This window comes from Natator depressus, chromosome 1 (assembly GCF_965152275.1).
Source record: "Natator depressus isolate rNatDep1 chromosome 1, rNatDep2.hap1, whole genome shotgun sequence".
Lineage (NCBI taxonomy): Eukaryota > Metazoa > Chordata > Testudines > Cheloniidae > Natator > Natator depressus.
This window is the reverse complement of record NC_134234.1, coordinates 3700162-3842249: the sequence shown is the minus strand read 5'-3', so window position 1 is coordinate 3842249 and position 142088 is coordinate 3700162. Positions and strand designations below refer to the sequence as shown.

At 50.0% G+C, this 142088-nt stretch overlaps 5 protein-coding genes and 3 pseudogenes across 12 annotated transcripts; 6 read left to right on the top strand and 2 right to left on the bottom strand.

The window, feature by feature from the left end:
• Window positions 1-477: 477 nt before the first annotated feature.
• On the top strand, window positions 478-4441 carry LOC141974344 (olfactory receptor 52P1-like; annotated as a pseudogene).
• A 17088-nt stretch (window positions 4442-21529) lies between these two features.
• On the top strand, window positions 21530-22503 carry LOC141974292 (olfactory receptor 52L1-like). Its single transcript, XM_074933921.1, has one exon. It carries the CDS (start codon window positions 21530-21532, stop codon window positions 22472-22474), a length of 945 nt encoding a protein of 314 aa, XP_074790022.1. The 3' UTR covers window positions 22475-22503.
• Window positions 22504-43853: 21350 nt separating this feature from the next.
• On the top strand, window positions 43854-44822 carry LOC141981015 (olfactory receptor 52N4-like). The gene has a single exon (XM_074942832.1). It carries the CDS (start codon window positions 43854-43856, stop codon window positions 44820-44822), a length of 969 nt encoding a protein of 322 aa, XP_074798933.1.
• Window positions 44823-67567: 22745 nt separating this feature from the next.
• LOC141988189 (uncharacterized) lies at window positions 67568-81571 on the bottom strand. 7 transcript variants are annotated; one of them, XM_074954035.1, is made up of 6 exons: window positions 81528-81571; window positions 78019-78112; window positions 77363-77443; window positions 76790-76891; window positions 74928-75029; window positions 67568-71773 (listed from the first exon to the last, which is right to left on the bottom strand). In XM_074954035.1, the coding sequence occupies exons 3-6, from the start codon at window positions 77412-77414 to the stop codon at window positions 70230-70232; spliced, it is 1800 nt and encodes a 599-aa protein (XP_074810136.1). In that variant the 5' UTR covers window positions 77415-77443; window positions 78019-78112; window positions 81528-81571; the 3' UTR covers window positions 67568-70229. The 7 variants fall into 7 exon arrangements, with proteins under 7 accessions (XP_074810136.1, XP_074810130.1, XP_074810127.1 ...); XM_074954029.1 differs by lacking the exon at window positions 81528-81571 and adding an exon at window positions 79764-80750; XM_074954026.1 differs by lacking the exon at window positions 81528-81571 and adding an exon at window positions 80174-80750.
• Window positions 81572-90038: 8467 nt separating this feature from the next.
• Window positions 90039-91142, top strand: LOC141981013 (olfactomedin-4 pseudogene; annotated as a pseudogene).
• A 9398-nt stretch (window positions 91143-100540) lies between these two features.
• Window positions 100541-101512, bottom strand: LOC141981012 (olfactory receptor 52B2-like). Its single transcript, XM_074942831.1, has one exon. It carries the CDS (start codon window positions 101510-101512, stop codon window positions 100541-100543), a length of 972 nt encoding a protein of 323 aa, XP_074798932.1.
• A 12817-nt stretch (window positions 101513-114329) lies between these two features.
• On the top strand, window positions 114330-133654 carry LOC142000799 (olfactory receptor 52B2-like). 2 transcript variants are annotated; one of them, XM_074975406.1, is made up of 3 exons: window positions 114330-114416; window positions 117998-118135; window positions 132688-133654. In XM_074975406.1, the coding sequence occupies exons 2-3, from the start codon at window positions 118029-118031 to the stop codon at window positions 133652-133654; spliced, it is 1074 nt and encodes a 357-aa protein (XP_074831507.1). In that variant the 5' UTR covers window positions 114330-114416; window positions 117998-118028. The 2 variants fall into 2 exon arrangements, with proteins under 2 accessions (XP_074831507.1, XP_074831591.1); XM_074975490.1 differs by lacking the exon at window positions 117998-118135 and having other exon boundaries at window positions 114391-114416.
• Window positions 124542-126047, top strand: LOC142000736 (ubiquilin-1 pseudogene; annotated as a pseudogene).
• Window positions 133655-142088: the final 8434 nt, after the last annotated feature.

Genomic DNA, 142088 nt, shown 5'->3' with positions numbered 1-142088 from the left:
TGGGTTGCAGGCATCAACGATTTTCTTCAACTGGGTCCCCAGAAAAATAATTTGAAAGCCACTGCTGTAGAGCACACACCAGAGAATTTCCCTAAAATAATTCCCAGAGCAGAGCTTGCAGAGAAACATCCAACCTGGATTTAAAAATTCTCAGTGATGGAGAATCTGCCATGACCCTTGGTAAATTGTCCCAATGGCTAATTACTCTCACCGTTTAAAAAATGTACACCTTCTTTCTAGTCAAAATTTGTTTAACTTCAACTTCCAGCCATTGTATCATGCTACACCTCTGTATGCCAGACAGAAAAGCCTACAGTTAACTAGTTGTTCCCCATGTAGGTACTTAGAGACTGTTATCAAGTCATCCCATAACCAAATTTGTTAAATCAAATAGATCGAGCTCCTTGAGTCTATTACTATACAGCAAGATTTGTTATCTTTTAATAATTCTTGTCACTCTTCTCTGAACCCTCTACAATGTACCAACATCCATCTTTCATCGTGGACACCAGAACTGGACACAGGATTCCAGCAGCAGTCGCACCAGTGCCAAATACAGAGGTAAAACAACTTCTCTACCTCTCCTTGAGATTCCTCTCGTTATCATCCCAGGATCTCATTAGCTATTCTGGCCACAGGATCACACTGGGAGCTCATGTTTAGCTAATTATCCCTTCATGCCCCCAAATATTGTTCAGAGTCACTGCTTCCTATGCTAGAGTCCCCCATCGCGGAATCATCTCCTACATTCTTTGTTCCTAGATGCAGATATCTACACAGCTATATTAGAACACACATTGTTTGCTATGATCCAGTTTACCAACCAATCAAGATTGCTCTGAATTAGTGACCTGTCCTCTTCATTATTTATGATCCCCCATTTTTTTGCATCATTCGCAAACTTTATCAGTATTCAGGCATGAGAAGGGTAAGCGGCTGAGTTGCTGAAACGTGTTGCTGCTTACACATATCAGTGAACAACTGTAACTTATTGTGACGGGATCCCCGGGGTGCAGCCTGGAACCACGGGACCGTTGTGCCCCGTAAACTCTCCAGCCTGGGCTGTCTCTCACAATGCTTTGCTAATGACAAGCAGCAACCCCTCCAGGCACTGTGATCACTCAGCACAACTGCATGTGGACCCCACACCCAGCTACATTGCATGATTGCTCCCAGAGCCACTCATGAATCACACAGAGAAAGGCACCAGAGCCAAACCCCTCCAGCTCCCACACTGTACCCCAGGAATATACCGTCTGTTAGGGGGCTTATTCCTTCACCCACTCACTTCCCTGGTCCTTCTCGCATGAACAGAGAGCAACAATACCCGAAGTCCAAAGGTGCAAACAATTCGATGTTTATTGGGGTGAACTTCCAGCAAGCATGATTCCAGTTTCCTTCCTTAGTATCCTCCTTCCCAGCTCTGACACCACAGAGCCTTACACCTGTGTCCCTGTTCCCATTTCTCCCTTTAACCAAACAGGATTCCAGTTTCCTTACTCCCATTCCCTGTTCCCATTTCCCCCTTTAGCAAAACATGGTTCCAATTTCCTTACCCTCATTCCCTGTTCCCATTTCCCCCTTTACACACACCCACCCCCTCCCACCAAGGCCCCCCCACTTCCTCATTGACTACAGATTATATAGTAAAACTTGAGTTCGGCTTAGCTATACCTTAACCAATCATTTTCCTGAAATTTAACTAACCAATCCTAACATATTGTAACATGATTACGTAACCAATTATATCCCACCACCTTAATTAGTTTACACCCAGCAAAATTAATTATACAGCAGACAGGAACAATCACAGAACCAGACAGAGATTATACAGACAAACAATAGCAAAGTGGGAACTATAATGACAAAACAATACAGAAGTGAGGATTTCACATCCCAGTATTGATAAGTGAGTTCTTGCCAGACAGGATGCTGTTTCCTTTTACATCTTCTAGGCACTTCCCTTTCTCTGGAGGAGATAGGCATTATCAGGACAGGATTGTATTCCTAACAGCCCAATAGCACCTTCTTTCAATGTGACTAGTTTGGAATGTGAGGATGTGACCGGTCACTTCCCAGCTTATGGCTGCCTCTGCTGCTTAGCCAAAGGCCTTAGCCTAAGCACAGGGCCTCAGACTGTCACAGTAAGAGAAGGCCCTTACACCAGCAGACAGTGATTTTGATTCTTTCTTTTATACTTCTAGAACTAGCGAAGTGATAAGAATACCCCTAAATTCTTAAAGTACAGACCTTTACAGACAGGCCTGAATACCTATATCCTAACACCGTCTTGCATGCTCAAGACAAACAATGCAGATTTGTTAATTGGTTCAGCACTTCATCAATGGAAAGTGCATATACACCAGCCTTTGTAAACCTGAGCAGGCTTACCACACACTTCAGGAAAACTCACTGGTAAAGATAAACAGTAAAACAAGTTTGTTGACTACAAATGATAGTTTTTAAGTGATATTAAGTGATAGGCAAAAAGCCAGAGTTAGTTACCAAAATAAAATAAAATATAAGCATAGAGTCTAAACCCTCAACCCTATTAGACTGGGGAATATCTAGATTAAGCATTTTTTCTCATCCCACTGGATATTGCAGTTCATAATACAAAGGTTTCACCCTTGAAACTTGGGCCAGACTCCTCTGCTGTAATTCCTCAGTCTAATTGAGCATTGAGTGATGAAAGCACTCTTTTTTATCAAGTTTTGAATTTTCCAATTTTCAGTATAATTGAATGTCCTCTTGATTGTGTGTTATGGGACAGGGACAACACATTGTCCATCTACTCTTGACCAGTCAGTATTTTATAGACTTTTCTCCTATCCCCTCCTATTCATCTCCTTTGTAAGGTAACAATCCCAGTCTTTTAAGCCTCTCTCCAAATGAGAGTTTCCCTGGATCCTTGATCATTCTCGTTGTCCTTGCCTGAACCTCTCTAGTTCTGCAATACCTTGTGTGAGAAGGGTGCTCAGTATTACACAGAGGATCCTAGAGGAGGGTGAAACATTGACTGACTGATCCCATGGCATTGTATTTACTGTAGGATTCCCCATCACACTTCTTCTGGATTCCAACATTTTCCTTAGTTTCTGTCCATACTTGCACTGTGAACAAAGTTTCACAGAGTGGTGTACTGTGATGCCCAGATCCCTCTCCTGAGTTCCTACAGTTAAATTAGAACCTTGTAAGACATTTGAGCAGTTCAAGTTTTTCTCTACAATGGGCACACATATTGCAGTTACTGACATCAAAGTTCATCTGACTTGGTTAGCTCCCTCTGAGGACTTTTCTGGACTTGACTATGACCTAAATAATGTGGTGCCATGTGTAAACGTTGCCACCTTACTGCTCACCTCCCCTTCCCAGATTCTTAATAATTATGAAATATTTACTGTACTACTTGTTACAACATGTGTAATCCCCATTGCTGTGCTTCCCTCCCTTTGCAGACACCTTGACCATTTCTGAGCCTGATAGACGCATCGACCACCTCATGGCAGCTTTCAACCTCACCCCCTCTGACCCTTCAACATTCATCCTAATGGGCATCCCTGGCCTGGAAGCCGCCCATGTCCTAATTTCCATCCCTTTGTCTATGTTCTACATTATCAGCCTGTTGGGAAATTTCACTGTTCTGTATGTTGTAGGGAAAGAGCAGACCCTGCACAAGCCGATGTACCTGCTGATCTGCATGCTGGCGCTCACAGACATCGGCACATCTACCTCTGTCATGCCGAAAGCCCTGTGTATATTTTGGTTCAATTTGAAAGGCATTACTGTGGGTGGCTGCCTCACCCAGATGTTCTTCCTTCATGCCGTTTCTGTTATGCACTCAGCCGTCCTCGTGACAATGGCCTTCGATCGCTACATTGCCATATGTAACCCTCTGAGATATGCCACCATCCTCACCAATGCACAAATAGCTAAGCTAGGGCTCGTGGGTTTGATAAGAGCTGTTGTCTTCATTCTACCTGCGCCCCTGCTCCTGAGCAGGCAGCCATTCTGTGCCAACCGCATTATCCCCCACACGCACTGCGACCACATAGCTGTGGCAAAGATGTCGTGTGGGGACATCACAGTCAACAGGACTTACTGCTTGGTGATATTGTTTGTAATCATGGGGTTAGACCTGACACTCATTGCCCTGTCCTATGGTCTTATCATTAAGGCCGTCCTCAGAATCTCCCATAAGGAAGCCCACCAGAAAGCTCTCAATACCTGCACAGGCCACATCTGTGTGATGCTGACATCTTATACTCCCTTGCTCTTCTCTAGCCTGACATATGAGTTCGGTCAGGGTATTGCTCCCCATGTTCACATCATCTTGGCCAATCTCTATTTCCTCATTCCCCCCATGCTCAACCCTATCATTTATGGGGTCAAAACCAAAGAGCTTCGTGACAAAGTGGTCAAATACATCTGCAGAATGTGATCACCAGGAGCCATTGACTTTAATCCTGTCTGACAAGAGGGGAAAAGGAGATCTCCTCATTAATCAAGAGTACTCTGCCCCAGTTTGGCTGAGCTCAGGATTGTGGGAAAGTTCACAGTCTAAGAAGTTCCTCACACTGAATGTCTTATCACTCCATCACCAAGCACTGCTGTCATAGATATAAAGGGAAGGGTAAACACCTTTAAAATCCCTCCTGGCCAGAGGAAAAACCCTTTCACCTGTAAAGGGTTAAGAAGCTAGGATAACCTCGCTGGCACCTGACCAAAATGACCAATGAGGAGACAAGATACTTTCAAAAGCTGGGGGGAAGGAGAAACAAAGCCTCTCTCTCTGTCTGTGTGATGCTTTTGCCGGGGACAGAACAGGAATGGAGTCTTAGAACTTAGTAAGTAATCTAGCTAGATCTGCGTTAGATTCTGATTTCTTTAAATGGCAGAGAAAATAAGCTGTGCTGAATGGACTGGATATTCCTGTTTTTGTGTCTTTGTGTAACTTAAGGTTTTGCCTAGAGGGATTCTCTATGTTTTGAATCTAATTACCCTGTAAGGTATTTACCATCCTGATTTTACAGAGGTGATTCTTTTTACTTTTTCTTTTATTAAAATTCTTCTTTTAAGAAACAGAATGCTTTTTCATTGTTCTTAAGATCCAAGGGTTTGGGTCTGTGGTCACCTATGCAGATTGGTGAAGATTTTTATCAAGCCTTCCCCAGGAAGTGGGGTGCAAGAGTTGGGAGTATTTTGGGGGGAAAGACGTTTCCAAACGGACTCTTTCCAAATTATATCCCTGTTAGACGTTTGGTGGTGGCAGCGAAAGTCCAAGGGCGAAAGGTAAAATAGTTTGTACCTTGGGGAAGTTTTAACCTAAGCTGGTAAAAGTAAGCTTAGGAGGTTTTCATGCAGGTCCCCACATCTGTACCCTAGAGTTCAGAGTGGGGAACGAACTTTGACAACTGCTCTCTCAGTTGCTGAGTTCCCTCTATCTGACCATCACCTGAACTCTTTCAGTGTCACCTGTCAGCCCCCAACCCTAGACACCCTCTCATTCAGACTTTCCATGACTTCCAGACCACAAGAAGATACTGCAGCTTTCTGAAGTAAGGTGGTTTTCCATTAGTCCATGTGTGATAAATGGAAGCTACACTTTCTGATAGCCAAGATAAATAAACAAACTATAAATGCTGAACTTCTTTATCATATGTGCAGTGATCTGGAGAACAAAATTTACCGGATTTTTGTAGGTCAAATACTTCAGGAAGCCTGGATAATAAACAAAGTGTTTCAGTTTGAAAGTGCTAATACAGAAAAACTGCTGCAGGAATTGAGGACATTTTACTAAAGCTTATTGGTGAGAGTTATGAAACTGTGTTAAACTACAACATCACCTTTGTGTCAAATTACCTACCACTTTGCGCAGTCTATTTTGGAGTCACTTTCAGGTGGACCTTTCAGAACACACACTACCCATTCCTGATGTCAAGAGTAGGTGTTAAGATTTCATCTTGGAGTTTGTGAAACAGATGAAATGGGGATGGCCACCAAACATCCAGGTGATTGAATCACTTGCAGTACTAAGTCTTTCATGAGCTAGATTAGGCAATCTCTCATTTTTGCCATTGTTTTGTGGAGACCTTGGACAGTTGGAGCAGCAGTGGAGAGTTTTGCTTATGGTCACTGGCCTCATACTCAGGACAATCAAGCTGAGTATGGTTGGGTTGAAGTTCTCGAACACACGGATGCCGCTGAGGACAAAGACTTTAGTGAACTTTGCTTATTTGCTCTTTTGTTGCTGCCACTACCTTTTAGCAATGCTGCAACTGAAAGATTGCTTTCTCAAATGGACTTGATAAAAACAAAACTGTGCAACAAGATGCAAAAGGAACTTTTAGAAAACTTCTTTCATCTTAGGGTGTATATTGTTGACCTGAATTTATGGGCTACTTTAATTACGGTTTGCCAATGATCTGATCAGAAGATATTCAGGTTCTCGTCCCAATTCAGGCTACAGGGAGAAAACTCAGAGTTCAACGACACGAGCAGACCCTCGGGTTGTGTGTGGCAAGGAGACTTATACTGAGGACAATACCAGAATGTTAAGATCTTTATTAAAATGAATGAAAAAATAATCAAAGATATAAAACACAGAGTCACAAAGAAGTAACACAATTCTATGACCCCTGGTGGTAACATCCCTATTCTAAAAGATGACTTAAACTAGCATGCTTCCATGTTCATCCTTATAAAATGATTGTGTGGTCTCCAATGAAAAGTTTGTCAGGAAGGCCAAATCACAGCTAGAGTTGCAGCTAGCAAGAGATGTTAAGAGTAACAAGAAGGGTTGCTTCAGGTATGTTAGCAACAAGAAGAAAGTCAAGGAAAGTGTGGGTCCCTTACTGAATGAGGGAGACAACCTAGTGACAGAGGATGTGGAAAAAGCTAATGTACTCAATGCTTTTTTTGCCTCTGTCTTCACGAACAAGGTCAGCTCCCAGACTGCTTCACTGGGCAGCACAGCATGGGGAGGAGGTGACCAGCCCTCTGTGGAGAAAGAAGTGGTTCGGGACTGTTTAGAAAAGCCGGACGAGCACAAGTCCATGGGGCCGGATGCGTTGCATCCGAGAGTGCTAAAGGAGTTGGCAGATGTGATTGCAGAGCCATTGGCCATTACCTTTGAAAACTCATGGCGATCGGGGGAGGTCCCGGATGACTGGGAAAAGGCTAATGGAGTGCCCATCTTTAAAAAAGGGAAGAAGGAGGATCCGGGGAACTACAGGCCAGTCAGCCTCACCTCAGTCCATAGAAAAATCATGGAGCACGTCCTCAAGGAATCAATTCTGAAGCACTTAGAGGAGAGGAAAGTGATCAGGAACAGTCAGCATGGATTCACCAAGGGCAAGTCATGCCTGACTAATCTAATTGCCTTGTATGATGAGATAACTGGCTCTGTAGATGAGGGGAAAGCCATGGATGTGTTATTCCTTGATTTTAGCAAAGCTTTTGATATGGTCTCCCACAGTATTCTTGCCAGCAAGTTAAAGAAGTATGGGATGGATGAATGGACTATAAGGTGCATAGAAAGCTGGCTAGATTGTCAGGCTCAATGGGTAGTGATCAATGGCTCCATGTCTAGTTGGCAGCCGGTATCAAGCGGAGTGCCCCAAGGGTCGGTCCTGGGGCCGGTTTTGTTCAATATCTTAATTAATGATCTGGAGGATGGTGTGGATTACACCCTCAGCAACTTTGCAGATGCCACTAAATTGGGAGGAGTGGTAGATACGCTGGAGGGAAGGGATAGGAAACAGAGGGACCTAGACAAATTAGAGGATTGGGTCAAAAGAAATCTGATGAGGTTCAACAGGGACAAATGCAGAGTCCTGCACTTAGGACGGAAGAATCCCATGCACCGCTACAGACTAGGGACTGAATGGCTAGGCAGCAAATCGGCAGAAAAGGACCTAAGGGTTATAGTGGACGAGAAGCTGGATATGAGTCAACAGTGTGCCCTTGTTGCCAAGGAGGCTAACGGCATTCTGGGCTGTATAAGGAGGGGCATTGCCAGCAGATCGAGGGATGTGATCATTCTCCTCTATTTGACAATGGTGAGGCCTCATCTGAAGTACTGTGTCCAGTTTTGGTCCCCATACTAGAAGAAGGATGTGGGAAAATTGGAAAGAGTCCAGCGCAGGGCAATAAAAATTATTAGGGTGCTGGAGCACATGACTTATAAGGAGAGGCTGAAGGAACTGGGATTGTTTAGTCTGCAGAACAGAAGAATAGGGACTTGAAAGCTACTTTCAACTACCTGAAAGGGGGTTCCAAAGAGGATGGATCTAGATTGTTCTCAGTGGTGGCAGATGACAGAACAAGGAGTGATGGTCTCAAGTTGCAGTGGGGGAGGTCTAGGTTGGATATTAGGAAAAACTTTTTCAGTAGGAGGGTGGTGAAGCACTGGAATCGGTTACCTAGGGAGGTGGTGGAATCTCCTTCCTTAGAGGTTTTTAAGGTGAGGCTTGAAAAAGCCCTGGCTGGGATGATTTATTTGGGGATTGGTCCTGCTTTCAGCAGTGGGTTGGACCAGATGACCTCCTGAGGTCCCTTCCAACCCTGATAGTCTGTGATTCTATGATGATTCTATGATTCTGGGTGTCTTTGGAAGGCTCTCGATGCACTGAGCATTGTTGTTTTAGTGGTGTTATAGCAATTGTTGTTACAATAATGTTATTGATATTGAAAAAATATTGAATCTATTTCCCTAAAGTTAAGTATCCTCACACCTTCTTGTCAACTGTCTAAATGGGCCATCTTGATTATCACTACAAACGTTTTTTTACTCCTGCTGATAATAGCTCATCTTAACTAATTAGCCTCTCACAGTTTGTATGGCAACTTCCAACTTCCCTGTATGTATATATATTTCTTCTTACTATATGTTCCATTCTATGCATCTGATGAAGTGGGCTGTAGCCCATGAAAGCTTATGCTCTAATAAATTTGTTAGTCTCTAAGGTCCTCCAGTAATGTTACAGTAATGTTATAGGTTGTAATTTCATGTATATAGTTATGAGGCTGAAAATGTGTCCTCATGGCTTAAAACAGGCCCAGGCAAAACTCTCCAGGAGCGGGGGGCTCCCCTAAATTGTGCCTTGCCCAGATGGTCTCCCTCTGCTCCGGGGCTGGGATGGGAGCTACTTTAGCCTGAGAAGGAGCTTGCTCACAGGTTGAAGGCAGCCTTGGCTGAACAGGGGCTGCTGTGGGTTAATGACCCAGCACCCCCTGCCCCAGCCCTGAAGTAACTGGACACTGACAGATCTCCTTTTTGACCATACTTTCTGATTGAAAACCGGATACCTGGCAACCCTAAATGGCACCCAGAAGCCAAAAGCCAGCCTGTCCTGGTAAAACCCAGACAGGTGGAAACCCTATTAACTCAGGTTTCTCTGTATGAACCATCTGTATCCTTATGTCTTTGGGCTTTTCCTGTACTCTTCACTCACACTCCTTGTGCTAAGGGGCATGACGCTGGGACAGAGGCATCTATCTATAAATAAGTTGGTCATTAAAGACTATCAGGACTAACAAGATCTTGCCTGGACAGAAGAAAGCAGTACCAGCATTCCCTACACAAAATCCAGTTTTCTCCAGCATCTCTGCAGAGGAGAGGGCGTGGAAGGAATGGAACCTCCCCAGAAAAGGGGACAGAGAGACGAAGGGTTGGTCCAGCCCTTTAAAAACACAGAGACTGGATGAGCCAGAAGAAGCTGGAGGAGGAGAGAGGCGCAAGGGCGGCAGAGGGGACTCTTGGGTTGCAGGGCTCTGGCTGCAGCAGAGACAGACTGCAGCTACAGGGGAAGCCAGGAATTGCAGGGGTGGCCTCTGAACACCCCAGGGGGCTCTGACCAAATCTCAAAGAGTGCTCCAGGGCGGTGAGGACACTGAGGCAGGGAATGGCGCGCAGGTGTTGTATTGTGTTTCCCTACATCTGGGTGTGACACTCTGCACCCCATATCCATCACAGTGGTATGATTATTATATGGTTATGACATAGTTCTGATGTATCTGGTGTTAGGATATAGATATTCAGGCCTGTCTGTAAAGCCCTAGACTCTAAGAATTTAGGTGTATTCTTATCACTTGGCTAGTTCTAGAGGTACAAAAGAGAGAATCAAAATCACTGTCTGCCGGTGTAAGGGCTTTCTCTCACTGTGACAGTCTAAGGCCCTGTTCTTAGGCTAAGGACTTTGGCTAAGCAGCAGAGGCAGCCATAAGCTGGGAAGCGACCGGTCACCTCCTCACATTCCAAACTAGTCACATTGAAAGAAGGTGCTATGGGGCTGTTAGGATACCATCCTGTCCTGATAGTGCCTATCGCCTCCAGAGAAAGGGAAGTGCCTAGAAAATGTAAAAGGAAACTTAGTTTGATAGCATCCTGTCTGGCAAGAACTCACTTATCCATAGCTGGGATGTGAAATCCTCATTTCTGTGTTGTTCTGTCATCTACCATTTCCCTATTGTTTGTCTGTATAATCTCTGTCTGGTTCTGTGATTGTTCCTGTTTGCTGTATAATTAATTTTGCTGGGTGTAAACTAATTAAGGTGATGGGATATAATTGGTTAGATAATTATGTTACAATATGTTAGGATTGGTTAGTTAAATTTCAGTAAAATGATTGCTTAAGGTATAGCTAAGCAGAACTCAAGTTTTACTATATAGTCTGCAGTTAATCAGGAAGTGAAGGGGGGAATGGGAACAGGGAATGGGGGTGGGGAAATTGGAATCATGTTTTTCTAAGGCAGGGAATGGGAACAGGGACTCAGGTAAGGCTCTGTGGTGTCAGAGCTGGGAAGGGGGACACTAAGGAAGGAAACTGGAATCATGCTTGCTGGAAGTTCACCCCAATAAACATCGAATTGTTTACACCTTTGGACTTTGGGTATTGTTGCTCTCTGTTCATGCGAGAAGGACCAGGGAAGTAAGCGGGTAAAGGAATAAGCCCCCTAACATCTTGTACAAAATATGTTATGTGAGGTTTCATTGGAAAAGCTGTGATTTGCTGATTATGATTATCCTATTTGTATGCATGCATCATTTTTGTATCAGGAGTTACGAATATTGACTATGTATGTCAATTTGAAATGTGGTTGCACCTGGGTAACTCCCAGAAGGCAAGATGCTTCCAGCCTAGAAAGCCGATTCTGAAGGGCCTATTCAGGGTAATGGGCCATTAGGAGAAACAACAGGCCTGAGAAGAAGCTCATCCCCAGCCTGGTGAACCTTCCTTGGAACGCTTCCGTCAGCCTATCGGTAATGGCTGCTATGAATCAGCGAAGCATACAAGGGCATGTGACTAAACCACATGACACTGAACTCCATTTTGGTACCTGTATTTTTCCACAAACTAGACTGGGAACTTGGCTTGGAACAAAAGGGTTCCTGCCATGTGGAAGAAACCATAAAAGGGGGCAGCGACATCACCAAGTGGCCTCACTCCCCACACAAAAATACCTGGAAACACAGGACGAACAAAGATTGAACTGCAGGAAGTGCTGTTCCCAGGCTGAAGGTGTTTCTAGCCTGTGTATGGATGCTTGATGGACGGTTTGTACTATCTAACAGGGTGAGACACTGCTTGATTCAAATCCTATTTAGTGTATAAGACTTAGCCTGTGATTTTCTTTATTTCTTAGGTAACCATCTTTGATCAGTTTGCTATTACTTATAGTCATATAAATCTTTCTGTATTCAGTAAATCTGTTTTCTATTTTTTACCTAAATGAGTGTGATTTGCTTGAAAGGTGGGGAAAACCTCAGCTCACTTAACAAAGGTTTGTGCATTGTCCTATTCACATCAAGGGAGGGGCATACTCAGTAATAAATTCTAACTGGTCAGGCTTCTGACCAGGGCAGGACGGTATAGCTCTGGGGTCCTAGGCTGGGGAGCTGGGAGTCTTTTGGCTGGAGCCTCTCTGTTGTTGGTTCATGAATGGCTGGCCAGAGCATTCATGAACACAGCTGAGTGTGGTTCCTGCCTGTGGATATTGGTGTGAGTGCAATCTTGGAGGGCTTTGCAGCTTGTCACAAGGTTACAGTGCTAGAGGGGACCCAGATTGGTGAGACAGAGGGCTCTGCTGTACCCCAATTCCAGGTGGCACCCCAGGGATGACCCACCGCAGCGGTGCCGCGAGCAGGATGAAATGCACAGCTTGTTGTTCTGAGTGAGATTTGCACTTCATACACTGGTGCAGAGATTTTAAGTGAGACTTTAAGTGTGGCTTGAGATCAGTCAGAGAGGTTACCAGTTAGTTATTTTCTGTTTGCTTATTTCGGGAAAAGGAAGTAGTGACAGAAAAGCAGAAAGATGAGTGAAGGCAGAGAAGCCATTACAAAATTGGAGCTCTTTAGAGTGCAGGCAGCAAAAAAAGAAAAGGAACATCAGAGACTTTTGGAGTTAGACGCAGTAGCACATCAGATCGCTTTGGAACTGAAACAGTAAGCAACTGAGGCCCAGAAACTGTACGGGGAAATGTCAGCAAACCAGTCAAGTGCCTGAAACCACTATGGCTTATTGCTAAAAGCAGCCAAGTCAGCAGGCCGTCAAGTGGCCATGTAGCAGCCTCAGCTTGACCAAGGCAGGAGGGGAGGAGGATTTTGGTGCCACAGAAAGGGCAGCTTGTCCCCCCGTCCTTCCTGATAAGAACTGTGTTGAAGTTGCTGATACACGCATATTAGAAGAGCTGGATGTGCCCCCAGGAATGTCTATTAGGACCTCAAGGCTGCAAACTCTGGAAAAACCCACACCTGGTTAATCAATAATCAGAAGGAACCTCTTCCTTGACCATTGAAACTGCTTGCTTAACAAGTTTTCTTTAAGGGACATGTCATTGTATTACTAATGTATAACTAAGGGGGGAAAGTTTGAGGTAGGGGGGACTTTTTGGACTCTCCCCCGGATACATCTTGCAGTCCCCACTGGCAGACGGAAGATTTGGCCATCAGAAGCCTGCCGCTGTGTCACTCGAGAGCCACCCTCAGCTTTGGTAATTATCAAGGGTTGGGGGTGTTTTACTAACCTCTTGCGGACGTGTGTAAGTGCTTGAGGCTAAGTAAAATTTAGCTTTAAGTGAAAGCACTCTTGTGTCATCCTGTTTGTGCCAGCTATCGATTGGTGGGACGGCCATGTCTCCCCTGATTTATTTCCTGACACCACCTCGTAAAGAGTAAACGCAACCAAGAGCTTTGGGTTGAAAGAACCCCAGGTAACAAAACTAGCCATGGAACTGTGAGCCAAAGAATTTGAGGAAAAAGAAAGAAAGTGAAGGTACCAACTGGACTTGTTAGAGAGGCAGAACCAGAACCCCCATACACCACTGATTCCCACCTCTGTAAAAATCCAGAAATGGGAGTGGTTGTGTCCTGCATACAATGCGGCAGGGGATATTGCTGGATATTTCGCCACCTTTGAGAGGCTTGTGTGATTCATAAGATTCCTGATGACCAAAAGATGCCCAGTTTGGTTGCAAAGATAATTGGTAAAGCTCTGAATGTATTCAATAAGATGCTAATTACTGATGCTTTCGATTACTGCAAATTCAAAGACATGGTTTTGAAACACTTTCTGATTATTCCTGAAACATATAGAGTGAAATTTAGGTACCTTAAGGGTTCTGGGATGAGCAATGTGGAATATGTAAACTAGATGAAAGATTTGATGGAAAAGTGGGCAAGGGGCAAATGTGTTACAAGTTTTGAAGGAATGTTGGACCTTGTGGCTCAGGACCGTTTCTTACACATATGTAAAGATGATGTGAAACAGTGCTTATGGGACAGAAAGATGACAAATGTAGATGAGATGGTTGCTCTAGCTGACGATTTTCAGCAAACACAGGCATCTATTGTGAACAAACCCCAGACGGAGGAGTTTAAACTTGGTGGGAAGCAGCGTTCCCGTTTTACTCCTGGGAAGAAAGAGGCTGTCTGGGAGGCTGGGTACTCACCTCTCCCAAACCATTCATCTAATCCTCGACCCAAATCTCCTGTAAAAATAGAAGAACCCAGAAAGTGCTGTCATTGCAATTCCACTGACCTCCTGGGGAATGAATGCCCTGTGCTGGGAGGAAGCAGGTAGCCCATGGGAATGCTGCAACCCTGAGCAAAGAAGCCCCTCAGGCACCTGTCACTTATACTGGGTTGTAAAATCAGCATTATTGGCAGGAAACACCTGGGGTGGGAAGATACAGTGATAAAAATGTGTGTGGTTAGGTTGAGTGTAGTGCAAGAAGGTGACACGCTGCCAGGACAGATTTCACAGCTTTTATTAGTAGGAGGTTACAAAACCCTGTGCCTTTGGCTAAAGTGCACATAGAAACCGAGGGTTTGGAAGGTGTATTATTAGTGGAGGTAGTAGACAATAATCCTATTGATATGCTAATCGGCAATTATTTCTTCCGTGTAGCTCAGGCTGTTAATGGAAAAGTCCCAGAAACTGCTGAGGGAATGGGAGAAAGTCTTCTTTAGTCCTCCGCAGCAGTGAGAAACTGCATATTTCTCGGGCCAAGGGTGGCTTAGGCTGGCTCCTGCCCTGCCGCTGAAGGCGGTGTTTCCTCAGAAAGGGAGGAGAGCATATTGCCTTTCAGTGAGACGGCTGTTTCAGATGTTAGCTGCAAGCCTGTCACAGATGAACCAGGGACTCTTTCCACTCTCGGGATCATAGGGAGGTGTGTCCCAGAGGGGAGCCCAACGATGGTGATTGAATCCTAGAAACCTCTGGGAGGTGGTTAACTCTGCAGCTGGATGCAACCGCACCGCAGGAAGGGAACGGGATGGAGCACCAGCTGGTGAGATAACTGTCCAGGCTGCATCGGTAATTTTCACTCCATGCATCTGAAGAAGTGGGTTTTTTACCCACGAGAGCTTATGCTTAAATAAATCTCTTAGTCTTTAAGGTGCCACTGGACTCCTCATTGTTTTTGTTAATACAGTGTGCTGTTTGAAATGGAAAAAGGAAATCTGCTCATGAACTGGGTCTGGTGCAATGTTCTCTCCACATTGAGAGTGGGGTGGACTGGGTAATAAAATTACACTGGTCAGGCTCCTGACCAGGGCAAGAAGGTACAGTTCTGGGGTCCTAGGCTGGGGAGCTGGGGGGAAGCAGCTGGAGCCTCTGTATTGGTGGTTCATGAGTGGCTAGTGAAAGCATTCATGTAACTGCAGCTACCCAGTATGGCCATTCAGATGTTCTTATATAGATCCCAAATGTCTCTGCCCCTTGCTGTAATTCTCTAGACCCCACTCCCTCCCCCAGAGCTCAGATAGAAACCAGGAGTCTTGACAGGCGCTCTCTCTCTCTCTCTCTCTCTCTCTCTCTGCAAAGTAGGTAACAAAGTAAGAATATAAATTAAAATTTTAACCTAACCAGCCACTGTCAGAGACAGGATCCTGGGCTAGGTGCACATCCATGTACGTTTAGGAACCCAAAGCGTCCTGACTTTCACAGCTGCTCAGCATCCACAAGGCCTTCCTGGGCCACTTGTTACATTTTCTACACGGACTTTTGTGGTTAACAAATAAGCAAGAGATGGAAACTACCTATAGCATTTGCTCAGAACCAGCCCCTGTAATTATGTTCACTTGCAGTATATGATTCAGCCACTAGGTGTCTCTGTGCGCTGTACACCACTCCAGCGAGGGGGTGTCCCTGGTAGGGCTTGCACAGGCACAGAGCCACTGAAGAGCTTCCACCCCACAGCCTGGCGGGAGGGGGCAGGGGGCAGGGGGCAGCAGAGGAGGCTGGCTGCTCCCCAGCACAGAACTAGGAATCGGGTGGTGTGGGGGCGGATAGTTTCCTACTCCGGGCACACTCCCATCCCTCCTCCCGCACCTGGCGGAGCTCAGCAAGGTGAAGTACCGGATGGTTATCAAGGAGAGGAGGCTGCCCGCATTTCTGAGAGGGTCAGGGCCCCGCACGGTGGTGGTGGCGGTGGCAGGTTCGGGTCCTCGCCGCTGCCCGGCCCCGCATGGTGGCAGGTGCGGGGTCCAAGCCCCGCTGATGCCCGGCCTGGCACAGCAGCAGTGGTGTAGTCCTGCTGCCCAGCCCGCACCCCGGATTCCAGTGCTGGCCCCGCTCTGGACGGGGGCGCTTGGCATCGGGGACTGTGGGCGATTTCAGGGTGCGGGGCGCTGTGGTTCTCAGCCTGCAGCCCACTTAACGTATTGTGGGCCACATCTGCGGCGCACAGTGACAAACAGGCTGAGAGCCACTGCTCTGGGTGCGGGAGCTGGCTGTGTGCGCCAGCTGGCTGTTAGCTCTCTGCCAGCCACTCGAGCCCTCTGCTCCGAGCTAGGCCAGCCGGGCCGGGTGACTGTGGATGCACTCCAGGCCCCGAGTCCGTTCAAAGCATTCCCTTGTGGTATCCAGCCCTCGACCCCCGGCTCCAAAGAAATCCCAGACCCTATGGAGCTCTGGGACCCCAGTTTACCAGTTTTCCCTTAGCCCACTGCACCTGTCCCAGGCCCGGCCCTGAGTCCAGATGGAAAACAAAAGGAAATGTATTGAAGGAAGAGAGTTAAATGGCTACGTACAAAACACAGTCAGAAAATGCCACCTAGGGCCAAGGCCTGTGAATAGTCCCCTTTCCTCGCTGATCACAGGGCTTCACTCCAAAGGTCGGTCTCTTGCAGTGTTTGCTGGCCCCAGGGAGCCGGGACCCAAACTTTCCCTAGCACCCCGGCTCTGCTAGCTACCTCCTCAGTGAACGGGAGCAGAGTGTCTCCCTCCACCCCAGGACAGACTGAATCAGTCTTTTGTCTTCGTTCACAGACGGGGCCAGCCTCTGTCTGCGGTAACAGCCTTTCTCCCGCCACGTGGCTTCAATGATTATAGCTTGTTTGTGATGGTTTCCACCGGGCTCTCGCCACGTGACTTGCTTTCACTCCAAGGCCATGGGGCCACGATTCTCAACATAGTTACACTAGCCCTGAACTATCGGCCCCGCACACATCTCATAGGGATGTAAGTTAGTTACCAGCTTTCAGCCGTGACCTCACATGCTGCCCTTTATGGAGAAATACCAGCAAAGGGGTATTTTAGGTGCAGTGATTTTGTCAGCTCTGAGACAGGAGTTGCCCGTAAAGAAGAGTGAACCCTTTGCCACAATGTCACAAAGGCCCAGGGCTGAAAGGCCCAGGTCCAGACGGGGTCGTCCCTTGCAGGGTGAGGCAGGGAGCAGCGTGTTGGGGAATGGTGCCTTCGCTTTCACTGGCTGGAGGACTTCCACCTGCAGGGCTCTCCGGCTGGCATTAAAGCCACAGAGCCACATCTTACAGGCCTTACTCAGCTTGGGACAAGCCCTCGTGTAGCCAGCCAATGCCGCAGACACAGAGCCACCATGCTAATCATGGGGATTGAACCCAGGTCTTTTGGCACCAAAAGCACCAGCTGCTACCACCTGAGCTGACAGAGCAAACCTGCCAGCCAGGCAGGGAGTAGCGGGTCTAGACGCTGGGCCCGAGATTCCCCACAAAGCATTTTGTGTGTGACTCCTAGAGACCAAATACTGTGATGGTATTTTGCAGGGAGCGACAAAGCCTTTCTGCAGTGTGACCAGGGGCCAGTAGAGTGCCACGCCCGTCCCCAGTGACACCTCCTCCAGCCCCTCGACGTTCGAGGTCCCTGGCCTGGGGGCCATGCTGTTCTGGATCGCCCTTCTGTTCTGCACCACGTCTGTTGCTGCTCTGCTGGGAAGCAGCATCCTTATGGTCATCATCCAAAGCCAGCACTGCATCCACGGGCCCATGGACATCTTCCTGGCCATGCTGGCTGCCACTGATCTGGGGTATCGCTGCATCAGTACAGCTGTGCCACCCGCAGCTCACTTGTGTAGACATAGCCTAAGTCTGTGATGTCAGCACGGTTATTCTGATCAGCCAAACTTGTGATCTCATCACAAAATGACAGCCAGTTTGTTTGGCAAGCCCTATTTCCCATAAATCCATGCTGCTCAGCATTGATTATGCCATCCTTCAAAGCTTTACTGATGGCATCCCCTATCACGCTTGACATGCTTTTCTCCTGGGATTGGGGTCAGGCTAACTGGACTAGAGTTATCTCTGCACAGTGCTCCAAGCTTTATTAAAAATAGCTCAGAGAGCTGCTCAGAGAGCTCCTCAGCCAACTCCTTTAGTACTCCTGGGTGCAAGTTGTCCGGTTCTGCAGAATTTGAAGAGATTGTGTTATTCCACTGAATTACTGTTCACTTTTCAGCAGAGGGTTCCTAGTGCAAGGCTAGATGGCCACTGCCTGCAGAATTATGGCAGGGCCAGTAGCACTGCCACCAGACATAGATGTGACAGCCCCAGCCCTGCAGATGACAGCGTGGCTGGAGGTCCTGCTGCCAGATATCTAAGCAGAGGCATTTCACACCCCTAAGGGGCACAAGAGTGTTAATTCCTTCTTAGCCCTTCAATCTTTAAAGAGGCATTTTGCTTTCAGAAAACACTGGAGTCCCTGGAGATTCCCCAGGTCATGTGGAGATTCTGCTGGGATTTGCTGACATTGATTTATAACCATCCCCACCGTAGCAAGCCTGGCAGACACATCTGTTCCTGGCCTGTCTTCGGAGCTGTCCGACTGAGAGGACTGTTCTGGGGGAGCTAGTGGGGATTGGTGCCATTATTCACACCTGTCTTACTGAGCAGAGGGACGGAGCCCACTGAAAGGGGCTTGTGTGTCCCCGGGGAGCAGGACCCACTGAAACAGGTTTGGCTTGCACAGCACAGGGAAGCGTCTACAGGGTTTAGGAAGAACATTAGTTTCAAAATGCAGCCCATGTAAGCAACTTAATACTCTGACAACTTCAAATAGCTACCTGCCTCCCTACTGTACTCTGTGTGTTTGTGTATTGTGTATGCACATGTATATGCTTGTGTGCATGTGTAAGGGGACTGTTTCCCCCTTACTAACAGTCAGTGGGGTGTTTTGGCTGGCTAGCTCCCAGTACTAAAAAGGGGGAAGGATCGATGGGGAATCAGGACCCTGAGACTGACAGCCCCCAGGAACAATGGGGAGAGGCCAATGCTCCAGGTCAGCCTGTATGACAGGGCGAGCAGGCTAATCAGGGAGTCAGGAGGCCAGCGAGGTCCCGTCCTCCCTGTGAGCTGGACTTGCCTGGGTCAGATGGAGTGGGGCCGAGCTGAGGAAAAAGCAGGGGCCCCAGCTGAGCTGGGGAGCAGAGCTGGGCCAGATCCAGAGAAGCAGCCCAGAGAGAGCAGACCCTGTCCTGGGAGCAGAGCTGCAGCCCCAAAGCCAGAGGCACAGCCCAGGGAGAGCAGACTTGCCCTGGGAGCGGAGCTGCAGCAACCAGAGCCAGAGGGGCCAGAGAAGCAGCCCAGGAAGCAGGTCAGTGCTGGGAGCAGAGTCACAGAAGCAGCCTGTAGAGCAGACCTGTCCTGGGAGCAGAGCTGCAGCAACCAGAGCCAGAGGGGCCAGAGCAGCAGCCCAGGGAGCTGGAGGCAGCAGCAGCCGGGCAGAGACCGAGTGGTGGAGCTGGGGCTGGAGCAGTCCGGAGCTGGGTGCGGTGAGCAGCTGGGGAGAGCGAGGGGGACCCTGGGCAGCGGGCCCAGCACAGGGAGATGCCTCTGTCAAGAGGCTCTGCAGGCCAGGCTTGGATCATAACCCCGACAGGGCGGGGGCGACACTGGGAAGAAGGGTCCTACCACTTAGAGCCTGAGAGCGTGTGGCCACCACCAGAGCAAGTGTCCAACCCACAGCATCCCTGCAGCACGGCCAGGGCCTGAGAAGAAGGCCTGGGACTCACAAGGAGCAGACTGTGAACTGCCCTGACGTTCCAGAGACACTGTTTGTGATGTTCCCTGCCACAGAGCGGGGTGATGTGTTTCCTTTAACCTTTCCCATTTCCCCTTATTCTTTTTAAAATTAATTGTTGATTAAATAACTTGCATTTGCTTTAACTTGTATGTAATGGTCAGTGGGTCAGAGAAGTGCCCAGTGCAGAGAGAGTACCCTGGAGTGGGGACACCCTAGCCCCTGTCCTAGGTGACCACAGCAGGGTTGGGGGTTGAGCCCCCCAGGAATCCTGGGCCCAGCCTTGTTGGGGTTTTGAGGACTCTGCCAGAAAGGAGAGTGGAAGGGGAGTCCTCAAGGGCACGGAGGCCACTAGGTAAAGGAAGTGGGAGCGAGGACTCAGATCCTTTCGCTAGCCCACTTCACTGGGGTCGTGCAGAAGCCAGGAAAGTTCCCCACAAGAGCAGGACTATTCCCCCGCTTACACATGTGTTGTCCGTTTGCGTGTGTGTGCGTATGTATGTGCATGCTCAGTGTGTGCATGACTGTGTGTCTGTCTGTGAGGTATTGTGTGTGCAGGTGCAAGGGCTGTGTGTGTGCGCTGAGGGTGTGCACTGTGAGTGTGTGTTTGTGTATTGTGTATGCACGTGCATATGTGTTTGTGCTGTATGTGTGTATGTGCATGCTCTGTGTGTGAGCGTGTTTGTGTGGTGTGTGTGCAGGTGCAAAGGCTGTGTGTGTGAGCTGTGAGTGTGTTTGTTTGTGTATTGTGTATGCATATGTGTGTGTGTGCTGTATGTGTGTGTGTGTACAGGGAGAATAGGGTGGAAGCTCCAGGTCTGTCACCTTCCAAGAGCAGGAACATGTCTCAGGGCTGGAGGAAGACAAACCCCAGGACAATCACAATCACAACAGCTCCTTCATGCCTTACAGTCCCTGAGTCAGCGACGTGCCCAGGTCCACACCCTGCCTTTCACAGTGGCTGGCGCGGAGTGATACAGAGACGCCCTCCCCAACCACCCGCAGTGACACACCATCCTGGCGGGTGTGGAGCCCGCGGCTCGCCAAGGGGCAGGGTGGGCGGGATAGGACGCAGACAGAGCGTATTTACTGAGCCCCCCTCACAGGGTACCCCTTGGGCCTGCCTGGAAGAACTGGCCTAGCGGTACGTGCACCGCTCGGAAGGGGCCCAGCAGCAGCTTCTGCCCCTCCCCACCAGCGGAGAGAGCGGGCCAGACACGCTGCTGAGAAAATGGCTGCAAATTAGGGGATTAGCCTGTTGGCATAAAATTTCCAGCTCTCGGACACTTCAGCCTGTGGCCTGGGCTCCGGGCAATTGAGCTGGGTTGGGGGTGGAGCGCTTGGGGTTGGCCTTGAATAAGAGGGAAAACAAACCAAGACAAAAATTACCAGGACAGGCGTATGGTTCCCCTCCCTGCTGGGGCCGAGGACGTGGGATGTCGGTGAGTAGCCAGTGTCAGGGGCTGGATATCACAGGGGACAGAGTAAAGGGAATGGGGTGCACCTGTTACTCTGTTGACCGCAGACAGGCAGAGGCAAGAGTCCTTCACACTAGGGGCCAGGGGTAACGAGGTGACTCACAGCCCCGGGCCCCGAGAACCATCACAGAGAGCAGCCGTAGAACTACCTGAGCTCACAGACAGCCGGCTGATTAGCCATTCTTTGCATGCACAAGGCCGTCACATGCTCTATTAATCGCTCGCAGTCTCCGGAGCCGTTCTGCTCAAGTCGGATGTGGCCCTCAGCATATCATGTCACCCATCAACAACGGCAGCCTGAGACCTTCCGCATTCCTCCTGGTCGGCATACCGGGGCTGGAAACCACGCAGCACTGGGTCGCGATCCCTCTGTGCTTCATGTATATTGTGGCCCTGCTGGGGAACGGCATTGTTCTGTTTGTTATAAGGACAGACCCCAGCCTGCATGAGCCCATGTATCTCTTCCTGGCCATGCTGACCATCACCGACCTGGTGCTGTCCACATCCACCCTGCCCAAAATGCTGAGCATCTTCTGGCTGGGATCCAGGGAGATCGGGTTCCACGCCTGCCTCACCCAGCTGTTCTTCATCCATGCTTCCTCGCTGGTGGAGTCGGGCATCCTGGTGGCCATGGCATTAGACCGCTACGTGGCCATCTGCAACCCCCTGCGGCATGCAGCCATCTTGAAAATCAGTATGGTGGCCAAGATAGCGCTGCTGGTCTTGGTCAGAGGCCTCGTTGTGATAGCCCCCTTGCCCTTGCTCCTCAGGAGGCTGCCCTTCTGCCAGGCCTACATCATCCCCCACTCCTACTGCGAGCACATGGCCGTGGTGAAGCTGGCCTGCACAGACACCACGGTCAATGCAGCATACGGCCTGGTCGTGGCCCTGCTGGTGGGGGGGCTGGATAGCATGTCCATCACTCTGTCCTACGTGATGATCCTTCAGGCTGTCTTCGGCCTCCCTTCCACCCAGGCCCGGCTCAAGGCTCTCAGCACCTGCATGTCCCACCTCTGCGTCATCCTCATGTTCTATGTCCCTGGGCTCTTCTCCTTCCTGGTGCATCGCTTCGGCCAGAGTGTCCCCAACCCCATCCACATCCTGCTGGCCAACCTCTACCTCCTGGTGTCACCCATGCTGAACCCCGTCGTGTACGGGGTGAAAACCAAGCAGATCCGCAGTCGGGTGACCAGGGTCTTCCACGTGAGGGGCCCCTGAGTGCCAGAGGGCAGTCGCTTCATGCTTATTTCTCCAGATCCCACACACAACTTTTATTTTTTAAATGTACCATAATTATTAATAATAAAACAATCATTGAGTATCGCTGGGACTCCACATGGTGCCTTAGGGACATAGGGGAAGCTGGGCTCGTAGCAGCCCATCTAACAAAAAGAGTAGACAGTGAATCAGCGGGCCTGGCGCTGTACAAACACCTGGTCACAGACAGTCCCTGCCCTGACAAGTGCCGTTCATAGAATCATAGAAACACAGAAGATTAGGGTTGGAAGGGACATCAGGACGTCATCTAGTCCAACCCCCTGCTCAAAGCAGGACCAACACCCACTAAATCATCCCAGCCAAGGTTTTGTTAAGCTGGACCATAAAAACCTCTAAGGATGGAAATTCCACCACCTCCCTAGGTAACCCCTTCCAGCCCTTCACCACCCTCCTAGTGAAATAGTGTTTCCTAATATCCAACCTAGACCTCCTCCGCTGCAACTAGAGACCATTGCTCCTTGTTCTGTCATCTGCCGCCACTGAGAACAGCCGAGCTCCATCCTCTGTGGAAACCCCCTTCAGGTAGGTGAAGGCTGCTGTCAAATCCCCCGTCACTCTTCTCTTCTACAGACTAAACAATCCCAGTTCCCTCAGTCTCTCCTCATAAGTCATGTGCCCCAGGCCCTAATGATTTTCATTGCCCTCCGCTGGACTCTCTCCAATTCAATGGAAATAGCTAAAAGTGTAGCTTCAGGGCTAAAATGTGATCAAGAGGGCATTGATGAACTGCTCAATAAATTTGCAAGTGCCCTTTCAAACAATTCAAAACTTGCTCACACAGAGATGGAGGGACTCAGTGAGTGGTGGGCCTTGGGGGACTGGGGGTAGAGGAGAGGAGGGAGGAACTCGGCTAGTGGTGGGCGGTGAGAGTCTTGGGGGGGGGAGCGGGGGGTGGAGGGACTCAGCGAGTGGCGGGAGGAGGGACAACAAGTCGGGGAGTGGAGGAGATGAGGGACTCAGTGGGTGGGCAGCAGCAGAGGTTCCAGCAAAACGGAGAAGCTGAAAATATGATAAGGAGTACTTGTGGCACCTTAGAGACTAAATAATTTATTTGAGCATAAGCTTTCGTGAGCTACAGCTCACTTCATCGGATGCATACTGTTTTTTCCAAAGTATGCATCCGATGAAGTGAGCTGTAGCTCACGAAAGCTCATGCTCAAATAAATTATTTAGTCTCTAAGGTGCCACAAGTCCTCCTTTACTTTTTGTGAATACAGACTAACACGGCTGTTACTCTGAAACCTGAAAATATGATGAAGCTTATTTCAAAGTGAGCTTTACATAGTTTGGGTCCAGCAATGCACTGAGGCCTCAAAGTGTTCTACATGGCGAACTACTGGCAAGCAACAGTACACAACAGTATGCCGCCCTGCAATGTACACCAGCCTCTTGACACAAGACACCATACCTCCGTATCTAAACCTGTCAAGTTTTTTCAGAGGAAGCTCAATGAGTTAACAGGACAAAAACATTGATGAAGTGCACAGCACTGTTAACATGAAGGCTACTGAGGCTTCTTACTGTGTGGCTTTGCGCATTGCCAAAGCTGGTAAACCGCACAACACAGGTGAGAAACTACTAATTCCAGCTGCAAAGGATACGCACGCGGTGATGAGAGCAGAGAAAGCAGCATTAAAGCGAGATGTGATCCCACTCTCTAATGACACAGTTTCACACCCTATTGTGGAGATGGCCACTGGTGTAAAAGAGCAGGTCCTAGAAAGTGTTCGTAATAGCCCATATTATTCAATGCAGACAGATGAGTCTACCAGTATACCAAATGCTGCACAGCTGCTGGTGTGTATTCATTTTGCTGCAGGAATACAATTAAAAGAGGAATTTCTGTTTTGCAATCCACTGGTGAAGAGCTTTTTAAACTATTAAATAATTTTGTCCAAGACACAGGCCCTGATTGGAGACATTGTTTTGGAATTTGCAGCGATGGAGCATGGTCCATAATGGGATGACATAGTGGGCTTGTGACAAGGGTACAAGAAGTGGCTACCACAGCTACCTCAAATCATCGTATGATCCACAGACAGGCTTTGGCTGCTAAGAAGATGGCAGAGGAGCTCAGCAATGTTCTTTCATTTGAAGTAAAAATTATAAACTTTATAAAATCGCGCCTGGTTAATTCAAAGGTTTTTGCCGTTTTTATGCAATGAGACGGGGCAAACTTCACACAGGGTTGTTACACGCAGAAGTTTGTTGGCTGTCCAGGGGCAAAATGCTGACAAGTCTCTGTGAACTGCGTGAGGAAGTCCATGTTTTTCTTGCCGATAATATGAATATGGCAGCCAGATATGACAACAAGCATTTCATAAATGATCTGGAGGATGGTGTGGATTGCACTCTCAGCAAATTTGCAGATGATACTAAACTGGGAGCAGTGGTAGATACGCTGGAGGGCAGAGATAGGATACAGAGGGACCTAGACAAATTTGGAGGATTGGGCCAAAAGAAACCTGATGAGGTTCAATAAGGATAAGTGCAGAGTCCTGCACTTAGGACGGAAGAACCCAATGCACAGCTACAGACTAGGGACCGAATGGCTAGGCAGCAGTTCTGCGGAAAAGGACCTAGGGGTTACAGTGGACGAGAAGCTGGATATGAGTCAGCAGTGTGCCCTTGTTGCCAAGAAGGCCAATGGCATTTTGGAATGTATAAGTAGGGGCATAGCGAGCAGATCGAGGGACGTGATCGTTCCCCTCTATTCGACATTGGTGAGGCCTCATCTGGAGTACTGTGTCCAGTTTTGGGCCCCACACTACAAGAAGGATGTGGATAAATTGGAGAGAGTCCAGCGAAGGGCAACAAAAATGATTAGGGGTCTGGAACACATGACTTCTGAGGAGAGGCTGAGGGAACTGGGATTGTTTAGTCTGCAGAAGAGAAGAATGAGGGGGGATTTGATAGCTGCTTTCAACTACCTGAGAGGTGGTTCCAGAGAGGATGGTTCTAGACTATTCTCAGTGGTAGAAGAGGACAGGACAAGGAGTAATGGTCTCAAGTTGCAGTGGGGGAGGTTTAGGTTGGATATTAGGAAAAACTTTTTCACTAGGAGGGTGGTGAAACACTGGAATGCGTTACCTAGGGAGGTGGTAGAATCTCCTTCCTTGGAAGTTTTTAAGGTCAGGCTTGACAAAGCCTTGGCTGGGATGATTTGATTGGGGATTGGTCCTGCTTTGAGCAGGGGGTTGGACTAGATGACCTCCTGAGGTCCCTTCCAACCCTGATATTCTATGATTTCCAAAAAGTGTCACGGAAATGCTGTACAAATGGAGACCGACTGAACTCTCTGAATGTGTCACTTCAGGGATGAGATGCCAATGGTTTAATTGCTAACGAGCAGATATCAAACTGGAACCATGGTCCTCAAGTGTGCAGCAGGGATATGTCTGCATGTTTTCAACACTAGGAAGACATTGCGCAAGAGTGTGGTGATCTGTCAGTTGACACTATCCAGGACATAATTGTTCAACATTTAGGGTCTCTGCAGGAGCAGTTTCATGAATACTGAGACATTCTATTCCTTGGGGGACCATCCTGGAACCCCCATTTTCCACATTTTTATATAATCGTGATCCTACATATACAGCATGTATAAAGCTGGTAAGGTATCAGGGGAAAGGTTATGATCTACTGAGAGTCATTTATCTATCCATATATGTATATCATTATTGCATATGAAGTTATGAGAATTGTGTTGTATGGTTGTCACTAAAACATGAGGTAAATTGGGGAATCAGCCAGATATTAGTTCCTCTGAGGCAACAGCAAGGAAAGTAACCAACACCTGAGCGGGGTGTCAAACAACACATCAACAACCATTGTCCAGCAAGGGAACTACAATTCAATGACTCACTTGCAAGAGGCCACACCAGGGGAATTGCTCATCCTTGACTGGAGACTCAGCAATGCCCCCCAGACATGCCTGGACTTGTGTTCTCCAAGCACATGGACTGAGGGTATAAAACCAAACATGGGGGGCCCATGTGGGGCCCTTCTCCGTCACCCAAGGAAGACTCCAACTGAGGGGACTGGCCCAGATTTCAAAGTGAAACCTGTGTACTATGAACTGCAATATCCAGTGGGGTGAGAAAAACTGCTTAATCTAGTTGTTGCCCAGTCTAATTGGGTTGAGAGTTTAGACTGTGTGCTTATATTTTATTTCTTTTGGTAACTAACTCAGACTTTTTGCCTATAACTTAATATCACTTAAAATCTATCTTTTGTAGTCAAATTTGTTTTACTGTTTATGTTTACCAGTGAGTTTGTATGAAGTGTGTGACAAATCTGCTTCAGGTTTGCAAAGGCTGGTGTATAGCCACTTTCCACTGATGAAGTGGTGAACCAATTAATAAATCTGCATTGCTCATCTTGAGCAGTGCAGATGGTATGTTCCTGGGGTACAGTGCTGGGAGCTGGAAGGGTTTGGCTCTGGTGCCATTCTCCCTGTGATTCATGAGTGGCTCTGGGAGCATTCATGCAATCTAGCTGGGTGTGGGGCTCCACGTGCTGTTGTGCTGAGTGATCACAGCACCTGGAGGGGCTTGCTACTTGTCACTAGCAAAGCATTGTGAGAGACAGCCCAGGCTGGAGAGAATTAAGGGGGCACAGCGGTCCCTCAGTCCCAGCCTGCACCCTGGGGATCCCGTCACAAATATTTTCCTGAAATGGGCAAAGACCAATGTAATCAATGGATCAGGAACCCATTCAGCTTTCAGCCAAACCCTACAGTTATGCTGTCTTCAAAAGAAGAGGAAATCCTTATCACCCTGTCAAGCAATAAGGAACTGCAGCACAAATTTCCACAAATGCCAGTCACAGACTTTTGGTTATTATGAGTTAACATACTGGGCTCTTAAAGCGCTCGTTTCCTTTTCAGCTAAACATCTACCCGGCAAAGGTTTTTACGCTCAATATTTCCTAATACTTAAGGAGAAAGGAGATTGGAGACCCAGCCTAGGCCTCAGAGCACTCAAGAACTTTGTCAAAGCTCAAAAATTCAAGATGATCATTCTAACAATGATTATTCCAGCATTGGAACAGGGAGACTGGTTTTCAGCCCTTGACCTCCAGGATGCCTATTTCCATATCTCAATCTGACTGTCCCACAGACAGTTCCTCAGGTTCACCCGAGGACAAGACCACTACCAGTACACAATGCTCCCCTTTGGGCTATGATCAGCTCCAAGAGTATTCTCCCAGGTTCTCTCAGAAGTGACCACTCACCTATGCTCCCAGGGGATCATGATCTACTCCTACCTAGATGATTGTCTCCTCACAGATTGCTCCTTCAAAGAGGCCTGTCAAGGTGTGCCAAGACTGCAATAGACTCATTCACGGAACTGGATCAGCATCTAAAAATCAACCTTCACCCCAGTACAGAGTCTAGAGTTCATAGGGACCAACCTCCACTCGTTATGGACCAAAGCGCTCCTGTCTCAGCACAGATTCCTCTGCTTGGCCATGCTCATAGAGACAATTCAAAACAGCCCTCAAATATCAGCCAGACACTGCCTCCAACTCGCACAGTTGCCAACTTTAACGCGGTACATAAGCACTCCAACTTTCACAATAGGCCAAAAATCAAGCTAATCCCATTTCAAAACAAGGTCAAAACAAGCCAATCCCTAAGAATCCCAACACTCTATGTGACAAAATCTCCCCGGCGTGCAGTCGGAGACTATGGTGGGCCTGCTGTGCATCCCTGACTCTCTCCACCCTCCTTGCCCCTGCTTGCAGGGAGCAGGTCGAAAAAAAAAGAAGCAACTAGCTACAAGCCAAAAACTAGCCAACAAGCGACTCACAAGCCAATTAAGCCCAAAACAAGCCAATTTCGGTTTTTTTTTCCGCGGGTGAGCATGTCTGCTCCTGGGGCAGTGGCTATGCCTCATGCCAGGCTTCATATGCCACCGGCAGTTGTGGTTCAACTCGATCTACAGACCAAACAGAGACAGACTAGAAAAAACTTTGGCACTGACCACCAAGGTCAAGAACTCCCTGGGCTGGTGGAAAAACCCAGCAGAGCAGATTTAGATTAAATCTTAGGAAAAACTTCCTAACTGTAAGAACAGTAGGACAATGGAGCAGACTGGCTAGGGAGGATGTGGAAGCTTCTTCACTGGAGGTTTTCAAAAGGCAGATGGAGAGCCATGTGTCCTGGACACAACAAATCCTGCATCTTGGCAGGGAGTTAAACTAGATGACAATTGCGGTCCCTTCTAACCCTGTGGCTTTATGAGTCTATGAGGAATTTGACTAGGGTGCCCAGACATCCCAGTATTTAACCCTTTGTCCCATGTCCCGATCAATGTACGATTGGGACGCCATTTGTCCCAATATTCAGGTAAAATTTAAAACTTGGTAGTGACATAGAAAATTAATTGATTTGGGATGTCCTATGTGTTAACCCAATTGTGCTCTATGTTACCTGCTGGGAATTTTGGTTTTTCAGGTAGTTCTCCAGTTTAACACAATTGACAGTAGGGTAATGTAGTTTACATTACAGTTCTGAACCACAGTGCGTAGTATAGCACAGATGACAGTGGGTGCATAACAACACATATGCATACAGAGACTGCACCCTTTCCCCGTGTTATTTGGTTAGTGAACAAACAAATGTCTATGTTTAAATATGGATTATAACTACTTAGCATTAATTACCTTTTTAGTGGCATTTTAATATGTAATTATGCCTTGGTGAGTTATCAAATGAAAATGAGATAATAAGGATAATACGCTTAAACTGCTTTTTAATTAATACAATGTGTTAATTATCAATTTATGTCTACAGTATATTGTGTTAGCGATGTTATATTGTAATTGTTGAGGTCATGAATATAACATTACTATTAATACCGTATTTATGTTTATGTATGATACAGTATATCACCCTCCCCATGTGTCCCGATATTTTAGATCTAGTCACTCTAATTTATTTGACTGGGTGGGGACTGCTCCCAGAACAGAGACTGCAGTCCTGCATGACCAGCTCCAGAGTCAGGATGATCATAGAATCATATAAGATTAGGTTGGAAGAGATCTCAGGAGGTCATCTAGTCCAACCCCCTGCTCAAAGCAGGACCAATCCTAATTAAATCATCCCAGCCAGGGCTTTGTCAAGCTGGGCCTTAAAAACCTCTAAGGATGGAGATTCCACCACCTCCCTAGGTAACCCATTCCAATGCTTCACCACCCTCCTTGTGAAAGAGTGTTTCCTAATACCCAACCTAGACCTCCCCCACTGCAACTTGAGACCATTGCTCCTTGTTCTGTCATCTGCCACCACTGAGAACAGCCGAGCTCCATCCTCTTTGGAACCCCCCTTCAGGTAGTTGAAGGCTGCTATCAAATCCCCCCTCACTCTTCTGCAGACTAAACAAGCCCAGTTCCCTCAGCCTCTCCTCATAACTCATGTGTTCCAGACCCCTAATCATTTTCATTGACCTCTGCTGGACTCTCTCCAATTTGTCCACATCCTTTCTGTAGTGGGGGGACCAAAACTGGACACAGTACTCCAGATGTGGCCTCACCAGTGCCGAATAGAGGGGAATAATCCCTTCCCTCAAGGTGCTGGCAATGCTCCTACTAATACAGCCCAATATGCTGTTAGCCTTCTTGTCAACAAGGGCACACTGCTGACTCATCTCCAGCTTCTCATCCACTGTAATCCCCGGGTCCTTTTCTGCACAACTGCTGCTTAGCCACTTGGTCCCCAGCCTGTACGGTGCATGGGATTCTTCCATGCTACGTGCAGGACTCTGCACTTGTCCTTGTCGCATCAGATTTCTTTTGGCCCAATCCTCCAATTTGTCTAGGTCCCTCAGGGCCCTATCCCTACCCTCCAGCATATCTACCTCTCCTCCCAGCTTAGTGTCATCTGCGAACTTGCTGAGGTGAAATCCATTCCATCATCATCTCGATCTTTAATAAAGATGTTGAACAAAACCGGCCCCAGGACCGACTCCGCTTGATACCAGCTGCCAACTAGACATTAAGCCATTGATCACTGTCCATTGAGCCTGACAAGCTAGCCACCTTATGATGTGCTTATGCAGGCACCTTCTACTGGAGAGGCCTCTGAACTTAGTTGGGGGTGTTCCATTTGGGAAGATCCTGAGTGCCGCAATCCAGCCTTGGAGACTACATCTCCCATGATGCCTTCCAGGGGATGCAGGGAAGCATGTTCTGGACTACACCTTGGAAGGGAGTTTAGATCCCGTTCAGGGGAACGGAGATTGCTTTGTGGAGCTCTGTCCAAGCCAGAAACTGCTGCTGAGAGCCTGCTGGGGCTTTGCCCAAGCAGGGAGCCGCAGAGGCTGTTGCTGGGCTTCATTGCAGACATGGCAGAGACTGTTGCTGAGCGCAGAACTCACAGATGTTGGCCTGCAGTCAAACCAGTGTGCGTAACCAAAACCTTTGTTGTTTGGGAAATTGCAGTGGTCTTACCATCTAACCAGAATCCAGGGTTATAACGATTCCGGTCTTCAGAGGGACTGTCCAGCTTGAAATGAACCCAAAGTTAGAATAGTTATGCCCTTTGTTGCCTGGGCTGGACTGTTTTACTGACCTGACAGAGTGCTGTCCCGGGCTTCAAGATCTCCACATGCGCCCACTAACACAGATTCAGAGGAGTGCACACTCATGGGTGGGGTAACAGTCCCAGTTCTATAGATCTATATCATATCCCCTCTTAGTGAGAAGAACGGCCAAACTGGGTCAGACCAAAGGTCCGTCTAGCCCAGTATCCTGTCTTCCGACAGTGGCCAATGCCAGGTGTTTCAGAGGGAATGAACAAAAATGTTATCATCAAGTGATCCATTCCCTCTTGCCCATTCCCAGCTTCTGGCAAACAGAGGCTAGGAACACCATCCCTGCCCATCCTGGGTAATGGCCATTGGTGGACCTGTCCCCTAGGACCTCTTTGGACCTATCCTGGGGAAGTCTGGTGCCTACTGCTCTTGTGCCTTTGACAATCTATTGTAGTCTTGGCCTTCACAACATCCTCTGGCAAAGAATCCCACTGAATGCAGATGGACACTGGGCACCTAACTCACATCTGTGCCTCTGAACATCTCCCTCCACCCTGCCTATCCTAATTAGAGCCTGTGCAGTGACTCTAGCAGTCCACAAGCTTCAGAACACATGCTGAACATTGAAGGGGCCCAGGAAGCTGCTCCTGCCCATGGCACAATATTGCCCTATGGGGGATTATGACGGAGTAGGGGCAATCTGTGCTGCCCTCGGTCAGACAGAGGCTAACAGACGGGAGGGGCTATTACTCTGTGTTTGAAACAAGGATGTGTGAGAGCCTTTCCATTGCACGTCACGTTCTCAGGGATTCAGCGCAGGGCTCGTCAGCTGGGAGGGGAGGAGAAGATGCTCACATTCTATGACAATGGGCAGCAGCATGGAAATGCTGATAGATAAACGAGTACCTCTAAACCTTGTCCCTTCCTTTTGTCTCCGGGGTTTCTGTAGTGATGGACCACTCTGTCAAGTCTGCACGACTCGGTTTGCCCTGAAAATCTGAGCCCTGGTTATCAGCGAATCATTTCTTTACTCCCGGGGGAGGCTCTCAGGCTGAAGTTCTGCAGTGTCTATTTTCTGCTCTTCCCACTGCTCACGGAGCTGAGGGAATTATCCAGGAGTCGAGACCACAGGGACTGTTCAGGGGAATCATAACGGTTGCTGTCCAGCCTGGCGAGCGTCAGACATGTGAGATTCATGCGCTGATTCCCATGGCTCTGCCTTCCTGTTGCCGTAAGGAGATTTCCTCTCTCTGCTGAGCAGGATTTCTGTGAGTTGCCTGTTTCTGCAACTCACCTGAGGGTTCAGGAAGAGTTCAAGGGTTATGGTTCAAGTTCAAGTCAAAACCCATCTGGGCAGGAATTCACCAGCACGGCAGCTTGAACCTGTTCTGTTTATTCCCACTGAAGCACCTGGCATTGGCCACCGTCTGAGGACAGGATACTGGGCTAAATGGACCATTGGTCTGACCCAGGAAGGCCGTTCTTATAAAGCTCAATTTGTAGGGGTTTCTTTGTCAGAGGTTTTCCTTATGCCTCTGGAACAAAGACCGAACTGGGGGAAGTGCCGGTCTCAGGCTAAAAGGATTTCTAGCCTCTGTATGGAAACCTGGTGGACGGCTTGTATTACCAGCCAGGGTGAGGAATTGCTCATTCGTATCCAATCTATCTAATATGTTAGGCTTAGTTTACCGTTTTATTTATTTTCTTGGTAATCTGCTTTGATCTGTTTGCTATCAGTTATAATTGCTTAAAATCTCTCTTTTTCTACTTAAACTTGTTTTTTTTCTTTATCTAAAGCAGTGTGCCTTTGAGTGAAGTGTCTGGGGAAAATCTCAGCTTGGTTCACACAGGCTTGTTGCATATCCTTCCCACATCGAGAGGAGGGTGAACTCTATTAATGAGCTTACATTGTACAGATCCTTGTGCAGTGCAAGACAGTATAATTTTGGGTTTATACTCCAGTTGGGGGTGTGAGCCTGGGGGGCTGGGAAATTGGCTGCTGTCTGCTGTTTGTACCTGGGTGGCTTAGGAAAGCCCTCTGGTAGCTCAGCTGGGTGTATGGAACCATCTGCTGTCATGTTGGGTGATAACAGGACCTGGAGAGGTTGAATCACCAGCACAGTATTGTGAAAGAGGGCCAGCCCAGCAGGGTGGTTAGAGGGGTGCAGCAGTTCCCACGACTCCCAGACTGCACCCTAGGGGTGACAACCCATCACACTCATGCCCTAACCTGTGACACAAGCATAGGGGACGGAATGAAGCCCAAACAAAAGATCCAGATATAGCAGTTGTTTGATTCCTTTTCCACTGTGTTCTCACCCCAGCAGGGCACGCCTACCTAAAATAACACCACACTGAAATGGCCTCAGGGCAACAGATCAGGGAAACTCCGTAGCTATTCCCTGGTAAAATGTGGGATACAATGTGAGATGAACTCCAGGTGATTTTGGCCCTGGGAGTGGTGAAGGAATCACACACTGTACTAGTTCTGATGCGGGATAACACAACCTGTTTCTGCATCAATTTCTGAAAGATCAACACAGTGTTGAAATTTGATGCAGAGAATAGATGATCTATTAGAACAGTTTGAGCTGCCAGATATATACTCATTTTAGACCTCACAAAGGGATACTGGCAAATACCTTTGATGCCAGAATCCTACAAGAAGAAAGCCTTTTCCATGCCCTTCGGCTTGCATCAATTCAGCATCAAGTCATTTGGCCTCCACAGGGTGGCAGTGAATTTTAAAGGCTAATGGACTGGATATTACAACTGCATGGGAACCATGCAATGGTATGCTGCTACGATCAATTGAAAATGGTTTCTGGTCCCATATCTTGTGGCAACATTCCTACACGTAGTGCAGATGGCAGTATGCAACACACAGAAAAGAAAGCCATTATCAATTGCTAGGCTGAACAGTCCTGAAGACTCAGTTTGCTCTGACAATCTGAGCCCCTGGTGTCGGCAAATCATTTCTTCACTCCCAGGGGAGGCGCTCATGCTGAAGTTCTCCAGGGTTAATTTTCTGCTTTTCCCACTGCTCATGGAGCCAAGGGAATTGTCTGGGAGTCCTGCCAACCTGAGAGTCTGCAGAGACTGTACAGGGGAATCATAAAGGTCACTGTCCAGCACACTGAAAGTCAGACATATCAGATTTATACACTGATTCTCAGGGCTCTGCCTTCCAGTTGCAGTAAGGAGATTTCCTCTGTCTGCTGAGCGGGATTTTGGTGAGTTGCCTGTTTCTACATTAAAGTTAGTGCTCAGGCTCATGTCAAGAACCATCTGGGCCAGAATTCACCAGGACACCGACCTCACCTGTTTATTACTGTCAGAAACACCAAGGGATTTTCCTGGTAAAATTGGAACTACAATAGTCTAAATAGTTTAGACAAATATTTTTTATTGTGATCAGTTCCTTGTGTATTACTGTGTGTCCTTCCATCTGTCACAATAGCTTCCTTTTTGGGGGCAGTGTGGTTATTCCTCTGTTTCACTCATGTTTTCCAATTCAGCAACTTCACTGCCATGTTAGGAAGCGCAGCCAAAGCCTCTGCAGTGGGTGTCTGTGTTACCAGAGGGTTCACAATAAGAATGGGTCACACATGTCACAAATATAAAAGGAAGAGTAAACACCTTTAAAATCCCTCCTGGCCAGAGGAAAAACCCTTTCACCTGCAAAGGGTTAAGAAGCTAGGATAATCTCGCTGGCACCTGACCAAAATGACCAATGAGGAGACAAGATACTTTCAAAAGCTGGGGGGAGGGAGAAACAAAGTCTCTCTCTGTCTGTGTGATGCTTTTGCCGGGGACAGAACAGGAATGGAGTCTTAGAACTTAGTAAGTAATCTAGCTAGAGATGCGTTAGATTCTGATTTCTTTAAATGGCTGAGAAAATAAGCTGTGCTGAATGGACTGGATATTCCTGTTTTTGTGTCTTTTTGTAACTTAAAGTTTTGCCTAGAGGGATTCTCTATGTTTTGAATCTGATTACCTTGTAAGGTATTTACCATCCTGATTTTACAGAGGTGCTTCTTTTACTTTTTCTTCTATTAAAATTCTTTTTTTAAGAACCTGATTGCTTTTTCATTGTTCTTAAGATCCAAGGGTTTGGGTCTGTGTTCACCTATGTAAATTGGTGAGGATTTTTATCAAGCCTTCCCCAGGAAAGGGGGTGCAGGGTTTGGGGAGGATTTTGGGGGGAAAGATGTTTTCAGGCAGGCTCTTTCCCGGCTATATATCTGTTAGACGCTTGGTGGTGGCAGCAATAAAGTCCAAGGGAAAAAGGGAAATAGTTTGTACCTTGGGGAAGTTTTAAACCTAAGCTGGTAAAAATAAGCTTAGGAGGTTTTCATGCAGGTCCCCCCATCTGTACCCTAGAGTTCAGAGAGGGGAAGGAACCTTGACAACACACTGGCCAGATTCTGCTCTCACATTCTGCCTTCAGTGGGTCACTCTAGATTGACACTGGCTTCCCTGAGAGCAAAGTCAGGGCCCACGTGTTTTGGAATCCCCATCTCTCATGCCTGGTCTCAGAACGCCGCATAAATTAGAGGTTTCCTTCAGACTCTTTGAGTGCTTTACAGAGTAGCGCTCTCTGTAGCAGGACCCGGAACTGTGATTTTCGCAGGTTGGGCCAAAAGTTAATCTGTAAGGGTCAAACCTTGGCCCTATTGAGATCACCCTAAATCCACATGTAGGGACTTAAATAAATGGCCTGATTTACACCGACCATGAGACTCCAGTGACTTCAACTCCCTTAGCCGTTAAGGACGGGTGGGCTCGTTTGGACCAAAGAAGAGCTGACAGGAGAGTTGCTGAAATCTCAAACTCACAGGCTTAAAGGTTCAAAACAATCAGGATAAAAAAAAAATTCAGGGAGAGGGAGGGGTCTGCTCTCTCTTGAGCCCCAGCATCTCTGCTTCTGGAGAGGATGAGAAGCACCAAAAGGCAGTAAAAATAAAAGCATGCTTCTGGGTTAGAGGAAAGCAGGTGGTGCTGGAAATCTCATTGGGGGAGGTCCAGGAACTCTCAGTGTGTGTTGGGGGAGAGTGGGGGGGACATGCAGTATCCAGATCACAGTGGTGCAGGGTCCTGAAACTGGGTGAAATAGGGAATGTGCATCCAGTCTAATGCACAGACCAAAGAGGCGTAATGAGGCCTCCTGGGGCAGAGGGTGTCTCAGACAGTAATGTAACTTGGATCACACTGTAGCAGACTATCTCTGACACCGTCTGCAATCTGGACTATCCCTCGTCCCATAAATAATTCCACTACAGCCTTGTGGCAATGTCAGCAATTGCCAACCTGGAAAAGCAGCCTCAGGAAGGGGTGTCTGGGTTTCTAATGGGCTGCAATATGGTAAATCTTTGTGTTGTTTTGAGGAGGAGTTCCGTACGCTGGCTCCTTTTAATTTCTATGTCCCCTCTCCTTTGGCTGGGCCTGTCCCTCTCTTCTTGCCTGCACAGGCTGAGCTGTTGCTGGGGTTCCCTTCCTGGAAAGGACATTCAGGCTGATCTCGCATTTTTTCTCGGTGCAGGAAGACACTGAGTTTAACTTAATCTGAGGAGGGATTTCTGTGAGCTGTGGCTCTGGGGTCTGGCACCTGGTTTTGGTCCTGGGTGAGGGTGTCATTGTGTGGCAGGGGTAGGGGTTGTGCGAGCCAGGGACATACGTGGACAGGCGAGCAGCACTGGAGGTTATGGGGGCAGGCAGGGGGTATATCTGGAAAAGCAGAGAGCAGTAGAGGTTGTGGGGGTAGGCTGGGGGTGTACACAGAGAAGCAGGCAGTACTTGAAGTTGTGGAAATCTTACTCTTGGCTTTCAGCCTGCTAAGCCTGAACAGCTTTCAATCCATGCTATAAGTGATTTCAACGTCAGCTGTAAACTTCCCAGCAATTGGGTAAAGAGTTCAGAGTAGCAGCCGTGTTAGTCTGTATTTGCAAAAAGAAAAGGAGTTCTTGTGGCACCTTGAAGACTAACCAATTTATTTGAGCATAAGCTTTCGTGAGCCACAGCTCACTTCATTGGAGCTCAAATAAGCGAAAGCTTATGCTCAAATAAATTGGTTAGTCTCTAAGGTGCCACAAGTACTCCTTTTCTTTTTGGGTAAAGAGTGACGGCAATAAAAACCGCAAACATGGTTGCAGCGATGTTACAGCCCAATCTGACTCCTGTTTGTACTTTGAAAGGTTCACCCTGGGAACTAGTGCTGCTCAGAACAGTCGCTTTCACGTTATCATGAAGCAATTTTTGGACATTGATGTATTTGTCAGGCATCCAGTCTTAGAGAGTACAGTCCAGAGGGCAGGGCGATTCACTGAGTCAAAGGCCTTAGTTAGATCAATAAAAGCTATGTACCGTGGTCAGTTTTGCTCCCGACACTTTTCTTTTTTTAGACAACATCGATTGTGGAACTCCAGTATGCTGATGACAACACAATCGTTGCCCACTCTGAGAAAGATCTTCAAACTATCTTGAATGTGTGTGCCGATGCTTACGCATACCTTGGTTTCACTCTTAATATCAAGATGACTAACGTGCTCTATCAGCCCTCTCCAAATGAGGTATTCCATGCCCCATCTATCAAAATTAATGGCGTGGCACTGGAGAATGTCGACCATTTCCTCTACCTTGGAAGTCATCTCTCATCCAAGGCAGATATTGATGCAAAAATACAACACCGCCTGAGCTGTGCCAGTGTAGTTTTTTCTTGTTTATGGCACAGGGTCTTTGAAGATCACAACATTTGAACCGACACCAAGCTTCTTGTTTATCAAGCCGTTATTCTCCCAACACTGTTGTATGGGTCCGAAACTTGGACAACCTAGACACCACTTGAAAGTCCTTGAGCATCAACGCTGCCTTCATAAGATTCTGAAGATCAAATGGGAAGACAGGCAGACCAATATTAGTGTTCTGGAAGAGGCAAAGACCACCAGTATCGAGGCAATGATCATCCGTCAGCAATTCCACTGGACTGGTCATGTTGTCCGGATGCCAGACCACTGCCTCCCAAAACAGGTTCTGTTCTCTCAGCTGAAAGAAGGGTACCATAACGTGGATGGACAACGGAAGTCTTATAAGGACTTGCTGAAGGACAACCTAAAAAAAGTAATATTGACACTGACTTGGGAGACACTTGCCCAGGATCGCTTAAAGTGGAGTGAAGTCCTACTTGATGGTCTTCTGCATTTAGAACTAGCTTGCTGACAAGCTGAAGAGGACAAGGGGTGCAGGAGGAAGGAGAGACTTGTCTCCAGTCACGGTCAACAGCCTCCTGCTGAGCCTGAAAACATCTGCCCTCATTGTAATAGAACTTGTGGTTCAAGGATTGGCCTTATTAGCCTCCTGAAGACCTATAATTCCCATGGAAGATGATCATACTCGGTAACGAGTGATCGTCCCATCATCATCACTCAAGGTTGTGGGGGCAGACAAGGCAGTCGACACAGAAAAGTGGGCAGTGCTGGAGATAGGGGCAGGCAGGGGCTGTACACAGAAAAGTGGGCAGTGCTGGGGATTGTGGGGGCAGGGACAGGGGTGTAAATAAACAGATGGGAAAAGCTGCTGAAATTCAATTTTTCTTTGTGATTGTTGGCATTTCACCCATGAAAAGAACGATTGATCTTTGCTCCTCAGCTGGTTTGATCTCCCATCTTACTCTGACCCCGTTTGTACTCTCCTTCCCCATCCCAGGCTGCCCCAATTCCAACAGCACCCTGGTCACCTGTGTCTTCTCCATGTTCCCAAGTCATCCATGGCTCCCACCACCTCCGAGCCACCCCATGCTCCCCACACATCATCTTCTGCAGGGGGTGAGGTGTCTCCCATCACACCTCCTCCCTTGGCCGGGAGGTAATCAGTGACTGCGTCTCACCCATGAGAAATCTCACACACGAGTGGCAAATGCCAAGGCACCTATGCAGCTACTCTTGGTGCTTTGGGGGCTGCTACACAGGAACAACTCGCAAGCTGAGAAGTTTGCACATTATATAATGAGAGTGGGCAGCTCTGGGACATGTGAGGGCCTAGATAAATACAGCTGCCATGTGCAGGAGCCATTGGCAGCTGCCTGAAACAGTGGGCCACTGGGACACAGATGTTAAACCCAGGATCCTCTGGGACCATTTGCTAGCCAGCTGTGTTAGTCATTAATGGTGAGGGTCATACACTCATTCCTCAGTGCATAGATTTTATGGGGTGAAGTCATTATTTTTCTCACCTAAAACATTCGTCCATGCAGAGCCTCATGGGATCCCTCAGTCTCGTGAAATACACACCTAGTGTAACATTTCCAAGGCGTCGCAGTCACATGAGAATTTCTTCCCACCGGGCTAAATTCAACACAGTCATGAAAAGAAAAATTGCCTTCCGTAAGCTCAGGCGCAAGCTTTCAGGGAAAATGCTTCCAGCTGACTCCTGGGAACATGTTAAAAGATTCCAAGGCCAGAAGGGACCATTGTGATCATCTGGTCTGCATAACACAGGCCTGAGAATTTCCCCAAAACTATTCCTAGAGCAGATCTTTTAGAGAAATATCCAATCGTGATTTAAAAATTCTCAGTGATGGAATCTTGATAAATTGTTCCAATGGTTAATTAATCTCACCATTTAAGAGATGTACACCTTACTTCCAATTAGAATTTCTTTAACTTCAACTTCCAGCTGTTGGATTGTGTTGCACCTTGGTATGCCAGGCTGAAAAGCCTATTATTAAAGATTGGTTCACCATGACGGTACTGTGGCAGAGCACTGGCTCTGCCTTCGGGGCGTCCTGCACTTCTAGGCAGTTAGGGTTTGCCTTAGAGGTTTGTTGTGACCCTCAGTGTAGCCTCTATCCCCTCCTAGAGGCGAGGGTTACAGTTTATTGAGCCACCTTCGTCATCGGCTAGTCAACGGGTTCGATGTAAGAACCCTCTTTAGTCTCTGTCTTCCTTCTCAGGGAGCATTTGTGTAGAAATGTGTGTGGGGGGAGGGGGGAGGGGATGGGGGAGGAACCCGGGCCCACCCTCCTCTCCAGGTCCCAGCCCGGGGACCCTAATTGGCAGTTTTCCTATACTACCAGAATTATAGCCCTTCCCTGGGCTACTTCTCCAACCACCCTCCTAGCATCCTCCTTGGTACCTGACCACGCTTGTTCTCCCGGCTCTTTTACTGCTCACCTTCTTTCTTCCAGTCTTTCCACAACACACCTTCCTACTCCCAGCTCCTACCAGCCGGTCTCTCTGAAGGGGCTTCCTTTTAAACTAGTCCCAGCTGGTTCTAAACAGGCTTCAGGTGATCTGATTAGCCTGTTTCCCTTGATTGCTTCTAATCAGTTCTTATTTGGTTCCAGGTGTCTTAAGGAGTCTGCTTGACTTAATTGCTTCTAGCACCTTCCTGACTGCTCTGGCACTTGTCCTGGTCACTCAGGAAACAGAAAACTATTTATCCAGAGTCCAATGTGTTTTCCTTCTACCAGACTCCTGCAGCCAACTGGTCTGGGTCTGTCACAGTACTTACAGACTGTTATCAAGTCACCACCTAACCATCTTTGTTAAACTAAATAGATTGAGATCTTTGAGTCTATCACTATAAGGCAATTTTCTAAACCTTTACTAATTCTTGTGATTCTTCTCTGAACCCTCTTCAGTGTATCAACATCCTTCGTTAATTGTGGACACCAGAACTGGACAGGATTCCAGCAGCAGTCTCACCAGTGCCAAATACAGAGATAAAATAACTTCTCTACTTCTCATAGAATCATAGAATATCAGGGTTGGAAGGGTCCTCAGGAGGTTATCTAGTCCAATCCCCTGCTCAAAGCAGGACCAATCCTAATTAAATCATCCCAGCCAGGGCTTTGTCAAGCCAGGCCTTAAAAACCTCTAAGGATGGAGATTCCCCCACCTCCCTAGGTAACCCATTTCAGTGCTTCACCACCCTCCTAGTGAAATGGTGTTTCCTAATATCCAAACTAGACCTCCCCCACTGCAACTTGAGACCATTACTCCTTGTTCTGTCATCTGCCACCACTGAGAACAGCCGAGCTCCATCCTCTTTGGAACCCCCCTTCAGGTAGTTGAAGGCTGCTATCAAATCCCCCCTCACTCTTCTCTTCTGCAGACTAAATAACCCACAATTCCCTCAGCCTCTCCTCGTAAGTCATGTGCCCGATCCCCCAAATCATTTTTGTTGCCCTCTGCTGGACTCTCTCCAATTTGTCCACATCCTTTCTGTAGTGGGGGGACCAAAACTGGACACAGTACTCCAGATGTGGCCTCACCAGTACCGAATAGAGGGGAACGATCACATCCCTCGATCTGCTGGCAATGCCCCTACTAATACACCTCAATATGCCATTGGCTGTCTTGGCAACAAGGGCACACTGCTGACTCATATCCAGCTTCTCATCCACAGTAACCCGCAGGTCCTTTTCTGCACAGCTGCTGCTTAGCCAGTCAGTCCCCAGCCTGTAGCAGTGCATGGGATTCTTCCTTCCTAAGTGCAGAACTCTGCAATTGTCCTTGTTGAACCTCATCAGATTTCTTTGGCCCAATCCTCCAATTTGTCTAGGTCCCTCTGGAGCCTATCCTAACCACCAGTCATATCTACCTCTCCCCCCAGCTTAGTGTCATCTGCGAACTTGCTGAGGGGGCAATTAATCCCACCACCCAGATCATTAATAAAGACGTTGAACAAAACCAGCCACAGGACCGACCCCAGGGCACTTGGCTTGATACCAGCTGCCAACTAGATATTGCACCATTGATCACTACCAGTTAATCCAGCTTTCTATCCACCTTATAGGTGGATTTTTCTCTCCTTGATATTCCCCTCCTTATCATCCACGGATCACATTGGGTCTTTTGGCCCCATGGTCACACTGGGAGCTCATATTTAGCTAATTATTCCTTCATGTCACCAAATCTTCTTTAGAGTCATTGCACTTCCCACAAGAGTCCCCCAACGTGTAAGCATTGCCTACATTCTTTGTTCCTAGACGTAGATATCTACATAGCCATATTAGAACACATTGTTTGCTTTGACCCAGTTAACCAATCAATCCAGATTGCTCTGAATCAGTGACCTGTTCTCTTCATTATTTACAATCCTCCAATTTTTGTGTAATTTGTGAACTTCATCAATGTTCAGGCATGAGAAGGGCTAGCAGCTAAGTTGCTGACATGTGTCTCTGGTTACACTTGTCAGTTAACACCTGGAACTGATGCCTCAGACAAAGCTGCCTGCCTGAAAGAAAGAGTCTCACCAAAAGAAACAAGGGAAGTAACAGAGGTATAGGCCAGTAGCCCTAAATGTTAAGACCCTTGTGCCATTCGTGCCCATTCTGTTGAGCACAAAGTCATACCGCAGCATCATAATGTCTGTTTCCATGGGGGAATTTTGCCTCCTTTCCAACATAGGAATTGCATCGTGGATCAGACCTATGGTCCATCTACTCCAGTGTCCTGTCTCTGACAGTGACAGCCCCAAGTGCTGCAGAAGAAGGTGTAAGAAACCCAGCAGTGGGTGGATGGGGGGATGACCTAACCATCATGAGGGTGTCACCCTTATGCCTAACAGCTAGAGATGGGCTTGTTCCCTAAAACAAGTGGGTGTATAGGCTTTCCAAAATATTTATTTAGCTGTAACTATTGTAACTGGATAGCCTTTCTATCCATGTATATCTCCAAACCTTTGCAGATTCTTGCTTAGCTCATGGCCTCAACTACCTCCTGTGGCTACGAGTTCCTCAGTCTCATTAAGCATTGAGTGAGGAAAGCATTCTTCATCAGTTTTGAATTTGCCATGTTTCAGTTTATTTGAATGTCATCTTGATCTTGTTTTATGAGACAGGGAGAACACATTCTCCATCTACTCGCTACCAGTAATTTGTAGATTTTTCTCATATCACCTCTTATTCATCTCCTTTGTAAGGTAACAGTCCCAGTCTTTTCAACTTTTCTCTTTGTGAGAGTTTCCCCAGGCCCTTGTTCATTCTCATTGCCCTTGCCAGAACCCTTTTAGTTCTGCAATATCCTGTGTGAGAAGGGTGCCCAGTACTACACAGAGGAGTCTAGAAGAGGGTGAAGCATTGATTGATTGACTGACTGACTGACTGGGAGGGAGAGATAGCTCAGTGGTTTGAGCATTGGCCTACTAAACCCAGGGTTGCAAGTTCAATCCTTGAGGGGGCCATTTAGGGATCTAGGGCAAAAATTGGGGCTTGGTCCTGCTTTGAGCAGGGGGTTGGACTAGATGACCCTCCTGAGGTCCCTTCCAACCCTGATATTCTATGACTGATCTCAGGGCATTGTATTTTCTGTATGATTCCCCATCCCACTCCTCCTGGATCCCAGTGTTTTCTTAGTTTCTGTCTGTGCTTGTACTGTAAGCAGGGTTTCCCAGAGCTGTGTACCATGATGCCCAGGACCCTGTCCTGAGTTCATACAGTGATATTAGACCCTTGTTAGGTTTTTGAGGAGTTCATGCTTTTCCCTCCAATGGGAATATATGTTGCAGTTATTGACATCGAAGTTCATCTCTCATCATGTTGCCCATTCACCTGGTTGGTTAGTTCCCTCTAAGGACTTCCCTGAACTTGACTGTGACGTAAATAATCTGGTGCCATCTGTAAATGTTGCCACCTCACTGCTCATGATCTTTCTAGATTGTTAATAAATATAAAATATTTACTGTACTATTTGTTATAAAGTGTGTAATTCCCCTCACTGTGCTTCTCTCCCTTCGCAGACACCTTGAACATTTCTGAGCCTGATCGACGCATTGACCATCTCATGGCAGCTTTCAACTTCACCCCTTCTGACCCTTCAACATTCATCCTAATGGGCATCCCTGGCCTGGAAGCTGCCCATGTCCTGATTTCCATCCCTTTGTCTATGTTCTACATTATTGGACTGTTGGGAAATTTCATGGTTTTGTTTGTTGTAGTCAAAGAGCAGACCCTGCACAAGCCGATGTACCTGCTGCTCTCCCTGCTGGCCGTCACTGAAATCAGCACATCTACCTCCATCGTGCCAAAGGCACTGTGTATATTTTGGTTCAATTTGAAAGGCATTACTGTGGGTGGCGGCCTCACCCAGATGTTCTTCCTTCACGCAGGTTCTATGATGCACTCAGCCGTCCTCATGACAATGGCGTTGGATTGCTATGTTGCCATATGTAACCCTCTGAGATACTCCACCATCCTCACCAACGCACGAATAGCTAAGCTAGGGCTAGTGGCTTTGGTAAGAGCTGTTCTCTTCACTCTGCCCCTGCCCCTGCTCCTGAGCAGACAGCCATTCTGTGCCAACCGCATTATCCCCCACACGTACTGCGAGCACATGGCTGTGGCAAAGATGTTGTGCGGGGACATCACAGTCAACAGGATGTATGGCTTGGTGATGGCATTAGTCACCTGGTCAGACCTGACGCTCATTGCCCTCTCCTATGGTCTGATCATCAGGGCTGTCCTCAGAATTTCCTCCAAGAAAGCCCACGAGAAAGCCCTCAACACCTGCACAGCCCACATCTGTGTGATGGTGACGTCTTATCCTCTCTTCCTCTTCTCCACTCTGGCACACCGGTTCGGTCAGGGCATCACTCCCCATGTTCACATCATATTCGCAAACTTCTTCTTCCTCATCCCCCCCATGCTCAACCCTATCATTTATGGGGTCAAAACCAAAGAGCTTTGTGACAAAGTGGTCAAATACACTTGCAGAATGCGATCTCCTGGGGCCACTGACTTTCAACCTGCGTGACAAGAGGGGGAAAGGATATCTCTTTGTTAATCAAGGGTGCTCTGCCCCAGTTTGGCTGAATTCAGCATTACAGAAGTTCACAGTATGAAAACTTCCACACATCTAACATCTTATCACTCCATCACCAAGAACTACTCTCTCCATTGACAAAGCCCTGGCTGGGATGATTTAATTGGGGATCGGTCCTGCTTTGAGCAGGGGGTTGGACTAGATGACCTCCTGAGGTCTCTTCCAACCCTGATATTCTATGATTCTATGATTCATTGCTGAATTCCCTCTCTCTGACCATCACCTGATCTCTTTCAGTGTCACCCATCAGCACCCACCTCCACACACCCTGTCACTCGGCCTTTCCATGACTTCCAGAATTCAGATGTGTTTAGAGCAGCGGTTCTCAAACCATGGGAGGTGTGGGAATGTGTAAAGGGAGGGGCAAGCTGTGTGTGTGTTTTTTTTTAAAGAACTCTGGATGTCAGCCCCAGGCAGCTGGGGCTCCTGCAGAACAGCCAAAAGGCCATGTTTGCGTGGCAGAAGCTGCTCCTGGTAGCAAAATTGGATGGATGCTTTTTCTGCCGCTACACCGGCAACCCCCCAGAACTCAAATCAGGCTGGTGCCCTGCGAGCCTCACTAGGTGCCTCCATCCAGCCAGTTCCTCTCCAAGCTGTGCCGAGACCCCCCTTCACACGCAATACCAGGTTTACCAGGGTGCCATCATGCTGGCCCAAACTTGGCGGGAAACCATAACGACTACATATAAGTGTACAAATCGTGATGTATTTCAATAGAGAACGTGTGTCCGTATGAAGAATGAGGTGCTTGTGACAGAGAGCTCAGCAAGAAAGGCTGAGTCAGCCCTCTGTTCACAGAGGCTCCAAACAAGCATGGCAGACTGGAGCTGAATACGCGGATCTGTGCTTAATTTATGGGTGGGACCAGGCAGAAAGGCTAATTAAGCCATTAGGCAGAGCCCACAAATAGGCACAGGGAGGAAGTGGAAAGGAGGGGAAGCAGGCAGCAGGGGGAGAGAGAGATTGCTCTCCCGTTTGTTACGAAGGTGGTGGGAATCCGTTTGTAAATTAACTGCACAAGGTGTTGGATGAGCACAAGGGTCTCTGTGTAGTTTGTAGACTGGGGCACAGACAGGAGCCAGGAGGCCCTGATAAAATATATACGAACATTTTCAAACAGCTTGTTTTTTCTGTAAGTGCCATATAATCAGGTTGTCGTGGTTTTATTTCCGCCCTGCCGTCACTGACAGTGAAGCGCATGGCGTCACACGGTCAGTGGTGCAGGTGCGTATGTACGCACTGCGGTCTACCGCAGGCACGGGTGAGCTGCAGAGCGGGAGACTATAAACATCGGCGAATCATCAGTAGGGGGGAGAGAGAGCTCAGTGGTTTGAGCATTGGTCTGCTAAACTAAGCATTGTGAGTTCAATCCTTGAGGGGGCTATTTAGGGATGTGGGACAAAGCAGGTTGGACTAGATGATCTCTTTATTTGTAGGGGGCAGGGATAGCTCAGTGGTTTGAGCATTGGCCTGCTAAACCCAGGGTTGTGAGTTCAATCCCTGAGGGGGCCATTTAGGCATTTGGGGCGAAAATTGGGGATTGGTCCTGCTTTGAGCAGGGGGTTGGACTAGATGACCTCCTGAGGTCTCTTCCAACCCTGATATTCTATGAATGAATGAACAAGTCCAAGTGACAAAGAAAATAATGATGAAAAAACATTTAAGTGGTGCTCAGAAACAGAGATGTGAAGCGGAAGTTGAAGAGCAGAAGGCAAAACTGAGCCATTTAAGCAGTTGCTTTATTAATAACAATGTAGAGACTCCCATTAATTACACTCATACTACTAGTAACAATGATGGGTGTGTAATTGAGGATACTTGTACCGTGCTGGGTCCAGCCTACACCTGGGGAGTCAGTTACTGATGGGGGTGAGGAATTTTACCCTAGCGTATATCGATATCATCTGTGTCATTAGCCAGACCTGGGAGGACCATGTGTCCCAGGTGAAGAGGGGGCTGAGTCACCTCCATGATGCAGGGCTGATTGCAAAAGCTGGGCCGTGCAAGCAGCGGGTGGCAGAGGTGCCCTACCTGGGCCACAAAATGGGGAGCGGCTGCCCGAAGCCAGAGCCGGTCAAGGTGGAGACAATCAGAGATTGGCCCGCTCCCCAGACTAAAACAGGCCCAGGTGTTTATTGGGATGGTTTGTGCCCCCTTTAGCGCCATAGCTGCCACCATCACTGAGCTATGCAAGAAGGGGAAGCCAGACAAGGTGGTCTGGACCAGGCAGTGCCAGAGGGCTTTCTGTTTGCTGAAGGAGGATCTTGTCAAGGCCAATTTGCTGGTAAACCCAGACTCTCACAAACTGTATACGGCATTCACTGATGCCTCAGACAGCTGGGGAGACATCCCATCGTGTACCTGGGCAGGAAGCTGCTCCTCCAGGAGCAGAACTACGTGGCCATAGAGAAGGAATGCCTGGCCATGGGATCTAATTGGGTGGCACTTCACTGTGTACACTGACCACTCACTCCTGCTGTGGCTGCACCAGATGAAAGGGGCCAATGCCAAGCCCCTGAGGTGGAGTCTGACCTACCAGGATTATGATGTGGAGGTGGTCCATGGTAAGGGGAGTACAAATGTTATAGCCGATGCTTTGTCCCAGAGCGGGGGGAGGCTGATCTTCCCCATATCACTGGCTAAAGTGACCCCGCTCAGTTAGGTCTTGAAGGGGGAGGGATGTGACAAAGTGGTGTTTTCTCTTGTTATGTTGTATGTGAGCCTTACTGTTTTGCATGAATACTGTGTGTGCCTCAGTTTCCCTGTGTATTGCACCACTGCCAAAGTAGTGGGAATAAGAGTATGAGACTTTTGCTGAGACCCTTTGGGGCAGATGAGGAGGCTCCAGCTGCCTGTGCATAAGTGATAGCCGACGCCCTTCATAACCCGAGACCCAGGAGGAGGATGCGACCAGGTGACACTTTACCCAGCTTCCAGCGACAGGACCTCCAACACACCCCTTTCCCCTCCTCCTGTTCTTTGTCTCACTTCCAGGGAAGTCTCCTGTATGGGACTCGGACAGAGGAGTCCAGGGCATCTGGCCCAGGGTCCCCCCCAAAATGGACTTTGCTAAAAGTCACTGATTTCTGTGCTAACAAGCTCTTTTTTACGCTCTGTTCTTGTTGACTAATAAACCTTCTGTTTTACAATGCTGGCTCAGTCATGGCTGACTGCAAAGTTGGGGTGCAGGGCCCCCTGGCTTCCCCAGGGGTCCAATCCAGGTGGGCGCGCCGACCCGCCAAGGGGAAGTGTAGGGTGTGAACAGGGATGCTGAATACTCTGAGTTCAGACCAGGAAGGCCATAGCCAAGGGGGCTTTTTGCCCTGGACAGCCTGAGGGAAGTCACACTACACCAGAGTCCTGGCTGGCTTCATACAGAGCAGTCCCAGGGCACTGGACCTGTGCATCCGTGACAAAAGGATCAAAAATGCTGTATGTGCTACGACGGTTCAAGAAAGATGTAGCAGTCTTACTCGGTTACCCATGGAATCTGAGACGGTGAAGGCTGTAGACTTCTCCAGTTTGATTGAAACGATTGCGGCAGCAAAGGCATGCCAAAAATGCGAAGATATTTGTCATGTCTGTGACTAGAACCCTAGCTACACGCAGCGGATTGTTTGCATAAGAAATTCACATTAATATTTGCTCTAATGTACAAATTACTTACCAGAAGTCAGATGAGTATGAATAATGCTGTAAATAAAATGTATTTTTTTTTATTTTTATTTTTAAAATGTTTTTAAAACAGTTTTGAACTACCATGGCTTGAACTAAATTTTTGTATGAAATTGGGGCAGTTTTACCTGAGAAATGTAAAGGGTAAGACACGGGGAAGGTTCCCTTTTAGTGGGAGCAGTAAGTGGTTAAACATAGAAGAGAAAAGCCAAGAAAGAGAACCACTGAGACGATGATACCCAGGATGATCTGAAAGGAGCGGACAGATACGTTTTCAGCTATCTCCACCATGGAGAAAAATATCAAGGAGCGTGTCCCTTTCAATGTACCCTGGCAAATGCTATCAGAGGAGGGAGGCGTAAACAGACACGAGGAAGCCTGTTAAATCAGAACATGGGCCATTTAGTTTTTAGAAAGCTCAGTACAGCTACTCTAGCTTTAAAAGTTCCCTGAAGGTTCATAGAAAGATTGAAACTGAATTCTAAGCAGGAAGGGAAAGAAACAATATGCCTCTGTTAATAACTAAAATGGGGCAAAGTGGGGGTGGGACATAATTGGGACTTAAGGAAGGACATGAAAAATCACTGCTACTCTGGATCCTACTTAGGTTTTGTCACAGATAAGTTACCGTAGGATTTAAGGAAAAGCCATTCTACAATTTCAAAACAGAGGAGCCAGCAACACTAGCCCAGCTCAGTATCATTGTCACCCTTGTCAAGCTCTGCTGGAAGTCTCTCCTTGTGACTGGGTGGACCAGGTCCCGAGACCTGCTGCTGCAGGCCTCCCAGTCCTACCACACCCTGCCCCAGAAAGAGTAGTAAAGGTGAGTCTTCCAGGCTGCCAAAGTGGCTGTGAGGAATACCGCCAATCAGAGAGAGGCTGCAGGGAGCAGCCAATCAGAACGTGGCAGGCCCAGCTAAAAGGAACTGCAGTACCTGAGATGAGTCACTTGCTGTTTGGAAGCAGAGGAGCAAGGATGGTGCTCCTGGCTGGCTGAAGTTCGCAGGGACAGAGCAGTTGCTGGCAGGGATCGGGGGAGCAAGAAGGAGCTCCTGATTGGCGGCTGTTGGAAGTTACTTTGCCTTTTACAATGGCACCAGTAGGAGCATGTACCTGGTGCACAGTGAAACCAGAAAGTGGAGTTATTAGACTAATATATCACGATTCACAGTCATGTAATGGACATGAATAGGGCCGGGTGAAAGATGGATAAATGTGCGTTCAAAATCAACACTGGGAAATCTTCAGGAACCCAAAGTGCTTCAGCAAATATGGTAGAATCTATGGCAACAGTGGACAATCGGAGTGCTGAATTGGCTAACAGTAGTTGTGATACCAACGAGAGTAAACAAAACACAAAAAACAAGGCAAAGGGAGATCTTTTCAAGAGAGCTGAGGGGTGCAGTATAAATAGATAGCTTCTACTAGTGTGAAGGATTGTGTTCTCTGCTCTGTATGCTCCAAAGCAGCTGCGGCTGGATATCTTCTCCCATCTACAAGTAGAGATAAAGAATCATTTGTAGCTTTTGTGAATAACGGGTCTTGATCATGGAACAAAGCATTAGAAACATTTTCATCCCATGAAAAGTCTTCTGTACACCGAGCTGCTGCTCAGGGTGTATCTGCATCCAACAAAGGAGAACATATCAGAAGTTTTATGGCGGCCGGCAAAGAATGTGATATGCAGCATGCAAGGATTTCATTGCTGAAAATTATAACATCATTGCAGCTTTTAGCAGCAGCGGGAGTGGCCTTTCATGGACATAAAGATGAAAATTCAAATATTGTTCAATTGCTACGTATGCATGATGAGGAAGCACCCAAGCTTAAGAGATGGCTGCAGCGAACGTCTTATAAATGGATGTCTCATGAAATCATCAAAGAAATGCTCACCCTGATGTCAAATGATGTGCTGTGAAAGCTATTCATGTTTGTACAGGAAAGTCTTTACTAGGCACTTAGATGGATACTTGCTCTTTAACAGAATTGTTTGCTGTGTTGTCAGTTATGTTTCAGGATTATTTAAAATGATTTTTCTGTTGATGAGCTTTTGGGGGGGGATTTTACAAGACACCTCTGACTGATGCCAACATGCTCTTTACTATAGCGAAGGTGGCACTGCTCCGGTTCAGTCTGGACGTTAGAAAATGCTGAGATCAGTGGTACGATGGGGCCAGGAACGTCAGTTGTGTACTGTCTGGCAGGCAAGCTAGGGTCAAGCATGAAGAATCCAAAGCTGTGCACGCACACTTTATGGCGCACGCATTAAACCTGGTTGTGCAAGAAATGACGCAACGAATACAGCCTGCTCGGAACTTCTTATCTCTAACGCGTGAGTTGATCGTTTTAATCAGCTCTCCAAAAAAGATGGCCAGCTTTGAGACCTTACATGAAGCGGAAGCTCCTGCTGCTCAATGTCTTTGCTCTTTCTATTCCACGAGGTGATGTCCACATGCTACATCCCTGAGATGAGTGGCTTCGATCTACAGTATGCTGCTGTCAACCACAATAATTCCTCTGATACTGGAACACCCAGCTTTGTTACTCAAACTTTGTAAGTTTGAGACATTTTTCAACCTGCAACTCGTTCTACTTATTCTTGAGCAAGTAAAATTGGTTGACACGTGTCTCCAAAAGACCAGCCTGCATTTGCAGGAAGCAAAGAGAACGATTTCATGTCTCGAAATCCAGCTGATTGAGAAACAATGGCTTTGAGCATCTGCGGAAAGAAGTTTCTGCAAAGGCTGAGCAGCTGGATCTTGAGGAGCCCTGCCTGCCTGGCGGAAGGAAGAAATCAACGTGAACTGATGAAGGAAGCAGTGTCTATGCTCTAGCTACACCTATGCGTGTGCACCAAAAAGCATTCACCAAAGTTTTTGACCTTGCCACAAGGGGTCTTGACTTAAGATTGGAGTCTGAAGAGTGTAAATAAGCTGAACATATCCTTCCCTCCCAACTGGCAGAGACCCCCAAACCAAAAGTACCCACTGGCAAAAACAAACGTCAGCCCCTGTGGCTCTGCCCCACCGTAGGTGCGGCCCCTGGCGGCCATCACAGGTGTGAGCGCCACGTGAAGCTTCCCACGCTCAGTGCGCTGCTGCGGTCACTCTCCCGTGTGGATTCTCTGACGGCGAGCGCAGGAGATGACGACGGGGGAGTCGGAGCAGCAGCTGTGGCTCCCGTGCTGGGTGGGCAGGGGAAACGCTGCCTGACCCAGGTTTATCCCACCTCAGTCCACACAACTACTGGGGAGAGAGGCCCTGCAATACCACACCCTGCACAGTGTCCAGCCACGGCCAACCCAGCCTTGGCAGACTCCCCACAGGCAGGGGGCTGCCGCTCCAGTTACCCACAAGGGGGGCAGTGGGGACGGTAGCCAATGAGCTGGCATGGGCGGGGGGCCCGGGGGTGGGGGTGTCAGTCACTGCTCTGTCTGCTCCCTGAGCCCAGCAGCCCGACATCATCTCAACTGGGAGAGACAGACACTCACCCAGGCACCAGGAACCAGTGCCAGAGCAGGGTCTCTGGGATGGGATCGGCGTCCTGAAGAGATGCAGCCAGACAGCATGAGATACCACCGCCTCCTCCCCCGCAGCAGGCAGGCCAGGAAACACAGGGTGCCCAGAATGCAGAGGGTGTGCATGAAAAGTGCAGCTGGAAATCTCTTCCTTCAGCAGGGCGCCAGGGCTCAGGCAGCAATTCCAGCAGCGAGTGCCATTCTCTGAGACGAATTGTGGCCATTTTACACAGAGTTTTGTGCCACTAACACACTGACATGAAGTTACTAAAGGAGATGTCCTCCACGGCTTAAAGCAGCAGCATGTTCCAGATACAACCGGGCCATACACCCACACACTGCCTGTCCCAGGGATGCCCCGAGTTCAGGTGGCTAAAACAGGGCACACCCCCTAAAGACAGCGGGGACTGGGGTAGGCCTCGGGGCTCATGACGTACTCCCTGTGCCTGGTGGATACGAGGAAAGGAGGGCGGAGATAAACCAGAAATGGATGATGCTGGAGTTTTCTAGGGCACCAGTCCATTGGTAGTTCTCAGCAGAGTGCGCCTGACACCCAGGGGCCGTGCTACTGCGCCAGAAGCTGCCCATATAATGGAATCACTTCACCTTGGCTATGCATCTACACGACGGCTTCATAGTCTCACTGACACAGAGATGACGGGCAACAGACCAAGTGCAGGATTTCCCCAGGTGCTCTAAACAGAGAGACCGCTCACCTAAGTTTCTAAGATCCTGGCCTACCAAAAGCAGTTCTACTCTTTGGGGACTGTTGGATGTGATCTGTAAAGTGTGACATGATTAGGCAAGTCTGTCTCGGTCAGATAATCCAGGTCAATAACGAATCTTTGAGAAGGGTTGGAAGTTGCTCAGCCTCCCAGAGGCATGGGGCAAAGCGTGGAACCGTTACAGTATAAAATTAAACTGCTTGATGCAGAGAAGGTAAAAGAGAGACAGAGAGAAAAAGCCATGAAAGAAGAATTAACGTAAGGATTAGGGCTCTCCTTTAAGGCAGAGAGGAAAATGAACCCATTCCGTTTCTAAAGTCTGCCTTTGGTACCTTCGTAAACATGGAGGTGACTCAGACACAGCTATTGAAAGAGCTCAGAGCATTTTATTCCCCCTCCCAAAACCAACACAGACACGATACGAGGATTACGGTTCTTTGAGCCAAGCGAGCAGATTTTGAGAAGAGCCAGAGAACACCGCAGTGAGTCTAGGAAGGCACAAAGTGCCGATCTTTCAAAGTGTAATAACGACAACTTCAAAGAGGAAGGAGCTGAATGAAGTTCCCTCCTGCCTTAGGGGACCTTGTATTAGATATAGATGGGTGGGGCGCACATCCTGTTTAGGCTCATGGTGATTCATCAAAGCCAGCAATACGGCATAAGGGAGAACAGTGACGGGGTTAAAACCCTCACAAAACTAACTCTAATGGAAAGTCGCCCTGAACCCCAGGAGTAGTCACATGGATGCCATGAGCCAAAATACAGAGCAGCAAGTGGTTACATATATAAGAGAAAAGGCAAGAAAGAGAACCATTGAGACAACACCATCCAGGATGAATCCAAAAAAGCAGACTGAAACCGGCCTTAAAGACCACCAGCGGGTCACTGCAGACTAAGAGTTACAAACACACACCCGGCCAGGGGGCACTCGCGTGAGTGGAGTGGCACCCTGTCACACTCCTCATCAACAGTTCACTCTGCCAGGACAGGGCAAAACCCTGAATGCCCCAAAGGCGGACACATAACAGGACTCTGCTCCAGATGCCGTCTGACGGCCATTAAAGGCCTGACCTCCGACTGGAGATTTCCCCACATTCAGTACACAGCAAGGGTTACCCTCCCGTGTAGATTCACTGACAACTGGTCAGCTCCCAGACTGCTGCGCTGGGCATCACAGAATGGGGAAGAGATGGCCAGCCCTCTGTGGAGATAGAGGTGGTTAGGGACTATTTAGAAAAGCTGCACGTGCACAAGTCCATGGGGCCGGACGAGTTACATCCGAGAGTGCTGAAGGAATTGGCGGCTGTGATTGCAGAGCCCTTGGCCATTATCTTTGAAAACTCGTGGCGAACGGGGGAAGTCCCGGATGACTGGAAAAAGGCTAATGTAGTGCCAATCTTTAAAAAAGGGAAGAAGGAGGATCCTGGGAACTACAGGCCGGTCAGCCTCACCTCAGTCCCTGGAAAAATCATGGAGCAGGTCCTCAAAGAATCAATCCTGAAGCACTTAGAGGAGAGTAAAGTGATCAGGAACAGTCAGCATGGATTCACCAAGGGAAGGTCATGCCTGACTAATCTAATCGCCTTTTATGATGAGATTACTGGTTCTGTGGATGAAGGGAAAGCAGTGGATGTATTGTTTCTTGACTTTAGCAAAGCTTTTGACACGGTCTCCCACAGTATTCTTGTCAGCAAGTTAAAGAAGTATGGGCTGGATGAATGCACTATAAGGTGGGTAGAAAGCTGGCTAGATTGTCGGGCTCAACGGGTAGTGATAAATGGCTCCATGTCTAGTTGGCAGCCGGTGTCAAGTGGAGTGCCCCAGGGGTCGGTCCTGGGGCCGGTTTTGTTCAATATCTTCATAAATGATCTGGAGGATGGTGTGGATTGCACTCTCAGCAAATTTGCAGATGATACTAAACTGGGAGGAGTGGTAGATACGCTGGAGGGGAGGGATAGGATACAGAAGGACCTAGACAAATTGGAGGATTGGGCCAAAAGAAATCTGATGAGGTTCAATAAGGATAAGTGCAGGGTCCTGCACTTAGGATGGAAGAATCCAATGCACCGCTACAGACTAGGGACCGAATGGCTAGGCAGCAGTTCTGCGGAAAAGGACCTAGGGGTGACAGTGGACGAGAAGCTGGATATGAGTCAACAGTGTGCCCTTGTTGCCAAGAAGGCCAATGGCATTTTGGGCTGTATAAGTAGGGGCATAGCGAGCAGATCGAGGGATGTGATCGTTCCCCTCTATTCGACACTGGTGAGGCCTCATCTGGAGTACTGTGTCCAGTTTTGGGCCCCACACTACAAGAAGGATGTGGATAAATTGGAGAGAGTCCAGCGAAGGGCAACAAAAATGATTAGGGGTCTAGAGCACATGACTTATGAGGAGAGGCTGAGGGAGCTGGGATTGTTTAGTCTGCAGAAGAGAAGAATGAGGGGGGATTTGATAGCTGCTTTCAACTACCTGAAAGGGGGTTCCAAAGAGGATGGCTCTAGACTGTTCTCAATGGTAGCAGATGACAGAACGAGGAGTAATGGTCTCAAGTTGCAATGGGGGAGGTTTAGATTGGATATTAGGAAAAACTTTTTCACTAAGAGGGTGGTGAAACACTGGAATGCATTACCTAGGGAGGTGGTAGAATCTCCTTCCTTAGAGGTTTTTAAGGTCAGGCTTGACAAAGCCCTGGCTGGGATGATTTAACTGGGAATTGGTCCTGCTTCGAGCAGGGGGTTGGACTAGATGACCTTCTGGGGTCCCTTCCAACCCTGATATTCTATGATTCTATGATTCTATGAACTAGAGCAGGAGACTATGACGGGAGTCTGAGGAATAGCTTTCAGAGTAGCAGCCGTGTTAGTCTGTATCCACAAAAAGAAAAGGAGGACTTGTGGCACCTTAGAGACTAACCAATTTATTTGAGCATAAGCTTGCGTGAGCTACAGCTCACTTCATCGGAGTAGCTGTGGATCCTGTGCTGGGAGGGAAAGCACCGCTGTATCTGGTAGTTGCAGGTCTCCAGGAGGGCCATGCGGCTGGGACTGTCCAGCCCTTCAGCAAACTGAATCAAATAACCTTGCCAGAGCCCTGGAGAGACCGCGAGAGTGGGAGGGAGGGAGGAATTCATACTGATCTGGGGAAGTAGCCAGAACAGCTGTTGCCCCTTGCCCATGAGGACAATCTTGTCCGAGGGTGGGTTTCCTATCCCCAGGCAGTGACAGCCCTTCTGCCAGGCGAAGCCAGCAGCAACCAGGGCTGGGGTCAATATCTAGGTGTTCCTTTCCATTGATACAACACAGAACCAGCTCGAGTCCCCATCCAGTAACCTGGGAAAATTACAGACCACCCGTGGGTGCCTCTGAGAGGCAATACTTCCCCACTCATAAGCACAGAGTCTGAGTGTAGAAACGAAACTTTTAATAAAAGGAGGGAAGTAACTCGGCGTTAATTTGGGAAAACACTTCAAAAAGGGTTCATAAACCTAAACCATGAGCAACAGACCCACCCCGAAGTGAGTTGGGCAGTGTCCTTTTCCCCTCAGGTTCTTAAGCCCAGCAGCCTAAAAGTCCCATTAGCATGCCCGTCCCTTCTGTGCACCCCACTCAGACTTACTGTCCTTGGTCAGTGCAGACCCAGAGTTCAAAGCTGCATCTGCAGAGTTCACCTGACACCCTGGGTGGAGGTAAGGAGGCTCCACTGCTTGGGCACTCGCCCGCTGCACCTCTCCACCCACTCTGCTCACCACTTCACCAGCCGCTCACTCGCCAGCCGAGTGTCAGTCACCTTCACCTGCCTCTCTGCTGTGAGCTCCACACATCAGTCACGTCGTGATTTTCAGCTCTCTGCAGACTGGGCAGAGACTCTGCCCCATCTCAAGTGATTTCAACTCTCCGTGGTGGAGCATTTAAAATAACTAAAGAGGATCCAAATGTAGCCTATTTAGCTCTTTCCTTGAACAGTGGGGAGGAACAGATCCAACCAGTCTGGGGACGCCGAGGGAGAGTCCAAACACCTCCTGACTGAGGCATCTGTCCCCACCCCTCTCCTTTCACAGGGCTCTGGCATTCGAGCCCCTGGCTTAACTAGGTTCTTGCAACGGAGTGTGACCCAGTCCTTTGGGACAGGTTAAGCACAGTCCTGCTTCCCTGTATTCCTACAATAATTACAACATTGGTAACCATATTTCACTACCCCTGAATTCAGTACTAAGGTGATTTGTAACCCAACACCAGCCACAGTTGATCTCTTTGACACCACTCTATCTGCTGAGATATCTAAGCAGAGCAGGAGCAAACTGTATTTATGTAAACACACCTGAAGTCCCTCTCCCTCCCAGCTATCTGCCAGGGCAGCATTCATTCAGACCCTGCTTACAGTAATAAGTGTTATACAGTGGGATTCCTGACACACCTCTTCCGTTTGGCAGCCTGACCATCTCTGATCTCTGCTCAGAGAAATCAGCTGATCCCGAGCATAGACACTTGCATAAGGCAACAAGCCAACAGCCAATCAGGACCACACACTGCGCGACAACATGGACCCCGGCTCTGTTCAATGGCTCATGACAAGGCCAGAGCCAGAACTGACTGGGGAGTGTGTGTGTGGGCAACTAACTATACAGCAAGAGAACTTCTGGGAGCATTTCCATGTCACCCATCAGTAGCCAGAGCCCCTGGAGCTCCCTGGAAACCAAGAGAGTCTGTTATTTCCCACAGTCATTAAAGCTTTGGGTACCGCAGGGTGGAAAAGGGCTAGTGAACGGGAGGCCACAAACAGGGGAGTTTGAGACGGAGTTGGTAGGAGGGAGTTGTAATATAGTCGCTACGGTTAGGAAGGGCTGCATCGCCAGTACCAACGCTGCTCCTGTCTCCTCCACCCGCGCCTGTATCCAGACAGAGAACATAACCATGGATTCCTCTACCCAGATCCTGGTGTGGATCTGCAGAGACTGGCCTGCATTTCCCACTCACAGAAAGCCAGGCTGGGGAGACCATCCAGTGTGAAAGATGGAATCTCTCAGGAAGCAGGTGGGAGAGCTACAGAAGAAGGTGGCTCGGCCGAGGAGCATCCGTGCCCACGAGGAATTCATTGACAGTATTCATATGGAGACGTCCAAGGCTGAGGAAGCTGTCCAGCTACAGATGTCTGCATTCAGTGCCCTGCATTTTCTGAAGAACAAGTACCAAAACTGCTTCCCTGATGCTAACCTGGAAGCTTCCCTTCTAGTTTCACAGGAGACCCGTGATCCTGGAAACTTTCCATTCAAAGAATTCCTGAACATCTGTAAGTAGTCTGATCCACATAATGGATTCGTTAAATTTAAATTTCGTTATCACACTGTATTAGTAAAGTACAATGTGTCATAAATATAAAGGGAAGGGTAAACCCCTTTAAAATCCCTCCTGGCCAGAGGAAAAATCCTCTCACCTGTAAAGGGTTAAGAAGCTAAAGGTAACCTCGCTGGCACCTGTCCAAAATGACCAATGAGGAGACAAGATACTTTCAAAAGCTGGGAGGAGGGAGAGAAACAAAGGGTCTGTATGTCTGTCTATATGCTGCCTTTGCCGGGGATAGACCAGGAATGGAGTCTTAGAACTTTTAGTAAGTAATCTAGCTAGGTACGTGTTAGATTATGATTTCTTTAAATGGCTGAGAAAAGAATTGTGCTGAATAGAATAACTATTTCCGTCTGTGTATCTTTTTTGTAACTTAAGTTTTTGCCTAGAGGGATTCTCTATGTTTTGAACCTAATTACCCTGTAAGGTATCTACTATCCTGATTTTACAGAGGGGATTTCTTTACTTCTATTTACTCCTATTTCTATGAAAAGTCTTCTTGTCAGAAAACTGAATGCTTTTTCATTGTTCTCAAATCCAAGGGTTTGGGTCTGTGGTCATCTATGCAAATTGGTGAGGCTTTTTATCCAACATTTCCCAGGAAAGGGAGGGTGCAAGTGTTGGGAGGATTGTTCATTGTTCTTAAGATCCAAGGGTCTGGGTCTGTAGTCACCTAGGCAAATTGGTGAGGCTTTTTACCAAACCTTGTCCAGGAAGTGGGGTGCAAGGTTTTGGGAAGTATTTGGGGGGAAAGACGTTTCCAAACAGCTCTTCCCCAGTAACCAGTATTTGTTTGGTGGTGGTAGCGGCCAATCCAAGGACAAAGGGTGGAATATTTTGTACCTTGGGGAACTTTTTGACCTAAGCTGGTAAAGATAAGCTTAGGAGGTTTTCATGCAGGTCCCCACATCTGTACCCTAGCGTTCAGAGTGGGGGAGGAACCTTGACACAATGTAACAGGCTTATGTTGTTACTATTATCATTATTACTACTGGATTGGATTGATTTATTTTTTTGTCTGTGAAAGAAATTTTGGACATATTTGCAGATTTTTTTCCCATTATTTGGACTTTTATTATGTGAAAGCATTTTTAAATGTAGTTCAGAATTGTTGTACAGACATCCACCTTTTACCAAAAAAGCAAAGGAAACAAAGCAGACAACATGGAAAGTACCTTCTTTGTGTTTCAATTGTGTTTGGATCCATTAAAGAATAGAGACTACTGGACATTAGTTCTGAGTCAGCAAAGAAAAAAAGACCTACATAAATTACAGGTATTTGGATGTGTATATGTGCATTTTTATTTGTTTTTCCTACAGTTAATTAAGTATTTTAGGTAAAACTGTCAGAGTGGCCACCAGCAAGAGATGATGGACACAGTCTGAGGCCACCAAAAACTTTGTAGTGAGAACCCCAGTTCTAGAATACTCAGGGAGCTGACTGAGGAGATAGGTGTAGCCTGATCTATAGATTATGTATTAATTATATTGATTACTTAAGAATTACCAGTTACCACTTTGAGGGTTGACAGGTTCTTGTCCCAAGATCAGGCCCAGTAATATTCAAATTACATAGTGGGGAACCCCGATGTGCACCGCTGCAACATACACACGATAGGAACACTTCTGTATTTACAAATAGTTTATTAATACATTTAGCACAGTGACAAACACTCCAACTTAGTAAGGTAGACAGAGATACTTCAGAATGTACATCTGAATATCCGTATACTCATAGAATCCTAGAATCTCAGGGTTGGAAGGGACCTCAGGAGGTCATCTAGTCCAACCCCCTGCTCAAAGCAGGACCAATCCCCAATTAAATCATCCCAGCCAGGGCTTTGTCAAGCCTGACCTTAAAAACCTCTAAGGAAGGAAGAAGATTCCACCACCTCCCTAGGTAACTCATTCCAGTGCTTCACCATCCTTCTAGTGAAATTTTTTTTCTTAATATCCAACCTAAACCTCCCCTACTGCAACTTGAGACCATTACTCCTCATTCTGTCATCTGCTACCACTGAGAACAGTCTAGATCCAGTCTAGATCTCTTTGGAACCCCCTTTCAGGTAGTTGAAAGCAGCTATCAAATCCTCCTTCCTTCTTCTCTTCCGCAGACTAAACAATCCCAGTTCCCTCAGCCTCTCCTCATAAGTCATGTGTTCCAGCCCCCTAATCATTCTTGTTGCCCTCCGCTGGACTCTTTCCAATTTTCCCACATCCTTCTTGTAGTGTGGGGCCCAAAACTGGACACAGTACTCCAGATGAGGCCTCACCAATGTCAAATAGAGGGGAACGTCCCTTGGTCTGCTGGCAATGCCCCTACTTATACAGCCCAAAATGCCATTGGCCTTCTTGGCAACAAGGCCACACTGTTGACTCATATCCAGCTTCTCATCCACTGTAACCCCTAGGTCCTTTTCTGCAGAACTGCTGCCTAGCCATTCGGTCCCTAGTCTGTAGCGGTGCATGGGATTCTTCCATCCTAAGTGCAGGACTCTGCACTTCTCCTTGTTGAACCTCATCAGATTTCTTTTGGCCCAATCCTCTAATTTGTCTAGGTCCCTCTGTGTCCTATCCCTACCTTCCAGCGTATCTACCTCTCCTCCCAGTTTAGTGTCATCTGCAAACTTGTGGAGGGTGCAATCCACACCATCCTCCAGATCATTTATGAAGATATTGTTCCAGACCCCTAATCATTTTTGTTGCCCTTCGCTGGACTCTCTCCAATTTATCCACATCCTTCTTGTAGTGTGGGGCCCAAAACTGGACACAGTACTCCAGATGAGGCCTCACCAATGTCGAATAGAGGGGAACGATCACGTCCCTCGATCTGCTGGCAATGCCCCTACTTATACAACCCAAAATGCCATTGGCCTTCTTGGCAACAAGGGCACACTGTTGACTCAAGGGAGTGTATGCAGAGGGAGTATTTGGGGAAGTGTACAGGCAGGGGGTGTTTGGGGCTGGAGGATGTGTGTGATGGGGGTGCTGGAGGGAGTGTGTGTACAGGGAGAGGGTATTTGGGGGGGTGCTGGAGGGGGTGTGTATGGGGAGGGGCTATTTGGGGGTGCTGGGGGAGTGTATGCAGAGGGAGTATTTGGGGGAATGTACAGGGAGGGGGTATTTGGGGCTGGAGGATGTGTGTGTTTGGGGCATGCTGGAGGGGGTGTGTGTGTATGGGGAGGGGGTGTTTGGGGGGGCTGGAGGGGGTGTGTGTACAGGGAGAGGGTATTGGGGGGGTGCTGGAGAGGGTGTGTGTATGGGGAGGGAGTATTTGGGGCTGGAGGATGTGTGTGATGGGGGGGTGCTGGAGGGGGTATGTGTACTGGGAGGGGTGTGTGTACAGGGAGAGGGTATTTGGGGGTGCTGGGGGAGTGTATGGGGAGGGGGTATCTGCAGCCTCACTCTTAAGGTGGGGGGCTGTGTCACTCCCTGGCAGGGCGGCTGGCACAGGCCCGTGATGAGCCCATTAGTCAGCATTTCCCTGTGGGCCTCTCCCCCTCCTCCTCCTCCCCCCCAGGGCTGGGGGCTGGGGCCTAGCCCCGTCACCCCTCCCGGCCAGGCTCAGAGGCCCTGTGGTGGGGCAGGTGGCCCAGCTGAGAGGCACCTGGTGGGGCAGGATCCGGCAGCTGTGTACGCGGGGAGGGACCCATCGGGGTGCAGAGAGAGCTCCGTGGCTGGAAGGTAAAGGGAGGGCTGGGGCTTCCCCTGCCCTGCATGGGGCATGTCTGCAAGAGGTACATGGGCTACTTGTGAAGGCCAGTTGTTGTGTCTTTTGAGCAGCTGCAGGTTGTGGTATGTTGGGCGAGTTGTCAGCCACCGTCTGGACGAGCAGCTGGTGCTGCAGGGCAGGGTTAAGGTCTGGGAGCAGAGCCCCAGCACTGGGGCAGCAGGGGTGTCGCAGGTCAGGACAATTTGCAGTGCGCTGGCAGAGCTGTGGGGGGGGAGAGGTTAGGGGAACCCTGGGCACAGGGGCAGAGCCATGCAAGGCGGCTGGACTCAGGTTTGCCAACCCTCAACATTCAAAATGTAGGAGTCAGAGCTCACGAAATCATGAGATTGGTTTAAAAGCCTCACGAAATGGGGCTCATTATGTCTCCTGGGTTCCAGGCCATTCGGGGGCACCTGCGGCATGTTTTCAAGCTTTCCTCTGTAACCAGAAGGCTGATATCGCGGTGCCCTTTACAGCTGAGATTCTCAATCCCAGGAGCCGGGATACGGAGGAAAACATCGAACATCGGGAGACTTGAGATCAGATCGCTGACGGTCGTGCAGGGTGACTGCTGGGGCCGGGGGAGGCTGTGTGCTTGTGAACTGTGGCAATAAGTTGTTCTGAAGCACAAACAGCATGTGTCGGGCTGGCTGGAGTGGCTAAGGAGTGTCCGTCCCAACCTCAGGGCAGACGGCTAAGGAGCAGGGCACACGTCCCAAAGTGGTTGTGACTTCTGTACTTGGGTTTGCCAACCAGCTATCAGTGTGAACCCCTCAAGCACGACCACAGCCTTACCCTGGAGTCACAGACAGTCGCCTAGGTACACTGATCTGTCTTGCCATCCAGGTAAGCCTGCCTGTGTGATAAATGGTCCCTTACACCAAAAATCACAATATTCAGGTTACTCCCAGTCCCAAAGGACCGGTCACTTTCCCCAAATGCATCTTAGATCTCACACCAAAGACACCACTACAATAAATTAAAGATTTATTAACCAAGAAAGAGACATGGGTTATTTACAAATTTAGAGCATGTTTATAACACACCAGCGAGTTACAGTCTTAGGTTCCAAAAGGAGATAGACGCTGCTCTAATAGGCAAGCTCTGTGTGTCCATTAAGCTAACCCAGGCTAAGCAGCTGGGGAATCTGTGCTTATGCTTAGAAATCTTTGCCTCTCAGAATCGTAGCAGCACTAAGAGGGACATTTCCTTCTCGGTAGGGATTTTTAGTCCTTTTCCCCTGAATTCAAGTTGATGGGACAAGTCCACATGCACGTCTCCTCTTCATGGACGTGGGGGCGGGGAGCAATTAACACAGTATTTTTCCACAGTATTCACGTGGTAAATCTCCCCTGACTATGAGGGTTTCTAGTTTCATAGCAAACACTTTTATAGTTACAGAGCAAACACTTAACTATTACATTTCATAAATTATGAACACTAAACACATTTTTATAAATCCAGTGCCCATTTTAACAATACCAACACACAGGGTGAGCCAGGTGGGTTTCCAGCTATGTGTTTGCCAGTGCTCAGTGAGGCCTAGGGGCCTTGGCGTGAGCTGGCACCTGGTTTGCCAATGTCACAGCATGCTTGGATTGAAATGAGTTTATTGGTGCAGCCAGGAGAACACCTTCCCCCTGGTGTTTCCACCAGAAGCTGGTTTGCTGAGCATTGCTTTTTATATGTAAGCCATAAAGCAGCGTCTCGAAGTCACCTCAGCATAGACAGTGGGGCCCAGCGAGTTGGAGGATTCCAGGCAGGGGAGGAGATGGTCCGCTGTCCGCTTTGGGGCGGCTTGTGTGGGGGGTTACAACCCCTCTGCTGCCCCTACTAAATTGCTTTTGTAAATTGAAAAATAAATTAACAGTACATACCTCAGTGGATATTAGTCATTTCCTGATTTTACATGCAGAGTTAACCTTCAAACCAACAGAACCTAGAGCGACTGGTGTGTATTTATGCAAGGATGCAATTTCAGCCGCAGACGTCAGGGCAGTTTCAGGGGATTCGTGGTGTGTTAATAGCACTGTTTGCCTCTTCATTCAGCACAACCGATGATAAAGCACAGAGTAAATGCTGAGCCACTTACCACTCATGTAAACAGATGTAATTCCGTTCGTTTCACCTCGAGTTCAAAGCGGAGTTGACCAGCGTGGTTGTTTTTTGAATCCCCCCTGTACAAAGTGTAATGCCGTCGAGCTAGTTTTGGAATGAGCCCTCCCACGAGGGTGCTGAACCATCATGTGGCCATTAATATCGCAGCATTGGTAAAGACAATGCCTCTTCAATACCCACGCAAAATCCATCCAAAAGGTGGCCACAAATTATCTTCCTGTCCAGTCAATCTGACCCCATCCTTTGCCTTTGAGCATCTTTACCGGCTCCCCTTTCTCCACACCGCCACATGTAAACATCTCCTCCCTGGCCTTCAGAGTCCCCACTTGTCTCTCATCACATCTCCTTGATGCCTGGCCCCATCATCTAGCTGTCCTGCACCAGAGTTAGCCGCATTCCAGTGGTGAGTGACATCGTATGATTTGAAGTGTTTATCTTAAAGCCCCAGCCCCTGGAGCCAGCTGAATACACCAGAGTCTCAGCTTTCATTTTTTAAAAAAGGGGCCCTTATAATTACAGAGATGAGCTTCCAACATGACCCTTAAAGGTACAAAAGCCAGGAGATGGAGCTCCAAATGGATTCCTTTTTAAAATCTCGCGATTTAGGGGCCGGCTGACTTGTAATTTTTGATAACCTGGGTTTGACAGTGCTGAGCAAGGATAAGCATCTTGGGTCCTTCTGCACCCAGGCTCTGTAGCAATCCAAGTTTGGTTTCCAGGCAGCTTAGATGCATCCGCTTTGTTTTTCTGTCCTAACCTGGCTGCTGACGGTAGTTCCTGAAGTCCCGTCTGCTGCTGACCATGAACCATGTCAGAATTTAACAGCAGTCACGTCAGCCCCTCCTCATTCATCCTGCTGGATGGCCCAGGCCTGGAAGCTGCACGTTCCTGGCTCCCCATCCCTCTATCCTCAACGTACATTGTGACTCTTTGGGGGCACTGCACCATCCGAATCGCTACCCAGACAGAGCCAAGCCTCTGGATATTTTCCTGCGCATGCTGGCTGTGATTGGTCTAGTTCTGTCCAGCTCCACCTTGCCCAAAATGCTGTGTGTATTGTGGTTCAGAGCTGGGGAAATTCATTTCTGTGCCTGCTTGGTCCAGATGATTTTCATTCACTCCTTCATGGAGTCGACGGTGCTGCTAGCCATGGCCTCCAATTATTACATTGCCACATGCCAGTGGTCCCCAAATTCTGTGGCACCCCACCCCCCCCCAAGGGAGAACAGAGGAATGTTTGGGGGTGGGGGTGGCAGGTCTCAGGCTAGCCCCCACAGGGGTGGGGAGGGAGTGCCCCACTCCACCCTGAGCTCTGCTCCGGCCCCGACCCCAGCTGTGGCTCTGCTCGTGGCCCCAGCCCCGCCCTCAGCCTTCACCCCTGGCTGCGACTCTGTGTCCAGCCTTAGCATCCTTACCCCTGTCCGTGGCCCCCCTCCAAGCCACGGCCCCACCCCTGGCCTGGCTCCTGGAGGGGCGCGGACAGGGGTAAGGAGGAGCATGACTGAAAAGTTTGGGGATCGCTGCCATGTGCCATCTCTTCATCTACGAACCCGCTCTGGCTCGGGGCGGGGGGAAATATTTTGAGAACTAGGTAGAACTTGGTTTGTAGCATCTCAGGGCAGGGCCTTCGGGCCGAATTCGCCTCTCGTGCTAGCGTTGTGCCAGGACGACTCCGCTGCCTCGCTGCATCGCCCGTGATCTCGCACGCACGAGGGGGCGAGCTCTCTCCTGCTGCTGCACCGTAGCTCGTTGTGATGCTCCAGCCCTGCGCTCGGTGCGGCCCAGGGCCCGTCCCTGCACGGGGGCTGGCAGGCCCGGCAGCGTGCCGTGCTTCCCGAAACCTGCCGTAGCGCCAGGGCTGGGCCTGCCTGCCAAGCCACCCCCGGCTCCGGCCTGTGGCTGTCGCGCTCTGCTGGGCACTGCACAGAGGGTCTCCTAGCCCGCCCTTGCGCCGAGCTCGGCGGTTCCCATGCACCAGGCTCCAGCGTCCCCCAAGCTCACTGGTGCCTGCCGAGGTTGCTCTAGCCCCTGCCTCCAGGTCACTGGAGGGCAGGCAGGAAGCCCAGGTGTGTGTTGGTCTCAGGGCCAATCTACCCTGAGGGGCAGACAGGGTGCACCCCGCACCTACCCTAAGGGACAGACACGACATCCCCCACCTACCCTGGGGGACATGCCACTCCTAGCCACCTCCTCTGGCCTCTTCCCCACCTCCATTGGGGGGCCAACCAGGGTGTGCCCCCTGCACCTATCTTGGGGGGGCAGACATAGGGTGTCCTGCCCCCCCAGATACAGCTGGACCCAAGCCCCCACATCTACTTGCAGGGCAGACACAGGGAGCCCTGGCTCAGCCAAACACCCCAGCCATCTACCCTGGGGACACACAGGAATCTCTGCGCCCCACCCCATGCCCCCAGCTCAGCCAAACAAGCCCCCTCCCCCTTCTACCCTCTGGGCAGACACAGGGAGCCCACACATCTCAGCCATGCTGCCCCCTCCCAGGGATCCCGACCCCACTGCGCTAGGCACTGTACAAACACAGAACTGGCCTGCGTTAGAAATACTGCCCCACCCCAATGCAGGAGGCTTGTGTGAGGTGAGGCCAAGGCAGCCGAGGTCTGAAGGAGGCAACTCCGCAGTTCAGCATCTGCCACGATGACTGCGCGAATCTCCCACGCACGGAGAAGCAGGACATTCAGCTCCACGGAGTGGGGCCCAGTCCCTGTCAATGGAGCTTGGGGACAGGGGGGAGAAGGGGTAAATGAGGGGCGACTCCCAGAGCCTCCATTCCCCTTCCCCCGTCTGAAAGGCCCTCGCCGCGAGAGCAGCAGCAGATGCTCGGGCGCTGCCCTGAGCCCGTCACCGCTGGCCGTCAGCCTCTGAACCCCGGGGGCCCCTGCAGCTTAGGGAACAAGGGGCCAGGCGCAGAGAAATCTTGCAGCGCCACTGCCCCGGTTCCGCAGAGAAATCCTCCACTCTTCTCGCAGGCTGCCAGCTCAGCACTATTCACCGGCATGAAGTGACCTGCAAACCGTGGGGGAGCTGAGAGTTCCCCCGCAAGGGCAGCGCTCTGTACAGCACCTAGCGCTGCCGGCCCCGGAGAGCTCGCGACGATTGCAATACTCAAACATGGGGCCCACGAAGGAGGATTTGGGCCCTGCAGCTCAGCCAGCCTGCTGGAGCCTCGGAGCACACCAACAAGAACAGCGTGGGATTAAACCAACTAACTTTATTAAAAGTCTTAAGGGAGAGAAACACACAGGTAGGAGCCAAAACCCTTTGTGATTCCTTCCCCCCCCCAGCTGATCTATGGGGTTGAAACAGAGCGTGGAAGTTTGAACACCAAGGAGTGGCTTTGAACCGGGTCACTGGGCACCAAGTTTTGCTTTCCGGGGAATTCCCTCTACAATCACAAAGCAGGATTTTGGCCCAGTGCTCCCCAGGTGATACGTTCACGCACACGCACACAGATCATTCTTACCGGACGTACTGGACATGGAACTTCTATGTACTATTGAACGACAACAGTTTAGATTTCGTTTCTTTAAAATGCTTGTGAATAAATACGCATCCCCTCTCAACCGTCTTCGTCCTCTGCCTACCAGGGCCAAACCCTCCAAAGGAAGCTCCACACCACCAAGGAACAACTAGTGCGCTGACCTGGTCTCTGAGCTAAGGCAGGAGGGGTTCCTGGAACAGGAAATAAATTTAGAAATGAAGCAAGAGCAAGTGCCACGTCTGTTGGGAGCCACGGAGAATCCAAAGTGCTTCAGACACAGAAATGACCGAGGAGAGCTGCAATTCTCCGCTAGGATCCCATATTTACAGAGCAATTTCCCCCCGAAATACGTGGTTTAGAGTGTGCACATCAGCCCGGAGCTGAGTGAAAATGCCAGCTCTTGGCAGACTGAGGTGAACAAAGAAAATCCAACAGCGTGGAGCGGATGGGAACTCTGAGCTTCATTGAACTGGTCGCCTGTGATGTTCTAATGCTTTGAATTAAACGAACAGCCAGGCCTATATCATAGGACACATGGAGAGAGAGAGAGTCTCCCCCCACATGCAGACAGGCCCTCTCCTACATGGAAGTGGCAACTCTGCAGCACTCTCACCTCTTATCAAGCATCATTATGGTTCCTTCCCAATGTGCTAAATTAAGACATATTTCCACCCAGTTCAGCCGACTGGATTTCAGTGGAAGGGGGTGGCCAAAACGCGGCCAAGTAGCCAGCTGCAGAGTTCTACAGTGCAGCCCTCAGCCAGCCTCCTCATGCCTACGGAGGGGTTCAGCCCATGGGGAGAGGTCCCAGCACACCACACTCTGTTTAGCCTTCGTACGCACATCAAGCTGGAGAAGGGCCTGCTGGGCTTGCTTGTCTCCAGGGACCAAACGTGTGTCAGAGACGAGGGCAGCTGCATGGCCTCCATGCCATGGGCTGGTGACCGGCTTCCTGGGATGCTCTCGCTTTGCTTTCATTGGCTGGTTCCTAGAGGCGGGTTTCACTGCTTGGCACGCTTGCCTGGGCACGTGCGTTTATCGTACAGGGAACGCCCCAGGGCCAGAGCCTGCATGCTGCCCCCAGCCTTGTGGAAGGAGGGGCACCTCTCCTCTCCCCTCCGGGCAGGCTCAGTGGTGCAGAAACCAGGACACAGACATGGATTTGAAACAGGCCCCAGCTGAGACAACGGGGGGGGGGAGGCCTTAAAGAAGGTGGCTAACGGCATATCGGGCTGCATTAGTAGGGGCATTGCCAGCAGATTGAGGGACGTGATCATTCCCCTCCATTCGGCACTGGTGAGGCCAAACCTGGAGTATTGCGTCCAGTTCTGGGGCTCTTACTACAGAAGGGATGTGGACAAATTGGAGAGAGTCCAGCGAAGGGCAACAAAAATGATTAGGGGTCTGGAACACATGACTTATGAGGAGAGGCTGAGGGAACTGGGATTGTTTAGTCTGCAGAAGAGAAGAGTGAGGGAGGATTTGATAGCTGCTTTCAACTACCTGAAGGGGGGCTCCAAAGAGGCTGGAGCTCCACTGTTCTCAGTGGTAGCAGATGACAGAAAGAGGAGCAATGGTCTCAAGTTGCAGTGGGGGAGGTTTAGGTTGGATATTAGGAAAACTTTTTCACGAGGAGGGTGGTGAAGCACTGGAATGGGTTCCCTAGGGCGGTGGTGGAATCTCCTTCCTTACAGGTTTTTAAGGCCTGGCTTGACAAAGCCCTGGCTGGGATGATTTAGGTGGAGTTGGTCCTGCTTCGAGCAGGGGGTTGGACTAGATGACCTCCTGAGGTCTCTTCCAACCCTGATATTCTATGATTCTATGACAGCACCCGCATATTGTTGTGAAGGCTTTCCCTTAGACACTGGAATATATCACATCCCCCTTAACTTTGGGCCAGACACTTGGCTACTGGCTGCTGGCCCAGCTCTCTTGGCTTCAGCCGAGCAGTACCATTAACACCAGTTGAGGATACAGCCCATTGGCCGTAGCTAACTTGGCTGCTCGTTCCTTCAGGGTGCGAAAGGCCTCAAACCAGCTGGCTCAGTGCCATTTGTACCTGTTTTGGTCCCCTAAACGCTAGGGCAGGGGATGACTTTGCATCAGTTTTGCAGAATTGATCCACCAAGCTAAAGGACCTCACCTTAGCATGGTCTCACAGTTCTGGGTATGGGATTAGTTAGTCCCTTCACGTAGCATGTGCATGAATTTAGTGAGACTAGTGTTGGCGGTGGCTTTTCTTATGTTTGTTTAATTCCTCATCGGCAGGGGAAAGAGGTGAAGGCGAAAAGGGGACACAGGAGAGAAATCTCGCTGCTGAAGGGTAACAAGAACCAGCTCCGTCGGTTTTTGCCCCTTGACCCCCCACCACACGTAGTTTAACAGCGTTTGCCCAACTTCCTATGGCTTTGTAGCATGTCCAGTTCTCTCTAGCTCTTACTCCGATTCTGTCGTGCTCGTGATAACCTGTCAGGAAGCAGGTGTCATTCCGGGGTGAGATTTCCCTCCCTGCAAGGACCTTTCAGGTGACACTGGGGTTCTTGCAGGGGGAGAGGCGTGGGGGTGGTCACCAGTGGCATGTCTGAGAAGTCTCTCCCCCTTAGTGCCAGCACCGCACCCAGCCCCGTGTCATAGGCGTTTCACTGATGCAACGTGCGTTCTTATGGATTTGAGACCAGCCTCTCTCGAAATGCTGCGCAGCTCCCCTTCCCGCCTCCCCGTGCCCCCCCTGGTGCCGGTGGCACAGGCCCCGAGGCTCAGTACACGGGCGGGGTGCCCCCTGCGTGCGTCCGCTGGTGCCTGCCCAGGTGGTACTTGTGGCTGAAGCTGCGCCCGCACTCGGCACACTTGTACGGCTTCTCCCCGGTGTGGATGCGCCGGTGGGCCACCAGGTAGGACTGGTTGCTGTAGACGCGGCCGCACTCGGCGCACGAGTAGGACTGGCGGTCGCGGTGGCTGCGCTGGTGCATGATGAGGTCGGTGCGGGAGCCGAAGGCCTTGCCGCACTGGGTGCAGGTGAAGGAGCGGCTCTCGCCGTGCACGCGCTGGTGAACCAGGAGCTCGGCGCGGGAGCCGAAGCTCTTGCCGCACTTGTTGCAGTAGACGAGCCTCTCGGCGTGCGAGCGCTGGTGCGTGATGAGGTCGGTGCGGGAGGTGAAGGCCTTGCCGCACTGGGTGCAGGTGAAGGACTGGCTGTCGCCGTGCACGCGCTGGTGAACCAGGAGCTCGGCGCGGGAGCCGAAGCTCTTGCCGCACTGGTTGCAGGAGACGAGCCTCTCGGCGTGCGAGCGCTGGTGCATGATGAGGTCGGTCAGGTAACTGAAGGCCTTGCCGCACGCAGGGCAGGTGTGCACGTTGGCGGCGTGGCTGGCCTGGTGCCGGCCGAGGTCGGCCTGGCCGGCGAAGACCTTGCCGCAGTCTGTGCACAGGCACCATGTGGACTCGGGGTGGGTGCGCTCGTGCAGGATCAGGTCCGTCTTGGAGCTGAAGCGCCGCTCGCAGCTGCCGCACGGGAACCAGCGCTCCTTGGGGTGGCACAGCTGGTGCGACGCCAGCTCGGCGTGGAAGCAGAAGCTCTTGCCGCACTTGGCGCACTTGTAGGGCCGCTCCTCGGCGTGGATGCGCTGGTGGCTCAGCAGGGCGGGGTGCGAGCGGAAGCTGTCGCCGCAGTCGATGCAGGCGAAGGGCTTCTCAGCCTCGGGGGCCCGCAGGGGCGCGGCCGGCTCAGCACCGTCCTCCAGGGCCGCGGCCGGCCCCGCGTGGGCCTGCTGGTGGGTCACCAGCTCGGCGTGGGAGCCGTAGGCGCCGTCGCACCGGGCGCAGCGGTAGGGGCGCTGGCGGGCGTGGGTGCGCTGGTGCACGGTGAGCGCCGCCTTGTGGGTGAAGCTCTTGCCGCAGTCGGTGCAGACGAAGACGCTCTCCGCCGTGTGGCCGAGCTGGTGCTCCACCAGGGTGGCGTGCCGCCCAAAGCTCTTGCCGCAGTCGGTGCAGATGAAGGTGCGCTCCGCCGCGTGGCTTTGCTCGTGCTCGCCCAGGGACGCCACGTCTCCAAACCGCCACCCGCAGTCGCTGCAGGCCAACGCCAGCTCCCCCACGGGGCTCCTCGGCTGGGAGGCCCTGGTGCTGCGCTTCCCAAGGGCCCTGGTCCACTCCGCAGGAGCGTCCTGCCCGCTCCCTGGCTGGCGGCCAGGGGCCAGAAGGCTCTCGTAGGGCTTCCCTGCCAGCACGCAGGGGGCCTCCAGCTCCTTCGTGTGGTCCTTTCCTGGCCCTTCTTCCTTAACGGCTTTCGCAGGCCAGTCACCTGTGCAGGGCAGGGGAAAGAGAAGCCAGAGACACTGTTAGAGGCTGCGAAGGCAGGGAACAGTACCAGGGCCATGCCACTTCCCACTAGAGTGCAGTTACCAGAGGGTCTGTGTACACAGACAGCTCCTCACACTGCTCTGCTCGGGTGCGTTTTTACCGCTTTCCCCCGTTATGTGGTGCAGAGACTCGGGTCTCAGTTCTCCCCGCCGTGCCCCTTGTCTAGCCAGGGCATCTCCGCAGAGGGTATGGGAGCGGCTGCCATTCGGAGTGAGTTTGCACAGGTGTGCGTGACCATGCACAGCACAAGGTCATGGCAGTTCAGGGCCGATTCTCACTTGGCACCAGGAATAACTCCAGGAAAGGTAACGGAGCTACAGTGGTGTCAGAATCAGGCCCTCTGCCGGAGGGAAGAGCGGGATTCTCTTCTGGTTTGGGCGTCTTCAACAGAGATGCTAGTGAAGTGCCACTTGTGGGCCCGGCTGCTACCCCGACTTGCATCTGTGCAGCTCCACTGAAATCAGTAAGGTCCCCCCGGGGCAAACAAGCCTGCAGAATCCTTCTAGTCACAAGAACATGAGAACCGCTACCCTGGGTCAGAGCAATGGACCATCTAGCCCAGTATCCTGTCTTCCGACAGGGGCTAGTGCCAGGTGCTTCTGAGGGAATGAACCGAACTGGGAAATTATTGAGTGATCCATCCCCTGCCATCCAGTCCCAGCTTCTGGCAGTCAGAGGTTTAGGGACACCCAGAGCATGGGGTTGTGTCCTGACTATCTTGGCTAATAGCCATTGATGGACGTGTCCTCCGTGAACTTATGTAATCCTTTTTTGAACCCAGTTATCCTTTTGGCCTTCACAACATCCCCTGGCAAGGAGTTCCACAGGTTGAGTGTGCGTGGGGTGAAGAACTACTTCCTCATGTTTATTTTAAACCTGCTGCCTATTAATTTCATTGGGTGACCCATGGTGGTTCTGCGATGTGAAGAGATAAATAACCCTCCCTTGTTCACTTTCTCCACAGCACTCATGATTTTATAGTCCTCAATCATATTCCTGCTTAGTCGTCACTTTTCTAAGCTGAACTGTTCCTCATACGGAAGCTGTTCCATGCCCTCATCATTTCTGTCACCCTTCTCTGTCCTTTTTCCAATTCCAGTACATCTTTTTTGAGACGGGGCGACCAGAACTATACACAGTATTCACAGTGTGAGAGTGCTATGGATTTATATTGCGATATTATCATATCTTCTGTCTTATCGATTCTTTTCCTAACGGTTCCTAACATTCTGTTAGCTTGCGTGACGGCTGCTGCATATTGATTTCAAAGAACTCTCCACAACGACTCCAAGATCTCTTTTTTGAGTGATAACAGCTAATTTGGACACCATCAGTTCATCTGTATAGTTAGGATTATATTTTCCCAGGTGCATCACTTTGCATTTAGTTACATTAAATGTCACCTGCCATTGTGTTGCCCAGTCACCCAGTTTTGCGAGATCCTCTTGGAACTCTTCCCAGTCTGCTCTGGATTTAACTATCCTGAATAATTTTGTACCATCTGCAAATGTTGCCCCCTCCCTGTTTTCTCCTTTTTCCAGATCATTTCTGAACATGTTGAATAGGACTGGGCCTCGTACAGATCCCTGGGGATTTAGTTGTCTGCCTCCATGTGATGTAATTGAATGGGACTCTTGTTTGCCTGTTTCATGCTAGAGGGAAGGATGGTCCAGCAGTTAGGTTGCTTCCCTAGGACTCAGAAACTGCAGGATCAATTCCCTGCCACAGCATCTAACTGCCATTTGTGTCTTTCCAAATCTCCCACAAAGACTTTTTGTGCTTTGGCTGCCCAGGGTAGCTGCATTAAAGCCTGTGAGATGCTCAGACAGCAGGGCAATTGGTGCCATGTTAGTACTTAGGCAAAGGAATTTACAATGCTGTGTGAGCCAGCAAAAAAAAATAATAATCCTGTTTGCTCTTCACTGCTCTGGAGGAGAAAATGCAAAGTGAGATTTCAGCAGAAAAGGATTGAGGCAAAGGCAGGAAAAAAATCCAGTTGTTTTCATAGACTAGAATTGCGCCTCAGGGTTCGATTTATTTTTTTTAAATCACACACAACAAATGAAATACACAGCTGAGCCCTCCCCTGGAATTTGGTGCAGATCAGAGATGAACAGAGAAAGCCGAGTTTGAATTGACTGACTTCCCTTGGAGTGATTTTTTTTCAAAATCAAACAGAAACGGGAAGTCACAGTATGGTCCCACAATACGGTGTTCTCACAATAAAGCAGGGCTCCTGCCCCCCAGACCAGCACCCTGTCCGCTCGACTATGCCGCCTTCCTCGTAGCAAAACCTCAATTCATCGGATTTATTTTGTCTAACCAATCTGGGCAACTATCCAAAAGATACCCAATAAACTTCCAGGCCTGACCAGGCTGGTCTCTGCAGTAACCCCACTGAAGTCAATGGACTTACACCAGTGATGGATTTGGCCCAAGAGGTCTGACTTACATCCTATTAACTTCAGCTGGGTGGCAAAGGAGTAAATCAGGGTAGAATCTGACGCAGACTTCTGAAGAGTTATATGCCAGAGGAGACAGGAGAGTCAAAAGGAGGGACACCCACTGGCAGGCTATTGGGAGTGAGGGAAAATTCATGATTGACACCTGTGACTAAGATGGGACAGATGTGGATAAATAAAAAGGGAGACGACGTATTCCCGATGGATGAGAATAGCTCTGTGTGAGGGGCCCACAGTCTATGTGCACCACTTATCTCCCGGTTAAGGGATGACTAGGGTTTGTGTGGGCCCCAACATGATCTTGCTTCCTGACTCGTGTAGTCAGAACCGCAGGGACAGAATGGGCCACCTGGGCAAACAGCCGAACGAGCTTCCAAGTGGAGCTGTATGAATGGGATGATATGGAGGGGCTGCCTGTGATGACAGGGGCTGGATTCCATGACCCAGGAGGTCTCTTCCAGTCCTATGTTCCTGCCCTCCTAGGCAGAGCTGTGTAGTATCACTGTTACACACTGGCAGCTGCGTTCCACCCCAGAAGCGGTTGCATTTCAGGCAATGGGCGAGTGATCTATGTTTGCAGGGCTTGTGATGCACTATGGGCATCTCCCAGGAAATGGGACACTATTCCCTCACCTGTGGAGTTCTTGCGGGTACTTTGTCTCTTTGCAGAGTCCAGGACATCCATGTGTTCACTTCTTTCCGTCTTTACCAAGTCACGTTTGGCGCCAGGATACCCTACAAGCAGAAGAGAGAGAACCATCACTGTGAAAATTTCCCCCTGCCTCCCATGGGCTCACCAACAGGTGGGACAGCCAGGCTTAAGCCAGGATATCCATACCAACCATCAGCCTGCAGGGTTGGGCTGACCCAGCAGCTCGTGGGTTAACAGCCCCCAGCCCAGACTGCGCCAGCCAGCGCTCTGGAGGGCAGGCAGCTCGAGCTGCAGGCCAGCTCCAGATCCCAGGCTAGAGGGAGCTCGGGGCGGCAGCTCCATTAACATACAAGGGGTTAGAGGGACGCCCATCACACATGCCCTGTCTGAAGCCCCAGGTACCTGGCTGAGCACATGGGGCCTGGTGCCCTGCCCAGTGAGCCACCACTGACCTCCCCTGGCATCACCCCCGGTGGCAGGACATCCCGAGAGACCTAGCATGCTTGGGAGTGGGGCCTGAGGCCCGGAAAGTAGCTTTTGAGGTCCGGTTCCAGCTCCTGGGTGGGTTGGGGCGTTCAGACTGGTCTCTGGGCTGCTGGGGGCTCAAGCAGAGAAAGGGGGTACATGCATCTGCTCAGATTTGCCCAGAAGTTGCTGCCTCCCTCCATAACAGGCCTGAGGTGGGGACCAGGAGCAGGTTCCGGGGATCTCTGACTGAAGAGCAGCAGAGACCCCGTCTTCAGGATGCTCCCTGGGCAAGTCAGCGACAGGGGTCTGGGATTTCGGAGCTGTAGCCCCCGGGAGGGAGCAGCAGCTTCAGGCCGCAGCCGTGTGCTTGTCCAGCAGGAGGACAGAGCAACCCCAAGCAGCTGGATGCTGCCAACACAGCGGACTCCTGCCCGCCCAGCCAAATACAGCAGAACCGCAATCTGATGAACCAATTGGCGACTGAGGAGTTAATCATTGAACACCTCAGTTACAGGGGTCCGGTGCATAACTTAATTGATTAATCATTCAATGACAGTGTACATAACAAACGGTAACTGTGTACAGTGCACCTGGTTTTTCTTTGTCTGAGAGACGTGCACTTCTCCTTTGCCTCCAAACCTTGTTTTTTTCCAAAGCTGTCCAGCTCTTGGAACGCTGGCCGAAGGACTGAAGTCACAGTTGGCGGCAGAAAAATGGCTCATATAACCAGCCATTCATATGATCAATGTTCATAAAATGGGGGTTCTATTTTAGTGGGGGAGGGAGAGAGCTGGCGGCTAAAAGTTTGGGGTTGGGGAAGGGACCAGAGTTGGACTACCTCTTCCTCCTACAATTACGTCCAAGTTTTTTGAGACTCTTCTACTTCTTGGGGTGCATCCTAAAAAGCAATCCCCTTCCACGCCCAAACATCCTCTTTGGGAGAGAAGAGTTCAGAAGCTAGAAGGAAACCGGGTTGGTGCTCCATGAAATTCTTTCAACGCAATTCACTTTCACCCATTTCTCCGAGCATTTTCACAGTCAGAACAGTTCCAGCCATTCCGAGGAACAACTGGTCCAGGTTTGTCCTCTGTTTGGTCTGGACTGTATGAAGATCCGGTTGACATTTTTAGATGAAAAATGTTTTGCAAATATTTGAGGATTTCCCCCACTCCGCCAGCAAATTGTGTTTTGACCCGTTTTACAGAGCGGTCGGAATATTTCAACGCAAAAACGTCCAGGAAAATTTTCAAAAATGTGGCTGCCTCTGCCAAGCAGCAGTAAGTGTTTGCAGGTGATAATTAATGAACAGTGCAATACGTCAAGCGAGGGATGTTTTCCAGCAAGCGGCCAGTCCTTTTACAATGGGATCACTCACCCTGGGGGACCACTCCCGCAGTGAAGTCCAGGGCATCTGGGAACTGGGGTTCATCCTCCCTTTCAACCTTTATTGAGATGTCCAGTCGGGGAGCAGGATACCCTGAGCAAGGGAGAGCAGAAGAAGTTTTGCCATCACATCCATCTTTTCCCTGAATTCTCAAAAGCTGGCAGTTCCATACTCTCAAAATGCAGGTTAAAGATTATTTAGATAAGTTGGATGTATTCGGTCAGCAGTGCCTGCTGAAATTCATCCTAGAGCACTTGGGGAACTAGCTGAAGCAGTCTCGAGCCGTTCGCAATGATCTTTGAGAACCCATGGAGGGCAGAAGAGGTCTGAGAAGACTGGAGAAGGGCCAACAGTACCTATCTTTAAAAAGGGGAACAAGAGGTCTCAGGAATTTTAGACCAGTCAGTCTAATTTTAGTACCTGGAAAGATACTGAAGCAAATGATTAAACAATCAATTTGTAAGCACCTGGAGGGTTATAAGGAACAGTCGGCATCCATTTGTCAAGAACAAATCAAGCCAAACCAACTTAATTTCCATTCCAGCCTGAATTCCCGTTGCTCACCAGAGCAGACGCTGGCTGGAGTTTCCTCCCCTTCCACGTCCTGAGAATCCATGAGTCCTGCTCAACCCGTCCCCTTTCACCCTGGGGAAAGAGGCAGGGATTAGAAGCGGCACAAAGCCCGAGCACGGCAGAGGGATGCGCCACGTTATAACGTAAGGTTTCGCCCGTCTCGGCAGAACCATGCACGTTTCCAACCGCTGCGACGTCTGCTTGGCAAGGGCAGCGGGAGCAGAGGAAATGGGGCAAGTGGGGGTCCCTGGTGCAAGGGCCAGTCCGTGTCTCCTCTCAGGCTGCCATGAGGCGGGTAGTTAGAGCTAACTGTAGGGGCTACTCTCTGGGAGTTGTCATGTAGATGCTGGGCCTCTAGGACCTGGGCTGGGACCTGCCAGTTCTTTCCATACACCCCGCTGACCAGTCACTACCCGGCAGGCGGCCCAGCAGCCAGGGGCCGTGACTCCACAGCCAGCCAGCACGCCATGAGGAAGGTGAGTGGTCTTGTCATTCTCTTTGTAAGGCCATGAATCCACTAGGAGTCTGGATCATTTGGGGACCCCCGAGCGCTGAAGCCAGCCTGGGCCTTGCACAGACTATCCAGAGCCCACTGAAAGAGCCAAACGGGACCCTCACCCGGCAGAAATCAGCCTCCCTGAACTCACCCTTAGGCACGACCCCAGACTGCACCGCCGGCCATTCTCCCAGCTCCTCCCCGGAGGGGCAAGCAGCGGGGACGCCAGGGAGCAAGGCGTGCACCTGAAAGACAAATCGTGTGACGAGCTCAGCACTGTGCACTCCAAACGATCCCTGCACGGGCAGGAGGCCTGGATCCAAGTGACACACACACACACAATCACATGTGTGATCATGCTTCCGCTTAGCAACCGACCCCTGCGCCCGAGTAACTGTTTTTCAAAAAAAAAAAAAAAAAAAAAAAAATCAGCTCTGGGAATTACTTTGCGGGGGTTCGCTGGCTTGTGCTGCCCAGGGGGTCAGAGGAGCAGATCAGCTCGGTCCCACAGAAATCTCTTGGCAGCTGATTTGGTCTTAGCCCCTTGTAGCTCAAGGCCCATTGCTCTCCCTAGGTCGGGGGGCTGGAAATCAGACCGGGAATCATAGAATCATAGAATATCAGGGTTGGAAGGGACCCCAGAAGGTCATCTAGTCCAACCCCCTGCTCGAAGCAGGACCAATTCCCAGTTAAATCATCCCAGCCAGAGCTTTGTCAAGCCTGACCTTAAAAACCTCTAAGGAAGGAGATTCTACCACCTCCCTAGATAACACATTCCAGTGTTTCACCACCCTCTTAGTGAAAAAGTTTTTCCTAATATCCAATCTAAACCTCCCCCATTGCAACTTGAGACCATTACTCCTCGTTCTGTCATCTGCTACCATTGAGAACAGTCTAGAGCCATCCTCTTTGGAACCCCCTTTCAGGTAGTTGAAAGCAGCTATCAAATCCCCCCTCATTCTTCTCTTCTGCAGACTAAACAATCCCAGCTCCCTCAGCCTCTCCTCATAAGTCATGTGCTCTAGACCCCTAATCATTTTTGTTGCCCTTCGCTGGACTCTCTCCAATTTATCCACATCCTTCTTGTAGTGTGGGACCCAAAACTGGACACAGTACTCCAGATGAGGCCTCACCAGTGTCGAATAGAGGGGAACGATCACATCCCTCGATCTGCTCGCTATGCCCCTACTTATACATCCCAAAATGCCATTGGCCTTCTTGGCAACAAGGGCACACTGCTGACTCATATCCAGCTTCTCGTCCACTGTCACCCCTAGGTCCTTTTCCGCAGAACTGCTGCCTAGCCATTCGGTCCCTAGTCTGTAGCGGTGCATTGGATTCTTCCATCCTAAGTGCAGGACCCTGCACTTATCCTTATTGAACCTCATCAGATTTCTTTTGGCCCAATCCTCCAATTTGTCTAGGTCCTTCTGTATCCTATCCCTCCCCTCCAGCGTATCTACCACTCCTCCCAGTTTAGTATCATCCGCAAATTTGCTGAGAGTGCAATCCACACCATCCTCCAGATCATTTATGAAGATATTGAACAAAACCGGCCCCAGGACCGACCCCTGGGAAGGGTTACCAGGCTGGGGAGCCAGTTCAGTGGGGGGCTTGGTAATCTGCAGGCATAAAAAGGAGAAATACGAAAGGGGCAGCTGGCCGGGTGTGTGGGGAGACCAGCCCTGGCCCCCCTACTTGGGGCCCAGAAAGTGGGAGGGCTTTTATTTGGACCCTGTCAAAGGCCGAATGAGAGCTTTTGTTTCCCTGTTTGGGATTCCCTCCATTTTGAGTCCTGTTATCTGTATGAACATGGCCAGGATACGTCTCACACAAGCCCACACGCCCCCTTGTCCACCCCAACATCCCCCCACCTGCAATCATGCGCCCTCACACCTTTCAGAGAAGGGAGCGAAGTGCTGGACCAGACGGCACTGTTTTCACGGTGCTAGGCCCGGTGTGTGTGTGGGGGTGCGTTCTTCTCTGAAATGTGTCCTAGGGATAAAGCTGCTCTATGCTTTCCTGCCCAGTGGGTAGCCCAGGAGGCTAAGAACTAGTCTACATGGGGAAGTTTCCTGGCATCATTTTGCAGGGATAAGTCCCCGCATGGACATTCTTACCCCAGAATAAGACGGCTTCCACCTGTTAGCTTCCGGCACTTTGAAGGCGACAGAAGCTAAACCAGACAAACAAGGTGGGGGAGGTAATTACTGGACCAACTTCCACTGGGGTCAGAGACAAACTCTGGATCCACAGGGCTGCCAGCATCCTAGCAAGGTGGGAAGGATGGAATCGTTGATCATTACCTGTTAGGTTCACTCCCTCTGGGGCACCTGGCACTGGCCACTGTCGGTAGACAGGATACTGGGCTGTATGGACCTTTTGTCTGACCCAGTATGGCCGTTCTTACGTTCTTGTAAGGGCCCACTCAAGGTGAAGGCCCATTCAAGCAGTCACAGGACAAAAAGAGGGGGTTACAGATCATTGTAATATGCCATAAATCCATTGTCTATGTTCAGGCCATGACTTTGTGTCTAGCACAGGGGTCTCCAAACTTTTTGGATCGCGCACCCCCAAGGCCAGCTCTAGGGAAGCAAAAAAAAAAAACAGAGCCGCCACCGGCCTGGCGCCGAAGACGGAGTGGGGAGAGCCGAGCCGGGGGAGAGCCGAGCTGCCGCCAACGAATCAAAGGTCCAGGAGCGCTGCTGCCACCGTGATGGCGGCGCTCCTCCTGCCGCGCACCCCCAGGGATGGTCGTGCGCGCACCCCGCTTTGGAGACCACTGGTCTAGCAGATATCACCTCACCCCCCTGGGCTCTCCAACAGCCTGAGACCCACAGGGCCACAGCTACACCATGTAAATCAGAAAGAGCCATTCTTCCTGGGGGGCAGGTGTCCGCAGGGGGAGTTACACCAACCTAGCGACATACAGCACAGCATACCAATACCAGCAGGGCGGTGCCGGGGCTCCCCCCGCCAGTGCGGCCGTCCCCGGGGCTCCCCCCGCCAGTGCGGCCGTCCCCGGGGCTCCCCACAGGGGTGCTGGAACAATTTGCATAGTGGGGGTGCTGACGGCCAGTTACTGTAAACCCTGCAGATGATGGAAACCCCTTTAAAACAGGGGGTGCGGGAGCACCCCTAGTTCCTTCACCCGTGAGCAGCGACGCCAGCCCGCCAGGCCCAATAAACTCTCCCCCCCCCCCCCCGTAGACAAGTGCCAAGAATTAGCTCGAGCCCTGGCTCTGCTCCCCAGCCTTGCACAACTCCCCTCTCCTGCGGGCACGAGGGCAAAGCCCCCCCTGCGGCAGGGCGAGCAGCGCCTCCCTGGGTGCAAAGCGCCCAGCTGCCGGTGGGGGGGGGGCGGGGGGGAGCTGCCCAGCTGCTGTGGGGGGGGGGTGCCCCGCTGCCGGCGGGGGGGAGCTGCCCAGCTGCTGTGGGGGGGGGGGGGTGCCCCGCTGCCGGCGGTGCCCCGCTGCCGGCGGGGGGGGGCTGCCCAGCTGCTGTGGGGGGGGGGGTGCCCCGCTGCCGGCGGTGCCCCGCTGCCGGCGGGGGGGGGCTGCCCAGCTGCTGGCGGGGCCCTGGCCCGTCTCGCTGCAGCCCGGAGCCGGGGTGGCTCCCCCCCCCCGGACTGGCTGCGGGGCCCCGGGGCGGGCGCGTTACCTGCAGCCGGGCTCGGCGGGCCCCGGGCTCGCGGCGGCCGGGCAGGAGGCCGGGGCGGGCCGCGCTCGGCCAGGCAGGGCCGTGCCGGAGAGAAGCGGCGGCTGCCTCCGCGCAGCGCGGCCCCGGGAGCCCGGCGCTGCTGGCCGGGGGAGAGCGGGGGGGCCGGACTCCTGGGTTCTGTCCCCGGCGGCGGCGGCGGCGGCGGGGGGAAGGAAAGGGAGAGGTTTAGGGATTAGGGCGGGTCTGGGATCCCGGACTCCTGGGTTCTGTCCCCGGCGGGGGGGGGAGGAAAGGGAGGAGTTTAGGGATTAGAGTGGGGGGTGGGTCTGGGAGCCCGGACTCCTGGGTTCTGTCCCGGGGGGGAAGGGAGGGGTTTAGGGATTAGAGCGGCAGGGGGGGCTGGGAGCCCGGACTCCTGGGTTCTGTCCCTGGCGGGGGGGAGGGGGAGGAGGAAAGGGAGGGGTTTAGGGATTAGAGCAGCGGCGGGGGTGGGGCTGAGAGCCGGGACTCCTGGCTTCTGTCCCCGGCCGGGGGGTGGTCGGTGGGTTAGCGGGGGGCTCGGAGTCGGACTCCTGGCTTCTGCCCTTAGCTCTGGCAGGGGAGGCGAGGTCTAGGGGTTAGCTGGGTGGGGGCAGGGCTGTTACAGCCCGGACTTCTGGTTTCTGCCCTTGGGGAGGGGGGTGTCTAGGGGTGAGCTTTGAGGCTGGTAGCCTGGACTCCTGGGTTCTATTCTGATCTTTGCTAGAGCCTTGCTGTATGACCAGGTCAGTTACGCCACCTTTTCCAGTCTTCCCCACTAATTTTGGCTCCCTGAGATTTGGGGGCAGGGAGGGGGAGGCCAATTGGAGACTTGTGTGACTTAATTTTCAGAGGTTGCTGAGGATCTCCAGGAGCCAAAGACTTTTGAAGATGACGACTAACTGTGTCGTGCCTCAGTTTCCCCATCTGTAAAATGGGGCTCAGGCCCACATGGCGATGGGTTGGTGAGGCTTAATTCACCAGTGTTTGTATTCTAGACTGACAGCCTTCGGTGGAGAAGGGCAAAGCATTATTTTCAAGGTGTTTTACATAACTCCGCCCCTCCCCACTTATCTGCCCAGATGCTAGGGTGAGGGGCATTTTCTGAACAGCCTCACTATGCACAGTGACCCGCCCAAGCATAGCAGGAGTTCCTGGCTCTCGGTGCCATGCTCAGAATCTGGAGTTGTTCACTCTGTTCCATTAGGTGTCTGTTTCCTTTGAGGTACTGAGTGTGGATCCCGTCCCTCTGCTTTGTGGGTGGTGGTTACTGAAGATGGGGTATTAAAGAACCTCAGACTGAACCCCGCTGTGGTAGCAGAGGATGCAGAGCTGGGTCTTAAGCATCACCAGCCACAGCTGTTCAAAAATCATGAGTCAGACGAGACCCTTCCCCAAATCACATTCAGGTTCCCTCTTCACAGGTTATTCCCTCTGCCACCAAACCTACTCGAGAAAAAATGAAAGCTGAGATTTGTGTGTTAGTTAGCACTTGACTTGTGGGGCGGGGGCGTTAGAAGAGATGTGCGGTATCTTGAGACTGGGCACTACTGCCTTCTGGGTGCCAGCTCTGGGGAGCAGCACTCGGGGGGGGAGAGCCTTCGACACTGACTCGCCCTGAGGCTTTGAACAGCTCACCGAGCCCAAAGCGTTCAAAGCTGAGTGGCTAAAGTTAGGCATCGACATTCGTATTTCGTCACCTCAACGAGCAGCCTGATTTCCAGAGACCCTGAGTTCCCGCCTAATTCCGGGGAAGCTGCAAAAGCTCAGCACCGCTAAGGATCAGACACTGGATGCTCTTGCGAAATGCCGGAGAGTGGACAGCAGAGAGGCAAGGTGGAGGAGGTAATATCTTTTACTGGACCATCCGCTGTAGGTGAGAGAGACAAGCTTTCAGGGTTACACAGAACTCTTAATCTGGTCTGAGTAGGGTTAGGATATAGATTTCAGGCCTGTCTGTAAAGGCCTGTACTTTAAGAATTTAGGTGTATTCTTATAACTTGGCTAGTTAGAGGTATAAAAGAAAGAATCAAAATCACTGTCTGCCAGTGTAAGGGCCTTCTCTTACTGTGACAGTCTGAGGCCCTGTTCTTAGGCTAAGGCCTTTGGCTAAGCAGCAGAGGCAGCCATAAGCTGGGAAGCGACCGGTCACCTCCTCACATTCCAAACTAGTCACATTGAAAGAAGGTGCTATGGGGCTGTTAGGAATACAATCCTGTCCTGATAGTGCCTATCGCCTCCAGAGAAAGGGAAGTGCCTAGAAAATGTAAAAGGAAACTTAGTTTGATAGCATCCTGTCTGGCAAGAACTCACTTATCAATAGCTGGGATGTGAAATCCTCACTTCTGTATTGTTTTGTCATTAGAGTTCCCACTTTGCCATTGCTTGTCTGTATAATCTCTGTCTGGTTCTGTGATTGTTCCTGTTTGCTGTATAATTAATTTTGCTGGGTGTAAACTAATTAAGGTGGTGGGATATAATTGGTTAAATAATCATGTTACAATATGTTTGGACTGGTTAGTTAAATTTCAGGAAAATGATTGGTTAAGGTATAGCTAAGCAGAACTCAAGATTTACTATATAGTCTGCAGTCAATCAGGAAGTAGGGGGGGAAATGGGAACAGGGAATGGGAGTAAGGAAATTGGAACCATGTTTGGCTAAAGGGGGAAATGGGAACAGGGACACAGGTGTAAGGCTCTGTGGTGTCAGAGCTGGGAAGGAGGATACTAAGGAAGGAAACTGGAATCATGCTTGCTGGAAGTTCACCCCAATAAACATCGAATTGTTTGCACCTTTGGACTTCGGGTATTGTTGCTCTCTGTTCATGCGAGAAGGACCAGGGAAGTGAGTGGGTGAAGGAATAAGCCCCCTAACAAGTAGCTCAAAAGCTTGTGTCTTCCATCAGCAGAAGTTGGTCCAACAAAAAAATATCGCCTCCCCCACCTTGTCTGTAATGTCCTGGGACAGACAGGGCTACAACAACACTGCAGAGATTGGCTCGATCATAGATGTGGGGTCAGGTCTGACCTATCCCATCCCCCAGGGGGCAGCGATACACTTTATCATCTGCCAAATCTGTAACCGAAGTAACAGCCTGACTTGGAATCCGTATCTGGCCTTTTCCTTGCAGGCTGTGCAGCCTCTCTAGTGATCTACTTCCCTGCCTCCCAGTGGGGCGCAGGACACAGTCTGTCCCTGAGCGTAAGAAGCTCAGGCTCTATTGTAATGAGGGCCAGGGACCATTATGATGATCCCCCATGGCCTCCGGCATAGCATAAGACAGAATTTCACCCAGTAATTTCTGCATCTAGTCTGTAACTTCTGAGCCTGAGCAGATCTCTCAGAAAGGGATCCAGTTTTGATTTAAAGACCTGAGGTGAGGGAAAATCCAACGCCTCCTTTGGTAAATTGCTCCCATGGTTAATTACCCCCATTGTTAAAATTTGGGCTAGTTATGCCTGTGTCTGCTAGATTAAAGAGCCTTCTGCTGGCAGAAATCTCTTCCCCGTAGACCATGATCAAGTCACCTCATGAACTTCTCTAGGATCAACTCCATAGATTGAGCTTCTTAAGTCTGTTGCTATCTGGCAGGTTTTTCAGACCTTGAATCATTCTTGCAGCTCTTTTCTGAACAGTTTCAAATTTTTCAACATCTTTTTGGAAGTGTGGACACCAGACTGAATCATAGAATCGTAGAATATCAGGGTTGGAAAGGACCTCTGGAGGTCATCTAGTCCAACCCCCTGCTCAAAGCAGGACCAATCCCCGACTAAATCATCCCAGCCAGGGCTTTGTCAAGCCTGACCTTAAAAACCTCTAAGGAAGGGGATTCCACCACCTCCCTAGGTAACGCATTCCAGTGTTTCACCACACTCCTAGTGAAAAAGTTTTTCCTAATATCCAACCTAAACCTCCCCCACTGCAACTTGAGCCCATTACTCCTTGTCCTGTCATCTGCTATCACTGAGAATAGTCTAGATCCATCCTCTTTGGATCCACCTTTCAGGTAGTTGAAAGCAGCTATCAAATCCCCCCCTATTCTTCTCTTCTGCAGACTAAACAATCCCAGTTCCCTCATCCTCTCCTTATAACTCATGTGTTCCAGACCCCTAATCATTTTTGTTGCCCTTCGTTGGACTCTCTCCAATTTTTCCACATCCTTCTTGTAGTGTGGGGTCCAAAACTGGACACAGTACTCCAGATGAGGCCTCACCAATGTCAAATAGAGGGGAATGATCACGTCCCTCGATCTGCTGGCTATGCCCCTACTTATACACCCCAAAATGCCGTTGGCCTTCTTGGCAACAAGGACACACTGTTGACTCATATCCAGCTTCTCATCCACTGCAACCCCGAGGTCCTTTTCTGCAGAACTGTTGCCAAGCCATTCGGTCCCTAGTCTGTAGCGGTGCATGGGATTCTTCCGTCCTAAGTGCAGTACTCTGCACTTGTCCTTGTTGAACCTCATCAGATTTCTTTTGGCCCAATCCTCTAATTTGTCTAGGTCCCTCTGTATCCTATCCCTACCCTCCAGCGTATCTACCACTCCTCCCAGTTTAGTGTCATCCGCAAACTTGCTGAGGGTGCAATCCACACCATCCTCCAGATCATTAATGAAGATATTGAACAAAACCGGCCCCAGGACCGACCCTTGGGACACTCCGCTAGATACCGGCTGCCAACTAGACATGGAGCCATTGATCACTACCCGTTGAGCCCGACAATCTAGCCAACTTTCTACCCACCTTGTAGTGCATCCATCCAGCCCATACTTCTTTAACTTGCTGACAAGAATACTGTGGGAGACCGTGTCAAAAGCTTTGCTAAAGTCAAGCAATAACATGTCCACTGCTTTCCCTTCATCCACAGAACCAGTTATCTCATCATAGAAGGCAATTAGATTAGTCAGGCATGACTTGCCCTTGGTGAATCCTTGCTGACTGTTCCTGATCACTTTCCTCTCCTCTAAGTGCTTCAGAATTGATTCCTTGAGGACATGCTCCATGATTTTTCCGGGGACTGAGGTGAGGCTGACTGACCTGTAGTTCCCAGGATCCTCCTTCTTCCTTTTTATAAAGATGGGCACTACATTAGCCTTTTTCTAGTTGTCAGGGACCTCCCCGATGGCCATGAGTTTTCAAAGATAATGGCCAATGGCTCTGCAATCATATCCGCCAACTCCTTTAGCACTCTCGGATGCAACACATCCGGCCCCATGGACTTGTGCACGTCCAGCTTTTCTAAACAGTCCCGAACCACTTCTTTCTCCACAGAGGGCTGGTTACCTCCTCCCAATGCTGTGCGGTCCAGTGCAGTAGTCTGGGAGCTGACCTTGTTAGTGAAAACAGAGGCAAAAAAAGCATTGAGTACATTAGCTTTTTCCACATCCTCTGTCACTAGGTTGCCTCCCTCATTCAGTAAGGGGCCCGCACTTTCCTTGGCTTTCTTCTTGTTGCCAACATACCTGAAGAAACCCTTCTTGTTCCTCTTAACATCTCTCGCTAGCTGCAACTCCAGATGTGATTTAGCCTTCCTGATTTCACTCCTATATGCCCGAGCAATATTTTTATACTCATCCCTGGTCATTTGTCCAGTCTTCCACTTCTTGTAAGCCTCTTTTTTGTGTTTAAGGTCAGCAAGGATTTCACTGTTAAGCCAAGCTGGTCGCCTGTCATATTTACTATTCTTTCTACACATCGGGATGGTTTGTCCCTGTAACCACAATAAGGATTTTTTAAAATACAGCCAGCTCTCCTGGACTCCTTTCCCCCTCATGTTATTCTCCCAGGGGATCCTACCCATCAGTTCCCGGAGGGAGTCAAAGTCTGCTTTTCTGAAGTCCAGGGTCCGTATTCTGCTGCTTTCCTTTCTTCCCTGTGTCAGGATCCTGAACTCGACCATCTCATGGTCACTGCCTCCCAGGTTCCCATCCACTTTTGCTTCCCCTACTAATTCTTCCCAGTTTGCAAGCAGCAGGTCAAGAAGAGCTCTGCTCCTAGTTGGTTCCTCCAGCACTTGCACCAGGAAATTGTCCCTTACAGTTTCCAAAAACTTCCTGGATTGTCTGTGCACCGCTGTATTGCTCTCCCAGCAGATATCAGGGTGATTGAAGTCTCCCATGAGAGCCAAGGCGTGCGATCTAGTAACTTCTGTGAGTTGCCAGAAGAAAGCCTCGTCCACCTCATCCCCCTGGTCCGGTGGTCTATAGCAGACTCCCACCATGACATCGCCCTTGTTGCTCACGCTCCTAAACTTAATCCAGAGACTCTCAGGTTTTTCTGCAGTTTCATACTGGAGCTCAGAGCAGTCATATTGCTCCTTTACATACAGTGCAACTCCCCCACCTTTTCTGGCCTCCCTGTCCTTCCTGAACAGTTTATACCCATCCATGACAGTACTCCAGTCATGCAAGTTATCCCACCAAGTCTCTGTTATTCCAATCACATCCTAATTCCCTGATTTTGCCAGGACCTCCAGTTCTCCCTGCTTGTTTCCCAGGCTTTGTGCATTTGTATATAGGCATTTGAGATAACCCGCTGATTGCCCCTCATTCTCAGTATGAGGCAGGAGCCCTGCCCTCTCTCGTGCTCCTGCTCGTGCTTCCTCCTGGTATCCCACTTCCCCACTCAGGGCTTTGGTCTCCTTCCCCCGGTGAACCTAGTTTAAAGCCCTCCTCACTAGGTTAGCCAGCCTGCTCGCAAAGATGCTCTTCCCTCTCTTCGTTGGACTGGACACGGTATCCGGTAATGGTCTCACTGTTGCCAAAGACAGACACAACACTATCTCCCTACTCCCCCTATATATTCCCCGGCCCCTGCTAAATGGTTCCCGACAAGGGTTTGGCCGTCCCCGCAGCCAGCTAGGCCTATCCCCTCCATCCCTTTCCTTGTGACAGGCTCAGCCTGCCTGCCCAGCTTCCCGCTGTCCAAGCCTGCCTGTAGCAAACATAAGGGCAGGCTCAGTACACGTGACCAGGGCACCCACATGAAAAACAGACTTCTGGTCGGTAGGGGATGGGACAGGAGTGGTGCTAGCCCTCAGGTGGCTCCTTCCCCCTGAAACGCACCCGGAGTGGGAAATGTGCTGGCAATGGCAGGGTGGCTGTTCGCTGCTTTGTCTTGGTGAGCAGCGGGGCTCCGGCCAGTCGTCTGTCCCTGTGCAGTTCTGGCCTCTGAACCCCCATGCCAAGGGGCAGCTCGCTGCTCCAGGGAACTGCCTGGGAGGTTTCCTTGGCCAGGCAAAGAGACCTGGTGTAGCTCCTATTCTGTAGTTATTCGCAGACGTAGAGCACAGGCAGGAACCATGCAAGTTCCCGTCACGCTGACCAGTCACTGTGCCACAACCCAGACCTGGAGAGACGGACCCCGTCCCGTGCTCAGAGAGTCTGCATGGCTGGCCAGTCTCTTTGGTCTCTCTGCAGAGCCTGGGAAATAGACACGGGGAAGTGGTCAGTTTGGTGGCATGGACTGTGATCTCCACTTGTTTTCACGTGAGCCGCAAGACAGCCATCCGAGAGTGACAGCAGTTGGATCCAAACACCCTGACCAAGCCGTGAAAGGCAGTGTACCCTGTTCCCAACCCCCAAAGTACTCCAAACAAACGTGTTTGTTACCCTTTTATGAATCGGCTTGTTTTTCACCCCCGTAAGTATTTAGCATGGGGGGAACAACTACACAGAGGTTGTCCAGCAGGATGTTGTAGAATAATAGCATGAAACAAATGTGGGAGCCGCAGGTGCTGAGAACCATGAGCCAGGTGTCCTTGGATGGCAGCTGGAAGACGGCCCTGAGGATCAGAGCATAAGACACAGCGATAAAGGCGACATCTAGCCCTGTTGACAACAGAGCAACTGTTAAACCATACACAACGCTGACTTTTATATTGGCACTGGCCAAGCTGCTTATGCCCATGTGCTCACAGGAAGAGTGATGGATAATGCAGTACGTCAGTCTTTGAAGCAGCAAGATGAATGGGAGAACTATATAGAGACTTCTAATTACAGCTGCCAGCTCTATTCTCCATACTACCGAGTGCGTTAATACAGCTGCATATCTCAAGGAGTTGCAGATGTTAATGTACTGATCAAACACCATTGTGGTGTTGCACCCCATAATGCTTTATGGGAATATGCTTGTGAATGTATATATGACTGTACTGGGGTGGCTGCCCCACTCCTATGCTAGATGGAGCTTCAGCAGGCCAGAGAGGCTGCGCAGGTGGGCGGCCAATCAGAGAAGGCCTGTGAAAAGTGCTGGGGTGTAAAACAAGATGATGATACAGACGTGGGAGCCACAGGTGCTTAAAGCCTTGAGCCGGGCATCTTTGGTGGGGAGGCTGAAGACAGCCCTGAGGATCAGCGCATAAGAGACGCCAATAAGCACAACATCTAGTATAACGGTTACAATCGGCACTGCAAAGCCATACCAGATATTGACGGTTATGTACAAGTCCCTGCAATCAAAAGGAAAATACATGGTTATGAATTTGGGAGTATGAACTTGAGCCTTTTGGTGGATCAGCTGGAGAAGCTGGACAAAAACCAGGTCCTGGACATCTGCCGGGAGACCATGGCTCTGCAGGAGCAGCTGAAGGCATGCCAGGAGGAGAATGCCACCAAACAGATTGCCCCCCGTCAGCATGGCCTCTATTCCTTGAACGGGAGGGGCAAGAGAAGGGGATGACTTGCGGATTTCCAGCTACTGCCAATGCCCACTCCCCAGAGTTCAGCCCACATAGCCGGAGGTGGGATGGGGAAGAAAGCTCCCCACTCCGGCTCCCCGGCTGCCAGTGTCTCCCTTGTGACCCTAATCACCCCACCCATAGAGGCAGAGGATGGAAGGTCCATGGAGTCCTGAATCTCCTTTGTATCCCAATTTTATAACCATTTATTTTCCTTTTGATTCCAGGTACCGGTGACCATGGTGGACTCACGGGTATCAGCAAACCTGTCTTGACACAGGTGAACTAGAGGGGGCTTGCCTATTCCCATTTCACTGTCTTGCTAACCCAGAGAAGGAACTTTACCGGGTGGCACCTTTGAACACAGATGGGAGATCACTGGGATAGTACAGTCTTTACCAGTGATATGATGGTTTGCTGCTGTACAGAAGTGATCAAGAGAAGAGAATTCAGTGTGGACAAGGTCGTGATATTACCGTGTATAAGAATTATATGTACTGTAACTCTACAATACTGGCCATACTTATACCCCATTTAAATACAAACCAATTAGTTCAGTCTAAAATACATCACAGATGCCATCTATAACAACCGCGTTTCCTGTGCTGGTGCGTCATGGCAGGACATTGACTTTGCTGTTGATGAAAGTGGGTTGTAGATAATTTATTCAACAGAGGCAAATACAGGTAACATTGTGATTAGCAAACTCCCTGCAAGCGCAAAACACCTGGTATAGCAGGCCACACAAACCTTCTGTTTCCAATGCTTTCTTTATATGTGGGGTTCATTATGCCATTAGATCTGTCCACACTCGGCAGAAGGCCTTTTGTATGTACAATATCAACACCAGGAAAGAGGACAGAATTAGCACCATGCTGGATAAAATGTTTAACACAGTGCAAACTATCAACTTGTGACGAAGTGGAATGTTCTTAATGTTTTCGCTGGTTTCAGAGTAACAGCCGTGTTAGTCTGTATTCGCAAAAAGAAAAAGAGGACTTGTGGCACCTTAGAGACTAACCAATTTATTTGAGCATAAGCTTTCGTGAGCTACAGTTCACTTCATCGGATGCATACTGTGGAAACTGCAGAAGACATTACATACACAGAGACCATGAAACAATACCTCCTCCCACCCCACTCTCCTGCTGGTAATAGCTTATCTAAAGTGATCACTCTCCTTACAATGTGTATGATAATCAAGTTGGGCCATTTCCAGTACAAATCCAGGTTTTCTCACCCTCCGCCCCCCCCCACACAAACTCACTCTCCTGCTGGTAATAGCCCATCCAAAGTGATCACTCTCCTTACAATGTGTACGATAATCAAGGTGGGCCATTTCCAGCACAAATCCAGGTTTTCTCACCCCCCACCCCCCTCTTTTTCCAAAAACCACACACACAAACTCACTCTCCTGCTGGTAATAGCTTATCCAAAGTTACCACTCTCCTTACAATGTGTATGAAAATCAAGGTGGGCCATTTCCAGCACAAATCCAGGTTTTCTCACACCCCCACCCCCATACACACACAAACTCACTCTCCTGCTGGTAATAGCTCATCCAAACTGACCACTCTCCTTACAATGTGTATGAATACTGTGTGGGTGCCTCAGTTTCCCCTACGCATTTCTTAAGCGTCTAGGTGGTGGGATAAGGGTGTGTGAATGTGGCAGAGCCCTAAGGGGTCAGTGAGATGGTGTTTGCACAAAGAGTGGCCGACACCCTGTCTCCTGGCAACTGATGGCCTGGGCCCCTCGTCTGCAAAGGTGCCAACTGAAGGTGTTGGACAACAAAGAGATCAGGAAAGGAGTACTTGTGGCACCTTAGAGACTAACCAGTTTATTTGAGCATGAGCTTTCGTGAGCTACAGCTCACTTCATCGGATGCATAGCATATCGTGGAAACTGCAGAAGACATTATATACACACAGAGACCATGAAACAAAACTTCCTCCCACCCCACTCTCCTGCTGGTAACAGCTTATCTAAAGTGATCATCAAGGAGGGCCATTTCCAGCACAAATCCAGGTTTTCTCACCCTCCCCGCCCCCCCCACACACAGACACACATACAAACTCACTCTCCTGCTGGTAATAGCCCATCCCTCTTTGAAACCTCTCTTTATAATGCGCATGATAATCAAGGTGGGTCATTTCCAGCACTAATCCAGGTTTTCTCACCCCCCCCCCCACACACCCCCCTCCAAAAACCACACACACAAACTCACTCTCCTGCTGGCAATAGCTCATCTTACAATGTGCACAGCAATAATCCAAGTTTAATCAGAACGTCTTGGGGGGGGTTTGTAGGAAAAAAACAAGGGGAGATAGGCTACCTTGCATAATGACTTAGACACTCCCAGTCTCTATTCAAGCCCAAATTAATAGTATCCAATTTGCAAATGAATTCCAATTCAGCAGTTTCTCGCTGGAGTCTGGATTTGAAGTTTTTTTGCTTTAAGATAGCGACCCTCATGTCTGTGATTGCGTGACCAGAGAGATTGAAGTGTTCTCCGACTGGTTTATGAATGTTATAATTCTTAACATCTGATTTGTGTCCATTTATTCTTTTACGTAGAGACTGTCCAGTTTGACCAATGTACATGGCAGAGGGGCATTGCTGGCACATGATGGCATATATCACATTGGTGGATGTGCAGGTGAACGAGCCTCTGATAGTGTGGCTGATGTTGTTAGGCCCTGTGATGGTGTCCCCTGAATAGATATGTGGGCACAGTTGGCAACGGGCTTTGTTGCAAGGATAGGTTCCTGGGTTAGTGGTTCTGTTGTGTGGTATGTGGTTGTTGGTGAGTATTCGCTTCAGGTTGGGGGGCTGTCTGTAGGCAAGGACTGGCCTTTCTCCCAAGATTTGTGAGAGTGTTGGGTCATCCTTCAGGATAGGTTGTAGATCCTTAATAATGCGTTGGAGGGGTTTTAGTTGGGGGCTGAAGGTGACGGCTAGTGGCGTTCTGTTATTTTCTTTGTTAGGCCTGTCCTGTAGTAGGTGACTTCTGGGAACTCTTCTGGCTCTATCAATCTGTTTCTTCACTTCCGCAGGTGGGTATTGTAGTTGTAAGAATGCTTGATAGAGATCTTGTAGGTGTTTGTCTCTGTCTGAGGGGTTGGAGCAAATGTGGTTGTATCGCAGAGCTTGGCTGTAGACGATGGATCGTGTGGTGTGGTCAGGGTGAAAGCTGGAGGCATGTAGGTAGGAATAGCGGTCAGTAGGTTTCCGGTATAGGGTGGTGTTGATGTGACCATCGTTTATTAGCACTGTAGTGTCCAGGAAGTGGATCTCATGTGTGGACTGGACCAGGCTGAGGTTGATGGTGGGATGGAAATTGTTGAAATCATGGTGGAATTCCTCAAGGGCTTCTTTTCCATGGGTCCAGATGATGAAGATGTCATCAATATAGCGCAAGTAAAGTAGGGGCGTTAGGGGACGAGAGCTGAGGAAGCGTTGTTCTAAGTCAGCCATAAAAATGTTGGCATACTGTGGGGCCATGCGGGTACCCATAGGCTACAAGGGGCCACAGCAATGGTTCCCTCAACCCACCCAGCAATATTGTTAACCTATCCAACTATACTCTCAGCCCAGCAGAAGCAGCTGTCCTATCTCGGGGTCTCTCCTTCTGCCCCTCCACCCCCTCAAACATGATACAGTTCTGTGGTGACCTAGAATCCTATTTTCGACGTCTCCGACTCAAGGAATATTTCCAAGATACCTCTGAACAACATAATGATCCACAGAGGCCTGCCTACCAACATTACAAAAAGAAGGATTCTAGGTGGACTCCTCCTGAAGGTCGAAACAGCAGACTGGACTTCTACATAGAGTGCTTCCGCCGACGTGCATGGGCTGAAATTGTGGAAAAGCAGCATCACTTGCCCCATAACCTCAGCCGTGCAGAACACAATGCCATCCACAGCCTCAGAAACAACTCTGACATCATAATCAAAAAGGCTGACAAAGGAGGTGCTGTTGTCATCATGAATAGGTTGGAATATGAACAAGAGGCTGCTCGGCAGCTCTCCAACACCACTTTCTACAAGCCATTACCCTCTGATCCCACTGAGAGTTACCAAAAGCATCTACAGCATTTGCTCAAGAAACTTCCTGAAAAAGCGCAAGATCAAATCCGCACAGACACACCCCTGGAACCCCGACCTGGGATATTCTATCTATTACCCAAGATCCATAAACCTGGAAATCCTGGGCGCCCCATCATCTCAGGCATTGGCACCCTGACAGCAGGATTGTCCGGCTATGTAGACTCACTCCTCAGGCCCTACGCTACCAGCACTCCCAGCTACCTTCGAGACACCACTGACTTCCTGAGGAAACTACAATCCATTGGTGATCTTCCTGATAACACCATCCTGGCCACTATGGATGTAGAAGCCCTCTACACCAACATTCCACACAAAGATGGACTACAAGCCATCAAGAACACTATCCCCGATAATGTCACGGCTAACCTGGTGGCTGAACTTTGTGACTTTGTCCTTACCCATAACTATTTTACATTTGGGGACAATGTATACCTTCAGATCAGCGGCACTGCTATGGGTACCCGCATGGCCCCACAGTATGCCAACATTTTTATGGCTGATTTAGAACAACGCTTCCTCAGCTCTCGTCCCCTAACGCCCCTACTTTACTTGCGCTATATTGATGACATCTTCATCATCTGGACCCATGGAAAAGAAGCCCTTGAGGAATTCCACCATGATTTCAACAATTTCCATCTCACCATCAACCTCAGCCTGGTCCAGTCCACACAAGAGATCCACTTCCTGGACACTACAGTGCTAATAAACGATGGTCACATCAACACCACCCTATACCGGAAACCTACTGACCGCTATTCCTACCTACATGCCTCCAGCTTTCACCCTGACCACACCACACGATCCATCGTCTACAGCCAAGCTCTGCGATACAACCACATTTGCTCCAACCCCTCAGACAGAGACAAACACCTACAAGATCTCTATCAAGCATTCTTACAACTACAATACCCACCTGCGGAAGTGAAGAAACAGATTGATAGAGCCAGAAGAGTTCCCAGAAGTCACCTACTACAGGACAGGCCTAACAAAGAAAATAACAGAACGCCACTAGCCGTCACCTTCAGCCCCCAACTAAAACCCCTCCAACGCATTATTAAGGATCTACAACCTATCCTGAAGGATGACCCAACACTCTCACAAATCTTGGGAGAAAGGCCAGTCCTTGCCTACAGACAGCCCCCCAACCTGAAGCGAATACTCACCAACAACCACATACCACACAACAGAACCACTAACCCAGGAACCTATCCTTGCAACAAAGCCCGTTGCCAACTGTGCCCACATATCTATTCAGGGGACACCATCACAGGGCCTAACAACATCAGCCACACTATCAGAGGCTCGTTCACCTGCACATCCACCAATGTGATATATGCCATCATGTGCCAGCAATGCCCCTCTGCCATGTACATTGGTCAAACTGGACAGTCTCTACGTAAAAGAATAAATGGACACAAATCAGATGTTAAGAATTATAACATTCATAAACCAGTCGGAGAACACTTCAATCTCTCTGGTCACGCAATCACAGACATGAGGGTCGCTATCTTAAAGCAAAAAAACTTCAAATCCAGACTCCAGCGAGAAACTGCTGAATTGGAATTCATTTGCAAATTGGATACTATTAATTTGGGCTTGAATAGAGACTGGGAGTGTCTAAGTCATTATGCAAGGTAGCCTATCTCCCCTTGTTTTTTTCCTACAAACCCCCCCCAAGACGTTCTGATTAAACTTGGATTATTGCTGTGCACATTGTAAGATGAGCTATTGCCAGCAGGAGAGTGAGTTTGTGTGTGTGGTTTTTGGAGGGGGGTGTGTGTGTGGGGGGGGGGGGTGAGAAAACCTGGATTAGTGCTGGAAATGACCCACCTTGATTATCATGCGCATTATAAAGAGAGGTTTCAAAGAGGGATGGGCTATTACCAGCAGGAGAGTGAGTTTGTATGTGTGTCTGTGTGTGGGGGGGGGAAGGGTGAGAAAACCTGAATTTGTGCTGGAAATGGCCCTCCTTGATGATCACTTTAGATAAGCTGTTACCAGCAGGAGAGTGGGGTGGGAGGAAGTTTTGTTTCATGGTCTCTGTGTGTATATAATGTCTTCTGCAGTTTCCACGATATGCTATGCATCCGATGAAGTGAGCTGTAGCTCACGAAAGCTCATGCTCAAATAAACTGGTTAGTCTCTAAGGTGCCACAAGTACTCCTTTTCTTTTTTCTTTTTACGAATACAGACTAACACGGCTGTTACTCTGAAAAGAGATCAGGTGGCTTCCTGGCCCAGGAAAGAGACAAAGGAGAGGAGGGGCTGGAGAGTTTCAGTTTGGAGCTGGCTGGGGAAATGGAGCGAGACTCAGATGGGGCTCTGGCCTTCCTGCCCCCCAAGACGGATCTGACTGAGGGGTCCTGTTCGAGGGGTCCTGTTCTCTGTACCTACAAGCTCTGTTTTAGACCATGTTCCTGTCGTCTAATAAACCTTCTGTTTTACTGGCTGGCTGAGAGTCAGGTCTGACTGTGGAGTCGAGGTGCATGGCCCTCTGGCTTCCCCAGGAGCCCCACCTGTGCGGACTCATTGTGGGAAGCTGTCATAAATATAAAGGGAAGGGTACACACCTTTAAAATCCCTCCTGGCCAGAGGAAAAATCCTTTCACCTGTAAAGGGTTAAGAAGCTAGGATAACCTCGCTGGCACCGGACCAAAATGACCATTGAGGAGACAAGATACTTTCAAAAGCTGGGAGGAGGGAGAAAAACAAAGGGTCTGTGTCTGTCTGTATGATGCTTTTGTCGGGGACAGAACAGGAATGGAGTCTTAGAACTTAGTAAGTAATCTAGCTAGAGATGCGTTAGATTATGATTTCTTTAAGTGGCTGAGAAATTAAGTTGTGCTGAATGGAATGGATATTCCTGTTTTCGTGTCTTTTTGTGACTTAAGTTTTTGCCTAGAGGGATTCTCTATGTTTTGAATCTAATTACCCTGTAAGGTATTTACCATCCTGATTTTACAGAGGTGATTCTTTTTACTGTTTCTTCTATTAAAATGTTTCTTTTCAAGAACTGAATGTTTTTTCATTGTTCTATGATCCAAGGGTTTGGGTCTGTGGTCACCTATGCAAATTGGTGAGGATTTTTACCAAACCTTCCCCAGGAAGTGGGGTGCAAGGATTGGGAGGATTTTGGGGGGAAAGATGTTTCCAAACAACGTTTTCCCAATAAACACAGATAAATGTTTGGTGGTGGCAGTAGAAGTCCAAGGGCAAAGGTTAAAATAGTTTGTACCTTGGGGAAGTTTTAACCTAAGCTGGTAAAAGTATGCTTAGGAGGTTTTCATGCAGGTCCCCACTTCTGTACCCTAGAGTTCAGAGTGGAGAAGGAACCTTGACAGAAGCGCATGGTGTGGAAGGGGATGCTGAATGCTCCGAGGTCAGCCCCACAAAGGTCGAAGCTGTGTAAGCTTCTTGCCCTGGAGGCAGTCTTCTCACAGAGAGGAGGCTCCCCCAGAGTCCTGACTGGCTTAGTATGGAGTAGTCCCAGAGCAGCATCCGTCACAGTATTACCAGCCCTTGAACCATAAGTTGTAGGTGGACAATGACGGCAACTTACAACCGGAGTTTCCACCCCACCCCCCAGCGAGAGCTTTCTTTGGTTCTGTGGAAATCAGTCATGCAGAGGAAATATGCAGTTATGTTTTGACAGAACAAAGAGCAATGGTCTCAAGTTGCAGTGGGGGAGGTCTAGGTTGGATATTAGGAAACACTATTTCACTAGGAGGGTGGTGAAGCACTGGAATGGGTTACCTAGGGAGGTGGTGGAATCGCCATCCTTAGAGGTTTTTAAGGCCTGGCTTGACAAAGCCCTGGCTGGGATGATTTAGTGGGTGTTGGTCCTGCTTGGAGCAGGGGGTTGGACTAGATGACCTCCTGAGGTCCCTTCCAACCCTGATATTCTATGATTCTATGTTTTTTACTGACACTTTCATAAGACATCAAAATAATCACAGAATAGTTTGATTAGAATCACTAATCATTAAAATTAATAACTGAGAACAATTAGAAAACTAACAATTAGAGGCAGAGATTTACATGGAGGAGAATTAGGGACTAATCTTGAGAGAAAAAACAACATCTTGGGTCATGGTTGTGGAAAGAAATTCAATGAAACCAAAAGGCTGCAAATTTAAAATGGTGGTGTGATGGGTTGGGTCACAGAGACCCCCTTGGACTGCCACCTGATGTGCTGAGACTACCTCTGAGCTGGTTTCCCCTGGCAGCTTGGGACTTCAGTGCCCTGCCTCGTTGACCCAGACACACTAGCCTGCTGCAAACACAGACCCAGGCCTGAACCACATCCCCCACAAGTTGCAGGCTTAACTGAAAACAGCTTAAGAAGTGCTCCTGTCTCCAGCACCCAGATACCCAGTTCCCAATGGGGTCCAAACCCCAAATAAATCCATTTTACTCTGTATAAAGTTTATACAGGTTAAACACATAAATTGTTCTCCCTCTGTAGCACTGATAGAGAGATATGCCCAGCTGTTTGATCCCCCAGGTATTAATACTTGCTCTGGGTTAATTAATAAGCAAAAAGTGATTTTTATTACATATAAAAGGTAGGATTTAAGTGGTTCCAAGTAATAACAGACAGAACAAAGTGAATTACCATTACCAAAATAAAACAAAAACATGCAAGTCTAAGCCTAATACAGTAGGAAAGTAAATGCAGGTAAATCTCACCCTCAGAGATGTTCCGTTAAATATCTTTCACAGACTAGACTCCTTCCTAGTCTGGGTCCAGCAATCACCCCTCCCCCCGCCCCCCGTAGTTACTGTCCTTTGTTCCAGTTTCTTTCAGACGTCTCTTTGTGATGGAGAGGCTATATTCTGAGCCAGCTGAAGACAAAATGGAGGGGTTCCCAGGGCCCTATATATTCTCTCTCCTGTGGGTGGAAACCCCTTTGTTCTCCTTTGCAAGATCACAGCAACAAGATGGAGTCTGTCGTCACCTGGGCAAGTCACATGTCTGTGGTGATTCAGTATTTTGCAGGCCGACGCCATTGTTTACATGTTAGTTTGAATACTCCCAGGAAAGCTCAGATGTGAATTGGCATCTTCCAAAGTCCATTGCTAGTTAGGCACTCCCAATTACTTGAATAGCCCCTTCACACTATGCTGACCAAATCTGCCTTATGTGCTTCCTACAGCAAACACTTTAAATATAAGCATAGAGCCAACGCTCATAACTTCAGATATAAAAAGGACACATGCATACAGATAGGATGAATATAGTCAGTAGATCATAACCTTTGCAAAGATATGTTACATGGCATATCTAGCATAAAACATATTCCAGTTATGTCATATTTACACTCATAAGCATATTTCTGTAAAGCATTGTGGGGTGCAACGTCACAGGAGGAAGGAGGGGTTGTTGTTTTTACACAACACAATTCGCCTTTGGTACTCACTGCCACAAGATACCATTAACGGCTAAGAGCTGAGCAGGATTCAAAAGAGCCTTGGGCATTAATAGAGATGAGAATACCGAATTTACAGTAATGAGGGTTAAATGTATATTTAGCAGGGACTAAAACCTTCCTGCTTCTGGGCATAAGTCAACCACTAACTGAGGGGATTTAGGAAGAAACTTTCCCACACACAGGATAACTGTTTGTACCCCTGTGGGGTTTCCTCTGAAGCAGCCAGGACTGGCTACTAGAGACAGGATACTGACTAGATGGACCACGGCTCTGATCCAGCCCGGTGGTTCCCATGTCCCTAGATATCTACAGTATTGAAGTCAAAATTGGTTCTTTGTCTAACTGGCCAAAACCATTCCTTAACTGGATGGGTTTTTCACCTCCATCATATGTGAAGTGGCAGCAATGCTCCATGGAAAGGCAGACATTTTCAGTGCCCGTCAAGGTGAGCGTAACTCACTTGTCAGCGTCCTTGTGCCTCTCCGTCTGGCATAAAGTGGGCAGCACAAGGACTAACCTCCCATTTGGCCTTCCCCTCAGAATAGTGAGACCCTCCCTCTTCTGGGGGTGTCATTAAAATTGATCAGAAGGCTACGAATAAATGGATCTCGAGCCCACATAGTGCCATGGCCCTGGGTGTGCAGTGACACATCCCGGGAGCTGATACTGTCTCTTTTGCTACAGGGAGTTAAAGTGTTAAGTTCCATTTCTCGGTGCCAAGGGACCCTCCTTGTTGTGAAGAAGAAGCTACGAGTAAGTTTCATTGTTCAGTTAGCAGCCCATCTGGGGTATTCGGCACCATTTCCACTTCTGCGAGAACATGCAGCCCGCTTGTACCCGGATCTGCTTGGTTTTCATCCCGTAAACAATGGGGTTTAGCATGGGGGGGATGAGCACATAGAGATCAGCCAGCAGGATGGGAATGTGACGGGGGATATGATGGCCAAAGCGGTGGGTTAGGACTGTGAAAAGTGCTGGGGTGTAAAACAAGATGATGATACAGACGTGGGAGCCACAGGTGCTTAAAGCCTTGAGCCGGGCATCTTTGGTGGGGAGCCTGAAGACAGCCCTGAGGATCAGCGCATAAGAGACGCCAATAAGCACAACATCTAGTATAACGGTTACAATCGGCACTGCAAAGCCATACCAGATATTGACGGTTATGTCTGCACAGGCCAGTCTGGCCACCCCTATGTGCTCGCAGTATGAGTGCGGAAGGACTTTGCTTCCGCAGAAGGGCAGCCATTCAAGCAGAAAAACCACGGGGACAATTATACAAAAGCTTCTGATGACTATGGCCACAGCGATTTTCCCAGTCTTCGCATTGGTGAGGATAGTCGTGTATCTCAGGGGGTCGCAGATGGCTACGTACCGATCAAACGCCATGGCCAGCAGGACAGCCGACTCAGCAACAAACCCAAAGTGAACAAAGAAAATCTGGGTGAGGCAGGACTCGAAAGCAATTTCCTTGGCCCTAAACCAGAAGATGGCCAGCATTTTCGGCACTGTAGAAGTAGATAATAATAAATCGGTGACCGCCAACATGGAGAGGAAAAAGTACATGGACTCCTGGAGGCTGCGCTCTGTTGCAATAAGGAACATTAGAACACAGTTCCCTAAGAGAGCAACAATGTACATCAAAGAGAAGGGGATGGCGATCCAGGTGTGCCAGTCCTCCAAGCCCGGGATGCCAACGAGAATGAATGTGAGATGACTGAATTTTGTGCTGTTGAGATCAGACATGAAGAGGTGTGGGTTCTGCTTGGATGCTAGGCAAAGCTGGAAACAAAGACAAGGTCAGTACTTGCTGGGGTAATGCCCCTTTCACACTCACTTCTCACTAACATTCTAGAGTGAAACTCACCCCCGGCCGAGAGCTTGCACAAGGCGCAGGGCCCTCTCGGCCACCAGAAACAGGTTTTTTTCAGGAAATAGTGCCAAAGATTCACATCACGTGAAACTAAAATGTGCTTTCTTTGAACGCAATACAAACCTGAGTCTAAGAGCTACATTCAGACCTGCAAAGAACAGAAACATACCATGTGACAGTGACCGGTCAGAAAGTAGCTGGTACAGCACTTGTTCCCGCTCAGATGGTAGCTAGGGGATTCCTCATGAGTGCAGCCGCCTTTGTTCGGTTCCACCCCCTTATATAGCTTTGGCACAAGGTGGGAATCTTTTGTCTCTCTGGGCCCCCACCCCCCTTCTAAATGGAAAAGCACCCAGGTGACATGGTCACATGTCCTGTGAGACACCCAAGCGTTCATTCCTCCCAGCCTGGCTCACAGGGAGGCCTGCCTGCAAACAGAGCCATCCACGGTCAATTGTCCTGGCTGATGGGAGCCATCAAGATTCCCAACCACCATTAATGGCCCACACTTTGCATAATTACAATAGGCCCTCAGAGTTATATTTCATATTTCTAGTTTCAGATACAAGAGTGATACATTTATACAAATAGGATGACCACACTCCGTAGATTATAAGCTTTTTCATGATACTTTACAAGAGACCTTTTGCAGAAGCATATTCCAGTTACATTATATTCATACTTATAAAGTATGAATATAATGTATGGCAAACTTATAATATAAATATAATGTATGGCAAATAATTTATGGCAAACTTCTTGCCATAAATATTGTTGGGACAAAGACCATAGCAGATTTTTTTTTAAAGGATTGAACATTTGGGTGGAGGAGGAGAACAACCAGAATTACACAACTGTAAACATTTTAAAAAATGCATCGCTTTTGCAGGGGATATAAACCCCTACTCATACTTGAGGGTCCCCTGTTCATACGTCCAAGAATTACATTAGCCCCTTTTGACCCCAGCAACACAATGGGAGCTCATGTTGAGCTGATTATCCACCATGACCCCCGAGTCCTTTTCAGATCCATCTACCCTGGGTCTCCCTGCAGCACTCCTGTCATAAATAAAGGGAAGGGTAAACCCCTTTAAAATCCCTCCTGGCCAGAGGAAAAATCCTCTCACCTGTAAAGGGTTAAGAAGCTAAAGGTAACCTCGCTGGCACCTGACCAAAATGACCAATGAGGAGACAAGATACTTTCAAAAGCTGGGAGGAGGGAGAGAAACAAAGGGTCTGGGTCTGTCTGTATGCTGCTTTTGCTGGGGATAGACCAGGAATGGAGTCTTAGAACTTTTAGTAAGTAATCTAGCTAGGTATGCATTAGATTATGATTTCTTTAAATGGCTGAGAAAAGAATTGTGCTGAATAGAATGACTATTTCTGTCTGTGTGTCTTTTTTGTAACTTAAGGTTTTGCCTAGAGGGATTCTCTATGTTTTAAATCTAATTACCCTGTAAGGTATCTACCATCCTGATTTTACAGGGGTGATTCCTTTACTTCTATTTCTATTAAAAGTCTTCTTGTAAGAAAACTGAATGCTTTTTCATTATTCTCAGATCCAAGGGTTTGGGTCTGTGGTCACCTATGCAAATTGGTGAGGATTTTTACCAAACCTTTCTCAGGAAGTGGGGTGCAAAGGTTGGGAGGATTTTGGGGGAGAAAGACGTGTCCAAACTACGTTTCCCAGTAAACCCAGTTAGAGTTTGGTGGTGGCAGTGGTTATTCCAAGGACAAAGGATAAAATTAGTTTGTACCTTAGGGAAGTTTTAACCTAAGCTGGTAAAAGTAAGCTTAGGAGGTTTTCATGCGGGTCCCCACATCTGTACCCTAGAGTTCAGAGTGTGGGAGGAATCTTGACAACTCCCTTTGATATCAATTGCAGATCCATTATGATAACTCTACACCCCAGCCAGTGGACCATAGTTAACAATGACATTCAGCCCTCTCCACAGAATGGATTTGCCATTGCCTGATATAGGGAGTCTGCAGGCAGGTTCTAATCCTCATCTTTAATCAATAAGTCAATCATAAGAGTTAGTGCTAAATAACCAAGTATTGAAAGAGCTTAAACCTCACGCTTCGCATTGAAATCAATGGCCAACTATTACCAGTCAGGAGGATCCCTGAAGAAGTGTCATGTTATCCCACATCTGCCAGTTCTGGAGCTTCTTGCCCCTTCCCTGCAGCACCTGGTGCTCCTCACTGCTGGAGGGGGGGATGCTGGACAAGACAGACCCTGGTCTGACCCAGTCTGGCAATGCCTCTGTTCCTACTTTTGTAGTAGCTTCAGTTTGTTCTTTGGTGCTTTTAATTAGTCTGGCCCAAAGTAGCAGATTGTCAGTCAAAACGTTATGGAGTCACAGTCTAACCCCAGCTCGGAGATGCCCAGAAGACTCTCCAGGGTAACAGATGAGCAGGAAACTCAGGTACGAATGACAACCCATACCCATCACTGTCTGCCGGGTCAGGAACTGGCCAGGTGTCCCAGGCAGAGACATGGCATTACAAACCCTGCCTGGGCGACTGGCATCTCCCTGGCTGGGAGCCTGGACGCTGTATCTCTTAGTGGCATTTTCTCCTGGCTGCCAATGCCCTGCCTCTCACCCTATTCCATCACACTGCTTAAATGACAAAGGGCTCCTTCCAAACCGTGTCCGGTTGTCACACGGGGCCAGATCCCCAGCTGGGGGAATCCCCACGGCCCCACCAAAGGGGATGGAGCTATGTCCGGTGACACTGGCTGATGATCTGGCCCTTTGTTATCTGAGGCTTACAGGTTTCCTTGAAGCAGTAAGGTGAAAACTGGAGTTGTTGCAGCCACCCTTGGGAGAATGTCTTGGGTCAGTTTATGATCCAGGGTAACTGGGATGTTACAAGAAGACAGCCACATTTCATATCCCTTTGCAGTAGTTACACACAGTATTTCCATATGACCCACTGGGAAGACAAAGCACACTTCAGCCTTGCACACATGATTTGCAGAGTGGAGAATTCAGCTGCTCTGTTAGAATTGCACTTTCCCTGAAAATAGAAAATAAACAATAGTTTCTATCTCCCTGTCTTTCTGTCCCTCCACCCACCATCTTTGGTATTTCTAAGGCACTGTCACCTCGGTATTTAAAGCCCTGAAGTTCGTTATCATTTTATAGCTGAATCATTTGGAAGCTTGGCATAACGAAATGCTAGTGATTCTGGCCTGCTCTCCTCTGAGCTCTTGAGATGGGAAGGGAAATCAAGACAGGCCTCCCCTCTCTGAATGGGACACGGAATGATCTGTAATAATAGCACTTCGCAGAGCATAGCAGCATCAGCCCCACGGGGAGGTGCAGCAGGGATTATCTCTTTCTTGCACACTGGAAAAATGAACACAGGCCTTCATTTTACAGGGACCTCTCCTGTGGAATGTCTTTGCAGGATCCGGGCCAGGGAGAGGCCAGGTGATGGGACAAGAACTGGGAATGCCTAGTTTCCATTCCTGGGCTCACTGCGTGCCAGCTGCAATACCCCATGAGAATACTGCAGCTCGTTGCAAGCAGAAAACACACTCCGTGAGGCATTGCATTCCAGTCTATATTTTCACTGTCTTTTCTTTGGCTGTGGGCTCGATCCTGGAAGATCCTATGTGCCCTCAGCTCCCACTGAAACCAGCGGAGGTTGAAGGTGCCCTTGGACTGGGTCCTTGGCATGCTAATGTTCCCACTGATGACACGCAACAGGCACCTTTCTAAAGAGAGGGATGCACCAGTAATGGAGGCCTGCCCCCATCCCAAACAACTCACCAAGCTCCTGCTCCGGCCCGGGCTGAGGAATCTCGGCCTGTGATCCGGGTGGAGAGCTCCAGGCAGTGTGAAGCACACTGACCAGGGCTCAGACACAGGGATATTTATACTGCCTCCCTGGGAATCCCAGGAGGGCTCCGAGCCAGCAGAGAGCCCCAGGGACTCACCAGTTTCCATCTCAGCCTCATGCAGGTGCGATCTTTAAACGGGAGATTTCCCAATGTTTGTATGAACGATATTCCTGATGGCTTTCCCCATCGCCAGCACAAACGCCCAGACTCTGGCTGTTATTCCACACGGGGAACAGGGGAGCACCTTCAAGCCCTAACTGGGATCACGGAGCTGCTGCACTGGTCTGGACACATACAGCGAGAGCAGCTCCTGCCCCAGAGAGCTCTCAATCTAAACAAAGGGTGGGAGCAAGGAAGTCCCATTGCCCCCAATTTGCAGGTGGGGAACAGAGCTCCAGGGATGCTAAGTGACTCACCCAAGGTCACACAGGAAGTCAGTGGCAGAGCCAGGAATTGAATCCAGGGCTCCCAAGTCCCAGCCCAGAGCTGCCATCACAACACCATTCTTCCTCTCTGAGAGCATGTCACAGGGTGCTCTTCTCGCATCTAGGGGCACTCCCTTCTGGCCACGACTGGGGATTAGCTCGACCAGGCCCACACCCCTTCCTGTGGTTGCACCCCTCACTCTCTCTCTCTCTCACATGGGACTTGACTGCTCCCGCTTGGTGGCTTGGCCCTCCCCCCCAGGAGACTGTGGGTTTCCCCTTCCGGGGACGTTGTATGCCTCAAAGTCTCTCAGGACCCACTGACCATCTTTCACTGCCCCTTAGCACTGCGACTTTGCCAGTGCCTGGCAGGGGAAGCCAGGTGTCCGGTTTTCAACTGGAACACCCATTTGCAAAGGGACCCTGGCAGCTCCATTTGGCACAGCTGACCGGGCCACTAAAAGTCCGTTTGGCCGCAGCAGGGGCTAAGGCAGGCTCCCTGCCCGGCTCTGCATGGATCCTAGGAAGCAGCAGCATGTCCGGCTCCTAGGCAGATGGTGGCCAGGGGGGCTCAGCATGCTGCCCCCACCTGCAGGTGCCACCCCGAGTGCCAGCTCTGCAGCTCCCTGACAGCGCCTGCAGCCTCTCTCTGCAGCAGCCTTCTGCTCTCAGCTCCTGGGCCCCCCAGGGCCGGCCCTAGATCGAATAGCACCCCAGGCAAGGATCATCTGTGGCTCCCCCCTTCATTTGTTAAACCTTTGAATACCCTTTTTTATTGCATTTGTTGCCCATTTCACGACTTCAATGCATTGTTCACATACATGGTTTATCCCTGCCATATAAGACGATACATTTGCAGGCTAGAATCTGTAAATCTGTATTTATTCATGCCATATATAAGCAAATAAAAAAAATAGTTTCCTCTATGCTTATAGGAACTTTTTAATGTTAAAAATCCCTGAAATGTACAAACACCGAGACATTGCTCTGTGCACCGACATTGGGAGGACCAGCATTAACTCGTGTTCCAGCAGGTGATGGCTGTACACTGTTAACCCTCGTCCTTTCGTTCAAAAGGTGGCTTTTCCCGCCTTTGCCCTGGGGAACTGCAGGACAACGACTGGCCAGGGGCATTTTCAAGTGGTACCATAACGAGCGAGCTCATTAAATACGTCCTTTATTAGGCGCGACTTACACGCTTCGAGTCTTAAAACACAGGAACACTTCCACAACGGCACAATGAAACAACGTTCACTTCATCGCAGCGGGGCTCTTACTCCACTTTGCTCTTTGGCCACGTTCTAGGAGGTTCCAGGAAAACGGCGTTCTCCTGGAAGGTGCCACAACATTTGGCAAAGGTCCGGAACATTCTGGGCGTCTGGTGAAGCATGAACCCAGCTACGGAATACCGGAGACATTTTCCTTCAGACATTTCCTTCTCCCTTTTGTCGCTAGCCACAAAACCAGCACCCTGAGCCCAGCACCCCCCTACCAAAACCTGGCCCTCCAGCCTGGGTCACTGCCCCTAAATCCGGCCCCTAAATCCGGTTCCTGACCAGCTGAGCCTCATCTCTAATTAGTCCCGGCTCCTCCTAGGTGGTTAATTGGCCCCCCGGCCACCTGAATCCCTTCAGGCCTCGTGGGGGGTGGACACGCCATCGCACACCCTCCCCCTCACGCCTGTAACCCTCGGGGTGCCCCGTGCTCGGCATGTTCCTGAGCTGGGGCCACAGTCCATCCCTCTCTCATTTGAGGTATGAATTGATGCTTTTTTATATCTGGACCCTCCTGCAGAGTCCCATTACTGTGGCACCTATAACCCCTGAGTAAGCTCCTGTGCATCCAGACCGCCCCTGCACCCAGATCCCGCTCTGAGCCACCTGCACCCAGATTGCCCCACAAAGAACCCTCTCAACCCACACCTGGATCCCCCCACATTAAGCCCCTCTGCACTTGGATCCTGTCTGGCTGAGCCTGCCTGCCCACACCTGGTACACCTGGCATTGAGGGGCAGGACCTGGGTGTTTCTGGGGCAGGATTGGTCCTCGCGTTGTGTCAGTGTCGGGTGCAGCCCCACCGCTAAGTCCATGTGCCGGGGCGGGGAGCTGCAGAGTGATCGCCCACCTCAGTGCAGCTAGTGGCCTGTGCTCCCCAATGCCATGCTGGAGCCTCCACATTTATTTGACAAACAAATTTTCCAGAATTTTGTTAGAATTTTTAAAATATTGCACGCAGAATTTCTAATTTTTTGGTGCCGAATGCCCTCCGGAGTAATGGAGGATAGGTCTATCCATGGCTATTAGCCAAGATGGTCAGGGATGCAACCCCATGCTCTGGAGGTACCTAAACCTCCAACTTCCAGAAGCTGGGAATGAGTGACAGGGGATGGATCACTTGATGATTCCCTGTTCTGTTCATTCCCTCTGGGGCACCTGGCATTGGCCCCTGTCAGAAGACAGGGTACAGGGCTAGATGGACCTTTGGTCTGACCCAGTGTGGCCGTTCTCATGTTCTTCCTTATGTTTTCCTTAGTCTAAAATAAAGGTCATTTACGACCCCCCGCATCACCTCCGGTCCCCTCCCCCCGCTGTTCTCGCCCTTGGGTGCTAGAAACAAGGGGAAAGGGAAGGAAGGAAGCAAGAAAGGACAGGGAGTTTACTGGCCCAGGGGCAGCCCCATTAGCCCCTCCTTACTGGCTGTCCCTGTTGCAAGGCCCCTGCCATACTTTTTGGTGCTTCATCGACACTTGTAAGGGTGTCTGTGCCCAACCCCAGGCTCTTGTCTCATCAGGAGCGTAGACACGGCCAGAGGGAGCTCCATTACCAGCCCCCACGAGCATTTTCAGAATAATTCTTTCCTTGCCCTGTTTGTTGAGCTGCAGCCCTTGGCTAGAAACACTCAGAGGAGGGCTTGTGCAAGGCACAGCCTGCCTCCGGCAAGGAGCAGCACAGAGTGCCTTCTGCTCTCTGAGCCCCTGGTCCAAAGCCGGCTGCATTCACCCAGCAGGGTTGGCTCAGACTTTAGGGCTCGCGCTCGCCCAGGGCGGAGTGCGCTCTGCTCCCACCGGCGTGGGGGTCAGGGCTCTCACGCTGCACAGGCTCCCAGGCAATGCTCTGCACTATGGGCGGGGAAAGTGTGAACAAGAGGAGCTCACGCTGCCCACACACACAAGTGAGGCTGCAAGTGGTGTGTGCGCCCAGCATGGGGTGCATGGGAGAGAATTAGCAAGGGCCTTCGGCACGCGCTGGGAGGTTGAAGAGACATGCAGCTCAGCTCACTTCGTACACCTGACGGGGAAGCGCTGTGACATTTTACGGCAAAAACCCCCAGATCCCTGGGGCTTGAATGCTGCCTGCTGTTCTGGTCGCTGCAGCTCAGAAATGATATATTCGAATGGGAAAAGATTCAGAGAAGGGCAGCAAAGATGAGGAGGGGGACGGCACAGCGAAGATGAGGAGGGGGATGGCACTGCAAAGATGAGGAGGGGGACGGTGCAGCAAAGATGAGGAGGGAGACGGCACAGCGAAGCTGAGGAGGGGGACGTCAGAGCAAAGATGAGGAGGGGGATGGCACAGCGAAGATGAGGAGGGGGACGTCAGAGCAAAGATGAGGAGGGGGATGGCACAGCGAAGATGAGGAGGGGGACGGCACGGCGAAGATGAGGAGGGGGATGGCACAGCGAAGCTGAGGAGGGGGACGTCAGAGCAAAGATGAGGAGGGGGATGGCACAGCGAAGATGAGGAGGGGGACGTCAGAGCAAAGATGAGGAGGGGGATGGCACAGCGAAGATGAGGAGGGGGACGTCGGAGCAAAGATGAGGAGGGGGATGGCACAGCGAAGATGAGGAGGGGGACGTCAGAGCAAAGATGAGGAGGGGGATGGCACAGCGAAGATGAGGAGGGGGAGGGCACGGCGAAGATGAGGAGGGGGACGTCAGAGCAAAGATGAGGAGGGGGACGGCACGGCGAAGATGAGGAGGGGGATGGCGCGGCAAAGATGAGGAGGGGGACGGTGCGGCAAAGATGAGGAGGGGGACGGCACAGCAAAGATGAGGAGGGGGACGGCACAGCAAAGATGAGGACAGAGATGGCACAGTGAAGATGAGGAGGGGGATGGCACAGCGAAGATGAGGAGGGGGACGTCAGAGCAAAGATGAGGAGGGGGATGGCACGGCAAAGATGAGGAGGGGGATGGCACAGCAAAGATGAGGAAGGGGACGGCACGGCAAAGATGAGGAGGGGGATGGCACAGCGAAGATGAGGAGGGGGACGGCACGGCAAAGATGAGGAGGGGGATGGCACAGCGAAGATGAGGAGGGGGATGGCACGGCAAAGATGAGGAGGGGGATGGCACAGCGAAGATGAGGAGGGGGAGGGCACAGTGAAGATGAGGAGGGGGATGGCACAGCGAAGATGAGGAGGGGGACGTCAGAGCAAAGATGAGGAGGGGGATGGCACAGCGAAGATGAGGAGGGGGAGGGCACGGCGAAGATGAGGAGGGGGATGGCAACCATCCATATGAGGAGAGGTTAAAAAGACTGAGGTAGTTCAATTTAGAAAAGAGCCAGCCATAGCATGGAGAAAACGAATTTGTTCGTCTCTAAGGTGCCACAAGTCCTCCTGTTCTTTTTGCGGATACAGAATAACACGGCTGCTCCTCGGAAACCTGAATCAGGAAGAGTTCACAGAACCCAAGGACCGGGGCTCCCCCAGTGAAATGAACAGGGAGCGGGTTTAAAACAAAGGGAAGCATTTCCTCACACCGCGCACAGTCAACCTGTGGATCTTGTTGCCAGGGGATGTTGTGAAGGCCAAATAACAGTGTTCAAAAAAGAATTCGATCAGTTCCTGGAGGAAAGGTCCATCGATGGCTATTCGCCAAGATGGTCACAGTTGCAACCCCATGCTTTGGATGTCCCTCGCCTCTGACTGCCAGAAGTTGGGAATGGGCAATAGGGGATGGATCACTTGATAAATTGCCCTGTTCTGTTCACTCCCTATGGGGCACCTGGCATTGGCCACTGTTGGAAGACAGGGCACTGGGCTAGATGGACCATTGCTCTGACCCAGTAGGGCCGTTCTTATGTTCCCTGCTGGCTCTGAGCCCCCCACTGGGATTCCCAGGGCGGCAGTATAAATATCCCTGTGTTTCAGCCCTGGTCAGTGAGGATTCCCCACCGCCTGCCGCTCCCCACCCGGGTCACAGGCAGAGATTCCTCATCCCCGGTGGGGGCAGGAGCCTGGGGAGTCCTTTGCATGGCCATGTAGTTGGAACATCTGACGTCAATCCAGCGCTGAGGGGCTATGAAGCAGGGACGGTGGAGTAGCCCATTCCAATCTAAACTGGAGCCGGTCGGGCATTTTTTGAGGTCACATTTGTTGGTGGGAAATGCCAGTGTCTCCAAAACAAACCTTCTCACAGGAATGTGTTGGTTTCCATGAAACCTTCACCAGGAAGGTCCTCAAGATGGAGCAGCTCATGAGCGAGTGCTCCCCAAGCCTGAATTACCCATGGCAGGGGGTTCACATAGCTGTGGAAGACCTAGATTTAAGTCCAAACTCTGCCTGATTTGGAGCCGGGATTTGAACCTAGGCCTCCACATCCCACACGATGGCCTGTGTGTAACCCTGACTGAGGAATGCACATCTCAGTTAGCTACATTTTTTTAAAACAGAGCCAAGTTGTGAACATGTACAAACAGTCACTCCAATTTTCAATGACTTAAGAAAAGACCCCGGGGATTCTTATGCACCCAGCAGCACCCAGGAAAATCAATGAAAAACTCCCATTAACGTCAATGGACTCTGGATCAGGCCCAAAGGAAGTGTTGCTTTTTGGGGGGAGAGGAGAAGTTTGGTGAAAGTTTGACCCAAAACATTCCTCCCCTTTGTGGACGCTGAGATGCAGCTAAACCACAGACGAAATGTTCATAGAGTCAGAGATTATCTGCCAGGAGACCACTGTGACCCTCGGCTCTGATCTCCGGTTTAATACAGGACGTAGGGCTTCCCTGCATTATTTCCTGTTTGAACTAGAGCAGAGCTTTTAGCAAAACAGCCCATCTTGATTTAAAAATCGCCAGTGATGGAGAATTCTCCACGACCCTTGGTAAACGGTTCAAGGGATTAATTACTTTAACTGCAAAAAATGTACGCCTCATTTCCAGTGTGAATGTGTCTAGCTTCCACTTCTGGCCGCTGGATCGTGTTAGACCTTTCTCTGCTGCACTGAAGAGTTCATTATTAAATATTTGTTCCCCATGTAGGTGCTTACAGGCTGCGATCATGTCAGCCCTTAACAGTCTTTTTGTGAAGCTAAATAGATGAAGCTCCTTGAATCCATCACTCTAAGGCAGGTTTTCTAATCCTTTAATCATTCTCGTGGCTCTTCTCTGAACCCTCTTCTCTCCATACTGCTGGAACTGTGTCCTGTGTTTTCTGTTCTCACACATCCCCACAGAGCACCCTTCTTCTGGGGGCAGCTGCAGGCCAGTCCAAAGTCTATGCATCACTTAAATCCTGCTTCAGCTTCTGCAGGGGGTGAATCCCACCTGCAGGTACATACTCCACATTCAGCGTGTGAATCCCGGCTGCTCACATATTTACTGATATTGTCTTTGCCAGCAGGGACGAGAACCTGATCCAGAGTCAATGTGACGTTTCAGGGTTGATCCAACAAAGCACCTTTCTGAAGCTCCCTCCCCGCGCTGACCCTGATAACAAGTCTACCTGCATCGGTCAAGGAGCAGCCCCGCTGCAGAATTCCACACAGCTTCCTCATGTGGGCCAACACGAGATCACTCTCTCTCGAATCTGCCTCATGCTCACCCCATAAATGATGGGGTTTAACCTTGAGCGGGGGATGTACAATTGCTGGACCCAGGTGTCACAGCTGTGCTAATGTGTCCATCCTGCACTGCACAGACCTTCTGACTTGGGTCTGAGGCTTGGCCTGCGTCCACACTGCAAAATGGCAGGGCTTGGACTCGAGTCCCTGTGGGACTGGGGCTCTGACCCACCCTGCTAGCCAGGTCCTAACGCCTGGGTCCTGAGTGCTCGCTGACCCAAGGGAGATTGACTTGTGAGTGGATGGAAGCGGGGCTCAAACCTGAGTCAGACCCTGGGCTTATGTGCAGTGTAGACAGATCTGCATATGCTTGTGGGCTTGAAGGCCAGCATATTCAGAAGTGGCCACATCACCCAGCAGCTGGTGTTTTCAGTGGTAATATCTGGGTGCCAAGCAGAGCTGGAAAAAAACCTACTTTCCCCACCACCCCCCAAGTTATGAAATTTTCTGAGAAAAAAGGGACAGGGTTTTTTCAACATTTTTTGTGCAAGACGTATTTCATTTTTCTACCAGAACTAGCACCGAGCTTCTTTGAAAATCTGGGGCCAGGCGTGCGAGGGGCACACGCCCTTCTGAAAATGTAGCCCTCCAATGCTGCAGTTTCTTGGTTGCCAGGTGGCATTATAAAGGAAAAGGGGCATCAATATTATTTCAGCTGCTCAGGCCGGGGACCGAGAGATCCATAGGCTTTAATGCTAGAATGACCCCTGTGACCACCTGCTCTGAGCTCCTGCATAGTGTGGGCCATAGAATCGTACCTAGCCCTTTCTACGCCAAGCCCATAACTTCTCTTTGAGCCGGAGCAGAGGAGAACAAAGAGCCACCTACTCTCAGAAATTTCTTCCCCATGAAGGTACTTGTTGCCCATGATCTAGTCACCTCTTAACCTTCCCTTGGACAAGCTAAATAGATAGAGCTATGGTTTGGGATGCTGGGACATTGCTTGTCATTTGTCAGTGTCATTCCCCTTTAAAATGCTGTCTGAATAATAATGCACTATAAATAAATACTAACTTCTGAGATTCTGGCCTCTCTGGGCTTCACCAGAAACGTGGCTGTAATTCAGCGTATGCCAGTTCAGAGTGGAATGCTAACGTGTGGAGAAACAATGCAGGCTTCTGGGTTTTGCCACTGGCAGAAACCCTTGCCACAGCCAGACCCACAGAGCAACATCTGCGTAACGTAGATGATGTGTTTGGAGGTGTTGCTGGTAATGCAAAGACTAAAGGGTAAATTGTATCCTAGGTAGCAGAGACACCAGGCCTTGAAAACGCCAGCCCAGCTCTGAAGCTCTTAATGGTCTTCGGTGCCTGGCTCTGTGTCAGTTGTTCTTGGTTTAAGTGGTCAGCACAAGTGCCACTCAGGCCCATGCAGGCTGGGTCAGTAAAACCACTTGTAATGCAAATGATGGAAAAGCAGGAAATGGCTGAACCAAACTGACCGGGTAAGTTCCTGTTAATCTTTAATGCACCAGGCAGTTTAAGATTCAGCAAGTCCAGGAGCCTGCCTGAGGCTCACTGCTGGGATTCATAAGGAGGCAATGTTAATATCCCCACGTCTCAGCCCCAGTCAGTGGCAATTCCCCACCACCTGCAGCTCCCCGCCCGGATCACAGGTGCAGAGTCTTCGTTCCCAGCCAGCACAGAAGCCTGGGTGAGTCTTTTGCATTAAACGTTTGGGCTTAGGGGCAGCTCAAAGTTATTTTAAAAAATGTTCTAAGGTCGGAAATGTTCAGCTGGGACAAATGACTCCTCTGAGAGGCACTTCTAGGATAGGACTTAGTTCAGTGGGGTTTGCAAGCTGGCTACCTCCTGCCCTGTATGATTCTACACTCCATGAACATGAAGGGAACAGGCTTTGGCTGTCAAAGAAGTGGGCAAATGCAAGGTCTCCTTCTGGGAGGGTAGCTCCGGGCTTTTCCTGACTTAGCTCAGCATGTGACTTCATAATGCATTTTCAGTTTGATAATTAGAAATCTAGCTAGCTGGGTTGGTGATGACCAGGAGAACCACATGGTGACTTGCCTACCAGGTGCAGAGGTTGCGGACCTCACAAGGCATCCAGACAGACTCATATGTAGTGCTGGGGATGAGCTGGTGGTCGTGGTACATGTGTACCTGTGACACAGGGAAGGATAGGAGAGAAGTCCTGGAGGCCAAATTTAGGTTGCTAGATAAGAGAGAGAAATCCAGGACCTCCAGGGTAGCATTCTCTGAAAGGCTTCCAGTTTCACGCGCAGGGCCAGTTAGGAGGAGCTGCAGGGTCTCAATGTGTTTATGAGACCACGGTGTAGGGAGGAAGGGTTTAGCTTTATTAGGACCTGGGGAACCTTTTGGGAAAGGAGGAGCCTACACGGGAAGGATGGACTTCACCTAAACCAAAAGGGAACCAGATGGCTGGAGTGTAAAATTAAAAAGGTCTCAGAGGAGTTTTTAAACTAAGGGCTGGGGGAAAGCCGAATAGTGCGGAGGAGCATGTGGTTCGGAAAGAGACATCCCTTAGGGGAGGATCTCTATATCCTAGTAAAGAAGAGAAGATAGAAGTTGATGAAATATAGGCAGAAACTGAAGAGAAACAGTCACAGAAAAAGAGTGACAATCTGTTCCATCACATTAAGGCAGACAAGGAAATATTGGCAGATTTTATAAGTGCTTGTGTGGAAATGCTAGAAGTCTATATACTAAGGTGGATGAACTGTAGCACCAGGTATTAAATGTGGATATCAATATAACAGGCATCATAAAAACTTGGTGGAGCAATGATAATTAATGGGACAGGGTAATACCAGGGTAAAAAATGTAGAGGACTGACAGAGTAGGTCGTGCTGGGGGAGGGGAGGGGGAGTGGCACTATGTGTGAAAGAAAACAGAAAGCCAAATATAGTAAAAATCTTAAATGAATCAAACTCTATGGCTAGAAATCCCATGCTTGAATAAGAAGGATATAGCAGTAGGAATATTCTACCGACCACCTGACCAGGATGGTGATGGTGAGTGTGAAATGCTCAGGGAGATAAAAGAGGCTACAAAAACAGAAAGCCCAATAATACTGGAGGATTTCAACTATCCCTGAATTGACTGGGTACATGTCAGGCCGGGATGCAGAGATAAAGTTTTGAGACACCATAACGACGGCTTCCTGGAGCAGCTAGTCTTGGAACCCACAAGAGGAGAGGCAACTCTTGATTTAGGCCTAAGTGGAACATAGGATCTGGTCCAAGAAGTGAATATAGATGAACCACTTGGTAATAACAACCATAATGTAATTAAATTTAACGTCCTTGTAGGGCAGAAAATACCAAAGAAACGTGCCACAGCAGCGTTAACTTCTAAAAGGCGAACTACGCACAGATGGGGAAGCTAGTTGCACAGAAACGAAAAGGAACAGTGAAATTCCTGCCAGCTGCCTGGAAACTCTTTAAAAATACCATAATAGAGGCTCAAACTAAATGTCTACTCCTTCCCCCTCTCCCCATGTCATAATGCCACGACACAAACCCATGGGTCCCCCATACCTTGAATACTACGTGTAGTTCTTATCACCCCATCTCAAAAACATATATTGGATTGACAAGGTACAGAGCTGGGTGATAAAAATGATTAGGGGTATGGAACAGCTTCCGTACAGGGGTCACCTGATGAAATAAATAGGCAGCAGGTTTCAAACAAACAAAAGGAAGTAACCACAGTCAACCTGTGGAACTCCTTGTCAGGGGATGTTGTGAAGGTCAAAGGTATAACAAGGTTCGAAAAAGAATGAGATAACTTCCTGGAGGACGTGTCCATCAAAGGCTATCAGACAGCATGGTCAGAGACATAACCCCACGCCTGGGTTGTCCCTAAACCTCTGACTGGGAAAAGCTGGGAGTGGACAGCAGGGATGGATCACTCGATAATTGCCCTGTTCTGGTCATTGCCTGGGAAGCACCTGGCACCAGCCCTGTTGGAGGACAGGATGCTGGGCTAGATGGGCTGTTGTTCAGACCCCGTCTGGCTGTTCTTATGCTTTAACACCAAGTCCAGATGTCCTTGCTGGGATATGGGGGAGAGCAATAGCAAAGAAAGGGCTTGGCTCTTGGGCTGAGTGCATTTGGTTTCTCGAATGCTGATCCAGACAATGGCCAATGCACGCTCCCGTAGCAGAATCACCCTTCATGCCCTGGTGGCCCTGTGCACTTTGTGGCAATTGAAAAACCTGCAGAAAAGCAAAACAAAAGACAAGGAAGCCCCTTGTCTGGGCTGTGATTACACAGCCTTGCCTGTGTGTCTAGCATGGCCTCACGCACCTGACACCAAATACCGCTTGCTTGTAGTTTGTGCTATTGGCTGTCAGCCGGTCAGAAAGTAATATAGTTCCCTGGGCAGTTCCCTGGCCCTTGTTCTTGCTGTCGAGGTGGAGAATGGGCTGTTCCCCTCACTCTGTGCCCGGACGGCAGGAAGCATTGTCCCCATTTCACAGATGAGTAGCTACGGCACAGGTACATTAAATGCCTCACCCAGGACGGCTGAGCTGAGAATTGAATCAAAGTCTCCCATGTGCTCAAGCCCTGTCCACTAGCTTAGTGTTTCTCAGCTCCTGAGTCACCACCCCTTTCCCCAGGGGTCCCAAAAGGGGAGGTCAGCTGGCATAGCTGTAGTAGGAGCTATAGTGTACAGGCCTATCATTGGCAGCACGGAGACCCTTTTCGGATGTGTATGGAGGATACGAAAACCTGAGAAGTCTGGGAAACACCAGCCCAGGCATCCTTGCTAAGCAAGGGCACAATCCTATGAAGAGTGACGCACTGGGGTAGCTCTACACTTATGAGTTGTGCGTGCGTGAGGAGGTCCATTGGCTTCAACGGGGCTACTCAGGAGCACAGTTACTCCCACGTGTAAGTGTTTGTAGGATCCGAGTGCACAGAGACTACGGTGATGGGCAGCAATATTTCAACGCAAAGTCAGAAAGGATCTGGCCCATTATAACTGCACAGCCAGAGAAGAAGCCCTTAGCACTAAAATTAAAGAGGGTGAATGGCAGGGAACTAGCTGGTTAGTGGTTTTACTTCTTGAGTCCATTTCAAAAGAGGGAGAGAGATTCCTTCATGAATTAAGTCCCTGCTTTTTAAACATCTTCTAACTGGAGTCATTTCAGAAACAGATGTTTGTAAGGGGCGAAGCTATGTCTGGTCCAAAACGATTGTGTGAGTCCTAGCTAATCAGAGGAGTTATTTCTGCATTTGTCTTTCTCTACAGAGCCAGTGTGAGTTCAAACCCAGGGCCCACCATGCCGGCTCTCAATCAAAGCAGCTTTGATCCTATAACGTTCATCCTGACCGGCATCCCGGGCATGGAAGAGTCTCACATCTGGATCTCCGTCCCTGTCTGCCTGATGTACGTTGTTGCTCTTTTTGCCAGCTTGGTTTTACTCTTCATCATCATAACAGAGCACAGCCTCCACGAGCCCATGTACCTTTTCCTGGCCATGCTGGCGGTCGCTGATCTAATGTTATCCACGACTACCGTGCCCAAGATGCTGGCCATATTCTGGTTTAGTGCCAAGGAGATTTCTTTTGACGCCTGCATTACCCAGATGTTCTTTACCCATTTTAGTTTCATCGCAGAGTCAACCGTTTTGTTGGCCATGGCGTTTGACCGGTACATTGCCATTTGCTATCCCCTGAGATACCCGGCTATCCTCACACACTCAGTGATAGGGAAAATAGCTGTGACAGCTGTTCTCAGAGGGTTGTGTATAATGTTCCCACCTATCTTCCTCCTGAAGAGGCTGCCGTACTGTGGCCACACCGTAATGCCTCACACGTACTGTGAGCACATGGGCATAGCCCGGCTGGCCTGCGCCGACATCACAGCCAACATCTGGTACGGGTTCACCACAACTCTGCTGTCGTCGGGGTTGGACGTCATGCTCATTGCTGTGTCTTACGTGCTGATCCTCAGGGCCGTCTTCCGGCTCCCGTCCAAGGACGCCCGGCTCAAGGCTCTCAGCACCTGCGGCTCCCACTTCTGCGTCATCCTGTTGTTCTACACGCCGGCCTTTTTCTCGTTCCTCACTCACCGGTTTGGCCACAATATCCCTGGACACATTCACATCCTACTGGCCAATCTCTATGTGATTGTTCCCCCCATGCTAAACCCCATTGTCTACGGGGTGAGAACGAGACAAATCCGGGAACGAGTGACCCGCATGGTCTCCCAGGCCTGGGGATTTCACTGCTTCTGCTGGGGGAGGGGATGTTGACCTGCACATAAAGGTGAGAGACGCAGACTGGGAATGAGCAATTGGTAGTGAGTGCCGCCACAGGGCCGAGACCTGAGCAACGAACCTCACCAGCAGGTTCCTTCGAAATGAAACCAGATTGCTTTGAAGGCGGGTTTTCAGGAGATGGGAGACGGGTTCATCTGGTCTTTTCATCACTGGAGGTTCCTCCCATGATGTTTGCTTCCTGTGGCTCAGATGAACCATCAGACACTCCCCTCCAGCACAGATCAAATGCAGAACATTCAGAAAATAGCAAGGACTGCCAAGATCTCTGTGACTGTGATCGCATATAAACATACCTGTCACTACTGTTAGTCTGTCCACCCCTTCCCTCCCATTTGTCTGTTTATTCACCTGTTGTGCATTGCCTTAATCTTAGACTGTCAGCGCTCTGAGGTGCAGGCTGTCTTTGTGTTAGCAGGAGACTGCCTAGCTCAGTGGGGCCCAGATCTCTGATTGGAGTCCTCAGGTGTTACTAGGATACGGATAATAGTCATAACATATGATGATGACAACACTCTTTCCATTCCATTAGTATCGCTGGAGGATGTTAAACAGCAGCTACTAAAGTTGGACATTTTAAAATTAGCAGGTATAGAGAAAATGCATCCAAGAGTTTTAAAAGAGCTGTCTCAGGCGCTCAGTGGACCATTAATGTTGGGACGTTCCAGAAGACTGGAAGAAAGCGAATGTTGTGCCAATTAAAAAAAAAAAAAGGCAAAGGGGATGATCCAGGTAATTATAGGCCTGTCATTCTGACATTGATCCTGGGTAATGGAGATGGGTGATAATGGATTTGATTAATAAAGAATTAAAGGGTAATATAATTAATACCAATCAACATGAGTTTATGGAAACTAGAGCCTGTCAAACTAATTTGATATCTTTTTTTGACGGACTCAGGAGACTTGGGTTCTATCCCCAGCTCTGCTTCTGGCCTGCTGGGTGATCTTGGCCAAGTCACTTCCCTGCTCTGTGGCTTAGTTTCCCCATTGGTAAAGGGGGGATAATGCTACTGACCTCCTTTGTAGTACAAGATCTGCCACTGAAAAGCATGATGTAAGAGCATGGTATTGTTACTGTGTACAAAATAGGTGTGAAACACTAGGGAGAATGTTTCACACGCACTCTGCAGAGGAGCAAATGAATTACTAGGAGCTGGGCAGGGAATCAGGCCCATGGAACCTACAAAGAGTGAACGTGGCTGGGGTTTATGTTTAGAGCATGAATGCCCCCAATTGTTTCAATGCCCTCTGTGCTAGATCTGCCAAAACCTCCGCTGATCTAGGCAAATCCTGGCCCATCCCCTTATAGGGCAGAAGGGGCCTGTCTAAGGTGAACCCAGTTCCATTCTGTTGGAGGCATGGTTCAGAGATCTGGTGCAAGATGTCTGCACCCGGATCTACCTCATCTTTGTGCCATGTGCAGGGTCCCTCTGCATCAGGGTTATGGGGCAAGGCGGTGGACCTGCTGCCATCAATTTCCCCCTGCCCCCCAAGTAAGGAGAGAATGGCAGCGCCTCTGAAGGGAAGGTTCCTTCCTGTGGTGCTGATAAACTCTCTGGGCCATGCCCGGCGGCTCTGGTGAGATGGGAACGTGGGCTGGGAAGGGGTTAGATGTGGCCCATAATGAAGTTGCTCTGGGGTAAGGGAATGGAGGGGCCAGACATGATTGCCTCACAGAGACGGGAAAACACAAGATGGCGGCAGCTCTTTCAGCAGTGGGATGGCTGTCTGCGGACCCCTGGAGCATTACAATACGGGGCTGAGAGCTGCTCGAATGGCAGCCCAGCCCCTTTCTGGTCCTCCCTCTTCTGGGGCCAAGCAGAGGCGAAAAGCACTTGGTTCCCTTGGGATGGGATTTTCACAAGCACCTAAGTGACTTAGGAGCAGCCCCATTGGAAGTCAAAGCTACTGTAAGCCAACGGGACGTGTGTTTCTAGATTATGTAGGCCCGTTTGAGACAAAGACACACCAAAGGAGATGTTGGGACTTATTTTCCTAGTATGTTTATCAAGGTTTACCACAGCAGAACTGCCACACAAACTTTCCTTGATGTAATTCAAAGGCCACTTGGTGATAATTATACCCAATGTACTAACATAAACATATGCGTCTATATTCTGTGCCCACCAGCGTACAATTATGAGTACCAACGGGATGAGGCCCAGGAGCTACCTTTCCATCATGGTGCTCTCCAGAGGGGTAAGGAAAAGCTTTGACAAAGAACCCCTGAAAAACCTGGCTTTTTATGCACTATAACACACAAGAGGTGTCGTTGCCAGTTATTGGACCTTAGCTAAAGCCAGGTGAGGGAATTTTAGGGGTGAACCTTGCCCTCAGGTCTGGGTAGGAGAAGATTCATGGCTGGGCCCCTTTCTTCCCAAGGTTTCCTTCTTATCTCATTTTCCCATATTTCGTTCTAAGCTGCATTTCTTCACAATAAACTAAAGAAACTGATTATTTACTGCACCTGGTGTCCAACTCACTGTGTTTTCTTTGTCTCTACTGCTTTAACCCAAACTGTAAATGAAATAACACTGGTATTTCCAGGGGCACTAGAAGTCCAACACAACCAGTCCCTCTTGCTCAGGATCGCATTCTTTTCGGTCACATGCTCTGGGGCTATCACTCATGTTAAGATCTAGGCTCAATTTAAAACCGTAGTTCATCCAGGTTTCAGGCGGGCACCAGGGCCTTGACGCTGCTGTGTGGGAGGGCAGGATGGATGATGTTTACACTTGGCAGAATGGGATTTTTTATTTGTATCATTTCAGCAGATAAGCTCAATGTTTATTTTTAAGCATTTTTTCCCTAGCTTCATTGATTGAAATTTTCGCAGTTGTGCACAGCTACGGGTTCGAAGCATTTTTCTTTTTGATTTTCAAGACTATAAATTTTCACAGTTGCGAGAAATGATGAGGGGGGATGAGACAATAATTATTCAATGACAGTCCATGTTGAGATTCAAACAGTTAAATCTTTATAGCCATTAAAACCCAAATTGTCGACATCATGTGTGAAAATATACACAGTAAATCACCTTAAATTGAACTCTCATATGTTCTCAAGCAGCATATTTCTTGCCTGGCTGCCAATTTCCATTATTATAGATGGAAATATTTTTTGGTCAGGTTTGGCGTGTGACATTGACATTTACCGAAAGAAATCCAATCCCCTTCCTTGCCCAGTGATGTCCAGCTGGGCTCCGACCCTGGCTTGGCTCAGAAGAAAATCTCTAGATCCTATTGCAATGCTGGTGGAGGAAAGTGAACCCAATGGGAAATAGGGGTCGGACGTTGGGGGGGAATCCAACCCACTTCTCAAGAAGGATTTGGGGAGCTGCTGAGCAGGAGGGGGAACTTATCTGAATGACAGCTCTACCCCGCCCCACGCCTCGCTGCTCAGGTCCCTGGTCACCCCTGTGGCGTGGCTGCTGTCTTACTAAGAGGCTTTTTTTCTGGGACCCAGCGAGGTAGGGCAGCATTTTATTCCCCATTTCATAGAAGGGGAAACAAGGTTCTGGGTCTCACCCCAGGCCACACAGGGAGTTGGTGGCAGAGCCAGGAATTGACCCACATCCTCCCCATTGTTTTAGAGACCCCCCATGGGCCTCCTGAGAAAGACGGTCTGGGACAGGTGCCTGTCCTGGGAGGGCACCCCTCAGGGTCGAAGTGGGGCGAATGGCAGTGAAACGTGTCTCAACCACCCGCTCAGAGACTGGCAGACGTCAGTGCAGCTTAACCGTGGGGCAGGAACACGCAGAAACACACTCAACAAGCTTCCTTCTCTGGCCAACCCCTGAAGGCCTCGTCCAGTCCCTCCTCCTGGGGGAGTTGTGGCAGTCACTACAGGTTCGGGGAGAGGCTGGGGGTTTCTCGGGGAGTCAGGGTTTGCCCTGAGGAGGGGTTTGTTTGGGCAGCTGGATTGGATTCCCTAGGGGCCAGGCTGGCTGGGTGCTGCATGTTTTATGGGCCCAGGGGTCTGTTTTTCTAGGGATGGGACAATACATTGACTTATAGGACATGGCTGTGCTAATTGTGAAGATCACGCAAGGAGTTCCAGCAGGGACATGCAGCACGGAGAAGGAGCTGACTGGAAAGCTGAAGGATTTAGAGACGGGAAGTTCTCCAAGAACTATTCTGTGGGTTCTTGGGAAACATTTGTCCACCCATTGTCTCATCCTCTCCCCTTCAGCTGGTGTAGCTCAGTCTCAATGGAGCTCTGCTGATGAACACCACTGGAGGGTCTGGCTGTCTGCAGCTGCTAAGTGTGTTTCAAGTTTGGATCATGGCTTTTTGTAAGACCCTCTGGTTCCCTTGTCAGGGCAGTAAAACTTTATTCATATTGTTACCCCTTTTGGCCTAAGCGGTTGGACAAAGTTTGGGGCCCTGCAAGTTGTTTCTGTTAGGAGGCAAACCTGATGATGCAGTCACACATTTGTTTGATGGAATCCTGTTTATTTACACAGAAGGTACAAAGTCCTTGTTCCTTGACTCCAGGAGGAACTAAGGATAGTTTCCTTGTTTGCAGCTCCAAGCCTCTTTCTGCCAGCACTCTGCCAAAAAGCTCTCTCTGACCTTTCTCAGGGCCACTCCACCAGCGCTTCGGGAGCAATTTGGTGCTTCCTTCCTGCCTTCTTTCCCAGCTTCACTGGCCTTGCTGCAGTGTCTCTCTCAGAGACACTCAGACACACTCAGTTCCATCTGCATTTGCTGTATCAGTACCCAGGAAAACCCACTGGGCCACACAGTTCAGCCTCTACTCAAGCCTAGCCTGTGTGATGGGTGGTGGCTGCTATTGTTTCAGTTCCCTGGTTAATAAAGGAGCTTACTCACTTCTTCACATTCATCTTGAATGAAAGGCGGCTGCTACACTCCCGCAACTTCAATTGGATTTAACCCAGCCCAGAATGACATTTTAAGTTTGTGCTGGGTAAAAGTGATGGATGACAGAGAAATTTCCATTCCCTCCCCACAGAAGTTGCCTGAGTAAAGACTGAGTAAGGATCCCAGAATTATTTATTAGTAGAACTAAGATTATTACAAATTTGGGGCCAAATTCACCTGTGATGTGCGAAGACCCAGCTCCATTGCCCTTGGTCTAGTTGCATCTACTTATGCCACCGGGGAAGAATTTGGGCCTTTGCCAGGAAATTGCCACGTTGAGGTTCTCAGAGCGAGTGGCTTGCGTGGGGGTTAATGTAGAGGAAACGGCTGGTATCACCCACGGGTGCCATGGCAGCTTATGGCATCAGCCGTGATGTCACAGTGCAGACACAGGAGGTTGCAGGCAGCTCCAACACCTGCTGCAGGTCAGCAGAGGAGCAGAGCAGCAGGGGAGCCTGGGCCTTGGTTGGAGACACCGAGGAGGTCTCCCCCTTGGTCCTCTCCAGAGGCCCATGATGAGAGGGGGCCAGCAGCGGGGAAGCAGAAGACGCTGTGTCCTTTGCCTCACGGCCCCATCCCTGTGCCAAAGCTTGCAAATGTCCTGTTATTGAGGCTCCATCCCACTAAGCATGGTCAGAAGCGGAGAAGTCCCTGGAGCTGGTCTAGAAGCTGCCGCCACTCCCCAGCTCATCAGGGTGACAGTCAAGACTCCTGGGCAGAAGGAGGAGTTTGTGGTGCCCGAGGACAGGCTCATCAAGGAGTTTAAGGCCGGCGTCTCCACCCGTTTCTCCTCTCCCACCGACCGGCTCGTGCTGATATTTGCTGGCAGGATTTTAAAAGATCACAAGACCCTGAGCCAGCATGGCATCCAGGATGACGCCACCATCTACCTCGTCGTCCAGTCGCAAAGGAGACCTCAGGAGTGTCCGGGTCAGTGCGCCGGCTCCCCGGAGGGTGCGGCCGCCACCCAGTTGGAGAACAGCTGCCTCTCCAGGCCGGGCTCTGCCAGCAGCGTGGCCTTCGGCACGGCCGGCCTGCAGGAGCTTGTCAGCAACCTCGGCCTGAACACGGCCAACTTCTCCGAGTTTCAGAGCCAGCTCACGTCCAACCCCGAGATGATGTTCCAGCTCTTGGAGAACCCCTTCATTCAGAGCCGGCTCTCCAACCCTGACCTGATGACCGAGCTGATCACGGACAATCCTCTGAAGCAGCAAGTGATCCAGAAAACCCCGGAGATTGGCCACTTCCTGAACACTCCTGACATGCTGCGGCTCATGCTGGAGCTCGCGCGGAGCCCAGCCACCGTGCGGGAAATCATGAAGGACCCCAGCCAGGCCTTGAGCTTTCTGGCCAGCATCCTGGGCGGAGGCCGTGCCTTGCAGCACGTGAGCAGGGATCACCCCGATTTAACGCGGAAGGAAGCACAGACACAGGCTGCGGGGAACTCATTTGCTTCTCTGAGGAGCAGCTCATCCCTCACCAGCAGCCAGACCCCTTTGAGTAGAAGAAGAAGAGCTCCTTCACCCCCGGCTTGTACTCCGCCCTCCAGCTCCCCCAGTGACACCAGCAGCAGCCGTAGCATTAGCGACTACCCAGCACAGAGCTGCTTCGGACCCACTCCAGACCCAGGAAGCACCGCCGCCCTCTCAACGGCCATCAAGGGCTTGCTGCAGCAGACGGTCAAACAGCTTGTGCAGGACATCCTGGTCGGGCCCGGTGCGAGGAGCGTGCAGCAGTCGCTCGGCCTGAACCCCGACCTGGGGGCAAAGACGCTGCCGCAGAGCCCCCCGACAGCTGGGCAGCCCCCGATGCAGCCCCTCCCCACCTTCCATCAGCAAATCTGGCACCCGGAGGAGCTGGCGGCCATGCCGGGCTCTAGAGAAATGCAAGCGCTGGCACAGATTCAACAGAGGCTGCAGGCACTGGCAATGGGAGAACCCGGCATCCCACTGCAGCTCCTGTCTCCTTTAGCGGGGTCGGGGCCCACGGCAGGCTCGGCAGGGAGAGCGCCCCCGAGCCCTGGGCTCAAGGAAGCTGCACAGCCAGCCTCAGCCGCGCCAAACCAGGAGTTCACTGTTCAGCAGATGCTGCAGGCCCTAGCTGGAGCAAATCCTCAGCATGCCCCAAATCTCTGACGAGCAGCTGGAGCTGCTGACTGCAATGGGCTTCCCAAGCCGCCGTGCAAATTCACCAGCTCTGCCAGCAGCAAGAGACGACGCTGAGGCGACAATGGACAGGCTCTTGGGCTCCCAGCACGGCTGTCGCTTAACACGAAAAAAACCCACACCGAAAAGAACACCATGATTTCTGAGAAAAAGGCCGTAAATCTTTCAAGCCCCATTTTTGTTTATTTCATTCCAGGTCGTGTCACTCTGCCTAAGGTAGGAGAGCAGCAGCCGTCGCCGCAGTGGGGCTCAAAGCTTCCTCTGTAAAAGGGGTTTCCTGCATCAGAAGCAAATAAAGTGATATGAAGAAAAAATTAGAGCTATCCAAAAAAAATGTATTTTATTTTCCAAGAACAAAAGGTGGAGGAAACCATTTCCTGGTGGTTCTTAGCAGCTGTTTGATGAACACCTACAAAGGTGGAGGAAAAAGGTCATTTTTGGTTGAATTCTTTTTTTTGATTAAACATTTCTGACCAGCTCTAATAATAATCAGTTACCAATTGTAGTAGGAAGAGAGAGCCAGAAGCACGGGCCTTGTGCAAGGCCTGAAGCCTGAACCAAAGCCAGCAAAAGTTACGCTCTGAGCAACGGTCAGGCCCTGTGAAAAGCAGAAACCTCCCTATTCACCACCTGTCTTTGTACTTTTACTCCTCATATTTCAGACAAGATATTTTGTCAAACCGTCTTATCGTGTGCGAGGCTGGGGCGTTCTTGTGCTGGCCTGCTGGAATGGGCTCACCTGCTCAGTGTGCTCTAGCAATCCTAGCACCGAGTTCGGGTACTGGACGCCGACTGGCCGGGATTAGGGAAGCATCTGCTTTTGACGGGGCCTGACTCTTGCTTGTAGCGTAAGTTTTCGCTGGCTGTGGTTTAGGCCTTGAACCAGGCCCACGTTCCCGGCTCTCTGTCTACTACACAACACGTATTTATTTATATTTCGAAAACATCGTTGTTGTGACTGTTCATTGCATGTGTGTTACCCACGACTCCTAACACTGTTACTCCCCTGCTCCCCGTCTCTTCCTCCCCATTCCTTCCCCTGGGGCCCAAGTCAGCGAGGTCCATCGGCACACGCCTAACTGCGAGCACGTGGGGCTGCCCATGCATTTAAAGTTAGGTGCACGTTTAAGCTCCTTGCTGAGTTAGGGCCCTGTGTGTTACCCCTGCGTGGTGTGTCTTGTTTTATTAATTATCGTTATCTATTTGTATTACCCTCCCGCCAAGGAATCCCAGCCATGCACTAAGTCCCCGTTGTGCCAGGCACTGTACGAACACAGAACAAGAAGTATAGGAGGAGAGGTGCAGACAGACAGATGGGGGCATGCCAGGAACAAATGAGACACTCTTGGCCAGCGTGATGGGCCATGGGCTCAGCACACCAGCTGCTGAATTGTCCAGTTCATGGAGCTCATGGCCTGCTAATGCCTGAGGACACGAGTAACTTCACTTACAGGAGTGGTCCCACTCACCTACACAGCGGCTATTGGTGCTCCGTGGCTCTAAAAGACCAGCTGGCTGGCATGTAGAGGACGGAGGTGACTGGGTTATGGAGCCCAGTTTGAAAAGGACGGCATTGAGCCATAGAACAAACGCTCACGTACGCCTAGAAATCAATCCGGCCCTTTGTCAGACTCTGCAGCTATCCTGCAAAAGAGGTGGAAGTATTTTCCAACCCTGGCTGTAGCCCTGCTCTGCGGGGGACTCAGGGGCCTCGGGCAGGTTTTGCACAGGTTGCGCACGTTTGGGAAAGAGAGGAAAAGGACCACTTGGTCAATCAGTCACCAGCTCCACAGCGCGTGCCGGTTCAACTCGTACATAATGCCGCATTAGTCAGCTCCTTAGGAAGATTTATACTCGGAGCTTGGTTAAAATGTTAGCTTAATTGCCTCACTGCTCCTTGGGAAAGCACAGTGTTCACAGCCCCTTTCCAATCGCTCCCTCGCGGAGAGAAACCATCTTTCTGAACACCAGGGTTGGGCTAGGCTCCCGGGGCAGCTGCTTGGCTGGCGAGGCTGGTTCGCGTATCGCACGCCGGGGCTTTCACCGCAGTTGGCCTTCCTGCATGCCTCACTCAGAAGCCAGCCAGGCGGGAAGGGGGCTGAGCGAAATGCAAGGTGGATTTGGGGCCTGAGCCAGAGTCCGTTGAAGTCCCTAGAAACCCTCCCAGTGACTTCACTGGACTTTACAGTGGGCCCTTTGTGATTATTTGCCCTTAGACCCTAACTTGGCAAAGCACTTAAGCATGGTCTGAGCTTTAATATGTGCTTGCATCCATCTAAGCCAGGGGTGGCCAACCCGAGCCTGAGAAGGAGACAGAATTTACCAATGTACATTGCCAAAGAGCCACAGTAATATGTCAGCAGCCCCCCATCAGCTTCCCCCCCACACTCCCAGCACCTCCTGCTCACCTGCAGCCCCGCCCATTAGCACCTCCCCCTCCCTCCCTCCCCACACCTCTCGATCAGCTGTTTCGTGGCATGCAAGAGGCTGGCGGGAGGGGGGGGGGAGCGAGGGCACGGCAGGCTCAGGGGAAGGGGTGCAGTGGGGGCAGGGCCTGTGGCAGATCCAGGGGTTGAGCAGTGAGCACCCCCCCAGCACGTTGGAAAGTTGGCACCTGTAGCTCCAGCCCTGGAGTCGGTGCCTAGACAAGGAGCCGCTTATTAACTCCTGAAGAGCCGTGGGGGGCTCCGGAGCCACAGGTTGGTCACCCCTGCTCTAAGTACACACTTAAGACCCAGTGAGTATGGCTACATTGCAATTAGACCCCTGTGGCTGGCCCAGGCCAGCTGATTTGGGCCCCCAGGGCTCGGGTGAAGGAGCTGTTTCATTGTGGTGTAGACATCTGGGCTCAGGTTCCTGGAGCCTGAGTCAGCTGCATGAGCCAGGCCTGGGTTTCTAATTGGTTCAATAAGGATAAGTGCAGGGTCCTGCACTTAGGACGGAAGAACCCAATGCACCGCTACAGACTAGGGACCGAATGGCTAGGCAGCAGTTCTGCGGAAAAGGACCTAGGGGTTATAGTGGATGAGAAGCTGGATATGAGTCAGCAGTGTGCCCTTGTTGCCAAGAAGGCCAATGGCATTTTGGGATGTATAAGTAGGGGCATAGCGAGCAGATCGAGGGACGTGATCGTTCCCCTCTATTCGACACTGGTGAGGCCTCATCTGGAGTACTGTGTCCAGTTTTGGGCCCCACACTACAAGAAGGATGTGGATAAATTGGAGAGAGTCCAGCGAAGGGCAACAAAAATGATTAGGGGTCTGGAACACATGACTTATGAGGAGAGGCTGAGGGAGCTGGGATTGTTTAGTCTGCAGAAGAGAAGAATGAGGGGGGATTTGATAGCTGCTTTCAACTACCTGAAAGGGGGTTCCAAAGAGGATGGCTCTAGACTGTTCTCAATGGTAGCAGATGACAGAACGAGGAGTAATGGTCTCAAGTTGCAATGGGGGAGGTTTAGATTGGATATTAGGAAAAACTTTTTCACTAAGAGGGTGGTGAAACACTGGAATGCGTTACCTAGGGAGGTGGTAGAATCTCCTTCCTTGGAAGTTTTTAAGGTCAGGCTTGACAAAGCCTTGGCTGGGATGATTTGATTGGGGATTGGTCCTGCTTTGAGCAGGGGGTTGGACTAGATGACCTCCTGGGGTCCCTTCCAACCCTGATATTCTATGATTCTATGATTCTATGATTATCTTCAAAGTTAAGCATATACTTAAGTACTTTACTGAATGGGGACAGAGTTAACATATGCTTAAAGTAAAGCATGCGCTTAAGTGTGCTGCTGATCAAGGCCTTCATAGGTGCCTTTCCTCGCCACACGACTCTGAGAGAGACAAGGTGGGGAGGGAGACAAGCTCACCAGCTGAAGCTGGTCCCATAAAAGTTATCACCTCCCCCACCTTGTCTCTGTAATATCCTGGGACTGACACTGCTACAGCAACCCGGCCGATGAAACTCCTTGTGGGCAAGGGTTAGCACCCCGATTTCACTGGTTGGCTAACAGATTATAACGGTCTTGCCTAAAATTGCCCAACAGCAGAGCCGTGAGTGAGCGATTAGTTGATTTACTCAGCTATATTCCGGCCACCTGATGACTCCCTAATTCTGGAGAAATCCAGACTGGCCTCTCAAAGCTCCATGCCCGTTGGGAAGCTGGTTGATACCAGCTGAACCCAGGAGTCCTCGCTCCCAGTGACCCACTCCAAGCACAGGACGCCGTCTCTTCTCCTCTGATTTCAGCCTCCCTGCGGCATGCAGTGCAAGTGGCTGCTTGCTCTGTAGAAATTCCAGCAGACTCCATTCCAAACCTCCCCTAGGTCTCTGCTGATTTCTCGGGGAGGACCAGTAGCCCCGGGAACCAGGGGCCCGATAAATCCATTGCTGGGTTCCAGAACCAGCTGACGACCAGAAAACCGGCTACTGGGATTTCCACAGGATTAACCCTTTATCACCTGTGTTGCTCTGCGCCTGTGGGTGCAGAAAAGTTAAAGAGCCACTGAAATCGCAGATCGCTGCTGCAAAGTGGTAACGGTCCGTGGGTGAGATGCCACACCCGATGCAGAGGGCCTGAGGCTGCCCTGCTGGGCGACCTGCCTCTGCAGGGGCAGCTGTCGAGAGGGGTATAAAATGCTCCCGCTTTGATTACCTTGCCAGGGACCGCAGGACTGGGCTCGAAGCACTGACTGAGCAGCCTAGCTCGGGACACCCTTGCCAAGCCAGAGCCATGCAGCACACTCGGCAGAGATCCCTGGTCTCCGTTCTGCGGCTGATGAGCAACCCAGGGCTTGAGGCTCTGTCACCGCCTAACCAGGCCGATCATTCCTGCACGGGGGGGCTGGTGTGTGGGGCTGGAAGGGACCTCCTGGGTCACTGAGCACAGCCCCATCAGATACGGAAATGGGATCCCGGTTCAACGAGAAAGCACCTTGAGCTATAGGAGGGCAGACTTATCATGCCGATAATGCTAATGCAGAAAAATGCACAGAGAAACGAAGGGTTAAATCCCTGTTGCTCTTCACCACCTGAGTCACAGAGACCAGGTCCCTGGGGCTCCCTGCTGGCTCGGAGCCCCCGCTGGGATCCCCAGGGTAGCACTATGAATATCCCGGTGCCAGCCCCCGTCCGTGTGGATTCCCCACCACCTGCTGCTCCGCACCCGGATCACGGGCGGAGATTCCTCCTCCCCGGCTGGGGCAGGAGTCCGGTGAGTCGCTGGCCTTAGCCGTTTGGGTCGGGAGCAGTTCTCGGGCGTTCAGCAGGGCCTGGTGGGGTGAGGATGTGATTGGAGGGAGGGGCACGGAATCTGTAGCTGGAGGAAATGCAGCTTCTAGGCTCGGAGCTGGGAGACGCCACTGGCCCAGACAGGTTTAGTCTAATGTGGCCTCACTGCCCGGGACACCCGGCCATGCCCTGAGCCGACAGAGGTAAGGATCCCCGGGAGGGGGATGGGACCTGTCCTTCCATGGGGTCAGCGGAGTCACCTGCTCAGACCTTAGCTAGGCGATTCCTCTGCCTGGAGCAGGACCGTATGGAGCGAGTCCATCTCTGATGTCAGGACAGTGCACACCACCATGTATGGCACAGATGCTGGGCTGGCTCCTGCCCCGTGCCACACTCCAGAAGACAGGGGTGAAGAGCCTTAGGGGATGATTCGGAGTATGTTTTGTATCGCAGTAGGGTCGAGGGGCCCACATTGGGGATCAGGAATAAGCCCACTGTTTTGACAATGCTGTTTGAGTGTCACTGCAAATGCTGGGCAAAGGGCATTAACCCTGGCAGCATGGACCTTCTTATTATGAGGGAACTGGGATTGTTAAGTCTACGGAAGAGAAGAATAAGGGGGGATTTGATAGCTGCTTTTAACTACCTGAAAGGTGGATCCAAAGAGGATGGCTCTAGACTGTTCTCAGTGGTAGCAGATGACAAAACGAGGAGTAATGGTCTCAAGTTGCAGTGGGGGAGATTTAGGTTGGATATTAGGAAAAACTTTTTCACTAGGAGGGTGGTGAAACACTGGAATGTGTTACCTAGGGAGGTGGTGGAATCCTTCCTTAGAGGTTTTTAAGGTCAGGCTTGACAAAGCCCTGGCTGGGATGATTTAGTTGGGGATTGGTCCTGCTCTGGGCAGGGGGTTGGACTAGATGACCTCCTGAGGTCCCTTCCAACTCTGATATTCTGTGATTCTATGATTCTATGACCAGTGTCTCCCAGGGGTCTGTCTGCCTCTGTTGGACTTGCTGGGCAGAGCTCATGGTGTGAAGCCGGAGGGCTGAATGACCTACTCCAGAGGAAGAGGGAGACCACTTGGGGTCTGGCATGCTGAAGGGGTTCCAAAGCTGGGGGCGAAGCAGGATCCTGTGGGTCTGTGACAGTGGCCAATCACAGAGCTCAGATAATGAGTAGTGAATAGCTGGAGGAAACAGCCCATGACCAAACCACCATCCAACATTCATTCAAACTGGTCACTGACTATTTGCAAATAGAGAATACACCCTGAGAACGCAGCTCACCCAAATGGGGGAAGGGGGACTTGCTAATGAACATTACTGGCAATGAACTCTGTAATTTTAGCGATTCTGACAGCGACTGTTCTTGTCTTCCCCCACAGGCCGGGGAGCCTGCGTGGCCTGCATCGTACCATGTCAGTGATCAATTCCACGAGCTCCCACCCCGCTACATTCGTGCTGGTCGGCATCCCAGGCATGGAACAGGTGCATATCTGGCTCTCCATCCCCTTCTGTCTGATGTACGTTGTTGCCCTTCTCGGGAACTCTGTCCTCCTATTCACCATCATAACAGAGTCGAGTCTCCATGACCCCATGTACAGCTTCCTCTCCATGTTAACAGTGGCCGATCTGCTGTTATCATCCACCACGGTGCCGAAAACCCTAAGTGTTTTCTGGTCTATCTCCAAGGAGATCTCTTTCAGGGGCTGCCTCACCCAGATGTTCTTCATTGATTTTATTTTCATTACCGAGTCGGCCATCCTACTGGCCATGGCCTTTGATCGGTACATTGCCATCTGCGACCCCCTGCGGTACACAACTGTATTAACGCACTCCGTGATCAGGAAGATAGCCATGGCCGCTCTAACCAGGAGCTTCTGTATAATGTTCCCAGCCATCTTTCTCCTTAAACGGCTCGACTACTGTGGACATAATATTATGCCTCACACGTACTGCGAGCACATGGGTGTGGCCACGCTGGCCTGTGGGGACCTAACAGTCAATATTTGGTATGGTTTAGCAGCTGGTTTCCTATCAGCAGGATTGGATGCTTTCTTTATTGCAGTCTCCTGCGCTTCCATCCTCAGGTCTCTCTTTAGGTTGCCATCCCAGGGTATCCATCTCAAGGCTCTGAACACGTGCGGCTCCCACGTCTGTGTCATATTGATGTTTTACACCCCAGCGTTTTTCTCCTGGAGCACCCATCGGTTTGGCCGCCACATCCCCCGCCATACCCTCATCCTACTGGCCAACCTCTATGTCATCATCCCCCCCATGCTGAACCCCATCATTTATGGGGTGAGGAGCAAACAGGTGTGGGAAGGAGCAAACCGCATCTTCTCGCGTTGAATGTGGCAGGTGGGCTGAGCCATGAAACTTGCCAAAGAGTCTGTTTAGAAATTAAATTGGGTTGAAATGATGTTGGGTAGAGAAATGCAGTGGGACGAGGCAGGACATCACATAATGAAGCTGAATCTGGCAGGCTACCATTCCTGATACACGTCGTTTCATTTGATGCTTCCCCATACTGCTCTAATTCCACCGCGGGCTGAGTGTATTTTGTACTTGTCAATCAAAGTGCTCTACAAATCGAAAATAGCTGTTCCTCTGAGCTTCTCGAACTACAGGAGCTCAGATGACGAGCTTCTTAGAAATTATTATAAAGAGAACAAACGGATCGATAGAACGTGCAGAACACAATGTTAAAAAGAACATTATTAAGGTTGCAAAGTCAAGCATTCACATGTTGGGACAAGCCAGAAGGCCCTGGCAGTCTGAGTACAGCCCCGCTCTGTGTATGTTTTGTGACACTGTCGTTAACTGATTTGTGACGTTGCACTCCATATGATTCTATGAAAATATGCTAATGAGTGTGAATATAATGTAACTGGAATATGCTTCATGCGAAAGGTCTCTTGTAAGATATCATTACAAAGCTTATAATCTATTGAGTGTGGTCATCCTATTTGTATAAATGTATCATTCTTGTAGACATATGAAATATAATTCTGAGGTTCTATTGTAGCGTGACGATGCTGCCCGTGGGAGCCAGCTGAGGTCACTCAATCAGGGTGAACTGCAAACAGACCGGGGCAGACAAACCCCAAAGGCTGTTGGATATTCCAAAACTTAGATTTACCCAGCCAGCCCAAAACAGCGTCTACAGCATCTCCCTGGTTACTCAGAAGCCCAAATAATGCAGTTCCCTTAAAGTGATCCAGCCTCAGGCCTCCATCCAGACACACCTGTCAAACATAGGATGATAAATTCTGAAAATCTGATTTCATCATATAAAAGAAAAGGTTCTCCTGACCCCAAAGGACCAAACCCCAGACCCAGGTCAAATGATAACTCAGCTCTTACCCAAAATACATGCTTATAGTAAATTCTTATTAACTAAACTAAAATTTATTAAAAAGGAAAAGAGAGAGAGTGTTGGTTAAAAGATCAATATACAGACAGACTTGAGTTCAATTCTTGAGGTTCAGATACAGAGCAGAGATGATCTTGTAGTTGCCAAAAGTCCTTTTAGAAATAGTCCAGAGGTTATAGTCCAATGTCCATATTCAGGGAGACTCCCGTCAGTGACTGGGGATCTCAATCCTTATGGCTTAAGGTTTCCCCTTCTTGAAACCCAAAGCAGATCTGAGATGAAGAAGGATCGTGTCCCAGGGTTTTTATACATTTCCAGCAGCCTTTTGGGCTGAGAAAACAATAGTCTTAACTTTCCTTCTCCTAAACATCATGGCAATTAGCACAGGGTAATTTATCCATTAAACAGTTCAGACACAGGTTACCACAACCTTCAAAGAGACATATAGACAATTATACTGTTTCACTCAAGTGTCTTCCTAAATGTTCATATGACTTTTTTGATCTTTGAATCAAAGCTATAGCCATAGACAAGACTTGTTTGCTGACATCACAAGACCTGAGCAAACATCTATCCTTCTATCTCTAACAATGCAGGCTTGCATTTCAAAGCTCTATTCATTTACATCTCTTCCTAACAAGTCTTTAGAGTTTGGCCTTGGGTCAGGTCAGTCTGTGAGTTAATTAACTCTTTCTGGCCCTATCACCTTTCAATGAGATATTATATTACACTCATAACATCACGTGTAGTTATGCGAAGTGTGGGCCATTAATGGTTGTTTAGAATCTTGATAGGTTTCAGAGTAGCAGCCGTGTTAGTCTGTATCCACATGCATCCGATGAAGTGAGCTGTAGCCCACGAACGCCTATACTCAAATAAATTTGTGAGTCTCTAAGGTGCCACAAGGACTCCTGTTCTTTTTGTAGAATCTTGATGGCTCCCATCAACGAGGACAATTGACTGTAGATGGTGTGGTTTACTTGCAAGCCTTCCTGTGAGTCAGGCTGGGAGGAATGAAGGCTTGGGGTCTCACAGGACATGTGACCATGTCACCTAGTACTGGAATCCATCTTTAACCTGGTGCTTTTCTATTTAAAAGGAGGCATGGAGACCCAGAGAGGCAAAAGATTCCTGCCTTGTGCCAGAGCCATATAAGGGGGTGGAAGAGAACAAAGAGGGCTGCAGTCATGAGAAATCCCCTAGCTACCACCTGAGCTGGAACAAGGGCTCTACCAGGGGGAAGGATTGGGCCCAGACTAGAAACGAGTCTAGTCTGTGAAAGAAGCTTATTGGCACATCTCTGAGGGTGAGGTTTCATCTGTAATCAGTTTCTTACTGTATTAGGCTTAGACTTGCGTGTTATTGTTTTGTTTTGCTTGGTAATTTACTTTGTTCTGTCTGTTATTACTTGGAACCACTTAAATCCTGCTTTTTATAGTTAATAAAATCACTTTTGTTTATTGATAAACCCAGAGTAAGTTATTAATACCTGGGGAGGGGGGGCAAACAGCTGTGCAAATCTCTCTATCAGTGTTATAGAGGGAGGACAATTTATGAGTTTACCCAGTATAAGCTTTATCCAGAGTAAAACGGATTTATTTGGGGTTTTGATCCCATTGGGAACTGGGTATCTGGGTGCTGGAGACAGGAACACTTCTTAAGCTGTTTTCAGTTAAGTCTCCAGCTTTGGAGGACGTGGGTTAGACCTGGGTCTGTGTTTGCAGCAGGCTAGTGTGTCTGGCACAACCAGGCAGGGCTCTGAAGTCCCAAGCTGCCAGGAGAAACAGGCTCAGAGGCAATCTCAGCATATCATGTGGAAGTCCGAAGGGGGTCTCTGTGACCCAACTCGTCTCGTGATTAATCTGTCTGACTCAGAACAGGGCCTTCATTTGGGTCCCTCACATCCCAGGGTGTCCCCTAACCACCAGGCTATGGGGTATTCTGGGGTGGGGCTTGTGACAAAGCAGCCCTGCCTGGGGCTACTTCCAATAACAAATAGCAGTATGACAGATGCGCCTGCCTCAGTTTCCCCTGTAGTTGCCCATGCAAAGGAGTATTGTCTCACCCCTCTGTCTAGCTCATCAGCCCCCTTTCCAGGCCTCCACTCTTTAGGCCTCCCACCAAGACCTCCCAGACCCGCTTCCCTCCGCAACTCTTCTCCTGTTGCCCCCACTCAGGTCTCCTGTGAGAGGGCCCCTGGCAGGATTCCACTCGTCCCGGCCTCCCAGTTGAGGAATCCTACCCCTGTTCTGGGGACCCTTCTGCCAGGACCCCCCTTGTTCCTTGGCTCCTTCCACAGCCCTCCACTTGGGTGCCAGGTCTTCTGCTGTAGGGCTCCCTGCGTTGGCACACTCCTCAGACCTCCTGGCTGTGAGCCCTGCATCTGGGTCTGGCTTACGCGGTCCATGCTGGCTCTTCCCCTCGTTCCTAGGAGCCTCCCTGCTACCCAGCAGGGCTCCCCGGCTCCAGCCAGCCCCCGCCACCAGCTGTCCTCCAAACTCTCTATTGGCAGCTTTCCCTCAGGCAGGCCTCTGCTGCTCCTTCGGTCTCCCCAGCCCTCCCCTGCCCCCTCCTCCGGCCCAGGTGCCCTCACTTACACCCAGGCTGGGGGCAGCCATTGAGTCACAGGCACACTGGACTTGGGGGGTGGAGGGGTCACTTTGGGCAGTCACAGGGCTCTTGCTGTCCCTTCCCTTGGAGCTGGTCCACTTTGTGTGGTGGCTGGAGCAGAGACGCGGCCCTGGGTCTCCCCAGGGAAGGCCCCAGTCACTGGGCTCAAGAGTCGGTCTCTAGCTCTTTGGCCCGGGGAACGTCTAATGAGTTTCACAAAGTGGAAGAGCTTCCACTGGGAGATTGAGAAAACAGAGACGGACTGGATCCAGTGGTGCGACCCTCCCCTCGGATGTCGGGGGCCCACGCTCCAGTGCTCTGCTGAGTCTGAGCAGCAGCTTGACCCTGGGTTTGCATCCCAGGTGAGTGCCCTCAGCCCTGTCTAACCTCTGGACCCCCGCCCCCTTTTTTAAAAAACGTGACCTATGTGGAGGGGAGGGAAGTCAATCTACTTACCAATTCTGTGCTGGAGTTCCTCCCTCAGGCTCCAGGTACTTACGCAGGCCGTGCAGCCCCAGGCTTGCAAGAGCCAACAGCGGGATTTTCTATAGGAACCTTTTCAGTACTGACAGTGGAAATGACCATTCCCTTTCTTTCTCTTCTTAGGAACACGGTATCTGCCTTTCCCATAAAGCAGCTCCGCTCACCTGCACAAGTAACATTTCCAATTCCTTCTTACGAAGAACACTCCAGAGCAGCTGGTCCAGCACAGCAGTACGAACGCAGCCTCGCCAGACTGACAGTTCTTGCTAGCGAGTTGTTATTTTGACTGTAAAACAAAGGGCTGGAAGGGACCTCAGTAAGTCATCTTGTCAGGTCTAATGCACTCAAAGCAGGACTGTAGCTATATATCAACCCCCACAGAGATGTCAGCAGTAGGGGTCAAACGTGGGACCTCTGGAACTAAATGCATGAGGGGTTTTATGAACCCTGCGCGAGTTGGCCTTATATACACACGTGATACCTTCGTCAAGCAAACCAGAGATTAGGACGTCTGACCACTGGAGATTTCCTGCCTTCATGTAGGCTCACCCTGGCTATTATATTGAAGACTGAATAATACAATTAGTTGTACTATGTAACCAGTTGTTTCAGCATCTGCATTATGGAGCACAGACAAAATTCCAGATAAGAGAGGGGGAAAAAACCACTCTTTGCAGTGACCGTAGCTGTCAGGCTTTGTCGACGTTCGCGGAGAGGTTTCATCTGTTGCTCTGTGAAACTGACCCCAGCGTAAGGGGAGTGAAAAGCGGGCGGGCGTGAGCAGCCCCGTCTGAAGTTCTCACGCTCTCCTCGGCCCTGTGGAGGGCAGCAGAGGAATGTGGCTATGAGCCCTCTGCTCAGAGGGGCTGGGTGAATTCAGCCTGGCCAGGCTAGGCACAGGTGGACACAGGACCTGCCATTAGAGCAGGGGGCGGCCGGCCCAGTGGCCTGGCACTGACACAGACCAGCCCTACAAGAAGTCCCAGCATGGGGCAGTTCTGGAGTAACCTGCTCATAGGGAGAGTTTTTTTCCTCACTCATCGGCTGTTGGATGGCTTCTGCCCTGCAGCTTGTGGGTGTCTGTCCCCTGGGATGTTTAATGTATAGCCACGGATGGTATGATCGCCCACAGAAACACATGAGAGGAAGTAATGCCTAGTAGTTAGAGGTTGTGCCTGGGCTTTTGGGGCCCCGGGTTACACCCAGTTTTGCTACCAAATCATGTGTCACCTTGAGCAAATCACTACCCTCCCCTTGTGCCTCAGTTTCCCCATCTGTAAAATGCAGCTAACGCTGCTGACTCAGCTCACAGAGCAGGAGAAAGGGGGTTAGACTGACTCATGGATGTGTGTGAAGCTCACTGAGACCCTCAGATAGACTGTATGGGAGACAGGATGGGCCATGGATTGGACACCCCCCTGGTAGCTAGGAGATCCCCATTAAATTCTCTGCATCACTGCCAACTTCCTGCGCGGCCTTGGGTGAGTCACTTAGCCTCTCTGCACCTCATTGGGGACAACAACCCTGCCTTGCCTCACAGGGCTTCTGTGAGGATAAATACCCTACAAACCGGGAGCTGCTCAGGTACGACAGTGACTTGGACACGAGAGACTGAGCCAGAAGGAGCGATGGGCATGCACAGTAGCATCTCCTGTGATGTGGGTTATTCCGGGCTGGGCTGTGTTCATTGCACCTGACGGAAAGAGGGAAGGGAAAAAAACCTGAGAAAGTCAGAGCTGAATATTAGAGAGACAAGGTGGGATGGACACAGCTACATCTACACTGCAAACAGCATCTGAATATTAAGCATTTAAGGCACCTGCAGCAGGTTTATCTCAGTGCTGTGGGCTCCCTCTGGCTCGGAGCCCCTCACTGGGATTCCCAGGGCGGCAGTATAAATATCCCTGTGCGGGTTTCCAACCGCCTGCCGCTCCCCACCCAGGTCTCGGGCAGAGATTCCTCATCCCCAGCTGGGCAGGAGCCTGGTGCGTCATTGGCATCAACCATCTGGGTTGGGGGCAGCTCTCCGGCATTCAGCAGGGCCCAGTGGGGTGCGGACTGTGACTGGAGCGAGAGGCAGGGAAGCTGCAGCTGGGGGGAAATGGCCCAGTTTCTAGGCCCTTCCCTATTCAGATATTTCCAAAAATCTGGGGAAAAGCTAGTTCTGCCCCGCTCTGCACCTCATGCTGCGCCTGGCACCAGGGCAGAGTGGGTGTAAAGCACCCCTGTGTCAAAATATCAAGGGCCAGATTCACACGATTAGTGATGTTTATTATCATTTCCGTGGCAATCGGTCGGGGCCCCATAGTACTCGGCCCTGAAGAAACAAAGAACTCAAAACCAGCCCAGTCCCCAAGAGATTGCAGCCCAGGGTCTGTGCCCCAGCCGAAGCCTGCTGCTGGGTCCCACGGGGCTGGAGGCAAAGACGGCTTGACACCGGTGCAACCAGTGCTTAGCCCAGGAAGCTGGTCCCAGAGGCCAGCAGCCGTATGGTTTGAGACAGGTATATTCCAAACACCTAACACACCGGACATCCCTGAGTCTTGGGGCATGGCTGGAATCTGAACCACAGCCCTGGCTGCCTGCCAGTGGCCCCTATCTTATAAAAACAGCCTGAAGCGGGACAACCAAACTGGATCCAAACACTGATCACGCAGCGTAGGCTCCTGTCTAGAATGGTGGCTGAGACCCTGCAGCGCATTCACGGCGGGTAGTTAATTGGCAGCTGGTGGCTGCCGTACCCTAGTAGGGGTTGAGGTTGGGGCTCCCTGCACTGTGGCTGCCCATCTTGCATCTGCTCCGGGCACTCCAGCCCCCAGCCCTGTCCGTCTGGCACCTCTCCCCAGCAAACACCGCGCAGGCCAAATCATTAATGAAACAGATCAGGAGATAGTTTGCCGTTTTTGCCAGAAGCAAGCGACTGAGCCCTGATGTGTGGCTCGGTATGTTTTCTCTAAGCCCTGGTCTACACTACGGGGGACGTGTGATCGATCCAAGTTACGCAACTTCAGCTATGTGAAAAACTTAGCTGAAGTCGCCGTACTTAGACCTACTCACCGCTGTGTCTTCACTATGGTGAGTCGACAGCTGCCGCTCCCCCGTCGACTCCTATACGCCACCGCCATGAGAGGCGCGGGTGGAGCCGATAAGTATAAGAACTACTGGGATGGCTCTCAGGGGTCCCAGGGCTGTGAGTCACCTCGGTACCCCCTGCCTCGAGAGCGGGCGTCTCGCTGGCGGTGGCTGGGTGCTGGCTCCTGGACACCACCTGCCCGTCAGCCACTCAGGCGCCTTCCTCTGGGCTAGGCCAGCCCTGACTTCACCTGACAGGTTAACGATAAGGGCACCTCCACTTCTGAGCCCCTGTGAAGCATTCCCCTGTGACATCCAGCCCTTGACACTGGCTGCTTAGAGAAATCCAGAATCTCTGCCCCAAAAGGAGCAGCGTATCCCAGTTTATCAGTTTTGACGTAAATCTCCACTCCTGTATTACACACGGTGCGTGTGAGCACGCACAATAAAATAAAAGTCGGTGTGTTTAAGAAGAATGGAGAGTTAACTAGAAACGAGAGAGTGGTGGAAACAAATGGTTACAATATAACATCACAAAATGAGAACTTGGGTCAATAGTTCCCTTTCCTACTAATAAAGTAGGTTCCTCCCTCTCAAAGTTTAGTCTGTTGCAGAGCTGGCTGGATTCACATTAACCAGGATCCAATTTTTCATGAGAACATCCCCTCACTGCAAGATGTCTCCTCAGTGAAAGGATCCAGACGGCCTCTCCCCACTCGGTGTTATTCTGAAATAGTCTTTTGTCTCTGTTCACAGGCAGGGCAATCCTCTTTGTTTTTATTGTTCCTTCATATACCTCCAAGTGGTGCTGATTGTTTGCAGTTGACTCTAATGGTTTTCCATTGATCATCTTGGGATGGAGCAAGGGTGGACAACTGAGCCTGGCATTACATCCCCAGCTAACCAGGGTGGGGTGACGATGCCCTCCAGAAATAGCCATCACCAAGACACACAGCCCTGGTGACTAACTTCTACTCCAAGTCCATAAAGCACACTGTCAATATCAATGTGTTATTCCTTAACTATTATCTGGACATGTATTTTGCAGTGGTTATGAAGCTTGACAAGTTACAAGCTTTCTGCGCACACCTTACATGCTACTCTTTATGAGTTAATATACTGAAAGACTTGTGTGCGGTGTAGGGAGTTTGTCAGGCCTGAAATGAGAGTTGTTTGCAAAGAACAGGGAACTCTTTGCCAGGGCCTCAGTGTCACAAGGACCTTTCTAAATAATGTACAAAAGGA

Excerpts from the sequence above, each read along its gene's own strand:
- LOC142000799 (XM_074975406.1), top strand. The coding sequence starts at position 118,029 with ATGCCGGCTCTCAATCAAAGCAGCTTTGATCCTATAACGTTCATCCTG. Across the intron at positions 118,136-132,687 it reads TCCGTCCCTGTCTGCCTGAT|GCCGGGGAGCCTGCGTGGCC; the intron begins GTACGTTGTTGC and ends CTTCCCCCACAG.
- LOC141988189 (XM_074954035.1), bottom strand. The coding sequence starts at position 77,414 with ATGGATTCTCAGGACGTGGAAGGGGAGGAAACTCCAGCCAGCGTCTGC. Across the intron at positions 75,030-76,789 it reads TGCGGGAGTGGTCCCCCAGG|GGTATCCTGGCGCCAAACGT; the intron begins GTGAGTGATCCC and ends TTCTGCTTGTAG. Across the intron at positions 71,774-74,927 it reads TACCCGCAAGAACTCCACAG|GTGACTGGCCTGCGAAAGCC; the intron begins GTGAGGGAATAG and ends TGCCCTGCACAG.
- LOC141974292 (XM_074933921.1), top strand. The coding sequence starts at position 21,530 with ATGTCACCCATCAACAACGGCAGCCTGAGACCTTCCGCATTCCTCCTG.
- LOC141981015 (XM_074942832.1), top strand. The coding sequence starts at position 43,854 with ATGGCAGCTTTCAACTTCACCCCTTCTGACCCTTCAACATTCATCCTA.
- LOC141981012 (XM_074942831.1), bottom strand. The coding sequence starts at position 101,512 with ATGTCTGATCTCAACAGCACAAAATTCAGTCATCTCACATTCATTCTC.